Source organism: Centruroides sculpturatus, unplaced genomic scaffold, assembly GCF_000671375.1.
Source record: "Centruroides sculpturatus isolate CEXI.00-Female unplaced genomic scaffold, Cexi_2.0 scaffold413, whole genome shotgun sequence".
Classification (NCBI taxonomy): Eukaryota; Metazoa; Arthropoda; class Arachnida; order Scorpiones; family Buthidae; genus Centruroides; species Centruroides sculpturatus.
Window position 1 is genome coordinate 151,567 of NW_019384661.1, and position 135,729 is coordinate 287,295.

At 31.3% G+C, this 135,729-nt stretch overlaps 5 protein-coding genes and 1 long non-coding RNA gene across 6 annotated transcripts; 3 read left to right on the plus strand and 3 right to left on the minus strand.

Annotated features, from left to right (window-relative positions):
• Positions 1-4,220: 4,220 nt before the first annotated feature.
• On the minus strand, positions 4,221-6,664 carry LOC111626564. The gene is made up of 2 exons (XM_023369978.1): positions 4,597-6,664; positions 4,221-4,367 (listed from the first exon to the last, which is right to left on the minus strand). Exons 1-2 carry the CDS (start codon positions 6,145-6,147, stop codon positions 4,221-4,223), a joined length of 1,698 nt encoding a protein of 565 aa, XP_023225746.1. The 5' UTR covers positions 6,148-6,664.
• Positions 6,665-8,263: 1,599 nt separating this feature from the next.
• LOC111626565 (translation initiation factor eIF-2B subunit gamma-like) lies at positions 8,264-25,297 on the plus strand. Its single transcript, XM_023369979.1, has 21 exons — positions 8,264-8,379; positions 10,414-10,512; positions 11,427-11,586; positions 12,803-12,957; positions 19,220-19,382; positions 19,444-19,549; positions 19,742-19,831; positions 19,914-20,041; positions 20,105-20,274; positions 20,341-20,424; positions 20,487-20,635; positions 20,725-20,828; positions 21,506-21,555; positions 22,376-22,476; positions 23,427-23,516; positions 23,599-23,726; positions 23,790-23,959; positions 24,026-24,109; positions 24,172-24,320; positions 24,410-24,513; positions 25,191-25,297. The coding sequence occupies exons 3-21, from the start codon at positions 11,439-11,441 to the stop codon at positions 25,241-25,243; spliced, it is 2,226 nt and encodes a 741-aa protein (XP_023225747.1). The 5' UTR covers positions 8,264-8,379; positions 10,414-10,512; positions 11,427-11,438; the 3' UTR covers positions 25,244-25,297.
• Positions 25,298-36,674: 11,377 nt separating this feature from the next.
• On the minus strand, positions 36,675-55,362 carry LOC111626556 (phosphoglucomutase-1-like). The gene is made up of 10 exons (XM_023369967.1): positions 55,012-55,362; positions 39,648-39,810; positions 39,244-39,519; positions 38,983-39,173; positions 38,732-38,886; positions 38,532-38,663; positions 38,337-38,456; positions 37,685-37,868; positions 37,471-37,605; positions 36,675-37,393 (listed from the first exon to the last, which is right to left on the minus strand). The coding sequence occupies exons 1-10, from the start codon at positions 55,246-55,248 to the stop codon at positions 37,304-37,306; spliced, it is 1,683 nt and encodes a 560-aa protein (XP_023225735.1). The 5' UTR covers positions 55,249-55,362; the 3' UTR covers positions 36,675-37,303.
• A 2,697-nt stretch (positions 55,363-58,059) lies between these two features.
• LOC111626566 (microspherule protein 1-like) lies at positions 58,060-87,285 on the plus strand. Its single transcript, XM_023369980.1, has 11 exons — positions 58,060-58,132; positions 61,250-61,344; positions 61,422-61,531; positions 61,603-61,711; positions 61,795-61,933; positions 62,001-62,076; positions 76,956-76,984; positions 77,957-78,049; positions 78,124-78,206; positions 78,273-78,485; positions 86,973-87,285. The coding sequence occupies exons 1-11, from the start codon at positions 58,060-58,062 to the stop codon at positions 87,054-87,056; spliced, it is 1,104 nt and encodes a 367-aa protein (XP_023225748.1). The 3' UTR covers positions 87,057-87,285.
• A 2,301-nt stretch (positions 87,286-89,586) lies between these two features.
• LOC111626568 lies at positions 89,587-94,420 on the minus strand. Its single transcript, XR_002756897.1, has 4 exons — positions 94,248-94,420; positions 94,057-94,174; positions 89,726-89,906; positions 89,587-89,653 (listed from the first exon to the last, which is right to left on the minus strand). It is a non-coding gene; the product is annotated as an uncharacterized LOC111626568 (long non-coding RNA).
• Positions 94,421-105,901: 11,481 nt separating this feature from the next.
• LOC111626567 lies at positions 105,902-106,741 on the plus strand. The gene has a single exon (XM_023369981.1). The coding sequence runs from the start codon at positions 105,920-105,922 to the stop codon at positions 106,739-106,741; it is 822 nt and encodes a 273-aa protein (XP_023225749.1). The 5' UTR covers positions 105,902-105,919.
• The last annotated feature ends 28,988 nt before the right edge of the window (positions 106,742-135,729 follow it).

The following is a 135,729-nucleotide window of genomic DNA, read 5'->3' on the forward strand; positions in this document are numbered from 1 at the left end:
GCGAAGAATCTTTTCTTGATTTTACTCACCAATTCGGTGCTTGCTTGCATTCTAGGATTTAAATTTATCTACGTAAAAAGAAGGAGTGGGGAAAGGAAGTGAAAGAAACAAACTTTTGAACTTTAACGATACGGAAGCCGTTAATGTGCAGATTACCTAGATACTCTGCAAATTATCTAGGTAATTTGAGAAATTGAACAATTTTCGCAGCTTTAACGGATCACCCTAGTTAATCTGCAGATTAGCTAGGTAATGTACACATTAACAATTTCCAAGCTTTAGCGGTAACATATCGATTGATAATGGCAGGCAACACGATCTGCAATCAAGGGAATGTGCCTTCCAGTGGTGTTTAAAGGAAAGTGGCCCCTATTCGGACGTTATCGATGCGAAGAAAACCCGGAAAACGCACTAACCAGCCCGTTGGCCCAGGCACCGACCCGAGACGACTACCACTGTTTAGGGATCGAATCCGCTTAGCCACTAGTGCAGTATGGGTGTTTGATGGAGAAGATAAACAGGGTGGTTCTACGTGGACAATTTTTTGCCGCTATCTCGACCAGGTATTTGATCCCGCATCATTCGTGGCGACAGTCTATATACTGCTCGGTCGTCCGGCCGGCTTTCAATGTATGAGAAAAACAATGAATATAATATAATAGCTCGTATAAACATCGTAATAACTCAGAATATGCATGTAAAGACGGAACTTGTACTTCACTAATAAAAGATAATAGGATCTCTATGTCATTTTAAGGAAAAAATGAGAAATTCTAGTCTTATATAAAATAAAATAAACTGTTAGAGGGGGAAAATAAAATGAAAATAATGTTTCTAAAATTAAAAATTCCTTCTTATAAAATTAAAACATCCAAAGATCTAATATAAGTTTAGAAATTGTCTCAAATAAAGCCATTAAAACGGAGAACATAAAAAAATGAATAATGTATATTTAATGTATAGTTTTCAGTGAATTTTTAAAATAACTTCTAACCCGAAAAGCATCTGCTTTAAGCAGAAGAGGAACATAAGTAACCGAAATGCATATTTAATAAAATAGAAAAGCCAAAAAAAAGATCTCTTGGTGTCCAAGTTAAAACATTTGAAAAGGTATGATAAGTTCTCAAATTAGAAGCTGATATAAAAGCTTAATCATTATTAAATTAAAAAAAAAAGACAAGCTATTATTTATTGTGACGTGGTCACAATGCCAGGCTGCAATTTTTAATCATATTTTTAATTTATTTGATTTAAAATATATGCTCTCCACCTCAAATTAGTAGTGGATTGTCCCTGTACATCATACTTTTCCTTTAACAATAGAGCTGTGCCGGTCATCTATCGCTAACCTTTCGGGGAAAATTTTAGAATTGAAATAACGTGACTCCAAATTTACATTGGAAGTTCTTATATAGTTAAATGGGGCCTCCTACCCCTAGCTTTCCATATCTGGTCTTGAATTTCATTTATCTAACACCATTCTCGAGTTTAAGGAAAGACGGACAGAAGAACGACAGTGGGAATTTATAGGTTAAATTGCAATCCAAATATATTTGAAATTTGTTCTTAAAAGCTCCACCATGTCAAAAATGCGAAGACAATAATAAAAAGTTTATGGTATGGCTTCGAAGTGCCAAGCTTATCTTATTTTGTAAACCAATTTATTACGTTATTCATTAATCAAATCGTTGTTTTTTTCATTTGTATTTAAATATTTTCTTCAAAATGATTAAATTTAAATCATTTTTTTATAATTAACTAATAAAAGTGGAAATTGTTTGGCTGATTAAGATGCATGTTTCTTCATTTACTCGAAAGTTTTTCCGAGATAAATTCATTATATCCATTTTTTTTATTCTCACTATCAATTTTACTACAACTTTTTATAAAGAAATTTTACATAAAAATATTCGGATACCTAATCGTATACAGTGAAAACTGCTTAGGCGACCACCTGCATTCGACGGGCACCTGTCAAAACGGGCAAAAATTTCTGGCACGGAATAGTTTATCCATAGAGTCTTCGTATAAGTTACCTGTATTAAACGACCACCTGTGTAACGCGACCGCGGGCATCGAATTTTGGTCCGAAACAACATACAACACCTGTAATAAGCGACCACTTTCGCGAATGTATCTGGTCTAAACTATTGTAAGAACCCATCTCAACAACGTTTCCACCTCCTAATATAATGAATTAGTCTAAACTCTCGTTCGAACCCATCCCGGGCACTTCTCCCACCCTTGAAATTAGGTGCAGGTGTTAATAAATTAGTCTAGCAACAAAGGAAATTCATTTCAGTTTGTTGGAAAATGTCCGAAATGCAAAGTGCTGTCGTTAGAAGATCGTATTAAAGTTATCACAACAGCAATTAGCGGCGAAGTTTAACTGTGGGAAAACAAAATTTATTTTACCCTAGACCTACAGTATTTTCCTTGGGGGTGTAAAATATTGTACACGATACAATTAATCGGCTGATCTCATCGTTTGATAAAATCTATTTTTATTTATTTATTTTGAAGCTCATATACAGTATACGTGCGATAAATAGTTTCTGTATCAACCTACCTTATTTCCACGATATTTTTAGAAAAATAATATCCAAGTAATTTTCGCAGGCAAAATATTCAAAAAACAATAAACGCATTAATGCAAAAATCAGTTTTACTTCCTTTTTCGATTCCGCGATTGTAATGAAATCGTATAATGAGAAAAAATAATAAAATCGTTTTATTATTAATTAATAATTTTTCTTATTGTACTTAATTAATTAAGAAAATATTAAATATTTAAAAAATACAGTATTTTTAAAGTTAAAATAAGATTAAACTAACGAAAACCAAAAGCAAAGTGATGGAGAGATAGGACGCGCTTGTATATTGATGACGTAATACACGTAACTGAGGAGCGAACGAAAAGAACCGAGTCGAATTAATTAAGTCGGAAAAAAGAAAGTGTGCATTATAATCGAGAAAATGCGAGTATTGTATTAATCTTTAAAATAAAATACAATACCAATAAAGCCCTATCGTTGAAAAAATTCGCTTATTTTTGCTCACCTCGAATTTTGCTTAGTAGAAATGGCTAAAAAGTGCGCAAAATACGTACGGAAATACGGTATTACAGGACCACCTGTATTGGACGACCACCTGTCTAAAAGACCACTTTTTGAAGGAACCGTGGGTGGTCGCCATAGACAGGTTTTACTGTATATGACACACTAAGATTCTATATAAAAGGTGGGAGTCGGAGTTGCACATTTCAAATTTGTCACAGTGGGAGTCGGACTATTTGTTTGACGACTCCTCCATACTGGTTAAATCTACAGAGACTTCGTTTTCGCTAAATAGGAAATGACGTCACGTTTTTAAAATCTCTTTTATAAGTTTCAAAGTGATGAATAACAATACAGTCCCTATAAGACGGTAGATACGTTCCGTTTTTTATGAAATTGATGTTTTAGGAGACCTTGCCAATCACAGCCCGACACGTGTGAAGTTTACGGACTACGGCTGTTTGAAAGGTTTCCTTCCATAAAATTAATCNTATAATACTGTACAGACGATAGTAAACTCAAATTACCCGCCTAAACTCTCCGTAGCGTGGCGCTGGACAGCGGAAAGTAGTTCGGCTGCCCAATGACGTTTTACCGAATTATAGGAGTTTTTTTTACCATGTTTGTACGGATACCGTCGCAATTTTCTCGCCGTCATATAGGAATCCGAACTATAGGAACACGTGTTATAGGGGGGTCGACTGTAGTAATAATAACGTTAATGATGCGGTAAAATAATAAGATAAATTTGTTACACATTAAAAAAACAACTAAAAGTGCGAACCTACATAGCATAGTTTTTATGCCTTACCTATTATCCCCTCGGCTCTATCAATTATGAGCCGAGTGGATAATAGGTTAGGCATAAAAACTATGCAAAGATTTATAAGCTAAATATTCAATTTTCAGAAATCCATTTTTTCAGAAAACTCTTAAGAAGTGGGTCCTATTATTTGAACAAAAAGCTATTTGTGTTTAGGGTAACGTGCTCCCCAAGTAGTAGTTTCGTTCGAATCGGAGAGAACAATGTCTGGCCGTCCGTCTTCTTGTAAGGTCGCAGAGGATAATGTTTGATATCATGCCATATAGACCAAGGATGGAGTATAAAAACGTTGCTGATACTTTGAGTCCGGACTGCAATTTCAGTCTGACGATTAACAAAGTCTAAAACAGATGAGCAACGACAAAGTCGAAAGAGCTTTCTTTGTTAAAGAAAGTTGGAGGTAATGGATGGCCGCCATCGGTTAGACGAAATCTGGCCGTCTTTTTCCATCCATTTACATCTCCACAAAGACTGTCTTTATCAGAAGGCTGTAAACGTGAATTAGTTAAGTCCACGACCACGTTTTAAACTAAAACAACATTTATTTACAACAATCCTCGAGTACACTTGAAAGAGAGCTACACGTGCTCATGGCAGCGATCACCCGACAAGAAGAAGAAGCAACAATACCCAGAATTCTCTCTCTGGGAAAAACCCAGTTCCCGTTTTTCTATCCGGGATTCCCGGGAAACTCGTAGAGGAGTGGCGCCATCTCACCAGTCCGTGATTTGTCGCCGCANCCGGCACCGTTATTCTATTAAGGGCCCGGTAATCCCCGGTGGGACGATAGTCCCCGTTCGGTTTGGGTACTAAGTGCAGTGGGTTGGACCAATTGGAATTACTCGGCCGACAAATGCCTAGTTCTAACATTAACTGGAATTCCTTTTTTGCGATTTCCAGCTGTTTGGGATTGAGACGGCGGGGGCGAGAAAAAACATTATGTCCTTTGGTAATAATACGGTGGACCGTGTTATGTTTGGGTTTGGTGCTAGATGGATATGGCCGAAGGATATCTTTATATTTGTTTAAAATGTCGCTGAATTCCGAATTAGAAGCAATTAAAGTAATGTTAGTTTGCGCGCCGTGGTGAGCAGACCCTGTCGTTGTCAAGGACGTTAATGGGTCTGTAATGCGGGCGTTTTTTAAGTCGATCAGGAGACCGAAGTGTCTTATGAAATCGGCGCCTATTATTGGTTTGCTGACGTTTGCGATTACAAAAGGCCACGTAAATTGGCGTCTTAAGTTTAAGGACACGGTTATGGTTTTTGTGCCGTAAGTCTTTATCGGGGAATTGTTTGCCGAATAAAGTGTCAATGAGGCGGGTGCTCTTAATGCCATGGCGGCGTTATATGGTAGAACGCAAATGTCGCTACCACTGTCGATTAGGTAGTGACGACGTGAGGTTGGATCGTAAACGAATAGGCGGCTGGTGTTGTTAATTTGGAAATCACATTGCGCCACGTGTGATTTCCGAGCTAGTTTCCCTGCTCGGAATTTGCAAGGGGCCTTACATTTATTTGCTTGATCACCGAACTTCGCGTGATACCAACATAGGCCTTTTGCCTGGGGTTGAACAGGTGTCTGCGAACGCCGACGATTCCGAGATCGATTCCGGGGGTGTCTATAATCGCGTGATTGTCTGTCGCTGGGCCTTGCTAGGCGACTAACTTGCTCTGTTAACTCAACGACCTGCGTTTGGAGCTTCATTATAGCCGCGTGTGTATTATTTTCGTTCCTTGCTAAATTAGTTTCGGCTATTTGCAAAGGTGTGAGCTCGAGAATTTTATCAGCCATTTGGGCTAATTCGTCTAAATCCCCATCGGAAACAGAAAGAATTGCCTGAGTTTCTTTGGGTAAACGCTGAATCCATAGCGTTCTTAAAAATTCCTCCCCGACTTTATTACTAGCTAGTTGTCGCATTTTGCGTAAAAGATGAGATGGTTTATCATCTCCTAACACGGCATTAGACAGCAAATCTTTCACTCGTTTTTGTTCGGAATCGGAAAATTCTGCTATGAGTCGATCTTTTAGTGTTTGATATAAATTTTCCCTAGGAGGGTTTTTAACGATATCGCTCACGTACGCTAACACTTCCGAGTTGAGAGCTGAAACCACTGCGTAATACTTAGTAGTATCTTGCGATATATCGGCGAGTTTAAACTGGGCCTCAATATTAATAAACCATAAATCGGCTTCTTTATCCCAAAATTGGGGAAGTTTAAGAGCTACCCGACTGATTTCTGGCTTAAGATCGATTTCGTTTGGCATTTTAAGGCAACCAGGGGATACCTACTCAGCAGAACAGCAAAAAATATGGAACAGAAAACTCCACTTACCCGTGTTAGATGACTTATTCTGGCAAGAGGTTGCAGACACACAAATGTGGGGACAATTTCGCCGGTTAGGAGTGGCGAGCGGTTCACCTATCCAAAGAGCGTCGTCTATCGTAGTCGCGGAATTTATTCCATATTATCCACTGAGGGAACACAATGCAGTATTAGTAAAGGTCTTGTTCTGTCTCTGGTGTTCGAATTCACGTCGAATCACGTTCGGCTCACCACTGGAGGTAATGGATGGCCGCCATCGGTTAGACGAAATCTGGCCGTCTTTTTCCATCCATTTACATCTCCACAAAGACTATCTTTATCAGAAGGCTGTAAACGTGAATTAGTTAAGTCCACGACCACGTTTTAAACTAAAACAACACTTATTTACAACAATCCTCGCGTACACTTGAAAGAGAGCTACACGTGCTCATGGCAGCGATCACCCGACAAGAAGAAGAAGCAACAATACCCAGAATTCTCTCTCTGTTAAAAACCCAGTTCCCGTTTTTCTATCCGGGATTCCCGGGAAACTCGTAGAGGAGTGGCGCCATCTCACCAGTCCGTGATTTGTCGCCGCAAAGTAATACGGAATGGCTAGCCTGGAAACATTCGTGATGTCCCAGAGTGTTAACTTCCTGAAATGTCAGAACATTACACTGCACCCATATTGAGTTTCAGCTTGGTTTTATGTTTGTTAGTGAATTCAGCTAATTTGTACCAGTTTGCGGAATTATCTGTATTTACAACACTACTGATCAGTACTACGCTGTTCTATTTATTCTGTGGAGGCTAGTGTTAACAATCAATCTGCTGCTGCAATAATTTTAGACGATTTACAAAGCTTCGCACAATATCCCAATTTATAGCATACGTGGCATTCCTTATTACAAGCAATAAACGAACCCCGACCGTGTATAGTTCAACATCTCAAACATATGGATTTATGATCATACGCATTCTTTCTACTTAGCATTTGCACATTTTTAGGCTTTTTTGCCTTCATGTTCCTGCTTACGTTTTACAGCTTCGACTTTCAGTGATTCACTCTTTCATAGTGATCAACTGACTGCGAGCTTGTTCCCTTTGTACATTTTAACAACTTTCTCCGACGTTAAGGAACGACATCTTTATTTTCAAGCGCGCCTAAACTCAGCGCCGCTTGACCATACACGAGAGTTACAATCTTTTACTTCAGATGTAGTATGTAATATGCGTATAATTTATGATAGCAGCCATCTTAAATTCTATCTTCAGCCCTTGTGACGCTAGCTCACTAGCGCTTTAGTGACTAACAACAGGAAATAGCTTAACAGGAAATAGCTTTTAACATAGCGAATTTACTAGGAAACTTATTTGTTTGTTTAGGTACGCAATGCAACACTTGGGCGATCTTCCTAGGGGGATATCTTGCAGGAAGTCTTTTAAGGATAACTGGCCTTAATTTAGGCGTTGAAGAGGTGGAGAAAACCCGAAAAACTCCACGTGGCCAGCCCGTCTTGAAAAGGTGCGAACCCATGACCGAACTACCAGTGTTCAGGGAATGGAACCGATTGGCCACTGTTGGACCACTTACTAGAAAAGGCACCCTATATTTTGCATAAATAGAGTGGTAGTACAAATGATGGTTTTCAATAGCAGTGCCGGACGTTGGATAGCCTAGCCATTAAGATAGCAGACCACCGTTCTGGTGATTCTGGATTAAATCAGGACGGGTCAAAAACTCTAGGAATTTTCCGAGAGGAACTTTGTCCAGCTATGTCGGGTCCCGTCCCCATCACCAAGCCTACCCACTATGGGTTTGTTGTTAACAAGCCCATTATGAGTCGAGCCCATAATGGGCTTGCTAACAATAGGTCCTCTTAGTGCCCACATGGCGGAAAGAGTTAGAAAACAGCATCTCAAAATACGAAATATTTGCGATAAAAGCAAAATAAAAGTTATATTAACATTATTAATAATTATTTACATTTTAAATAATTTTTAATAAAGCATCCATGTGAACAGGAAAGAAAAAAATAATAATAATTTTTTAATGAAGGAAAGAACTGGCAACGTCAGACAACTTTTATGCTTGAGGTTTGGTATCATTCAACTAGAATTTGGTGAAATCGTATTTTGCAATATGTTTAGAGTATAAACGTATTAGAGTTGTAATATCGAATTCTACTTTAAAGTAAGATTAGATTTATATTTATTCGTTTTAAAAATATTTATAACCTATATTTTTTGTCATTGCTACGTAATTATACTGTAGAACAGGAGTTATTAGAGAGGTTGAGGCGCACGTTTTAAACGTGTACGTGTGACGTTCGGCGCCGCTTTCCCGTAAGCCTAAAAGTTTGACAATGGTGTTTGGATAGTCGGTGGAATCACGCTCGACAGTCCATACACCATCGTCAAACTTTTAGGCTTACGGAAAAGCGGCGCCGAACGTCACACGTACACGTTTACACGTTTAAAACGTGCGCCTCAACCTCTCTATTAACTTTTGTGTTCGCAATTACTGCAGTCCAAAGAGTATATTTTGATTTATTCCCACCATTTAAATTTTTACTCGTGAACTAAGAGCTTTTCAACTCTACTCGTTAAATTTATTTCAGTTTCCACTATTAAAAAAGTAGCTGTTAGACTACAGTTTCATATTCGTACTCACTCGTGTACTTCCCTCTGAACGTATTCTATTTATTTATTTATTTATTTATATAACAGAGCTGTAGAGCATGCCCACAGGAGTAAAAAAGTTAAAGGAATGTACAAATACCTCTACATGTGATCATTTGTGAGATATATCCCCTACTTCAGACACTACAGGGTGTCATGCTGTATGCTGCAGCTCTGTTAATGTCCCAACCAGTGGCATGCGATGACATTTGATGTTAGGGAAGCTGTGCTGGCCCTGGATGGAATCATTGGAAGTGGAAGTTATCCTGTATTTGACAATATCGCTATATTGTCGAATACAGGATAACTTCCACTTTCAATGATTCCACTTCCAATGCTTCCATTGGGAATATGCATATACGAGTTTATATTTGAATATACAATAGCAATCTTGTAATAAATAGTAATCTTGTAACAAATTTGTAATAAGATATATAGTGCGTTTATAATAAAATATTAATTTTAATTAATTCAAAGTACATTAAAATATGAAAATAATCGTATGATGTGTATTTATATTTTAGAAAATATAAGGGAAGCAGCTTCCATGGACAGCACACCACTGGTCCCAACAGTGTCATCCACATCTGCAATTGTGCCAAAATTTCTGTGGATTTGTAACAATTTTACACTGCTTTCTTAAGAAGTATGGAAAAAAATAAAAAATGCCTTGGTACATTTAAGCTAAACTGCTTATCTTAGGAGAGAGAGCATAAAAAATTAGATTTGAAACATTCACAAAATTCCAATGGTTTGAAAACCATCAATGATTAAGAACACTAAGTCTTTTTTAAGAGAAAGTCTTTAAGTGTTCTTAACTGTTCTTAACTGTTGATTTTCAAACTATTGGAATTTTGTGAATATGTTCAAATGCTATCTGTGAAGAGGAGCTGTTTAGCTTGAATGTATCAAGGCATTTTTTCTGTACTCTGTAAAGAAAGAAGTATGGAATTGTTTATTTACTTATTTTTAACTTTTTTATTCAATGCTTAAATTTGTAATTTTGGAAAATTATATATCACAAATCCTTATATTTGATTTATGGTAATTTTGTACAGTAAAATATTATAAATTTACAATAATTTTTCTGTTCGGAGTCAAAGATCTCAGTGAGAAAGTGAAATATAAACTATCAATTTTAATAACATTGACTAATATTTAAAAAGTGGCCATTAGTTCACAATTTTCTTAATCTTCTGTTGGTGGAACAGGAGTCTTCTGTGTTTTAATAAAATGCAATGATTTCATTAAACATCAAATTTTTTACACTATATTAAATATTTATTGCTGGATAGATAAAGGTGGGATTTATTTGAGTTATTCACATTCCAGTAGATTTTTATTTTAGTATATTTAACTATTTGAATTTTTTATTCTTATTTTTAAGATTCAAATAGTTAATAAAGTCTAAACTAAATATAACTTTAAAGACATTTGTGTTTTGAATTTTTATTTTTACTTTTTTGAACTTCTGTTCTAGAGAAAAGGTTCACAGATCATCCATTTTTTGTAGAAAATATTTATAAAAAGTTATTTTGTTTAACAGATTGCATGATTGTGGAATCTGAATGTTTGAATAAGCCATTGATTCTAAAGTAAACAAATGGTTATGATATTGGAACTATACATAAAATACTAATTATCAGTAAGTTTCATTTTGAAATATTTAATAACTTTTGATATATTTCAATTAATTTATTTCATGATGCAAATATTTCATATAATTATTTATAAACAACTAGATGTTCTTGTTGACATTATCCATACAGTTAAGTAACTAAGAATTAGAGATGCCACGAATATTCGGCTACTATTCGGTATTCGGCCTATCCGGCTACTTTTTTAATATTCGGTATTCGGCCGAATAGCATGCAACATTCGGCAGAATACCGAATACCAAATCATGAAAAAAACCGCACATATTACTCAAAAACGTATTTATTTTAATCATAAATTATTACATTTAATACTTAAAATCTATCAGTGGTAAGTTGTAATGAATGAAAACAATTTTTTTCAGCATTTGTTGATAGCAAACGATTGCTGCTTTTCCTCATAAACTATACCTGCTTCTGAAAATAGCCTCTCACTATATACACTACTGCCGGGAGACGATAGATAAATCTTAGCGAATTCTGTCAGGCTTGGATACTGTTTTGCGTTTGCTGATCACCACTTGTAAAGGTCTGCCGTCCGATCTAGGCGAACAGTTTTCATATAAAGTGATACAGTGATATTTTTTAGTAATAATTAGTAACGCAATTTGATGTAACAATGAACAAATAATGCATGTTGTGACATGATCTACTCGCAAATAAAACAAATGTGCCCGCAGTGTTGCTACCGCACCCACCACAATGTATCAGGTTGTAACATATCACCCGCGAAATGTACACATATTTTGTCGAACATTCAGCCGCCGAATATTCGGCGCTTCGGCCAAGAGCGTAGCCGAATGTTCGGTATTCGGCAAACTCACTATTCGTGGCATCACTACTAAGAATATTATTTACGTATTTATAAATGTCTATACTTAAATAATTTCATATTTAATTTCAGTAAATTTAGAAAATGGAGTTTCAAGCAGTTGTAATGGCAGCTGGTAGAGGATCAAGGATGACAGAAATTACTTCAGGTTGTCCAAAATATCTTCTTCCAGTTGGAAATTTACCTTTAGTATTTTATCCTCTTTATACTTTGAAACAAGCTGGATTTCAGGGTAAGAACATAGATCAAATGACTTTTTTGTATAATTAAATATTGATCAGTAGTTAAATAATTACAAATTCATTAAAAATAGTTATTTGTATAAATGTAATGAATATTTTATTTCTATGTCAGTGTAATATGATAATACTTGTTCATTTTATTTTTCATGATATGCTTATATCTTGCATTAATGTTATTTATCATTCAGGTTTTTCTGTTGCAGTTCAAAAATAAATATCTAACCAAATATATTGTTTTATTCTTTCATTTTTAAGGTCTATTTATAGTGGAGTCTCATTATTCAAATTAATGTAGAGTGCGAATATCATTAATATCAGATAATCAGAATCTCAGATAACATGAAAGATTTCATACAAAGTGATAAACAAAATACAAGAAAATTATCATAAAATTTCTCTGTCTAAAATTCACATTGTCATGAGAGTCACCAGAATAAATTATTTTTAAAACTTTAGAGTTCCTTTCATGTATTATGTATCGCCCACCCAAGATTTGTGAAACAAACTGTATTATGATTCCTATCTTTTGTTGACAAAGTACTCTTCCACAATTTACCTTGGATAATGTAGAATTTTCATTAAATGAATCTCGGATAATCAGGACTCTAGTTTGTTTGATTTTTTAGATATTGGTTACTATAAATTTCCTGCCTATAATCTGCACATAGGTTAACAAAATTGTCTAAGGTATGAATTATACAGTGCTGCATATGTGTGTGACAATTTTTTCACAACAAAAAACATGATATTAAAAATCATTTTATTTTTGTTACACTAAGAAGTCTTGTTAACATGATAAACACATCTGCAGACTCAAAAGACAAATGTGCAGATGAAAAGTAAAATTGCCAATAATAAAATCATTGCCCAATAATAATTGAACAAGATGCCTACCTTTGTTTGTTCTAGATTTTACAATCATTTATTTCTACACAAACTTAATTCCTTCATATTTATGCAATTTTAACTATGTAAAAATTAATGTAATTTAAATATTTACAAATATTATCAGGAAATGAATTACTGTGAATATCATTCAATAATGATAATTCAACTGCAGTAATTATAAATATCATAATTTTGTTTTGGGGAAATGCTTTATAGTTTTCCTATTGTTGTTATCATTGCTGCCAACATATCAATGCAATTATAATTTTATTAAATTTTATTGCATATGATTTCAATTTTTTTTTTATTTATTTACAGAAGCCATTGTTGTTGTACCTGAAATAGTGAAAACAAAAAGTTGGGTTGACATGCTGTCTGGTCGATTAGACATGAAATTGGATATTGTTTCCATTCCTAGTCAAGAAGAGTGGGGGACTGCTGATAGCTTACGTTTTATTAAATCAAAAATTAAAGTAAGAACCTATATTAATTAAATTGTATAATATTTCATTATAAAATTAGCTAACATAAAATAGGTAATAGTTATAAACTTTAGAAAATTTTATAATACATTTGAAAATATTTCATGTCTTTTTCATTATAAAAATTAAATATTTAAAAAAATGCTATTTACTCAGCTCTATTATTTTTATGAAGTATAAGTCAGCAACTTTTTACTTCCTTATCAGAAAATCATATAAGTTGGTGCTTCAGAAAGTTCTTGGAATTGCATATAGGTGGAATTGTTATCTAATGAAACAGATGGCATCAGGTACCAGAGTAATTATTTGTTATGCATGCAACATTTTGGCACCAAAGAGGAAATAGAAACTGCTGTGATAGCCAATGGATGCAGTGAATGTGTATTACAACAAAGAAAACAGAGAAATTTGTGCTATGATAAAATATCTGGTAAAGAAGAGGTTAATTGCCACTTACATCAAAGCCAATCTGGATCAAGTTTTGAAGTTCACCTTGTTATATTCAGCAGTAAGCAAGAGAATGATGCATTTTAAATTTGAAAGTGAGAAAGCTGAGAAAAGTGTGGAAGACAACACTTGCAGTGGAAGACCGACAACCATTATTACCTCAGAAAATGTAGACGAAAATCCATGATATGGTGTTGGCTGACTGCCACTTGAAAATGTGGGAGATTGCTGAGATTGTGAGCAATGTTCCCTCTAATTTTTTTTGTAGATGAGCGGAACATATACTTCTCTGAGCAAAAAATTTTCTGAGCATATATATAAAATCTTATTTTTTCCTATAAAAATTAAAATAATTAATTATAAAGTAGAGATTAAAATTCATTTTAAAACATACTTTTATATAAAATATTATCTTTTGTCAATGATTTAATGTATTTAATCGAAATATACGCAGCAATAATCATGTTGCAGACAGAATGAGAAATAAGTAAACAACAATTCAAATCAGTGTGTGCATGCTCTCCTGCGCAGCACATAAATTCTTGTGCACGGCAACAATTTGAGCAGTGCGAAGCCATGCACCTTAGAAGGAACATTGATTGTGGGCATCTCTGTTGACTGGATGTACAAAATCATAACCCAAGAACTAGGCATGACTAAGGTCTATGCAAGATGGGTGCTGTGTTTGTTCATGGCTGGACAAAAACATATATGAGCAACAACTTCTAAGAAGTGTTTGGACATCTATCAGAAGAATCTACAGGAATTTTTGCATTTGTATGTGACCACAGATGAGACATGGATCCACTGCTACATTTCTGAAACTAAACAATGCAAACAGTGCAAACCTTCTTCACTAACTCTGAAGAAGGCATAAGTAATTCCTTCAGCAGAGTAAATCATGGCTTCCATTTGTTGGGATGCTAAGGGAATTGTTCTTATTGACTACTTGGAAAAGAATAAGTCTATCACTGCAGCTTACTATTGTGACTTGTTAGAGAAATTGAAGACTTCTATTGCAGAGAAAAGACCTCATGTGAAGAAGAAAATCCTTTTTCATCATAATAATGCACCAGCATATTGTGCCCACCTCACTCAGGAAAAACTTCCTGGCCTTCACTTCTAAATCCTTCCCCATCCCTCAAACTCTCCTAATTTTGCTCCTAATGACTTTCACTTCTTTCCAAACCCAAAGAAAATTCTGACAGCAAGAAATTTCAAACAAAGAGGTTATCATTGATGTGAACAGCTATTTTGCAGAATTATACAAATTCTGTTAGAGTGAAGACATTGGAATACTACTGGAATAAGTGTGTTATTTGCAAAGGAGATTATATTGAAAAATAAATAACAATTCAACCAGATTTTGTCTGTTATATACGATTTTGAGAACTTTCTAAGCCACCCATATAATAAATGATTTTATGTATTTATTAGTCTGGTTTTCTTTGAGTTATTAATGATTTTATTATTAGTACTAGCTGTTACCCATGGCTTTGCCTGCACGGATTTTGCAAGCAAACCCTATTTATATTCGGTATTTCAACAACCATAGTAATTGTTATATAACACCTACCACTGAGAATCAAATGAACTATTTTCAATTTGATCAATTTTCTGGAACGTTTACAATCATTCTATAATCAATCCAATATGCAATAACAAATTCAAATTTAAAACAGTTTGAACATTTGGTTAACAAATCGAAATATATAAAAATATTTATAACAATGTCTGAAATGTTATCTATTTGATACAACTAAGTACTCAATGAAGACTAAATGTAATTGAAAACAAAAAATTGCATCACTTCTTACTGTGCATTCTCATGGCATACCCTACTAAAACGTAGTTAAAAACAAAAAATTGCATCTAAAATAGTACAGTAGAAGCTGTTCTTCAGGTTAAGCCTTAATCCTCTCCCCCGCAGGAGAATTTCCAAAAATCCCTTCTTAGTGTGCATTCTCATGGTGTACCCTAACTGTGTACCAAATTTCACCTCTTTAGGTTCAGTGGTTTGCTCTGGGCGATGATGAATCAATCAGTTAATCACTCAGTCAATCACTTAGTTAATCAGTCAAGTAATTTTATATATTTAGATTTGTTGTTTTTTATGCTGAATTGGATGTTACTAGATTTTTTATTTATAAATAGATCAATAAATTTAAATATTATTGCTTAAGTAAATTTCCATTATAATTTAATCCATAGTTATTGACAGAAATGATCCTATATGGATAAAAGATGATCCCTAGGGCCTTGCAAATTTGGTGGTATATTTTATTTAAATCATTAAATTATTATAATTATGCACCAGCACATTCTGCCCACCTCATCTAGGAAAAACTTACTGGCCTTTATTTCCAAATCCTTCTAGAATGTGCTGGTAATTATTGGAAATATAATTGTACCAGTTGCATCTGTAAAATGATCATTTTTAAAATTAAAATTGATTGGATACTACATTCTATCAATAATGTGTCAAGAGAGAGTTTCTTCACTTTGATTTTGTCCATTGAAAGCAATATTGCAACAGAACTAGATTCTGTAATTTTCTGTATTTCTGTAATTTATGAATTCTGTATTTTCTGTAATTTATGAATTCAGCACTGCTAAAAGAAGGAGAGTAATTTTTTAGGTGAATTTATATACTGTACACCTATTGAATTTTCTGATTCATTGTAAAACTATTGTACAGATTTTTATTTATTGTGTTCTACTGTCTGTTTCTATATTAATAATGTTTATATTATTGCAAATTAAATAAATTTAATTTCTGTCTCTATTGCTCTTTTAATGGGCCTCAGAAATAAATTTTGCCTAGGGCCTCACAAATTGTAGGGCTGCCTCTGGTTATTGATAATGAACTAGTACTTGATAAAAACTATACTTAATCAGTAACTTCACATGTATGAGTGTCTTTCTCTTCATAAGTTCATTCATGATGGCCTTTGAAAGATTGAAAATGTTATGGTGACAGCTCCATTTTCTGCTGAAGTTTTAAGGTTAGTGCTGTTTTATTTAAATGCACAGTTTTGAAGATTACATTTGAAATTCACACCAATGTTATCTATGTCCTTTCTCTACTTAGCTACTTAATCATCTTTAATATTGACACATTTGTCTCAACATTTTGGAAATGTTGTATGTAGAAAGTTGTGCTCTCTCTACAGAAGAATTGTCATACAGCATCTATCTTAGATGTGAACATCTTGCTTTGTTTTAAAACATTGACCTTTCAAGTCCTTTTTGTGAAAATCACCCTGTGTAAGATCTGAACTGTACAATGGATGCTGAAGACATTTCCATCTAAGTTTTACAGTTTCTTCTTGTGTGTCTTGGCAGCATGAAGATAGGTGTTGTCATTGAGCAGGAACACACTAGCAGTAAGAAATCCTGAACATCTATCTATATAACCCATTCAATGTGTGTCTGTCCGCATAACGGTATGCCGAAAACGGGCACTAGAGGTGCCCTAGCAATGATTTTAAATTAACAATAAATTATTTTTATTTGTAATAGGAATTTATTATTGATATGAATTTATTATTTATACCATGGAAGGTATAAATAATTATTATATGCCTCAATTAACCTTGCGCTACACGTTTACAACATCCCGTGACTTTTAGTGAATGTCGCACATTGACTCACGGGAAATTTGTTGAAAAAATGGCAGATACATTTAAAATCAAGCAAAGGTAAGTAAACAAATTAAACTATTTTAAAGTATTTATAGAATGTTTAATAGGTAGGAATCTAGATTTGTATGATGCGATTGGGACTTTAACAGAGCTGTAGAGCATATTGATAGGAATAAAAAAGTCAAAGGAACTGTGCCTCATGGGAATTTGTAAAGAATGCCCACTAGGGGGCGTTCTAGGCTACTAGTTTGTAATAAATTGCTGCTTGAAGTTGTTGCAATGTTTCACAATAATAGGTAGCATTAAGTGTTTATCCTAGTTTCATGAACTCACTAAAAAGAATGCTCTTACATCCCAGAAGACAGAGACCATTACTTTTCCAGCAGACTTCTCAAGCTTAAACTTCTTTCTTACCAGAGAAGATAGGTGTGTACATTCCATTGATATGCATTTGAATTTTGGAATGAAATGATGGATCCACCTCTCTTACCCTATGATTGTGTGCAAAAGGAAAGCATCATTGGCCTTCTGATAACAGAGCATGTGATTCAAGCTATATTCTGTTTGATGTGAGCAGTGACATCAGAAGTGAGTTGATATAGAACCCAACATGATAAAACTGTACATTAGTGCAAGATATTTCTCATGCATGCCTGCATGGGCAGAATCAGTTGAGATATCCATGATACAGACAACACTTCTCACAGTTGATCCTCACAAATTAGTGTGTTGATTTTTCCATTATTTCAGGTGTGGGGTGCCTCTGACTTTCTTTCATTCATCATGCCATCTTGTCTTTCTGCAAGTAAACAACACCATTTATGTACCATTTGCACTGGCATAACATTGTCTGTATACACTTATATAAGCTTCAAGTGGATTTTAGTTGGAATAAAAAAAAAACAGATCATATTTTGAGGTTCAAGACTGAATCCAAACCTGTTAGTAATTGTACAAAAATGTTAAAAGAGAAAAAAAAGGAAATTGTAATGAAAATAAACACGATGCGAAAGTAAACAAGTGAGTTCCAAGTGTGACTCCAACATATGTCAAGCCAGAGTTTGAACTTTGATACTGATGCTCATATATAAAAGGTTAAAGTTAAACTGAATCAGGAAATGAGCAGGTTTGACAAATCTCAGGGTCAGAGTCGAGGGATGGTATCAAGTTGACCATCTAAGATAGACCTTTCTTGTGACCCAAACCAATCTTATTTTCATCTGGAAACGGGAATAGACCAATTGGGAAATGACAAGAGGGAGCCAGAACTGATCGGAGAAGGAAAATTGATGACAACATCTTATAAAAACTTTGGATTTTGAGGTCAAAACACAGATTCTTTACAATTTGTGCTGTTAGAAAGGACCCATGTTTTTCTCTTTGATGGTACCATCGCTATCACCCAAGTCCAACCATTGCCTCATCCACTCCATCCAGTATCTCTGTGTCTTCATTTCCAACCTGCTGAATTCACCTCACCACTGCCTTGGGGCTACCATCGAATATACATTCAGGACACACTGTCACTAACAAGCTCATCAAACTTTCTTTCCAACAATTTTCAATCACAGAAATAATATTGTTTATAACCTATGTAAGCCAAATATTTTACTTTATTTTAAATAAATGAGATTTTTGTAAAGGTGCCTATCATCAGTGTCTCCTACATCACCACCCACATACAACTTACATCCTTGTTTATCCTGACGTGAGTTTAAAGAACTCTCCCCCTCTGTCAGCAAGCTCACAATATCAGATGACTGTTCACATTTTTTGCTTCAGAAATGTTTCCAGCAATACACAATTGCCATTTCTTCGGAACAGAATTTGAGCGGACACACTACACCATTAGGCACTCTGTTTTTGCTACCTTTGAACATTTGGATACATTACAGCAAAAGAAATGATCCATATTATGTACAGGGGAAATTAATTTACTATATATTATGAAATTATATATCAAAAATATTGTCTGTAGAATTTACAAACATGAGAAACTTGAAATTTGAACCACTCCCCACATAGTTACAAATTTAATAATAATGATTACTTTTAATCAGTTTTTTTATCAATAGATAAATCTTACAAATGTAAATTTATTACTATTATTATTATTATGCTGTTATAAAATATTTATCATTTTAAAACTTTAATTTTTTTAGACTGACATTATAGTGATTACATGTGATTTAGTGACTGATTTTCCTCTGTGTGAACTGGCAGATATTTTCAGAGCACATGATGCTAGTCTAGCAATTTTGCTTTCAGATGTTCCATCTTTAAAAGATGCATCCATACCTGGATATAAAGGGAAACATCGTGAAGGTAAAGTAAAAGTAAATGTAAAATATATGATAATAATTTAATTTATATATTTTGCTTGTAGAGAAAGATATTATTGGTATAAACAATTGCAATGGAAAACTTGTATTATTAAACTCTGAAGCTGATTTTGAAGAAGAAATACCAATGAAAGTATCATTATTGAAAAGGTAATATTGAAGTTACTTTAAATTTATTTTATATTATTATTTAATTATCTTTGTTTTCATTATATATGTCCAGAATTTTAAAGATTTTTATTTCTTATTTAAATCAGATTTCTAAATTATTAAAACATAGAAATTTCTGTTTTAATGATTTAATTGATTATTATTACAATATTTTAACAATAAATCATTCAGGAATCCTATAATACACATGTACAGCAATTTAATGGATGGCCATGTATATATAATGAAAAAGTGGATTGTTGATTACTTGAGCAATAATGAGTAAGTATATAAAACTAATAATAATGATAATGTTCAAATTATTACTCTTATTACTAATTTTAGATGTAATTTCTATTTGTAGAAGCATATCTACCTTAAAAGGTGAACTGCTTCCATTACTTGTGAAGAAACAAAAGAAAATAAAATCAAATAAAGAATCTAATATACAGAATATGACATCTTCAGTTACTTCTTTTAATGTTGAGAAAGGTTTGTTTTGAGAAATTGAGTTTTTTAATTTTTTCATTATCTCATTAAATCTTTACTTTATAGATATTTACAGTTATGTAAAGGAAGATAGAATAAAAGATCTTATTTCTAAATTATCTGATAAGTGTGATATGGAAGACAAAACCCAAATTTCCTGTTACGCTCATATTGCAAAAAGCAGTTTATTTATGAGAGTTAATACATTAGCTGCTTATGCCGAAATAAATCGACAGGTGAGATTTTTAAAGATTAATATTTGAGAAAACTGTAAAATCAAATCATTGTATTTTCATCCTCAGATTTCTAGACATTTATCATCTATATCAAACAAGTTAAATTTATCAAAATCACTGATGACAACAGCTCATCAATATAAATCAAATGTGAGTGTATAATTTTGTGATTATAATTTTTTTTTTAAATACTTAAATAATTGTGATTATAGATTAGTAATGATTGTATCATTGGTGACCATACAATTGTTGCTGAGAAAGCTTCAATAAAGAAATCAGTTGTGGGACCAAACTGTCAGTTAAAAGAAAAAGTCAAAATTATCAATTCTGTTATAATGGATCATGTAACTATCGAAGAGGGGTATGCTTAAACTTTTTCCTTTTTTGCTTTATGTTTTTTAAATGTTTTCCATTGTACATAATTTATATTTAACATATTTTAATTTTTAGATCACATATTCAAGGAAGTATTATATGTAGTAATACTCATTTAGGAAAACAATGTGAAATAAAAGATTCGATTATTGGTCGAGGACAAAATGTGGCTGATTCTTGTAAGTATTACTGTTCGAGGGTGTTTAACTTGATAAAGATATTTCCTTGGCTTCTCAATATTTTATACTTGCTTGAAATAACATAGTTATGCTGGTTTATAAATGTGACAGAATTAAAACAGTAATAAATATTGATGTTTGGCCCAATAAATTATTTTATGTAGTGACTACTTAAAGATAAATAATTTAATGTATCATCAATACTCAATATTATCTTAATTTTGTTATAATATGATCTGTCTTATGTGCTCTATGCTTCTGATTTTAGCAATATTTGCTAAAATCAGAAGCATTTAATATATAATAATAACAATAATAACAAATATTTGCATTTTAATTCTAAAAATGCATATGTATGTAATTACTCATAGATATTTTTGAATATTTGTTTCTATAACTGCATGAATGCAGTTATAAAAACAAATCATTGTTTGGACAATAAATATTTTATTTAGTAGTGGAAGTAAACAAAACGTTTTTAATTGCAGAATAATTTTATTTTTCATTCTTCTACTTAAAAGCAGATTTTGAAAATACAATAGTCATAATTGCTAAATTTCATTGTTGTGAATTTTCTCAAAAAATTTGTTATTTAAATTGTTTATATGTTATTCAAATTGTTTATTATTATTTTATAATATCAAGGAACCTTAGCCCGTATTTATTTTTATTTGTAGGTAAACTTTCACATCAAGTTTTGCAAGACGTTGACCGTTTATTAGAGATATAACATACTCATAATATTAAATTAATGTATTATAATAACTAATAAATTGTTTGATACAAAAAATATGCAAATGTGTTTCAATTCTTTTTATTATTTAATTTAGTATTTAATTCTCAGATTAGTGTACTTTTTTGTTGACTAGCCAGATGACAGTGGCATAACTACTATTAAGCTTGGTTGAAAGCCAGACCAGATCCTGGGTTTTATTTCTTTGCAATAGTAAAAATATGAGAAGTTTTTAATTATATAAGAAAAAATTAATATTTTCTTTCTTGTTTAAAATTAATTGTTCTTACTAGGAACAATTAATTTTAAATAAACATGCTATTTATTTCAGACAGTGTTTTAAGTTCTTTTTTCCAATTACACTTATTTTGCAACAGTGCAAAAATGACAACACTGTACATCATGTTATGTAAATAATAACAACAAATTTATGAACAACTATTTCTTTTTGTGAGACAATTTTTTTGTTTTTTATCATATATGCTGCACTTTGCAGTTTTGAAAAAATCAAGATCTAATTGTAGTTGGCCAATACAGATAGTGTCCAATGATATCACTTGAGCAAATATTTTTAAAACAAAAATAATAAATTTGAAATTTTAATTTGGTGGACATAGAGTAACAAACAAATAATTTATATCCTAATTATTTAACCAATTTACTGGCTGTATGCAATTCTGTGATTATTTTTGTAATTCCTTTGATTTTGTAATTTTTTACTTGTTTTTTACTTTTTTTGTTTCAATTAGTAATTTTTATTTTTGACAAGACTATGAATTGCTTATAAAATCATACTGCCATTTTATGTTACCAGCATAGAGATATGAAGGAGTGCATGTCGAGAGTTGATATTTGGCACAGAGTATTAGATGCCATTTTTATGCCAAATCATTTGTGCATAAAAAATCCAAACTTGTAGATAGTCAGGGGACTGAGAACAGAGTCAAAATAAAATACAAAATGGTGACCCTCTCTACAAACAGTCAAAACAGGCACCTCACCCCACCAAAGTCAGGTGGGAGAGTACCATCCACAGTCATTGTAAGAAGTGAACCCTGACCTTAGGACTGAACACACAGAAGAAACTATGTTAAATAAAATTTGTAATCTAATTTTGCAAATTTGGGAGTACTTCAAATATGACATTAAAACAGGGTGTCGTTACAAGTAGGTTTTTTAACATTATCTAGTATAGTAAAATTGTGTGACTGATAAAAATTTGACGTTATATTAGGGTTGTCGTTGACATTATAATTGGGTTAAACTGTATATTGTTAGTGCAAAATAAAAAAATAATTTCAGACGATACAATAGCACGATTATTTTTTCAAAAACTGGAAATTTTCGTTACACATCGACAAAAATTCAACCTAGGCCAACACACAATGGAGAGAAATTTCAAAATTGGATAGGTTAATTTCATTGAAAATGCATCGTGGACGACCTTGTGATTGTGGCCAGTGAAGTTTGAACGATTGTGCCCAAAAGCAGCAATACCAAAGAAGATTGTAGAATGAGACCCACATTCAGCGTCAAAGTGATTCTGCTTAGTAGTGAGTCTCCGAGACATAGTCTTGTCCCAAATACAGTTTTGCCATTTACTTGTTATAAATATTTTTGTAGATTACTTTTGGAATTTTTTATCCTTTTTCATTTAATATTTTAATTTGCAACAGAATAACAAATTTAACATTTGTTGCTGTTCTATTAATTCACACTTTGTTAGAAAAAAACTATAGATAAACAGAACCAAGACCAATTATAAAGTTGGAAGAGAGGTATCAGCAATGATTTATGCAAACAGTATTTTTCAGCAACATAAAGATTTATTNATTATTACAATATTTTAACAATAAATCATTCAGGAATCCTATAATACACATGTACAGCAATTTAATGGATGGCCATGTATATATAATGAAAAAGTGGATTGTTGATTACTTGAGCAATAATGAGTAAGTATATAAAACTAATAATAATGATAATGTTCAAATTATTACTCTTATTACTAATTTTAGATGTAATTTCTATTTGTAGAAGCATATCTACCTTAAAAGGTGAACTGCTTCCATTACTTGTGAAGAAACAAAAGAAAATAAAATCAAATAAAGAATCTAATATACAGAATATGACATCTTCAGTTACTTCTTTTAATGTTGAGAAAGGTTTGTTTTGAGAAATTGAGTTTTTTAATTTTTTCATTATCTCATTAAATCTTTACTTTATAGATATTTACAGTTATGTAAAGGAAGATAGAATAAAAGATCTTATTTCTAAATTATCTGATAAGTGTGATATGGAAGACAAAACCCAAATTTCCTGTTACGCTCATATTGCAAAAAGCAGTTTATTTATGAGAGTTAATACATTAGCTGCTTATGCCGAAATAAATCGACAGGTGAGATTTTTAAAGATTAATATTTGAGAAAACTGTAAAATCAAATCATTGTATTTTCATCCTCAGATTTCTAGACATTTATCATCTATATCAAACAAGTTAAATTTATCAAAATCACTGATGACAACAGCTCATCAATATAAATCAAATGTGAGTGTATAATTTTGTGATTATAATTTTTTTTTTAAATACTTAAATAATTGTGATTATAGATTAGTAATGATTGTATCATTGGTGACCATACAATTGTTGCTGAGAAAGCTTCAATAAAGAAATCAGTTGTGGGACCAAACTGTCAGTTAAAAGAAAAAGTCAAAATTATCAATTCTGTTATAATGGATCATGTAACTATCGAAGAGGGGTATGCTTAAACTTTTTCCTTTTTTGCTTTTTGTTTTTTAAATGTTTTCCATTGTACATAATTTATATTTAACATATTTTAATTTTTAGATCACATATTCAAGGAAGTATTATATGTAGTAATACTCATTTAGGAAAACAATGTGAAATAAAAGATTCGATTATTGGTCGAGGACAAAATGTGGCTGATTCTTGTAAGTATTACTGTTCGAGGGTGTTTAACTTGATAAAGATATTTCCTTGGCTTCTCAATATTTTATACTTGCTTGAAATAACATAGTTATGCTGGTTTATAAATGTGACAGAATTAAAACAGTAATAAATATTGATGTTTGGCCCAATAAATTATTTCATGTAGTGACTACTTAAAGATAAATAATTTAATGTATCATCAATACTCAATATTATCTTAATTTTGTTATAATATGATCTGTCTTATGTGCTCTATGCTTCTGATTTTAGCAATATTTGCTAAAATCAGAAGCATTTAATATATAATAATAACAATAATAACAAATATTTGCATTTTAATTCTAAAAATGCATATGTATGTAATTACTCATAGATATTTTTGAATATTTGTTTCTATAACTGCATGAATGCAGTTATAAAAACAAATCATTGTTTGGACAATAAATATTTTATTTAGTAGTGGAAGTAAACAAAACGTTTTTAATTGCAGAATAATTTTATTTTTCATTCTTCTACTTAAAAGCAGATTTTGAAAATACAATAGTCATAATTGCTAAATTTCATTGTTGTGAATTTTCTCAAAAAATTTGTTATTTAAATTGTTTATATGTTATTCAAATTGTTTATTATTATTTTATAATATCAAGGAACCTTAGCCCGTATTTATTTTTATTTGTAGGTAAACTTTCACATCAAGTTTTGCAAGACGTTGACCGTTTATTAGAGATATAACATACTCATAATATTAAATTAATGTATTATAATAACTAATAAATTGTTTGATACAAAAAATATGCAAATGTGTTTCAATTCTTTTTATTATTTAATTTAGTATTTAATTCTCAGATTAGTGTACTTTTTTGTTGACTAGCCAGATGACAGTGGCATAACTACTATTAAGCTTGGTTGAAAGCCAGACCAGATCCTGGGTTTTATTTCTTTGCAATAGTAAAAATATGAGAAGTTTTTAATTATATAAGAAAAAATTAATATTTTCTTTCTTGTTTAAAATTAATTGTTCTTACTAGGAACAATTAATTTTAAATAAACATGCTATTTATTTCAGACAGTGTTTTAAGTTCTTTTTTCCAATTACACTTATTTTGCAACAGTGCAAAAATGACAACACTGTACATCATGTTATGTAAATAATAACAACAAATTTATGAACAACTATTTCTTTTTGTGAGACAATTTTTTTGTTTTTTATCATATATGCTGCACTTTGCAGTTTTGAAAAAATCAAGATCTAATTGTAGTTGGCCAATACAGATAGTGTCCAATGATATCACTTGAGCAAATATTTTTAAAACAAAAATAATAAATTTGAAATTTTAATTTGGTGGACATAGAGTAACAAACAAATAATTTATATCCTAATTATTTAACCAATTTACTGGCTGTATGCAATTCTGTGATTATTTTTGTAATTCCTTTGATTTTGTAATTTTTTACTTGTTTTTTACTTTTTTTGTTTCAATTAGTAATTTTTATTTTTGACAAGACTATGAATTGCTTATAAAATCATACTGCCATTTTATGTTACCAGCATAGAGATATGAAGGAGTGCATGTCGAGAGTTGATATTTGGCACAGAGTATTAGATGCCATTTTTATGCCAAATCATTTGTGCATAAAAAATCCAAACTTGTAGATAGTCAGGGGACTGAGAACAGAGTCAAAATAAAATACAAAATGGTGACCCTCTCTACAAACAGTCAAAACAGGCACCTCACCCCACCAAAGTCAGGTGGGAGAGTACCATCCACAGTCATTGTAAGAAGTGAACCCTGACCTTAGGACTGAACACACAGAAGAAACTATGTTAAATAAAATTTGTAATCTAATTTTGCAAATTTGGGAGTACTTCAAATATGACATTAAAACAGGGTGTCGTTACAAGTAGGTTTTTTAACATTATCTAGTATAGTAAAATTGTGTGACTGATAAAAATTTGACGTTATATTAGGGTTGTCGTTGACATTATAATTGGGTTAAACTGTATATTGTTAGTGCAAAATAAAAAAATAATTTCAGACGATACAATAGCACGATTATTTTTTCAAAAACTGGAAATTTTCGTTACACATCGACAAAAATTCAACCTAGGCCAACACACAATGGAGAGAAATTTCAAAATTGGATAGGTTAATTTCATTGAAAATGCATCGTGGACGACCTTGTGATTGTGGCCAGTGAAGTTTGAACGATTGTGCCCAAAAGCAGCAATACCAAAGAAGATTGTAGAATGAGACCCACATTCAGCGTCAAAGTGATTCTGCTTAGTAGTGAGTCTCCGAGACATAGTCTTGTCCCAAATACAGTTTTGCCATTTACTTGTTATAAATATTTTTGTAGATTACTTTTGGAATTTTTTATATATTTTTTTTTTTGTTTGTTATGAAATTTCTTTACAAAAAAAATTTTTTAATATACACTACATATATTTTCTAATAATTTAAAATATTGTTTAAATTTGTACACCATCATGAATATAGAAGGACTTAATCCAATGTTTTTCAACCTTTTTCTAATAGTGGCACCCACTCTTTACTTTTTTTTTTTTTTAACTCTTTCCACCCTGTGGGCACTAACCTCTTTTTTTGCAAGCCCATTATGGGTTCAGCCAGGCCCACAATGGGACTGCCAGGTAGTGAGGGATGGGGCCCCGACATATCCGAATGGACCACCCCCCTGAAAAATTCCTGGGTATTTTTCAACCCGTTCAGATTTGAACCCGGATCCCCCAGAGCGATAGGCTGCCACCTTGACTGCTCGGCCACCCAGCCGCTACCCACCCTTTACCAATACAGAATTATTGTAATTTTCATATGTTTAAGAAATTTTATGGCATTGCCCAGTACTATATTTTGCAGCACTAGTGTGCTGCAGCAACCCATTGCCGTAAGCATTGTATGGCTTTTTACCATATTTTGCTTAACGGACTTACATGTCTAGTTTTGCTGCTGTTAGACAACCAACCAACAACATACACTACTTTGAGATTTTAAATTCAAGTCTTTCATAGTCAAAAGAATAAATGTAACCATTAAGGCTGGTGAATACTGGGCTCTGTAATATATAATACTATAAATGCTCTGCAAACAATTTAGTATGCTATAAACTATATGCAGTTTGCAGAGCTTCATTTGTTTAATGCTGCACCCTGTTCACTATACAGTTAGCATTATAACGTTGCATGTTACATGTTACAGTGGCTAGTTGTGCCAGCCTTTGATTGTCTTGGTGATTGATGCTACCTGAAGCAAATCCAGTTTATATATTTATTATCAAAGTTAGCATATGGATAATTAATTTTACTAAAAGTTCTTAAAGCTTTATTGAGAATTTGTTATCTTTTCCCTTCTAAATGAGTGACTAAATATTACATTCCAACATTTGTCTTTTTCTTTTAATGATGTTTGATGGAATAAGGCAACATGACATAAGATCGAGCTGCTCCCAGGAAGAGTTTTATGGGAAATTGGCTGCTATTTAGATGTTAGACACAAGAAGAAAACCCAGAAAACACTACATAATCAGTTTCTTGATCAGGTGCAAAATGGGGACAAATATCTCATAAAATATGCATCCATTTAAAACATTGATCAAAATAAAAATTATTTATTTTTATGGACCTTTTAAAATTAAGCCACCCAGTCCTGTTATAGGGGTTGAAGGGTAACTTCAGATTTTAAATGAAACCCCTTTTTTCTAACTTTGGAAAAAAACAATTTTTCCAAAAATGTTCATTTCTAAAGATATGAGTGTTTTTAGTCATAGCAATTAAAAGTAACAATTAAAGAAATACTTTTATTGTAGACTAAATAAAAACAGTTTCTCTACTAAAAAAAAATATTTTTTGAAAATACAGGGTGGGGCAGAAAGGACAATGTTTTTTAAAAAATCACATCATCTGTAATTGTTACTACAAAAGTTGTTTGTTGGAAGATGTGAGTTTGTATTGAAATAGCATTTTATAGAATCAAGTATGGAAAACATCTCCCATGTGGTGTCTGTTATCATAATGCATTTCTGGAGGCAATTTTGGCCATTTCCATGTGAATAGCTTCCCTCAGTTCTTGCAAAGAACGGGCTTATGCTCATGTACACATGCCTTGAGGTGTCCCCACAAGAAATAATTGCACATAGATAGGTTGGGTGAATGAGGAGGCCAATAAATGTCACCAAACCAGGGAAGAGACCAGAGCCGGCCCTATCATAGGGCAAATGGAGCAGCCACTCCAGGCGCTAAGTCCTAGGGATGCCTCAGTGGTAAAGAAATTTAAAGGAAAAAATATTTTTTTCATTTTTCAATATTTTAATTGCAAGCGTGTGGTCAGTATGTGAATGGCCTTATCTGTTGAGACGCGCATGGGTCGAGTGCGTGGGCGGGGTTCCACCCCGGGTGCTATAATATGATCTTGCTCCATTCTAAAACTTGCCTTGGGCTGGCACTGGGTGTGACTATGAAGATGCGAATTTAGTAGTGAGAGGGAGGTTGCAAGTAATATGGTCCTCGTAAAGGAAAGCCATGCACAAGCAAGAAGTGAGAAATATCACTAACAAGTTTCTGAGAGTGAGTTTCTGGTTCTTGCACATATCTGACAAGGTTTGATGTTTATCGCGTCTCACCTCGTGTGTGTCTGCATAGTTGCACCCTAACATCAATTGATGCTCTAGCTGCATGGGCTGTCGCTCCATACTGTGTTGAAACAACACGTCTGATGGAAATACATTCCTATCATACGCAAGTATGTGGAAATGTATTCCTATCAGACATGTACAACTGAGTAATCCCATTTGCATACAACTGTTTCCTCAGCCATATGCAAACACAGTGTTCTATTGTCCATGGCTCTATGCCTTCAACTGAAAAGACAATGCTAAGACTTCACTACTTTCACACTACCTGCCACACATTTGTCACTCCACTTGGTGGTGAGTTGTAGTCATTTCAAAAACATCCATCCTTTCTGCCCCATCCTGTATAATTTGAAATTCTAAAATTGTTCCTGCCTCCTTATAGAAGGCTTATGAAATTAAAAAAGCCCCTCAAAAATTAACTTTTATTCTGATCAATTGATGCATATTTTATGAGATATACAGGGTGGTCCATTTAATGTTCCTGACATATCTTGTCATAAACTATTCTATTTTTTTTATCATTTCTATTTATCAATATCTGTTAATTTTCATATTACTAGAGAGTGTCAATTGTCTGTGTGTAAAGTTGCACAACAAGTAGTAGCAATACATGCCTATTGCTCATTACAGTACTATTTTTGCATAAAACTTGCAACATTGTTTATGTGAAGGCTGGGAATGTATTGAAACAAATACTGTTAATTATTTTAAAAATTAAACTTGAATCTCTATGATAGTTGTGTATCTATGTTAGGAATACACAATAGAAAACTCAATGTGTACAGCTTTGAAGTTATGCATAAACATCAATTGTTTTGGTATCCATCTGGCACAGAACTTGTGATAATCCAATCTCCAATATAAAACAGGGCATTCCTTGAAATTTGGGGAAATTTATCATAAAACAGGTGTGAGAGGCGAATTGCCCCTGTGATTAATTAACAATTTAATTAAAAAGTAAAATTTTAAACGAAAAATATTCTTTGATTTTGGTGGGAAAATTATATTTTCTAAAACAAAGGAAACTGGAAAAACTCACTTCCTTCAACAGAAGTTGAAACATCCTTTTGTTTTCCCTTATCTACTAAAAATTTTAGTCACCCTGGGAAATGTCAACCCCTCGATAAATCCCCTTTTCCTCTGTTCACGTGGAAAAATACCAAATGCTGATTGGAGAAAATTCATGAGAAAAAGAAAGAATTTTGCATGATTTGGGGAGTACGCCACAAAATTCAAGAGAAGGAAGACGTATTCCATATCATCTCCTAAAGGCCAACACCAAAAGTCGAATCTAGAAGTTTCTATAAAATGAGTTTAAGTTAGTAAATAGGGAAGAAATTATTTAAATATGTGCCATTGATGAACCAAGAAAAAAGAATAGTCATATTCATCTAAAGAACAGAAGATAAAGATAATTTAGAGGTAGTATGATTTATGATAGAAATTGTGAGCTCTCTCTCTTGAAACAGCTTTATTTGAAGTTCTTGAAATTGCTTTATTTGCATATTTAATTTTATATTATTTTGTTTATTAAATTTTTGTTTTTGTGTGTTAAAGAAATGTCTCTTCGATATCTGAATGAAACACATTTCATCATCTCCTTCTCGAATCAATACGCGTGTTAATCCGCGTAATATAAAAGTGATTAACTGGTGTCGGGAATCCTGACGGAAGGAAGAGGGTGATTACACGATCATCTAATTCCAATAAAAATAACGCTCTCTTAGAAAAAAGTTTATAGATCGAATCTTTTGATTTTGTGCCAATTAAGTGGTACACCTACTACAGATTGTACCCCCAGCTTATCTCACACAGGATTTCTCATGCATGACTTGAACTCTGATAAAGTTGACCATCAGTCACAATTGAATGTTTTCTTTGTCCCCACTCACACATCTGTGCACCCATCAGTTACACTTTCAAACTCTGATGACAACAAAATAAAGTTAAATAGTATCTTTCAAAACAAGACAACTTATGTAGAAGACAGTGTTATAACACTGCCACTCCTGTTAACTGAGGTTTAACAACAGTCAAAATGTACTCACTGGCTACTCATGCTCAAAAGAAAACTGATCAGCAAGTTAACATTCAACAATATAAACTTTTACTACAGTAGAGCATCGATTATCCGACCCCCGATTAACCGTCACATCGGTTAACCGACCATTCTAGTCTGCAAATTTCAAATGTCCGCTAGTGATGTGGCACTAAAATATTTGGCTATGTCTTGGCTACTTTAATATTATTTTTGTTAAATTTTTGCATGTTTTAGCTGGCATCAATGGCTCGACCATTGAAGGGAGACCAGTATTTAAACGAGACTTAATTTTCTAATTATGAGTGGTTGTTTGTTTCGTGAGCAATAAAATAATTTAAAAATAATTTTTAACGCTACAATAAGTGACGATTATTATTTAAAACAAAAATTTGTTAGGCTAAACATCGATGAAAATTCATCGCGAAGTTGGTTAATAGCGATATACTAATAAACTAATTACATGGGATATACTAATATCCTAATATACTATACTAATAATGTATTTTTTTCCTTCTTTTTGGTTATCCGATTTTTTTCAGTTGTCTGACCAACCTGAGTCCCCAATTGAGTTGGATAATTGATGCTTTACTGTAATTCTACACATAATGTGGCATATGTAAGGTTCCTATGGGGTAAGTTTGGGGGTCTTGAAGGGTTCACATATGGGTACGATTGGTACCGAGACAAACTCTATAGTTACAAGAAATCATTTATTTGACACAAAAGCTTATAAGATTTCCACAATCCTGGAAGTTCTAAGTTAGCAGCAACCTCTGGATCTACCTCTCCTATCCAAGATAGTCCCATAAGGAGGAGTGTCCCTGGTTCTTGAATGACGGTTCCCTAAACAACTTCAGGACGATGCGGTCGACTTCTGGTGATGGGAAGATGATATAGGATGGGAGATGAAGATGGGCACGAGACACACAATTGGTCCGACAGGTGGAACTTTCAGGAGAAGCCATTGCGTACTTGAATTCCTGGGTTTTTATTCATTTCTATCCTTGATTGCCCATTCTGATTGGTAGCTTTTCCTCATTCTCACTTTCCAAGAGGTTGATCACTAATTACTAACTATATCAAGTTCTCAATTCTGATTTTGACCTTTTTCACAATCTAAGTTTAATTTGATACCCAACCGGAGATGGTTGATCTTAGGACTTACATTCTTCTATTGTTTAAATGTTTGCATCACATTTTCATACAAAACAAATGATTTCTAGAATTTAAGTTTCTCTTTGGATTACTTAGAATGCACTGTATTTAAAACTACTTATTGCAAGTTGTTCAGATTAGTGGGATTATATATAAAGAAAAGTCAGAATGGGACATTTGTCTGTAATCTTAATGTATTATACATTTTAACATATTGGTATTTGGTTTTTAAAATAAATTTGTGAGATTAATAATAATGTCAAATACAGAGACTAACAAGTCTGGATCAGAGAGTACTGTTACTAAAACAAAAATAATTTTATCTTTAAATCAGCTTAACCTGTTAGAGATTAGCCAATGGAAAAGTTATTTGACTGGTTTTTGGGCTGCAGTTTGAAAAAAATTGTAGACCTATAATTTCCTACTGTCGTCTGTCCATCCATCCATCTGTCTTTCTTTCCTTCCTTCCTTAATCTTGAGAATGGAGTTAGATGAAATACCAGACCATATATGGAAACCTTAGGTACAGGAAGCCACAATTAACTATAAATGAACTTCCAATACAAACCAGAATGTTATTTCAATTCAAAAATTTTCCTGAAAGGTATTAATCAAGTCATACCAGTCATCTATCTGTTAAAGTAAAAGTATAACATACAGAGGCACGCCACTACTAATCTGAGGTGGAGGGCATATATTTTCTATACAAGTTTCCATTGTAGCCTGAGGGGTAAAAACAATTTAAGTTTCCAGGTACTGTACATGAAACAAAGGAATTTTCAGAGCTTGAAGTGATTCTCATTGTTTATTTGTTTTTTTTATTAATCTAAAATCATTGATTTATTAACTGATATTAAAAAATATATATTGAAATAATTAAAAATTGAATTCATCCAGTATGATTAAAGTAAGAAATGCCAGCAAATTAAATTGCTCACTGTGATAAAATACAAATTAACTAGTGCTTTGAGCCTGGAACACACAAGAGTTGTCACTGGTCTGCAATCATCAGCCACATGTTGAGTGAGAATGATAATATGAAAATTTAAGAAATCATTATCTTCGGATAAAAAGGCAAACTATAACAAAATGGGTTTTATAAGAATATTTTGACCTACATGTTTCAAAACATTATAATTCTGATATCTGATAATTTTGATATAATAGAATCTGCTTATTGTAATCATATGTAGGGGAAAACTACCAATTTTTGTTAAGTGAACTTAAAAGATTACAGTTAACAATTATTGCTAGCATTATCAACAGTTTCTAACTTGTTAAATAATTAAAATTCTAATATTTTTATTCTTCTTTAGGTAAGAATAATTGTAAGTCCGCCAATGTAAAAGGGAGAATAGTTTATCTCGCGTCAGAATGAGCCTAAGGGAAACCGCGTATGTGGGTGGTGGCGAAGAAGGCAAATGAAGAACAAGTGTTTAACAAAAGAAAACCCGTTTATTTGTTCGAATTCATGCTTACATCGATATTGGACAATTCCAAATCTCAGTGCTCTTGTGAACGGCGAAAGTTCGGGTGATCGGTTGCAGCCCGGGCGGACAAGAAGGATCACTGGATAATACAGATGTTCATTGTTAAGCTGTGGCATCCTGGGTGATCGGCAGTTGCACAACACAATCTAAATCAAACGGTAGGCTTAATCCAGAGGAGACTCTCTTTCGACCTTGAAGTTCCGATTTTTATAGTTTTTCCCCCACTATTTGCATTTCAGATTGGTCCTTCATCCCGTTCCTCTCTCCTTTGTCTCCAGGTGCAAGACGAAGCTTTTTCGATTTGCGGGAAAGGTCCGATTTGAGGTGTCCATCTGATACCTCTTTGTCGACTCTGCTCGGTGACTGTTTATAAAACAATAACACCTGCACTCATAACTCAGGCCGTTGTTTACCATTTCTTGATGTCTAAGAATTTAACGATCATTTTCACCTTTCATCTATCAAAAATTCCCCTATTTTTTTGTTCAAAAAGGTTTATCTCGGTCAACATTTTATAGACACGTGAGTCAAAGATCTACCTGTTTGAGCGCTCGTGTTAGAGTTTGTCTTCCACTAAGACCTTGACAGATAGTTTGACGCATACTCGAAACAACGAGTCTCGTTGTTTACATTTTGTGTCGCGCAAGAATTTCACGGTTTACTCGAGTTTGAACCTCGTCTGGGACCCCACATAATGCAGAATGTTTTAATGTTCAGAAAGAGTATCTATGATAACATTAAAATCTTAGTCTGTTAGTGCATATGATGTATAACAATGATTCTTAAATTTTTGTCAGATATATAATACATTATCTAAAACATACATAATCTTGTAATTAAAAAACATTGAAATATATGAATATTAATAGCAAAACTTAATCTGTATTTTGTTTAATGGGCATTTATATTCCAAATATATTAGTTTTTTGATTTCATGTATCCCATATAAATTTTAATTTTCAAATATACATGATTATTAGTAAATAAAGATCTTCCAAAATGAATGTTACCATTTTAAATTATTATAATTACATGAATTATTAGAGAAGTATGCAATATATACCAATCAATGGGTAACTGCCTGAGTTTTATCTCCCATCTGCATTCAAACATCTTGCCATCTACCAGCTCTAGAAAGCACCATAAATGAAAATGACAACTCCACAATAGTGTGTTTTGTGTTCTGCAGCACTAGCATAGCAAGGGGGACAAGGGGGTCTATCATGCACCGGGCACCACTTGCAGAGGGACGCCAAATTTCTCCAAGACAAACAAGATTTCTTTCTGGAGGGGAGGGGGTGCCAATAAAGTGTCGTGCCCTGGGCACCAGTTATGTTTGCTACACCACTGTTCTGCAGTTTGCAAAACTGGAATCACTTATTGTGCAACATGTTATCTGCAGGAGTTGTATAATTGTGGCTGCTGTGGGAGGAGTGACAGATCTTGCTACAGCATAAGAATTTGAGTATCAGTTTGGATGTGTGCCATGTGATGTGGCACACATTCAACTGATACTCAAATTTCTCAATTATGCATCTCAGATGCACACATTGAGAAATTTTAATGGGCAAATGTGAAACTGATAATAATTAACATAATTTTCCAATGATTTAAAGTACATTATCTGAATGTTGTAATTACAACCATTTAAAATGGCAGAATTCTATTTGGAAGACCCTGTGTATATGTATACTGTATAAATTTAAATTTCTGAATACAGAAATCTTTAAAGATACAGTAGAGCCTCGATTATCCGACTCAATTGGGGACTGGGGTTGGTCGGATAACCGAAAAGTATGAAAAAATCCATTATTAGTGTAGTATATTATTATATCCCATGTAATTAGTATATCGCTATTAACCTACTTTGCATTGAATTTTCATCGATGTTAAGCCTAACAAAAATTTTTTAAAATAATAATTGTCGCTATTGTATCGTTAAAAATTAGAAAATAAGCCTCGTTTAAATACTGGCTCCCTTTCATGGTCAAATGAGTGTTGCCAGCTAAAACACGTAAAAATAATATTAAAGTAGCCAAGACATAGCCAAATATTGTAGCGCCACATCACTAGCGGACATTTGAAATTTGCCGACTAGGACGGTCGGATAATCAAGGCTCTACTGTACCTTTCTGTAACAAAAATTTAGGTATTTAGCAAATTTCATTTACAAACTAAAAATGAAGAACTTTAATGTACTGTATTATAATACCAAATTTTGTTATAAAAATGTTTATCAACTTTTTGAAAATCATTAATTTATATTGATATTTTCAACCTCAAGTTTATCATATTTTAAAAGAAGCCAAAATGTGATTGATTTGAACTGTTGTAACAAAAGAAAAATTGAATACCTTGTACATTTTTTGAAATATTTAATAGATGATGAACCAAGCTTATAATGATAAATGCATGTTGACGAAAGCATGTAAAGCATTGATTCCCAAACTCAAGTCACTGCCATCTTGATTCCATAAACTTATACCCAAAGCCCATAACCCATTTTCCCTTTTGTGAGAAAATCTTGGAAATGTTCTTAGAAAAACTTTTCTATGAACCTCACACTTTGTGTCCTTACCATACACTGTTCTGCACATCTGGAAACCATTAAATGCAATGTTTCTTCTTACCCATTTTAATAGACAAAGGTTTTTCAGTGACTCAACTCTCACCTATGGTCAGTATCCAGCTTCAGCACTCCCTGCCACCCACTCGCTTTTTTTTTGTTCCCTAGATTTACTCACAGCCCACAGGAGAACAGTAGCACTCACTTTGGAAACCACTGATGTAGAGAGATTCAGGATGTTTTATAACAAAATTTAAAATTACAGACTAATTCAAAATGGTTTTAATAACAAGCATTTGTGTTACAGCAATAAGAATTTCAAAATTCACACTTGCCCATTGTTTACAGTACATCTTACTATAATTAAACAAAAGAGGGGGGAAAAAATCATGAATTTACAATTTTTAAATTAAAGTCTATTAGGTTAAAGGATTTATATTTTTTTGATTTTGCAATAAAACATTCACTGGGCAGTAGCTGCTGGTTGTATATCTTTTAGATAGGTGTAATTGTAATGGCAGTTTTAAATTTAGACCATTAAATTTTAATGGTCATTATTTACAAGGTTTTAATACTACTATGCTTAACACTTGCAAAGTAAAATATATATACATATTGAAAAAATTTTTATCTTACATAATTATTTAAATCTTGACTATAACAATTTATAGATTTTATGGTTTCATTTTAACAATCAGTATATTACAATTTTTTTAACATACTTCTATTTTTTTTTATTTTTTTATTATTATATTATATAAAATTTTTTTATATAAATTATTATAAATTTAACATTTAAACATGCCTTCTAAAATCAACTTTTTAGGGGGGATTTTATGGCACAAACCAATAAAATTTTTTATCGCATTTTTAATTGTCTACAGAAGTATTTATTATGTAATAACTGTAGGGCCTGTTCTTCCTGTTAATTCTTGTAATTTTGATATGCTAAGAGCTATTTTTATAAGTGGTTTCAGTAATTCCTAAAAATTAAGAGAAAGAACAAATTATAATTTGCAAACAATTTTTTAAGTAAAAATTAAAAACAATAATTTATTACCTGAGCACTTAACTTGTGTTTAGTTAAATCAGATTCATGTGAATCTACGTACATACGAATAGTAGCACCACTGCTACCTGTACCACTGAGACGAAATACAATTCTAGATCCATCTGTGAATATAATTCTTATACCCTGTCAAAAAATTTTTATTTATAAATATGTTCGAATTGTTATACATTTGAGAATCTACAAATACATATTTGTAATTTACCTGGTTTTTAGTCACTGACCCATCTATTGGATCTTTATACTCAAAATCGTCTACTTTTTGAACAGTGTAAGATTTTCCCTCTTCAGTAAAAGTTTTCCCATTCAAGCTTCCATCTTTCACATATTCTTGAAGCATACTGATCATTTTGTTGCTTGGTTCTGTTTCACAATCTTCATAGTCATATCTAATATAAATAAAATAAAAATTACTACGGTGTTAATAAGCGCGATAATCAGGATAATTCGAATCATTAAATATGTCCCTTCTCTCACGTACAATGAACCTCATAAAAGTGAATCACACATAAATCTGCAAGCACCCCCCCTGTTAAGGAACTCGATTCTTGGAACTTTGCATAATTTATTAATTAAGGAAGAGGGAAATGTATAAAGGCAGAGTAATAAGGCTTTTTTTAAGGACAGAAAGGTTCCGTCTCTATTAAGGCACTTTATTTTTAAATTTTAAGGCTCCTGTTCTAGTACAGGCTCGTTTTTGGGAGGACAGAAAAGTCCTGTCTCTATTAAGGCACTTTATTTTTAAATTTTAAGGCTCCTGTTCTAGTACAGGCTCGTTTTTGGGAGGACAGAAAAGNAAGTATATTAACCAAATATCAACTTATTTTTTGAATGGTAAAATTTTTTGCAAAACTTGCCTTGTAAAAAACGTTCTTCCATATTTTGACCAATGATCACTACACATTTGTTCCACACTTTGTTTTCGATCTGCTAGAACTGATAACCAAGCAAGAGCAGCCCAACAACCATCTTTTTCTCTAAAGCATCAAAATTAAATATATTTAGGCAAAATAAATTTAAAATTAAATATTAAAAAGAGATTAATTCGTTACCTGATGTGATCAGAACCAGTCCCAAAACTTTCTTCTCCACAAATTGAAATTTTTCCTGCATCAAGTAAATTACCAAAAAATTTCCATCCTGTGGGTGTTTCAAAGCATTCTTTTCCTGTTTTTGCAGCAACTCTATAAGAATGCATTTATATTTTAATATTACATACATCAAAATACAATTTAAGTAACATGCAGCCTACTTGTCAACTGCTCCAGCTGTTGGCATACTACGAGCATATCCTTTCACACCTGACTTTTGAAAATATGGAATGCAATCCAAATTAGCAGAAAGTACTGCTAGAGAATCTGATGGAGTTACAAAAAATGCCTTGTGACCTAAAATCATGTTGCGATCCTAAAAAAAGGAAAGAAAAAAATAGAAATAGTTTAATGATCAAAAAGCTACTTATTAACTGAAAATAAAGTAAAATAAATTTAAATTTAAACTTACTCCATCACCATCAAATGCTGCACCAAAACAATAATCACCAGTTGCCATGGCATCTACCAAATCTTTTGCATAAGTTAAATTAGGATCAGGATGTCGCCCTCCAAAATCTTCTAATGGAATACAATTAACAACACTGCTCTCGGGAGCACCCAATTCATCACAAAACACTCTTTTTGCATAAGGTCCCATTACTATATAATTAAGTTATTAAAATAACTTATAACTTAATAAATAGTCAAAAATTATTATAGCTGAATTTACCTCCATTTAATGAATTTATGAGTATAGGAAATGGTTTCCCACCACAGCCTGAAGCTAAATATTCTTTAATTTTTGGAAAATCAAAAATTTCTTTCATTAAATTAAGATAATCCTGAACAGAGTCTACAACCTCAACTGTAAAAGTAGAGCCATCCACTTCAAAGTTTTCTTCACTTAGTTTAGTTATATCAACTTTTAATTCTGGGCAAATTTTATATTCCTTGATTTCTTTGCTTATTTCAAATATTTTAGAAGTTACACCAGTAGGTGCAGGTCCTAATCATAGTTAAATAATAATTATTGCAGCTTACATAAAACTTTTATATCATTCAAATTTAGTCTAATCCATAAATAAATAAAAAACTAATACTTTATAAAATTAAAGAAATAAAACAAGCACTAGCCTCCATTGTCAATGTTAAATTTAATTCCAAAGTCAGCATCAGGACCTCCCGGATTATGGCTTGCAGTAAGGATTATTCCACCATCAGCATTTCTCTTTCTAATTATACAAGATGTTGCTGGAGTAGAAAGAATGCCATTTTGACCTATTATAAGCCTTTTAACCTAAAAATTAAGAATATATACTTGATGTAGAAAATAATATACAAAGTTAAGTTATTATATTCAAAACCTACAACAGCAACTTTTGTATATTAATTAAATATTATCATCATTTTAATTTTATAATGACAAAAATTATATTCAAAAGTGTTATATTTCTGATATTCATACAATTAGCAATTCATAATAAATATATTTAAGTCCAAAAAGTTTGGTTCCAATATATCAAAATGTATAATAAAGCCTTACATGTGATTGGAACTCATTACAAATAACTGATCAATTTTAAAATTTCTCAAATATCATTACCATCTTACTCTATTTTGATACAATTAGCAGCATATTACACAGAATGTATAGCATCAATGTTTAAATTAATCTCACTATCTCTATCTTCATTTATCAATATCATATACAGTAGAGCGTCGTTTATCCGAAAGTCGGTTATCCAAAAGAATTCCAGTTGGCAAATTTAAATTTTCGCTAGTGCTGTGGCACTGCAATCTTTGGCTATGTCTTGGGCTACTCAAATATTTTACGTTTTTGATACTAAATTAACTTCTGAAGTATAATTTTTTTACTGTTTTTATATTTTTCAATATACTGTATTTATTTTGTTTGTACAAAATAAAGAAGTAATTTTTAACGATACAATAGCCACGATTATTATTTTAAAAAGTTTATGTTAGGCTTAACATCGACGAAAATTCAACGCAAAGCGACACGCAACAGAGAAAAATTTCAACATGGGATAGGTTAATATATTTTTTTTGTACATAATCGGTTATCCGAACAACCCCAGTCCCCAATTGATTTGGATAAACGACGCTCTACTGTATATAAAAAAATTGAGGAGAAATTGGATCACCTGATCCAATTTTAATGTATGAATGAATGAAACACCCATAAGAGCAATGTTATTTTTTCCAGCTACAACAAACTCATATATAATGAACAATATTTTAATTTAAAAAAATGAAAATTATCGCTTATAAAGGATTATGCAAACAAACAATATTCCTGAGTTATTACTAGGGTTTTTAAATTAAAACTTTTTCCGTAACATAATGGGAGTGACATGAATGGATTAAACAAAAGGTAAGAGGTCTTGAACTAAAATGACCTAATATGGGAAATGTTGCTTAATTTGGGCATTTTTGCTTTTAATTAACTAATTTCAATGCACACATTTATTTACCTAATTTTTCATCACAAACTTAAATTTTTATATTCTCTCTGTACCAATTTTCTTACTTCACTAAGGTATTTTCTGAGGTTTGTCTACCAGCCCAATGAACTTAGAAATTTATAATGTTGAGGATTTTTATTTGTTAATGCTGTAATTTTAATTTTAAATGTTATTTCTCATCTGTTATTAATAGTTAAATGATTTTCAAAAGGTATTTTGTTCTATTTCCCACCCATTTAACATTTGGAAATTGAAAGTATGCTTTTCATTGATTGAAAATTTCAACTGTAAATACAGTATTTCAAATTTGAATTTCAAAACTAAACCATCACAAAATTTAAAATTTATGCTGTTATTGGTTAGAAAAAATTCCATTTCACTGACATTGATTATAAAGAATAACAAACTGCACATAATCTTGAGGCATGTTGACCCTTGCCATTTGCTAAATCAAAATTATAAAGTATTGTCCTTTGAAATATGATGACTCTACTAATCAGTGTAAACAGAAACATAAGCCACTTATATTACAGACTAAATATGAAATTATTTAAAGGCTGCAAAACAGTGTAAAGCAAAGCAAATTATGTAAAGAAACAAATATGATTAAATTGACAATTTCTACCATTTGGAAGGAAAGAGACAAAATACTTGCAAGTTTCAACATGATAATTGAATGCTAAAAAGCTTAGAAAATCAGCACATGATGAATTAGATCAAGTATTGTTAAAACAATTTTCTCAACAGAGACTTAAAAACACAACTATTAGTGGTGCTTTACAGTATTTGCTATATTGTAGTCAAAAGCAGAAGAGTTTGGAAGCAAATTGGAAAAGAGTACAGAATTTAAATACAGTAGAAGTTGCATCAAGAGGTTTAAAAAAGGACATTATTGGAAGCTGAAAAATTGTTGGAAAAGCAGCTGCAGTAAACATGGACATGGTAGAAGACTGGTTGCAAAATAAGTAGCCAAAAATTATAGAAAATTTCCAAGATTCTGATAGCTTTAATACAGATGAAACAGTTTTTTTTTTAATAAGCTTACACCAGATAGGATGCTAAGATTCAAAAAAGAAAGCTGTGCAGGAGAAAAATTATCTAAATGAAGAATTACTTTTCTACTAACAGCAAATCTTATAGAAAAAGAAAAAAGAAAACTATTAGTAATCAGTAAATCAAAAATTCAAAGATGTTTCGAAAATCAATGGCTATCGGTAAACTACAAATCTAACTGAAGAGCTTGGATGACACCTGACATTTTATGTGGTAAACTGCAAGAATGAGATGAAGAACTGAGAAGTAATGAAAAATTTTATTATTGACTGACAACTACCTGGCGCATCCCAACATCAAGAATTTATGTTGCATTAAATTGGTGTTTATGTCCCCCAACACAAGTTCAAAACTACAACCTTGGTCTAAACTTGGTTTAGACCAAGTTTAAAGAGTGGCTATCAGCAAATTCTCCTTTTGAAGATGGTAACTTCTATAAATAATAGCAAAGAATCGCTTTCTATAAATCTTGATGCAATAAACTTTGTCCACTTGGCATGGCAAAGTATATCAATGCTTTAACAATAGCAAATTGTTTTTGAGATGCTGACTTTCTACAAACTAACAGAGAAAAGTTCAATTTAGATAATGACATTCCAATCAACAAACTTTTTAAAAGTAAACTTACAACTGACAAAATGTGTTCAAAATGTGCTCTTCTACAGTTACCAGATGCATTTTCTCACTACAGTTTTGAAGAATATGCTGGGTTGAAAACAGTATTATTTGTTGGGAACTTTTGACAAATGATGATGATATAGCTTCAGTGTCTTCCAAAAATAATGAAGTTAGTGAGGATGAAGATGACACACATATACAGATGATGTCAAAATTTTGATAACACCAATTTCTGAAGTTTTGCAAAACACTATTGTTATTCAAGAGTTTTATACACAATACACCACAAAATATTTAAAATAGTTTTGCTGATATGACACTATATATTACAGAATGCTATGCAACTAGCAAAAATCGACAAACAAAAATAACAGTTTTTTTAAGTAACCATGCACATTTATATTGATGTTGTAATGGCAACTTCCTATGTAATAATTTGTTACATTTTATCTTTGAGACATTAAACTTTAGTTTTCCAAAATTAGACTATGTTTTATTTCTTATCCAATATAATGAACATTGGGTATAATGAACCAGTTCTGATGTCTGTACAGGTTCTTTGTAAGCAGACACTACTGGATAATTTTTAGTTATTTTAATATAACCAATTCTGACGTTCTTAAATGAGAAAAATTTGTTATTTTACATAGTTTTTAAAATTCTTAATTATACAACAAAAACTATCATGTTTTATTTCTGATGTAAAATAAAATGTTTAAATTCATTAATATAATTTGCTCTAATCTATTTTAATTTAAAGTTAGGAAAATAAATACAATCATAATCTGTAATAATTATATAAAACAATTAGTCATTGTTTTAATTATTACTTTGGTATTTTGTGAATTTTCCAAATTACCCTTTTCATTACAGTCTTAGTTCAAATTTGATTTATAGCTAAAACTCTGAGCGAACACATTTATAAATATTAATTTACAAGTAAATAATAAAATTTAATTAATTTGTTAATGTTTTAAATATAAAAATATGTTTAAAGAAACAAATATGATTAAATTGACAATTTCTACCATTTGGAAGGAAAGAGACAAAATACTTGCAAGTTTCAACATGATAATTGAATGCTAAAAAGCTTAGAAAATCAGCACATGATGAATTAGATCAAGTATTGTTAAAACAATTTTCTCAACAGAGACTTAAAAACACAACTATTAGTGGTGCTTTACAGTATTTGCTATATTGTAGTCAAAAGCAGAAGAGTTTGGAAGCAAATTGGAAAAGAGTACAGAATTTAAATACAGTAGAAGTTGCATCAAGAGGTTTAAAAAAGGACATTATTGGAAGCTGAAAAATTGTTGGAAAAGCAGCTGCAGTAAACATGGACATGGTAGAAGACTGGTTGCAAAATAAGTAGCCAAAAATTATAGAAAATTTCCAAGATTCTGATAGCTTTAATACAGATGAAACAGTTTTTTTTTTAATAAGCTTACACCAGATAGGATGCTAAGATTCAAAAAAGAAAGCTGTGCAGGAGAAAAATTATCTAAATGAAGAATTACTTTTCTACTAACAGCAAATCTTATAGAAAAAGAAAAAAGAAAACTATTAGTAATCAGTAAATCAAAAATTCAAAGATGTTTCGAAAATCAATGGCTATCGGTAAACTACAAATCTAACTGAAGAGCTTGGATGACACCTGACATTTTATGTGGTAAACTGCAAGAATGAGATGAAGAACTGAGAAGTAATGAAAAATTTTATTATTGACTGACAACTACCTGGCGCATCCCAACATCAAGAATTTATGTTGCATTAAATTGGTGTTTATGTCCCCCAACACAAGTTCAAAACTACAACCTTGGTCTAAATTTGGTTTAGACCAAGTTTAAAGAGTGGCTATCAGCAAATTCTCCTTTTGAAGATGGTAACTTCTATAAATAATAGCAAAGAATCGCTTTCTATAAATCTTGATGCAATAAACTTTGTCCACTTGGCATGGCAAAGTATATCAATGCTTTAACAATAGCAAATTGTTTTTGAGATGCTGACTTTCTACAAACTAACAGAGAAAAGTTCAATTTAGATAATGACATTCCAATCAACAAACTTTTTAAAAGTAAACTTACAACTGACAAAATGTGTTCAAAATGTGCTCTTCTACAGTTACCAGATGCATTTTCTCACTACAGTTTTGAAGAATATGCTGGGTTGAAAACAGTATTATTTGTTGGGAACTTTTGACAAATGATGATGATATAGCTTCAGTGTCTTCCAAAAATAATGAAGTTAGTGAGGATGAAGATGACACACATATACAGATGATGTCAAAATTTTGATAACACCAATTTCTGAAGTTTTGCAAAACACTATTGTTATTCAAGAGTTTTATACACAATACACCACAAAATATTTAAAATAGTTTTGCTGATATGACACTATATATTACAGAATGCTATGCAACTAGCAAAAATCGACAAACAAAAATAACAGTTTTTTAAGTAANACAGCATATAAATGATATTTTTATGTTTTTTATAAAATTTAAAATTAAATATTTAATCTTTCTCTAACTTTTAATGTTCTTTATACTGTATACCTACACACACACAATTATCTTATTACTAGAAAAGACAATTTTTTGCTTATAAATTCTATAACTTTGTAATGATCCCAATAATTTCATATAACTTCTGATTTGATTTCATATTATCTTAACTATGAGAGATTAAAAAAATATCAGGCTATTAAATTAATAATTGAAAACTGTTTCAGAAATTAAAATTATTTTAAAACAAAGTAAGTTTTATAATCATTTTTAATAACTATGAACAACCAACATAAAGGATATCCCAAAAATCTGGTTACACATAATGTAATGTTTGTACAGTTGACGGCATGCAAAAATAAACAATGCAAATTATGATATGTGTCAAATCCAATGAACATAAAGCCGATCTCAAAGGACATTTTCAAGGTCATTCAAAAAAAATTTTTTGAAAATGGTGCATCCCAGACCAAAAATGTTAATTATAAAGTTGTAGGACATATAAAAATTAGTAAGAATCCACTTTTGTTCAGTACATAAACAAAGATAAGAAAAACCAAGCAAAATACTGTTTATCATGCAGTGAAGCACCTATATGTTTACCTTAATGTTTCAATTCAAATAAAACAACCAATGAATAGAAAAAGAAATTCACAAACAAAATCTAAATAACAAATAACTAATACAAAAATGTTTTTAATCATTTTTTTAATGTGTAAAAAGTAAGTGTTATAACTTTTATGATACGATGTGATGATAACATAATTTGAAATACACAAATTACTTACATAAAGGTTGTAGGAACTGTGAATCAATTTGTGATGTAAAAATGGTTTATTTGACTGTTTTTCACAATATTTGACATTATACATTTACATATGATATGCTTTGAAGCAATTTCTATTTGCCACAAGGCACAGATGGATTTTGCATTCCATACAGTACACTCTAGCTCACACATTTTTACATCCTTTAATTTGGCATCGGTGATTTTGCCATCCGCACTGATTTCTGGCACGTGTTTTGCTCCACTCTTGTGTTGTATTTCGCTGGGATGTGGAGTTGGAATATTTTTCATTTTTTCATTTTTTTTTTCCTTCATCTTTATTGTTCCTGTTTTTTCTTATTCCTGTACTATCTGAATGTAATAGCCATTATGACACTTTTTCTTTGAATCCCAAATATTGAAGTGTGTTTTTCTCCCTCTTTTTTATTGCTCTGCTATCTCTTCTATAGGCTATCCATCCAGCAGCACATGCAAAATCAAAAAAATGGAAAATCATTCTCATCATCCATTTTCTAGTTTTAGACCTTTGGCAATAGATGGAAATAATTCTATCAAACAGGTTTATGCCTCTCATATTTTCATTGTAGGATTGGATATGGCCTAGTTACAATAATGTGCTTCTTTTTTCTTTTTTGGACTATCTTTTACACTCCCCTACAGGTTCTTCCCTTCAACAGATGAAGCAAGCATCACTGGTTTGTTATCTATCCATTTCAAAACTGATATTTGTCCATTATCTCTAACTGACTGGTCAATTTCACCATGGGCCCTTTAGTTTTCATTGATGAATCAATTTGCAACTTACAATTGGAAGGAACTCAACCTGCTTTGATTGTTCCTGTTCCCTGACATTCCCAATCTGCATACAAGTAATCCAATAACTGGAATGATGTAAAATATTCATCCATGTACAAAGTACAACCTGGGGAAGGGATCTTGATAGATCCATTATTGTCTTACCACCAATATTAATTAAGGAATTGATAGCCTTCAATGATAGTGTCACCTTCTCCTTCCTAAACAAAAAAGTCAAATAGTAGGCCATCTGCTAAAGTGCACAGAAAGTTCTTCACACTGCATTGATTTGGTTTCCCCTGAATATACTGTCTCATGGGGGTATGGACTCAAAAAGGAATCATTTATTCATCCATCAACACCTTACTTGATCTTGGATTTTGTAGACAGAAATTTCTACCATCCTTCAACAAAGGGTGTATTCAACGTTACACTATCCAGAACCTGTGACTGGTGCTCGCTGCGTATATGCTGTATATCGCTGTTGACAACGTTTTCAAGCGATCCCTTCGCTCTTCTTCAGGTCAAACAGCAATATACAGCATATACGCGTCGAGCACCGGTCACAGGTTCCAGATAGTGTAATGTTAATTTCACCCCGGTGCTGAGAGTAGAACAGTTCCTATTTTTAAAGGGTGTATTTTCCAAAACTTGTCCACTTTTCGAGTTTCATCAGGTACATCATCAACAACCAATTACCAATTTTAGATTGTGGTGTAAAGAAAAGAAGTGTTTCTTTGACATGCTGGATGTGATTTTTGTTATCCTAGTACCCATTGTCCAATACATTTTTAATTTTGGGTATCCCAAATATGACATAGTGAGAGATATATCAAAAAATTTCTTCATTTCATCAGCGGTAAAGTTCAAAGATTTTCCCAGGTGAATCAGTGATATTTGATTCGTGCATAAAACAATGACAAAGACTCTCAGGAATATAATTCAAGAAATATTTCTCAGGTTCACACTCTTAGGGTGCGACTATGCAGACACGAGCAAGCGAATTTTCCAAGCGAGCAAGAATATGTGGCGAGAAGAGGCGAGACGCAATAAATATCAAAACCTGTCAGATATGTGCAAGAACCAGAAATTCGCTCTCGCCAGCATTATTTCTCGCTTCTCATTTGTGCATGGTTTAGCTTTGCGAAAACTAAATTGCTCGCAACCTCTCGCTCGCTCTAAATTCGCGTCTGCATAGTCCCACCCTTATCCTTCCAGAGTTCTTCCTGAAATGCAGATAAACCATCTTTAACAGTTCACAAAATTGTTGAAAATATTATGCACTTAATCTTGAACAAAAGACTCATATTCAACAACTTTTGCCCTATGATATGAATGCCAGAGAGATGTTTACATTGTACTGCGATTGGCCATAGAACATTCTTTAGATAGATAAGGCACATCTCCTTCTGCATGGTGCTATCAACACCCACAACTGCAAAATATAGGCTAGAAAAAAATCATGAAACTGACTAAAAGTCACTACATTCCCCAGTTGTTTGGTGTGGTTTCATGTCTTCCTTGGACCATTTTTTAAAGAACTTGGACACTGGTTATGTGTTTGGTTACTGGCAATCAATAAGCATTGCTACTGAATAATCATGTAATTCCAGTGCTTCAATAGTGATAAAATCTTAAAATCAATTGCTTTTATGCAGGACTTAACCAACTTTGCAATATGTAGGGTATCTTCACACATTGCAAAGCTAGTTAAAGAACTGCTAAGAAAAATGTTTTCTGAAGACCAAATTGTAAGCCAATAACTACCAGATGAACGAGATTGCCAACTTGTAAACTGACCAGGCAATCTCAAACTAAGCAGAACAGTCCTGCTTTTTAATATGCTGTCCTGATTGTTCTACTTTTGAACAGTTTCATATTTATACTCAAAAATTGCAAATTAAAAATGAATTGTATGCAAGTTAGAGCATAAAAATTTTAATATATGATTTATAGAAACAGCAGCCCAACTAGCAACTCTGTCAGAGAACAGTGAATGTAATGTGCAGTACCACAGTGTTGTGGATCAGTTATAAAAGGGAGTTGATGGTTTTTGCTAATTATCAGAGTTGGTTAAAGCAAACAAAGCTACACTCAGAGTAATACAGGAAAACCTGTCCAAAATAGAACCTGAATAACATGAAAACCTGTCCAAAATGGAACTAGAATAACATGGAAACCTGCCTAAATGAATATAATTCATTGGAATGGATAAATTTTCTGTTAAAAAAAAAAGTACCTGTTTAAAACAGAAACTTGCCAAATTCGAAAAAAATAATCAGTACCTTGTAATTCCAGTTTACACAGGTTTTACTGTAATTAACTATTCATTGTCACTATCACTATAGTGACAAAGAATAGTTAAAATGAATAGAAATGAACAGAAGCAAATAATAATATACTATCATTATAGGTTATTACTTCATAATGAGTATATGGATAAGTAAAATGTTCACTGGTTGTTTCTAACCTCTGTCATTGATGATATCAGAGAGCTAGAAAGCCAATCATTGTTGAATGGAAATGGTCATATAACTCATCTGACATCACATTGTAGTGTCCCCCTTTTTACATTTCAGGATGTTGTCAGTTTAGTTTAAATCCATGTGATTTTGATTATGGGACATTTCAAGAATTGTTTATCAGAAAGACATGAAAACATTGATGGATCTAAAACAATACATATCATATCATTTCCTTAATTAACATGTCATAAGAGATTTTGTGATCAATGATCAAACACAATCATACAGTTTCAAATGGTGTCAGAAAACGGAGGTGAACATGTCAAACATATTATTTTGTAATTTATTGAATAACTGGTGTTGCTTGGGCAAAAAATAACAACAGCAAATATTAAGATTATTAGATTATTTCGTACTTCTAACCCTTCTATATCATAGTATTTGTTAAGTTCAATATACAACTAAACAGAATTGTCACACGTCAAGTGTGTTTATGTAATTTTATGCTTAAGAATGTGGGGTGAGATTTTCCCAACTAGAGGGAGAAATTATGCACTTCTCTTTGGTGTGTCAGGTCAGTGCTGACCAGGGTGTGTAGCTTTCTGGCTGGTAAGGAACAAGGAACCAGTGTTTGCTTATTAATTAATTGTCAGGTGGCAGAATGTTGCTTGCTTGTGGAGAAAATAAATTTCAAATACATTTTTGTTGTGCTATAAAGAATTTGTGTACTGTGTTTAGAACATGTAAACAGGAACATTTAAAACATTTTACAGTATTTAATTTATATTTACAAAGGTTATCTTACATAAGGGTTTATCACACCAAATGACTAATCTAACACATTTTTTTCTTAATTCTAATAAGTGCCCTCCAATAGCAAAATGGATAAAACCACCAAACACTGGTAGTTAGATGTGGGTTCAGGCATCGTCAATGGACTGGCCACATGGAGTTTTCTGGGTTTTCTTCACATTAGTAACATGTAAATAGGGTCCAGCTTCCCATAAAAGCCTTTCTTGGATGCTCCCCCCTCAGCAGATCCAACAGATTGCTCATGTTTCGCTTTGCCACAACCAAATAAACCAAACTAATTCTAATGAATGATTTAAACAATTCTAATTCTAACAAACAAATGTACTCAATTCTTTTAGTGGTGTCTTACCCCTGTATATCATACTTTTCCTGTTAGCAAAAAAATTCTTTAAATTGTGTACAGTAGAGGTATAAAAAATTTTTTAAATGTGTTAGATTGGTCACTTGGTGTGATAAACCCTTACATAATATAATCTTTATAATTATATAAATCAAATACTATAATATAACAAACATTAAAACAAAAACAATACAGAGTTTGGTTATTTCAGCCTACCATCGTCATGTTTATCATGATACTTGGATGGTACAAAATGGCACAATTTCATTGATCAAGTAGATACCAATTGAAAATGTGATATCTTAAATTTTTTCAGATATCACATTTTTTTCTAAATGATAAGTTTTTTTCTTAATGATAAGTTTAAGAAACTGTACTATTCACAGCTGAATATCAAATGGTCATCCGCCAACCAATCAAATTTTGCGAAAATTGGACCGAATATTTAAATTTGGTACCTTTTTGAGGGTACCTCAAAAACCACTTAAAACATGGTTTTGTGCAGGTTGGTAACCTTGTATTATGTAATTTTGCTATTCAAATGCCACCATACCTCTGGTCTGATAGAAAGAAGAAGGGATTGTTGCAAAAGGGAGTTGAAGTAATTTGACCAAATTTGTCCAAGTCATTGACCTCCTCCCAGAAGAGAGGATGGTCAATGACTAATTAATACTGGTCTACTAATCATATTTGAAAAGTGATCCATATTAGACAGGTTGTGATGGCCTCACATGTGATTGAAGCTAACCTTAACATCCAAAAGACTTCATATGACTTGTTTAAAAAAAAAAAATCTTATAAAAATGCAAGAATAATCACTTTTATGTGATAACAAAGTGTTTAAATTTTGGTAACATATTGTATAAACTATGTGGGAAGTATGCTCTTGTAAATATAGTGCTTATGGAAAAATTATTGAGCTGCAATTTGAAAAAATTGTAAACCTATAAATTCTTGCTGTCGTCAGCCTGTGTGTCTGTCCTTCCTTAATCTCGAGAAAGTTAGATAGATGAAAGTAAACATAGAAAGCTTAGGAGCAGGAGACCCAGATTAACTATATACTAACCTAGAAGGTTGGATTCGAAGTCACATTACTTCAAAATTGATTCAAAATTTCCCTGAACAGAGTTAGATAGATGACCAGCATGACCCTATTGCTAACAGTAAAATTATTACATATAGGGGTAAACACTGCTAAAAGAACATTATGTCAAAAAATTGCAGCCCAGTATTGTGGAAAATGAAATACTTATAGACTTCTCACAGGGTAATACTTTCAATTCCATGCAGGCAAGTGCCATATGCCACCTGCTCAGTCATATAGTGCAAAATAGCTATATCATTGTTGCCAAAATTATTTGCCAATAGATGGTGCTAATTATGTGTAAATCAGCAAATCAAATGTAGATAGAAATTAATTGATTTACAGAAATCCAATAGATATTTTGGGGTGGGATGTACAACATTATCTATGCTAGAAGTATATAAAGCTAACTGCGGAGTTTCGTAGCAATTGGTCAAATGTCCTAAAAGTGTATAACAAACAAACAAACCTCCTCATATATATATATATATACAGTAGAACCCCTCTAGTCCACCCTCGGCTAGTCCGTCGCTCCGGTTAATCCGAGGTTGGAGTCGAGCAACATATACACAATGTAAAACATATACTGTAACAAACACAGAAAATTGCCACAGACGGTGAGTCCGTGGCATTTTTCTGTGTTCGTTACAGTATATGTTTTACATTGTGTGTATGGTACAGTTTTGTGTGTGTTTTCAACATGTCGGGAGTGAAACGTAAACACGTTACTCTTTCATTAAATGAAAAATTAGCGGTGCTACAAAGACTGGACAAAGGGGAAGATTGTTTATTTTACTTTTTTCTGATAATCTGACCTTTTTTGCGTTCCAACCATACCCCCAGTCCCAAAGATGACGGATTAGAGAGGTTCTACTGTATATATAAAATTACTTGTCCTGACAGTGATTCACTGATTCATCATTGCCCAGAGCAAACCGCTAAACCTAAAGATGTGAAATTTTGTACACAGGGTATATCATGAAAACACACTAAGAAGGAATTTTTTGAAATTCCCCCCGTGGGGGGACAGGGAGAGGATTAAGGCTTAACCTGAAGAATGGCTTCTACTGTACTATTTTAGATGCGATTTTTTGTTTTCAACTACGTTTAGTCTTCATTGAGTTCTTAGGTGTATTAAATTGATAACGTTTAGACATTATCTATACTAATATTATAAAGAGGTAATGTTTGTATGTAAGTTTGTATGCAGCAGGTAATCTCCGAAACTACTCATCCGATTTCAAAAATTCTTCCACCAATATTTAGAATGGAACTTCAGGGTGGACATAGGCTGTATATTATTCCATTAAACATTCATATAAATTAAATTATATCATCTAGGGTTAAGGCTTTTATGTCCAACAGATGGTGCTACGAATACGACGCCCTAAGTTTGCTTTTCTGTGAGGCATTATGCTTTTCTGTGAAAATGAACTAAAGTGGATCATCTTCTATCTATTTATATAAATAAAAATGTAATGTTCGTTTGTTCCTACCGATTCCTTTGAAATTTTGACACAACACTGCATTCGAATACGCACGTGTTTTTATATAATATACATGTCGAAATCCCTCCCCGGGAGATAGACGGGATTAAGGCTTACCATAAAGAACTCTGCTTCTATTTATACTATTTTAGATGCGGGTTTTTGTGTTTTTGATTGCATTTTAATAGGGTACATCAAGAGAATGTACACTAAAAAGAAATTTTTCGATATTCCCCCTGCGGAGGAGAGAAACAGGATTAAGGCTTACTGTGAAGAACTTGGCTTCTATTATACTATTTTAGATGCGGGTTTTTGCATTTTTGATTGCGTTTTAATAGGGTACATCAAGAGAATGTACACTAAGAAGAAATTTTTCGATATTCCCCCCGCAGGGGCGAGAAACAGGATTAAGGCTTACCGTGAAGAACTTGGCTTCTATTATACTATTTTAGATGCGGGTTTTTGCGTTTTTGATTGCGTTTTAATAGGGTACGTCAAGAGAATGTACACTAAGAAGAAATTTTTTGAAAAATCCCCCCACGGGGGAAGTGTTATAAATTTATAATAGATACATTTTGAGCCACAGCAACGCGTGGCGGGGTCTGCTAGTTATAAATATTTTTATATATTTCGATTTTTTAACCAAATGTTCGAAACATTTTAAATTTGAATTTGTTATTGCATATTGGTTCGATTATAGAATGATTGTAAATGTTCCAGAAAATTGATCAAATTGAAAACAATTTGTTTGATTCGCAGCAATTCTCATCATTCTCAGCAGTAGGTGTTATATAACAATTACTATGGTTGTTGAAATACTGAATATAAATGGGGTTTGCTTGCAAAACCCCTGTGGGCAAAGTCGTGGATAACAGCTAGTATATATAGATAAAAGATAGTATATAGATAAAAGATGTTTAACCATTTTTATGCATCTTATTCCAGCTTAAACTTAAAGCACTGATTTTCTTCTGGTAGCAACTAAATTTTTGTTGTGAATTATTTCTGGATTATTAAATTACAAAAATTATGTACTACATGAATCTGTCTTTTCAGAATCTTCAGGTTGAGTCAACCCAAAGATTCTGAAAAGGCAGATCAATGCACATAATTTTTTATGTCCTTTAATTTAATAATCCAGATGGGAAAATAAACAAATTTTTAAGAAAGTTATCACTGTTTTTAGAAAACTTACTTCAGAGATGTCTTGTCAATTTAAGAAATGCTCTGTACTGAAGAGGAAAAGAAAATTCCCATAAAGTATCTATGGCATTAATGAAATAAAGATGATCTCACAAGGCAAGCATTAGTGCATATTAATGTTCCTTCCCTAAAGAAATAATTCACAACATAGAAATTACAATCCAGTTTCAAAGTGCAAACATTCTAAACTGTTTTTCAATAAACTCAGCCACCCACGGCTTCATAAAACACCAAAAATTTCTCGTCAATCAAATAAGTAGTTTTGGCCAGTTACAGACCGTGCCAAATAGGCAAACTTATTTTATACATAACCTGTATTTGTGAATTTGGTTAGCTACTACAGTCGACCCCCCTATACTTACGATTCCTATAAAACTACGAAAAAATATACGTATTTTGGAAATGCTGAGTCGGATTAGTGTAGAATTGATTAATTTTATGGAAGAAAACCTTTCAATCAACCGTAGTCCGTAAACTTGACACGTGTCAGGCTTGTAAGAAATCGGATTCCTAATAAATTGGAACGTATCTATATCTTATAGGGGGTCGACTGTACTTTGAACTGTTAACATAAATATTTCATACTTATTATATTTTATAAGCACTTAAATTTAAGCTACATTGAAAAATCATTCCAAACAAGGTTTAAAATTATAATATAGTCTGAAAATAATACATAAATTAATCAAAAATATTTTTAAATTAATATAAAACTATTCTCACATAGATTTTAGTTGATATTTTTAGCCAAGTTTTTAATATGTATGTAGATTTCCATACAGGAATGAAAATCTTATAATTGTGATTTTAAGTAATTATAGATGATGGAATATAATTTCAATATAACAAGACCGTCAATATAATTACCCTATTGGCGGCAGAAATCTTGACAATCAAATCTACAGCTTCTTTTACATAGTATCTACCGTCTCCTCCAACAACTAGAGTACATCCAGTTAATTTATCTCCCATAGCAGAAAGTGTAGCCTGCACGAAATTCTCCGTGTAGTTCTGTTTTTTAAATACATTGACTTTTTTCCTTAAACCGCTCGTTCCCGGCTTCTGATCGTCGTAGGGAGTAGTAGCTACCGTAACCGACTTCATCTTTCACCTTTCTGTACTTAAAAAAGCTAGCAAAGAGCGATTGCCCTTGTTGTGAAGGTCAGCTATCTCTGCATCTCCTTTACATCTGCCCCTCGAATCGTAAGACGCCCTCTTCTGAATAAATCGATAAACAGCATCAGTTTTTTTCAATTCGGACTCTTCTAAAATTAAATATTTCTAATGTATCTAATTAATACACAAAAATTGTTTATATTCATAAATTTAACGCATAATAAAGAGCAATTGTCTCCGACTGTCTCATATATAAAATTAATATATAATATATAAATACATTCTCCGTTCTTAAAATTCTAAAAACAAACTTAATAGCGTATGGATTCTATGTAAGCCGAAATTTTAATGGCAATTTCCTTTGAATAGATTCTATCAACGTTTGATAAATAGTTTTATTTGATTTGGATTTTTTTTCTTGATGAAAGTCACTCTCGGCGCCATTATAGATTCATCAGGAATAAAATGTCGACGAAAATTTATTTTCTAAAATATTTATATTCGATAATAAAATGAATATGAAATCAGATGCGGATTATGCTATGAGCATATTTAACACTTTTTATTACTTTCCCGGCTGTTATACAGAGATAAAGTATGGCGATCCAGCCAATGACCTCCCCGCATTTTTACATTTTTGAACTTAGGACACCTTGAAACGTCGAGAAATGCAAAAAAATTTCGGAGGTAATCAGTGGCGTAGCGAACATAACTGGCGCTGGGGCATGACACTTTATTGGCGCCCTCCCCTCCAGAAACACATATAGTAATATAATACAGTGGTACCTCAAGATACGAACGCCCCAGCATACGAAATTTTCAGGATACGACATGAAAATCGAACATATTTTTGCTCCACGATACGAACAAAAACTCACCATACGAAGTTACATTAGTTCTCAGCGCCATTTTTTATTCACTTCTGTTCATTGGTCTCAGTCCGCGTGTTTGCTTTGTCGTGGAAGGATCTCGCTAGATAAAGGAAATCTCGAGGTATTATCAAAAAGTGACTGATTTTATTGAAAAGAAACATCCCGAAAAGGTTCACACTGGCCGTATTGCTGCTCGGAGTAATGACATTTGCCTAAGTCATTTTAAAAACATTTTAAAAAGTAGGCAAAGCTAAACCTCTTTGGATAGATACGTGTGTTTTACCAAGCAACCTCTATCCAGTGAAAGTGCTGATGGAAGTGAAGGAAAGAAAGCAAAAAGCAGTGAATAAAAAAATTTAAAAAAATATGAAACAGAAAATATTAAAAAATTAGTGTTAAATTATTTTTAAGTTATTGTTACATTATGTTATGTAAGTTAAGTTTTAGTATCATTTCCCTTCTCCCTCTCTTCCGCCACCAGTTTACACCTCCACCGTCGTCTATCCTCAGAGGTAAAGTTCAAATAAAACTACATTTTTTTAATCAATTATTATTCTATTATGGTTATTTATACATTTACAACTACAAAACGCATTTTCGGTGTTTTCCTTACTATAGTTAATTTTTTAATGTACTACTTAGCTTTAATTTGAGTGTATTTTTCGTGTTGGAACGAATTATTTGGTTTTACATGTAATCGTATGGGGAAAAATGATTCACCTTACGATATTTTCATGATACGATCTCAGTTTCGGAACGGATCAATTTCGTATCCTGAGGTACCACTTTATATAGAATTTACTCGTAATAAGAATATAATACAAATAATAATAGAATGTAGTACCTACCTTAAAATATCTATAAATCTTGTCTGTCATGGAGACCATTTGGCACTGGCGTAGCGAACATAACTGGCGCCCCTCCCCTCTCCCTTTCCGTTTTATATGAATTCCATGTTGTACGAGTCACTTAGATTTTACAAATACGTGTGCCGGGCTGTGAACGGCTCACGTATTTGTAAAATCTAAGTAACTCGTACAACACGGAATTCAAATAAAACGGAATTATCAACCGTGTTATAGGGGGGTCGACTTGTATTGTACAAACTAATTTACAAAACATGATAGAATTAAAATCTGTTAATGAAATATTTGCGCGGTGTGCGGTTTTTCTATAAAATTTCGGTAATAAAAGATAATAGAGAGGTTGCGGCCGAAGTTTTCATCTCTCAAACGTGAACGCCGAACGTCGAACGCCGCAATCTTATAAGCGGTGCTCGACGTTTGCTGTTCACGTTTGAGAGATGAAAACTTCGGCCGCAACCTCTCTAATGCACTAATCATCATGTCGTGTAACTGTAGCTATTTAAAGACCCGGCGCGGCGGGCCGCTCATCACATGATGTTCGACATGTTTCGGTTTTGCAGTAAGTCACGGCGGAAGTTTTTTACTGCGTGACTACAAGACAAAAAGAGAAAAAAATAATTTAAAAAAACCCGTAATGAATTACGTCAAAAATATTCATAATGGTTTATGCATTCATATTTATAATTCGGATATCTGATAAAATTTAGTCACCTGTGGTTTTCTTTTAATACAGAACAAGTAAAAAATAATTATTACTTTTAAATTACTATAAATAAACATTTCATGTAAACATTTTTATATTTTAATATAAATTACGGAAAAATTTTTGGAAATTTGGAGAGCGAAGCGCACCTTAGCGGTCACAATGTAAACTACAGTGTTTGTATTTGATTTGTGTAGGAGAAGTGCGTTTTAAATTTATTACTGAAAAGTCTATTTATCTATAGTCATTAAATTAACGTTTTGTAACATCTTAGATAGATAATCGTGTTAATAGCATGTGAAGACGCATTAAATGTATTTGAGAATTGAAAGTATCGAAGAATAAGATCGTATTAATCATGTCTTCCACGGGTGCTCTCAGTAGTGACAGTTCTCAAGATGCTGCTGCTGCTGTTTCTGCTTCCATTTCTGGTAATTCATATTTAATTCAAAATCCAAACTCAAAAATTTAATATTGTCTACTTGCTTTTATTCAATTTCTTTCATTCTTGTTTATTACGTTAATATATATCAAAATTGGATAGGAGTTACTTTTAATTAATTCGTACCTATATAAATATATAGGTGTTGACTTAAAAGTAACTTCCGTTCAAAATTGATCTGCTTTTTGTTGTTTAGGTTTCCAATGTTTATATCAACAAAGAATATTGAATAAATTACATTTGAACTATTAAGTTATTTCAAAATTTCTGAATATCTGATGCTTCCATTATACTGTACAGCCATAATATTTTTTACTAGATATTATTAGATTTATGTAAAATTGGAAATATATATTAAAGGAGTTAATTTTAATTCATGGTAACGTGACTTTGCTAACAGAGAAATCATCGTTCAAATTTTCCATGTGCTTTATATAGCAGTTCTATAAATCAAGTCGAGTAGGCACGAATAAGTGAGTGAGACGCCAGAATGAAAAGCTTGACATTGTAGGTTTGTCCTGTTTTTTTTATCCACAATTTTTCTGAAGTGTGCAAACCAATGAATTATTAGAAAACTAGCAGATAAGCCCCACGTTGCTCGGGCAAAAAGTAACGATAGCGAAGATTAAGATAATTACATTATAGCCAATCTTATCTGTTTTCACAGAATGCAAGAATTAGGTCCTCCGTTTCCAGACTAATTAGAGAATTTTTACATGGGTCTAAAAATATGTTCGATTTCCCGCAAAAATGCAAAAAAACCGCATGTGCAACTGTAAATCTTGCACATTGCTTTCTCTTAACACTTCCATTGTTGACACTTCCATTGTTACTTAACACTTTCATTGTTAATACTTCCATTGTTACTTACACTTCCATTCTTGAAGCCTTAATCCTGTCCCTCTCCCCCGTGGGAAGAATTTCGAAAAATTCCTTCTTAGTGTGCATTCTCATGACATACTCTGTGTACCAAATTTCAGCTTTCAACTCCTAACTGTTTGGGCTCTGCACTTATTATTATTATCAACCCGTCTCAATTATATATATATAGATACATTTGGCCCAAAAATACTATTTTATGCAGTAATTACTAAATCATATATATATTTTTTAAACAACAACAGTAGGAAAAGTATTGATTTATTATTAAAAGTTATTAATAGCAACTTTAGAAAGTCTTTTTTCTTTTCTTTTTTTTTCTTTTTTTTGAAAAAGTTTTCAAAAGTTTATTATTTAATACAGAATTCAAAAATATAAAATAATCAGGTGGTTCTGCTTGATATTTTGAAGTTGGCCCTGCCTTACCAAGGCTTTATTTTTGTGGCATTTTTATTTTATCAATTTTTTATTATAAACATATTTTCTGATTTAAAGATGTGTAACACCTTACACAGAACACTCTATGAAATAAAACCATCAAATCAGCCTACATTTAGAAATATTCACTGAGAATAACTGGATACATTGAAATAAACTTTCTAGCAGACTTGAAGAGGCATACAAGGAGTATATGCTGTGAGTGAATATAAGTAAAACTAAAGTAACTGAACACAAAGATAAACAAATGGATTACATGATGAATGAGTTTTTATATTTGGGAAGCATGGTAGATACAAATGGAAGTATCGATAGACAGTGAAATCATCAGAAGAGTGAATGCTGGAGCACATATGGTGGGTGCAATGAGTAGATTTGCAAGGTATACATACATACATACATACATACATACATACATACATACATACATAAGGTGTTTAGCCAGTGGAAAAGAGGGAAAGGGTGAGAGGAGATACACAGTAGAGAAAGGTAGGATCCCTCTGAATGGCGTACACTCTACATTTGTTGTTGGCATGCAGTTTTTAGGCTGCAAGGTCGTAGTCCCCCGAAGAGTCTAAAAGAAAACCTGAGTATAACGAACACCAATAATTGAATGCCACCACGAATAGCTAAGTGTAGAAGTTAGTGCCAAGTGACTGTTAGTGGGAAGACTTATATCTACTTAATACTCATAAAACTGAATCTGAGCACGAATCTCAATACTATTAACAGCTAGACAGACAGTGTGAAAACAAACGTATATAGTTTGTTGTGTGAGAACACAACAACAAATTATATAAAATGAACAGACCGACAGAAGACAAGCTAGCAAGACCCCAAATTTTTTTTTTAACAATAACTTACTCACTAACTGAACTAACCTAACATAACCTAGGAAGAACATAACCAGATGACTAATGTTAACAACCCTAGTCTAATTTAATCTAACCAGAAACCAAGGTAAGAGTTCCTAATCTAACTTACAACTAATACTAACTTAAACTAACTGAATTTAAATGAAAAGAAGACGAAAAATAAGAATTAAAATACAAAGTTGAAAGGCAGCTATATACTGACAGTTGAAACAAAGCAAGGGAAAGCTAATTGCCATCCATGCCCCAGTATGTGCTTTAAAGCAGTGGTCCCCAACCTTTTTATCGCCGCGGACCAGTCAACGTTTGATATTTTACCATGGCCCACTGAGGGGGGACATTGATTGTTTATATTTTAGATTGATTTAATTTAAAATTTTAATTTAATTGTATTTAAACATGCCTTCAAAATAAAATACAGTTACACCAAAAAATGAATATAATGTGATTTAACATTTTAACTCACTAGAACGCTAAATCAATGAGAATCCTGAGCTTGTTTCNTTTGTTTTTACATTTATTAATATATCTGTTTTGTTTGTGCAAAACAAAAAATAATTTCAGACAATACAATAGCCACGATTATTTTTTTAAAACATAAAATTTTCATTAGGCTTAACATCAACAAAAATTCAACATGGCAGCCAGACACAATGGAGAAAAATTTCAACATGGGATAGGTTTAATAAGTAGTTTTGAGAAGTGTAAAATACTTAGGCTTTAGAATATATTAGCTAAGAATACAAAATTAGTTTGAATATCTTTATTTTAGATTTTTAAATTTCAAATTTTCTAAATATCATTAGGAATATAAAATAAGCAAGAAGGAAAATAATTTATAATTGAATTTTCTATTAAAAACTTAAAATTTTTTACATATTCTGATATATAATTAATTTTGTTATAAACTAAAATTATTATTCAACTTCAGAATTCACAGTCAGTAGTCACGAAAGATTTAGGCCGATGGAAACCTGCAGATGATCTTGCCCTGATTTTTGCAGTACAACAGGTAAAATGTTATCAAAATTTAATATTGGAAAGAAAAACTATTTAGTTCTAATTATTGTAAAAATTTTATGATTATAGATAAATGATCTAGAATCTGTATATCGGGGTGTTAAATTCTCATGTAAATTTACCCTTCAAGAAGTTCAAGAACGATGGTATGCCTTGCTTTATGATCCTGTGATATCAAAGTGAGTATCTTTATCTTTATTGAAATAAATAAATTTATATCAGTTTTATAATAAAAATATTTTCCTTTTAGAGTTGCAGTTAATGCAATGAAACAATTGCATCCTGATATAATTGCTCAAGTTCAGGCAAAAACACTTTTTGGTCAAGAAGAAGAAAATTTACTTAGTACAATTCCATCAGTGAGTTTTAATAAGAAAATTTTGTAAATTATATAAGGTATATGTTTATATATTTTGAAATACAAAATAAATTTTTATATTAGACAAGTCAACCAACAATAGAAACATTTCAAGAATTAATGAATCAACAACCAGATGTATTTCTTCCTTCCCGAACAGCTAAATCTTTATTCACTCATTGGAATCTTATGAAGCAGTATCATTTATTACCAGATCAGACAGGTAAAGAAATATTTTTTTTGAAAAATTTCTCATTTTTAATAGTAAATAATTTTTTTTATTCTTTCAGTTCAGCCTCTTCCAAAAGGCGATCATGTTCTTAATTTTTCTGATGCAGAAGATATGATAGATGATAATGAATTAATGTAAGTTTATTTTTTCTCAATAAATTTTGTTGTTAATAAACTAACTGTATTTTTAGATTTTTTATAAATTCCAAACTTGGAAAATAAGAGTATTTCATTTAAAAAGTTTTTGGAATTTAAATTTAATTACTAATAGATTAATAAGTAAAAGAATTTGATACTAAAGAATTTTGCAATGTAAATTCATTGTTATCTAAAATAATTTCAATATAAAAATACATTTTAAGAATGAATGAATCAGTGACCAGAATATATTAAATTCTTTTGCTTTACATCAGTTATATTTATTCTTAACTCTTGTGTTTATATCTTGGTATGTTGATCCAGTATAATCAGAGGAATCACTTTAGTCTTAATTCTAATTCTTTACATTTATGGTTCTTTAATTAGGTTGCAATTTTTTCAAATTGCAATCCAATTAGCTATAAATTTTTTGTCCATTCATCTGTCTTTCCTTAACGTTGAGAACAAAGTTAGATAGACGAAAGACAAGATCAGATATGGAAACCTTAGGGGCAAGAGGGCTCAATTAACTATATATAAACATTTGATACAACCAGAAGTTATGTTGTTTCAATTCAAAAATTTTTTTCCAAACAGTGTTAGCTAGATGACTAGTACAACTATGTTGTTAAAAGAAAAGTATGATGTACAGGGGTAAGACACTACAGTACTAATTTGAGATGGAGATTATAGTGATATCGGACCCACTTGCTTCCCCCAAGTCTGATTTGTGTTATATATACATATGTTACTCTACAGTATATATTTTGTCATATTTATATTTATATGTTAATTTATTTATTGTTCTAAGAATGCTGAAGTTTAAATTTTAAACAAAAAAAGAATGTTATGAAAGAAAGAGATTTGGAATGCCGGAACGCATGAGGAGAATTCGAATGCTGGAAAGTTTAAGGGAAGGTTCGTTATTTTTTTTTTTTTGGNCTGACATTTCAGAAAGATATTTAGCTGTTATTAATTGAAGTTTGTTCATTTTATACATTTGAAAGAATATAGAATTTTAATCAAAAGACTCAGAGAATTGGGGTGTTAATTTATAGCAAAACACATCACATTTGTCTCACATAGTACAGAAATATTTCATGAGACTGACGAAGAGGAGACATTCTTGGACAACATTATCTTCAGTGATGAGTCGACATTTCATCACATTGGTAAAGTAAACACTTGTAACTGCAGGATTTGGGGCTTAAAAAATCCATAAGTAACTGTCGAACATGTTTATGACAGTGCAAAAGTAAACATGTTTTGTGCTCTTAGCAAAGATAACATACAGAACCTTTGTTTTATCAGCAGTAACATTTATCTGAATTTGTTGGAAAATTTTTTCATTTTACAATTAAATAACAATGACACACAGATGCATGCATTTTCAACAAGATTGCACATCATTCCACTACTGTTCAGATGTCCAGAATTTTGCTCAATAAATGTTTATCAGATGGTGGATTGGTCAAGTAAGGTTGATAACATGGCTATCTTAAAATTTTGTATGCTTTCAAAGTTGTAAAGTTTTTTGAATTTTCCTGTACTGTACAGATATCTAAAATTACTATACAATAAATGTATATTTGAAATCAATTGTAAATCTATACAAGTAAAGATGTTTTATTCATTAAGATAAAAGATTTCTGTTAAAAAATATTAATTTAAATAATTTTATTATTATGATTAATTATAAGAAATCTTTTATCTATGGTTCAAACATTTTTTTGTATGCTTAAGGAAACAATGATGTTGTTGTTATTGTTATTTTTTAAATCTAGATGATACATCAAATTCTGTTGTTTTAAAACAAGTTCATTCTTCACTCTCAAAAGGCTGTCCCATACCAAGTAGTTCTCTGACATGTGGAATGGAAGATATGATGGCTGATATTCCATCAAAAATTGACTCTTTTCAAAAGAGGAGGAGTTCTTCCAGATCAATTAAACGTAAAAAATTTGATGATGAAGTTGTTGAGAGTAGTCTTGTCAAATCTTCCAGAAATCGTCCACCTTCAGGTTCATTAATTGGTATTGGTGGTTCTAGTTTTAATACAACAACATTATCAACGATAATGAACACAGGTTGCTCTGAACAGATATTTTCAGAAATGCCTCAAGTCACAATTCCTGAAAAAAAGAAAGTAAGTCCTTTATTTATTTTGTTTACTTAGTGAAATAAATAAAAACTTTAAATTTTTTATTTTTAACAGCCATCTAAATCAACTCCAAAAAGAATAAAGAAATCAAAGGTAACATTTTTTATAAATATTTATTGTGTATAACTTACTATTTCAAAAGTAATATTTTTTTAATCATTTTATTAACAATCCATATGTTGTACTTATTGTATAACATTTAAATTTCAACAAAAAGTTTTATTTTGATGATTATGAGCGATACAAGTAAGTGATAATTACTGTATACTCTATGCAAAATAAAAATCTGCCTATACAGATGAATCGTTTAGGCATATTCAAACTTAAAAAAATTAGTAGAAGATAAAATTAAATAAAGATTTGATGAATATAGATAATATACAGAGAAAATATGTTGAAAAAGTTAAGAATAAAAACAAAAGTGCTTTAAGTGCAAAATAAAATTGTAATAACTACAATGCAAAACAATAGAATATGCTGACTAGCTTAAACTTTCCTACGTAACAATATTACTTTGAAAAACAATAATATTTTATATCATTGCATTTGAATGTTATTCTGATAGGCAAAATAGTGTTCTTGTCTGAAAATGTGTTATAAATACTATTTAAACAATGTAAAAGGCCTAAAGATGAAAAGCAACAGTGGTAACCTTTTTAACAATCAAACAACAAAAAAACCAGATAATCTATCAATCCAAAGAATATTGTTAATGTAAGGAATGACAAACAGACAGAAAGTTTATTATATATATATATGTGTGTATGTTACTGTGAAAGACCGAAATTAGAGATTGTCAATATTCTCCAGTGAATGTTGACACCTACCAAATAAGTCATTGAAAGACCGAATATTTGGTTATATTATTATACATTCGAACCATCACCGGTATATGTCGACAACTACAGATAAGCTCTGGCAGAGGTTGAAACGACAAGGTGAGAAGACACAGCTAGAGAGAAGTGACAAAAACGCCAAATCGTTTGATATCTCTCGCCAAATCCTCTGTTACGATTGAGGTAATGTGGCATCTATTTGTTATACTTTCAAACATTCTGCTGTTTGTCAGTCATATGCAAGGTTTGCTGGTGCGTGCAACGTATGCTTAATTTTTATTTTTTTATCCGATATCCTAATTTATATTGAATGGGACTGCAATGAACCGTGGTTTTTTTTTTTTTTTTTGGAAAATTTTATGCATTAATTGCGAGTAAACAAAAAGATAACTGTTTTTATTTTTCTCAACAAAAGGACTGTAAAATATTTTCTGCTAAAATTAAGTGCAGTACACTTTTGGATTACAGATGATTAATTAAAAAGTTTTGACATTTTAAAAATTAATGATGAAGAGAAGTTAATTGTGCCATTAAAACCAGGAGAAACAGTGTTATGTTACCAATAATGAATTGTTCAGTATACTATCCGAAACTCACATCAGAATAGGCCAGGGAGGAAGAACACATATGTTTAAAGAACTGCAAGTTAAATACAAAAATGTTACATATGAAGTTGTAATGTTGTATTTAAATTTATGTAAACAATGTCAAATGAAACATAATGCACCTAAAAAATGTATTGTTGTTAAACCAATGGTCAGTTTGGAGTTAAACTCAAGACGTCAAGTTGATCTGATAGACCTGTAGTCACACAAGGATGGTGAATATAAGTTCATAATGGTATATCAGGACCATTTAACAAAGTTTGTCCAGTTACAATTTTTAAAAACTAAGATAGCTGAAAAAGTAGCATATCACCTTCTTCAAATGTTTTTAACATTTGGTGCCTCAACTACATTGCATTCAGATAATGGTAGGGAATTCAGTAATCGAGTCATATCCAAACTATGCGCAATGTGGAAAGGTGTTAAGATAGTTCATGGAAAGCTTCATCATAGTCAAACAGAAGGCTCAGTTGAAAGGGCCAATCAGGATATACAGCATATGTTAACTGCATGGATGAATGATAATGACACAAATAAATGGTCAGATGGTTTGCCCTTTGTTCAATTTGCCAAGAACACAAGATCCCATGAAGAAATACACCAAAGTCCTTATGAAACCCTGTTTGGCGTTAAACGAAAAGAGACAGCATCGTCATCTTTGCCTGGTGAGCAAATTGCAAATGTGAACCACCAGGAAGGGTAGGTCTCCCGATCAGGCAAAAGGTTGTTAAACCCTTTCACTGTCAGGATGACAGTGAAAGGGTTTAACAACCCTTTCACTGTCATCCTGACACTTTTCGAATGTAAACGAAAAGTGTTTTTTTTTTCGTTAGGTTTCACTTTAAGTTAAAGGAAAATTTAATTAGATTTTAAGCAAATACAGGACAATTAATCGACAAATAGTCGGCAAAAATTCCGGATTTCACACAAATATTGTAACCAAAGAACAGCTCTAAGTTAATAATAATTTCGAAGAAATATTTGAGCAATGACCATACCAAAAACCATATTCCAAAGGAAAATATTGAAGAGGAGCTGCAACCTACCACGTCTTCATATCAAGCCCTGGCTGAATAACACTAGTTTATTTCTATAAAAAGAGCGACTGCGAGAGAGAATCATCTACTGCAAGCAATGAAAATGCTACGAACTTCAAAAAGAAAATTTCCTCCTGCTCAAATTTGTGATACCAAGTCTCTGATGTTGACCGTGGTCGTACAGATGCCCAATCTATGTTGGCAGTTGTTGTTAGAATAGAAGAATCTGACTTTTATAATTAGTAATCGAAAATGGTACCCTCAAGCAGCTTTATACCCATAATCAGTTTGTAATTTGTAAAGAAAAGTTACCTTCCATAGATGAGATTTCTTCTCGAGAAATATTGCTGAGAGAAGCAACTGCAGCTAATTCAAAAAGTAGATGACAAGGCTGTCATTGCAAAAAAGAAGTGTTCCATAAATAAATGCAGTTGTAAAAGCAAGGGACTCTTGTGCAATTCAAAGTGCCATAACAGTTTAAGTTGTTGCAATAAATAAGATTGTATAATGTTAATCAGATAATACAATAATAAACTTACACATAAATTATTTTCTTTAATGATTTAGAATGTACTGTTCGTTTTAGGTTCAACAGTTTATTTGCATGTGCTGTTACTTAAGCTTTCTCCTATTTTGACATATTAAAAAGTTGCATTTTTGTCTTAACATAATAAAAATATTTTTATTCAACACATTATTTCTCACCTGCACTGGCAAATGTCAACAATTAGCATGCACTGATGGTTAAATCAGTGTATGCTGATTGTCGACACTTGCCAGTGTAGGTGAGAAATAATGATACTTAGCAAATATTTTGTACATACACCAAGTGACTACGTGAATGCTGACATTCACTGGAGAATGTTGACATTTGCCAGATATCGGTCATTCACAGTAACATATATATATATGTTACTGTGAATGACCGAAATCCAGTGAATGTCAACATTCACACAGTTGTTTCGTGTTTGTCCGAAATATTTGCTAAATATCGTTATTTCTCACTTACACCAGCAAATGTCGACATTCAGAATGCACTGATGGTGAATGTTGAATAAAAATATTTTTATTACATTAAGACAAAAATGCAACTTTTTAATATGTCAAAATAGGAGAAAGCTTAAGTAATAGTACATGTAAATAAACTGTTGAACCTAAAACGAACAGTACATTCTATATCATTAAAGAAAATAATACAATAATAAACTTACACATAAATTATGNGTTATAGGGGGGTCGACTTGTATTGTACAAACTAATTTACAAAACATGATAGAATTAAAATCTGTTAATGAAATATTTGCGCGGTGTGCGGTTTTTCTATAAAATTTCGGTAATAAAAGATAATAGAGAGGTTGCGGCCGAAGTTTTCATCTCTCAAACGTGAACGCCGAACGTCGAACGCCGCAATCTTATAAGCGGTGCTCGACGTTTGCTGTTCACGTTTGAGAGATGAAAACTTCGGCCGCAACCTCTCTAATGCACTAATCATCATGTCGTGTAACTGTAGCTATTTAAAGACCCGGCGCGGCGGGCCGCTCATCACATGATGTTCGACATGTTTCGGTTTTGCAGTAAGTCACGGCGGAAGTTTTTTACTGCGTGACTACAAGACAAAAAGAGAAAAAAATAATTTAAAAAAACCCGTAATGAATTACGTCAAAAATATTCATAATGGTTTATGCATTCATATTTATAATTCGGATATCTGATAAAATTTAGTCACCTGTGGTTTTCTTTTAATACAGAACAAGTAAAAAATAATTATTACTTTTAAATTACTATAAATAAACATTTCATGTAAACATTTTTATATTTTAATATAAATTACGGAAAAATTTTTGGAAATTTGGAGAGCGAAGCGCACCTTAGCGGTCACAATGTAAACTACAGTGTTTGTATTTGATTTGTGTAGGAGAAGTGCGTTTTAAATTTATTACTGAAAAGTCTATTTATCTATAGTCATTAAATTAACGTTTTGTAACATCTTAGATAGATAATCGTGTTAATAGCATGTGAAGACGCATTAAATGTATTTGAGAATTGAAAGTATCGAAGAATAAGATCGTATTAATCATGTCTTCCACGGGTGCTCTCAGTAGTGACAGTTCTCAAGATGCTGCTGCTGCTGTTTCTGCTTCCATTTCTGGTAATTCATATTTAATTCAAAATCCAAACTCAAAAATTTAATATTGTCTACTTGCTTTTATTCAATTTCTTTCATTCTTGTTTATTACGTTAATATATATCAAAATTGGATAGGAGTTACTTTTAATTAATTCGTACCTATATAAATATATAGGTGTTGACTTAAAAGTAACTTCCGTTCAAAATTGATCTGCTTTTTGTTGTTTAGGTTTCCAATGTTTATATCAACAAAGAATATTGAATAAATTACATTTGAACTATTAAGTTATTTCAAAATTTCTGAATATCTGATGCTTCCATTATACTGTACAGCCATAATATTTTTTACTAGATATTATTAGATTTATGTAAAATTGGAAATATATATTAAAGGAGTTAATTTTAATTCATGGTAACGTGACTTTGCTAACAGAGAAATCATCGTTCAAATTTTCCATGTGCTTTATATAGCAGTTCTATAAATCAAGTCGAGTAGGCACGAATAAGTGAGTGAGACGCCAGAATGAAAAGCTTGACATTGTAGGTTTGTCCTGTTTTTTTTATCCACAATTTTTCTGAAGTGTGCAAACCAATGAATTATTAGAAAACTAGCAGATAAGCCCCACGTTGCTCGGGCAAAAAGTAACGATAGCGAAGATTAAGATAATTACATTATAGCCAATCTTATCTGTTTTCACAGAATGCAAGAATTAGGTCCTCCGTTTCCAGACTAATTAGAGAATTTTTACATGGGTCTAAAAATATGTTCGATTTCCCGCAAAAATGCAAAAAAACCGCATGTGCAACTGTAAATCTTGCACATTGCTTTCTCTTAACACTTCCATTGTTGACACTTCCATTGTTACTTAACACTTTCATTGTTAATACTTCCATTGTTACTTACACTTCCATTCTTGAAGCCTTAATCCTGTCCCTCTCCCCCGTGGGAAGAATTTCGAAAAATTCCTTCTTAGTGTGCATTCTCATGACATACTCTGTGTACCAAATTTCAGCTTTCAACTCCTAACTGTTTGGGCTCTGCACTTATTATTATTATCAACCCGTCTCAATTATATATATATAGATACATTTGGCCCAAAAATACTATTTTATGCAGTAATTACTAAATCATATATATATTTTTTAAACAACAACAGTAGGAAAAGTATTGATTTATTATTAAAAGTTATTAATAGCAACTTTAGAAAGTCTTTTTTCTTTTCTTTTTTTTTCTTTTTTTTGAAAAAGTTTTCAAAAGTTTATTATTTAATACAGAATTCAAAAATATAAAATATTCAGGTGGTTCTGCTTGATATTTTGAAGTTGGCCCTGCCTTACCAAGGCTTTATTTTTGTGGCATTTTTATTTTATCAATTTTTTATTATAAACATATTTTCTGATTTAAAGATGTGTAACACCTTACACAGAACACTCTATGAAATAAAACCATCAAATCAGCCTACATTTAGAAATATTCACTGAGAATAACTGGATACATTGAAATAAACTTTCTAGCAGACTTGAAGAGGCATACAAGGAGTATATGCTGTGAGTGAATATAAGTAAAACTAAAGTAACTGAACACAAAGATAAACAAATGGATTACATGATGAATGAGTTTTTATATTTGGGAAGCATGGTAGATACAAATGGAAGTATCGATAGACAGTGAAATCATCAGAAGAGTGAATGCTGGAGCACATATGGTGGGTGCAATGAGTAGATTTGCAAGGTATACATACATACATACATACATACATACATACATACATACATACATAAGGTGTTTAGCCAGTGGAAAAGAGGGAAAGGGTGAGAGGAGATACACAGTAGAGAAAGGTAGGATCCCTCTGAATGGCGTACACTCTACATTTGTTGTTGGCATGCAGTTTTTAGGCTGCAAGGTCGTAGTCCCCCGAAGAGTCTAAAAGAAAACCTGAGTATAACGAACACCAATAATTGAATGCCACCACGAATAGCTAAGTGTAGAAGTTAGTGCCAAGTGACTGTTAGTGGGAAGACTTATATCTACTTAATACTCATAAAACTGAATCTGAGCACGAATCTCAATACTATTAACAGCTAGACAGACAGTGTGAAAACAAACGTATATAGTTTGTTGTGTGAGAACACAACAACAAATTATATAAAATGAACAGACCGACAGAAGACAAGCTAGCAAGACCCCAAATTTTTTTTTTAACAATAACTTACTCACTAACTGAACTAACCTAACATAACCTAGGAAGAACATAACCAGATGACTAATGTTAACAACCCTAGTCTAATTTAATCTAACCAGAAACCAAGGTAAGAGTTCCTAATCTAACTTACAACTAATACTAACTTAAACTAACTGAATTTAAATGAAAAGAAGACGAAAAATAAGAATTAAAATACAAAGTTGAAAGGCAGCTATATACTGACAGTTGAAACAAAGCAAGGGAAAGCTAATTGCCATCCATGCCCCAGTATGTGCTTTAAAGCAGTGGTCCCCAACCTTTTTATCGCCGCGGACCAGTCAACGTTTGATATTTTACCATGGCCCACTGAGGGGGGACATTGATTGTTTATATTTTAGATTGATTTAATTTAAAATTTTAATTTAATTGTATTTAAACATGCCTTCAAAATAAAATACAGTTACACCAAAAAATGAATATAATGTGATTTAACATTTTAACTCACTAGAACGCTAAATCAATGAGAATCCTGAGCTTGTTTCTTTGCAACAAGACGTTCCATCTGGGTGTAATAGGAGACAATGACACCCGAAGTGTGTTTCTTATGTCCAGTTTATTCCGTTGTTCCGTCGTCCATTTAAAGTCGCACAAACCCGAGAGAAATACACCATAGTAAATAAAATGGAAATACCAGTAATTTAATGTTCCTTGGGCAGCCCAGTACCATTTGATCCATAGACCGGTACCAGTCCACAGCCCGGGGGTTGGGGACAACTGCTCTGAAGAACACCACTAATAGATACGAATGTGAGATGATGATGGAACATTGTATGGTTGTGAAAGTATTTGATTTGGATTTGCAAGGTATAAAATGATGTTCAAAGAGAGACAAATGGCTGTATATGGTAATGTTATGGTGGCTGTGTGTATGGTGGTGAAACTTTGGTATGGCAGAATCATAGGAGTCATATTACTGCATATGAAATGAAGTTTATGAGAGGGGTATGTGGCATAATGGGGAGAGATTATGTGAAAAATGAACAAGTGCTCAAGTAATGTGGAGTGAAAGAGAATGTTGAAAAAGATTGGGAAATCTGCTCTACGATGATTAAGCCACATTGAGAGAATGAAAGGAGAAAAACTGTTGAACAGAAATGTTCTCCGTAAATATATCTTAGATTCAGAAACATACCAATATGTTTAATATACAGTGTGATTTAAAAAGGATTTTTATAAGTTATAGGTTGATTGAAAGGACTTTAAATATTGTATTTAGTTTATTTCATGCACATATTTAAAACTGTTCTTGTTATTCAATTCCATATGAACAACTGCACAAACTTGGTTTTTGATTAAAGCCAGACAATCTGTCAAATTATCAGGCTGCAATGAAGCTAAGTTAATAATTAGATGCAAAATATTTTATCTAGAGGTGCCTACCTCTAGGTAAAAGCTGATTAAGCTGTTATCTTATAGCCTTATACCCTGATGATAATATGGCTTTAATCAAAAGTATATATAATTATATACACATTATATTATGCCTGGGTAAAAATGACAGCTGGCTGAGTGCCATGGATGCTTAAGTCATTCCCAGTCAGTGTCAAGAGTAAAACCTGTATGGATTAGATATAACCTGTATGGTTATATCTAAATGAACAATTCTGAAAGTGAAGATTGATACAGGTTTAGGTAACATAACTGGCAACACATCTACATAGTAAATGAAGTTCAGGTTTGAGTCCTGCTCTAGACTGATTCTTTTCTTCCAGACAGTGTAAATTAAAATTAATTTATTATAATTATCACAAAATGGTGGCTTAGACAAGTTATTTCATATCTAATTATTAACTTGGCCTTATTATAGTTCAATAATTCAGCAGACCATATGGCTTTAATTCCATTAAATAAGCTGTTCTTGGAATATAACAATCTCTAAGCTTTGAAATGTTAAATTGATGATGGCTCGAGAAGTCAAAAACATTTTTTAAAACAAAGAAATTTTAGTAGCCTAAAAAAAAACAGTAGAAGATACTTTATTTATCATAATGGTACCAAGTTATGTTAATTTTAAGGACTGGTGGTAAAGTTGTAGATATAAAAGAAACTGACATTTCAGAAAGATATTTAGCTGTTATTAATTGAAGTTTGTTCATTTTATACATTTGAAAGAATATAGAATTTTAATCAAAAGACTCAGAGAATTGGGGTGTTAATTTATAGCAAAACACATCACATTTGTCTCACATAGTACAGAAATATTTCATGAGACTGACGAAGAGGAGACATTCTTGGACAACAGTGATGAGTTATCTTCAGTGATGAGTCGACATTTCATCACATTGGTAAAGTAAACACTTGTAACTGCAGGATTTGGGGCTTAAAAAATCCATAAGTAACTGTCGAACATGTTTATGACAGTGCAAAAGTAAACATGTTTTGTGCTCTTAGCAAAGATAACATACAGAACCTTTGTTTTATCAGCAGTAACATTTATCTGAATTTGTTGGAAAATTTTTTCATTTTACAATTAAATAACAATGACACACAGATGCATGCATTTTCAACAAGATTGCACATCATTCCACTACTGTTCAGATGTCCAGAATTTTGCTCAATAAATGTTTATCAGATGGTGGATTGGTCAAGTAAGGTTGATAACATGGCTATCTTAAAATTTTGTATGCTTTCAAAGTTGTAAAGTTTTTTGAATTTTCCTGTACTGTACAGATATCTAAAATTACTATACAATAAATGTATATNACTTCATAATTATATATAATATATAAATATTTAAAAAAACTTACTTCTACAACAGCATTATTTTCTAATTTGTATTTATTTCCAGTTAATACTGGTTTTCCATCTACAAAAAAAGGGCGCTTTCCTTCATTTGCTATATAAAAATCACCATTATGTAACTTTATGACACCTTGCCTTCTAGATATCTTCCATGCAGGACCTTCTAGTGACAAATCTACATCGATATTAATATCTTTGGTTGCTCTACCTAAGGTAATCTGAAAAATTAATTTTATAAATAACTTATGGTAGATTTTAAAGATTAACATTTTAAAGCAATTTACTTCTCTGGATCTCATAAGATATCGTACAAGTCTTCCTCTCAAAACGGCAAGAGTTTGGTTATCAAAATCTGCAGGACTTACTCCTAAATGTTCCAGAAATACATACAATTAATTTTTTAAAATTTTATATGAAATTACTGAGTTTTACTTTTCTTACCTGTAATACTGTCAACTAATACCTGCCATTTTGGAAGTTCATTCTCTAACTGGCGGATGTCTCTCTTTGCACATCGATCAGCAATAGTTAATTCTATAAAATAAGATAATTACTATTAATTCTGCAGTTCAAAATTCCTGACAGTATTAGCAGGTTTTAAAAGAACTTTTATGGAAAGTACAATATTTTACTGATGAAAAATATCTAAAATAAAAATCCATCTTTGCTATTCACATACATCATAATACCATCAATTCTAAAAGCTTAATTTTAAGCCAACCTGATATATTCCTAAAAATCAAGTTTTTTAACTCAAAATTTTTATTTAGGCTTATACTCCCCTAATAAGTTGATCCCCAACATACACTTGGCTAGAACCAAAATGTGAGACATAGTATATAATATTTATATAGTTCTTATATTAGAGATTTTTCAGATTTAAAAAGACAACTTATAGTGATGTGAGACCCAAGAAGCAGCAACTTCCACTAGGTGATGTGAGATCCAAGAAATAAATAGAGGACTGTATTGGTATCTTCTAATCACTTTAATATTTTTATTAGCTTGATTTTTCTCACAGCAAACAGTCGTTTGTTTTCAAATTTAACTTGATTTTTACTGGGAACATTGGGGACAACTTATACAATGCAATTTATGGTAATCAACACATTCCATATTAATTTTAAAATAAGTTTCATAATTTGCTTTTTTCAGACACAATAACGTGACTTCTTTTAAAGACTTGGCAGATTATCCATCACTTTATTTAGGTGGAATCAAAAGTTTCATAATATTTTGAAAAGAACCTTATTTTCATAATATTTGAATACTGAAAATATTTGAAAGTAGTGTAAGAAAGAAAATAACTGATTTCTGTAAAAATGAAAACAGAATTCAGTTTGATGTAAAACAGAAACTAAAATATATCAATTAAAGATATAGTTCCTCAAAAACTTTTCTCCATAAAATAATGAAACTTGAAAAAAGTTTCATTGTTTGTATGGCTTACACTACAATGTTAATGTTTTAAATCAGAGTCAATTTATTTTTAAATTATTTATTTACCATGTTCTAATGCTTCATCTGCTGGTTCCCTAGAAAATAAATTAAAATATCTCATTAATAAGATACATTTATTAATTAAAATAATTTTATTCTAATTTATATTCTTACTGTGCTTTTATTTATAGAATCCAGAATGATTAAAATTACATATCTTTAACCATGGAAATAATTAAAATTGCTAAATATAAATGAATGAAAATTAAAACAATCAAACTTCATTAGTTTTTGATGAGATCTAAATCAAAAAGGAGCAATTATTTATTTTGACATTGTCACAATGCCAAACTGCAATTTTTAATCATATTTTTAATTTATTTCATTTAAAGTATATGATCTCTGTAGTGATATCAAACCCACTCACTCCCCCCTGAGTGAGATCCATGTTTTATATATAAATATAAATCTGACAAAGTATATATGTTAATTTATTTATTGTTCTAAGAATGCTGAAGTTTAAATTTTAAACAAAAAAAGAATGTTATGAAAGAAAGAGATTTGGAATGCCGGAACGCATGAGGAGAATTCGAATACTCTACAGTATATATTTTGTCATATTTATATTTATATGTTAATTTATTTATTGTTCTAAGAATGCTGAAGTTTAAATTTTAAACAAAAAAATAATGTTATGAAAAAAAGAGATTTGGAACACCAGAACAGATGAGGAGAATTCAAATGCTGGAAAGTTTAAGGAAAGGTTTGTTATTTTTTTTATAATAAGCTCTCTTAACTCCAATATCTTTAGACCTTCGTCTGTTGTGCCACAAAGCTTTTCCACCACAATCTGTAGATTCCCTTTTAACTCCCTTTACTCCTAGCATTTCATCATGAAATTTTGTTTCCAACAATGTAAAGAAACAAAGGTTTACTTATCCCTTCTCTGACAGATAATTAGTGCCATGCCTCAACTATCCACTCGGCTCAGTTATCGATCAACTCTTCTTGTTTTGGAACATAATCACTTTTTATAAATCCAATCCTGTTAGCTGCACCAATGTAGGTGATCATCTATCACCACAGGTCCTTTTCTAAAAGAAAAACCTTCAAAGGATTTGAAACATTTCTTTAATTCTCCAAAAAAAAAAAAAAAATAACGAACCTTCCCTTAAACTTTCCAGCATTCGAATTCTCCTCATGCGTTCCGGCATTCCAAATCTCTTTCTTTCATAACATTCTTTTTTTGTTTAAAATTTAAACTTCAGCATTCTTAGAACAATAAATAAATTAACATATATACTTTGTCAGATTTATATTTATATATAAAACATGGATCTCACTCAGGGGGGAGTGAGTGGGTTTGATATCACTACAGAGATCATATACTTTAAATGAAATAAATTAAAAATATGATTAAAAATTGCAGTTTGGCATTGTGACAATGTCAAAATAAATAATTGCTCCTTTTTGATTTAGATCTCATCAAAAACTAATGAAGTTTGATTGTTTTAATTTTCATTCATTTATATTTAGCAATTTTAATTATTTCCATGGTTAAAGATATGTAATTTTAATCATTCTGGATTCTATAAATAAAAGCACAGTAAGAATATAAATTAGAATAAAATTATTTTAATTAATAAATGTATCTTATTAATGAGATATTTTAATTTATTTTCTAGGGAACCAGCAGATGAAGCATTAGAACATGGTAAATAAATAATTTAAAAATAAATTGACTCTGATTTAAAACATTAACATTGTAGTGTAAGCCATACAAACAATGAAACTTTTTTCAAGTTTCATTATTTTATGGAGAAAAGTTTTTGAGGAACTATATCTTTAATTGATATATTTTAGTTTCTGTTTTACATCAAACTGAATTCTGTTTTCATTTTTACAGAAATCAGTTATTTTCTTTCTTACACTACTTTCAAATATTTTCAGTATTCAAATATTATGAAAATAAGGTTCTTTTCAAAATATTATGAAACTTTTGATTCCACCTAAATAAAGTGATGGATAATCTGCCAAGTCTTTAAAAGAAGTCACGTTATTGTGTCTGAAAAAAGCAAATTATGAAACTTATTTTAAAATTAATATGGAATGTGTTGATTACCATAAATTGCATTGTATAAGTTGTCCCCAATGTTCCCAGTAAAAATCAAGTTAAATTTGAAAACAAACGACTGTTTGCTGTGAGAAAAATCAAGCTAATAAAAATATTAAAGTGATTAGAAGATACCAATACAGTCCTCTATTTATTTCTTGGATCTCACATCACCTAGTGGAAGTTGCTGCTTCTTGGGTCTCACATCACTATAAGTTGTCTTTTTAAATCTGAAAAATCTCTAATACAAGAACTATATAAATATTATATACTATGTCTCACATTTTGGTTCTAGCCAAGTGTATGTTGGGGATCAACTTATTAGGGGAGTATAAGCCTAAATAAAAATTTTGAGTTAAAAAACTTGATTTTTAGGAATATATCAGGTTGGCTTAAAATTAAGCTTTTAGAATTGATGGTATTATGATGTATGTGAATAGCAAAGATGGATTTTTATTTTAGATATTTTTCATCAGTAAAATATTGTACTTTCCATAAAAGTTCTTTTAAAACCTGCTAATACTGTCAGGAATTTTGAACTGCAGAATTAATAGTAATTATCTTATTTTATAGAATTAACTATTGCTGATCGATGTGCAAAGAGAGACATCCGCCAGTTAGAGAATGAACTTCCAAAATGGCAGGTATTAGTTGACAGTATTACAGGTAAGAAAAGTAAAACTCAGTAATTTCATATAAAATTTTAAAAAATTAATTGTATGTATTTCTGGAACATTTAGGAGTAAGTCCTGCAGATTTTGATAACCAAACTCTTGCCGTTTTGAGAGGAAGACTTGTACGATATCTTATGAGATCCAGAGAAGTAAATTGCTTTAAAATGTTAATCTTTAAAATCTACCATAAGTTATTTATAAAATTAATTTTTCAGATTACCTTAGGTAGAGCAACCAAAGATATTAATATCGATGTAGATTTGTCACTAGAAGGTCCTGCATGGAAGATATCTAGAAGGCAAGGTGTCATAAAGTTACATAATGGTGATTTTTATATAGCAAATGAAGGAAAGCGCCCTTTTTTTGTAGATGGAAAACCAGTATTAACTGGAAATAAATACAAATTAGAAAATAATGCTGTTGTAGAAGTAAGTTTTTTTAAATATTTATATATTATATATAATTATGAAGTAAGATTGAAATTAATTTTTTTTTGAGATATCTATATGAAAAACATTTTCTCAGTAATTTAAATTGGTTTATTTCTATAGATATATTTTGTTTTTAATTTAAAGTTTAACTGCCTGTCTGATGATATGAATCAGATTGTTTGTTGGAAGTAAGCTCAAAATTGCTTTAAAGAACTTGCATAGGAACATCGAGTGATTGATTATACAGACTACTATTTAAAAAGGAAATGCATTTTGGGTTATTTGCCCGTCATCATTCCTGTACAATAAATTATACTATGGATTACAATCATTAAATGAATGGTCGTAATCCATAGTGTAATTTATTGTTTGAATTTACCAGATATGTTGTAGAACTGTAGGAATAAATTTGTGTGATAAGTTCTCTACAGCAATTTTATACTTACTACCAATGAACTTAAATAGAGAACAAGGAAGCAATCAAGTACCAAACCAAATTGATATGATAGCAGAGAAGAGAGAGATCAATACATAGTTTGTTATATTAGATATATACAGGATGGGCCAACGAAAATGAAACGGCAGAGTTATCATGTTTGTCTAAGCAAATCGCTCAGACAGGTCGATTTTATTCTCAAGGGGGACATCTTCTGCAATAAAGATTTTGCTATTCTGAATACAACAGACAACAAAAAATTTTAAACATTCATTCATTTTTTTATTAACTAAACAAACATTTAGTTTGGAAAAAAAGTAACAAACTATTAACAAACAAAAAAACCTTTTAAGCTAGACCACATATACAAGGAAAAAAAATCGATCATAAAATTAAGACGGATAATGTGTTATCTGTTTTCAGATGTTCTTTTTTGTAGTGTTCACATTAAGCTTGACCATCTAGTGATTCAATCAGAATTTAAGATTATTATTTATTTATTGTGAATTTTGTACAACATAATTGTTATGGTTTACACAATTGCTGAAAAGGTGGAAATAGTAACTTTTCATTTCAGAAATGACAAGAATGCTCATCTTACTGCAAATTTATTTAATCAAAGCTATCCAAACAAACATTGTAACGCAAAATACGTTCTGAAGTTGGTTCAAAAGTTTCAGTTAATGGGTTCTGTGGCTAACAAAAAACGCACCCCCCCTGGACTTGAACATCCAGTAAGAAATGAAGCGACAGAGATTGGGATTTTAGGGCAAGTTGCTGCGGACCCAACTTTAAGTACAAGGAAGCTGGAGGCTATGACTAGCATTAGCAGAACATCTATTCGCCAGATCCTCAAAGCTCACAAGTTTCATCCATACAAAATTAATTTAGTTCACCAATTAAATGATGATGATTTTGATCGACGACAGCAATTTTGTGAAATTATGACAGAAAGGTTAAGACTTGTCATGGATTATCTTTTTAACATTTGTTTTTCCGACGAGTGCACGTTTTTTTTAAAACTCAATGGTTAGTTGTCACAATTGTTGATATTGATCAGATAATAACCCAAGTATATTTCATGAAGTTCGTAGCTAAACTCCACAAAAGCTAAATGTGTGGGTTGGAATCTTTGGATATCGAGTACTTGGCCCCATTTTCTTAGATGGTAATCTAATGGGAGAAAGTTATTTAAATTTACTTGAAAATGCTGTACATCCATTACTTGTTGATATTGTCGAACATGACGACTGATACTTAGAAGACTGCCTTATTTTCCAACAAGATGGAGCCCCCCTGCATTATGCAAGACCAGTTACAGAGTTTTTGAACACGGCTTTTCCTGGGCATTGGATCGGACATAGAGGTCTTTTAGTATGGCCGGCTAGATCCCCAGATCTTAGTCCTCTTGATTTTTTTTTTCTTTGGGGACATTTAAAAAGTAAGATCTATGCAACCGAACCAGGATCTCTTAAAGAATTAAGACAAAGAATTGTAGATGAGTATTCTCAAATAACACCCAAAACTTTCCGAAATATAAGAAACCGTTGTGAGCAAAATTTATACTATTGTGTGGAAACTAGTGGTGCTCAATTCAAACATTTATAGAATACTTGATAACTTTTTCTTATGTTTGTTACTTTATTTGAAATAAATGTTTGTTTAGTTAATAAAAAATGAATGAGTTTTTAAAATTTTTTGTTGTCTGTTGTATTCAGAATTGCAAAAACTTTATTGCAAAAGTTGTCCCCTTGAGAATAAAATCAACCTGTCCGAGCGATTTGCTTGGACGAACACAGTAACTCTGCTGTTTCATTTTTGTTGGCCCACCCTGTATGTAACTGTGAATGACAGATATCTGGCAAATGTCAACATTCTCCAGTGAATGTCAGCATTCATGTAGTCGCTTGGTGTATGTACAAAATATTTGCTAAGTATCATTATTTCTGACCTACACTGACAAATGTCGACAATCAGCATTACCTGATTTAACCATCAGTGCATGCTAATTGTCGACATTTGCTAGTGTAGTGAGAAATATTATGTTGAATAAAAATATTTTTATTGTGTTAAGACAAAAATGCAACTTTTTAATATGTCAAAATAGGAGAAAGCTTAAGTAACAGCACATGTAAATAAACTGTTGAAACTAAAATGAACAGTACATTCTAAATCATCAAAAAAGATAATGCAATAATAAACTTACACATAAATTATCTGATTAACATTATACAATCTTATTTATTGCTACAACTTAAACTGTTATGGCACTTTGAATTGCACAAGAGTCCCTTGCTTTTACAATTGCATTTATTTATCACCAATTTGAGCAGAAAGAAATGGCAAAGAATTTGGCGACAGACTGTTGCCTCTCTGTTGACATCAGCTTCTCGGGTGTTGTTTCAACCTCCTCCAAAGCTTATCTGTGCTTGTCAACATACACTAGCAATTGTTCGAATGTATAATAATACAGTAGAGCATCGATTATCCGACTCAATTGGGGACTGGGGTTGTCGGATAACCGAAAAATATGAAAAAATACATTAGTATAGTATATTAGTATATCTCATGTAATTAGAATATTGCTATTAATGTACTTTGTGTTGAATTTTCATCAATGTTAAGCCTAACAAAAATTTTTTTAAAATAATAATTGTTGCTATCGTATTGTTAAAAATTAGAAAATTAAGCCTCGTTTAAATACTGGCTCCCTTTCATGGTCGAGCCAGTGTTGCCAGCTAAAACACGTGATAATAATATTAAAGTAGCCAAGACATAGCCAAATATTGTAGCACCACATCACTAGCGGACATTTGAATTTGCCGACTAGAACGGTCGGTTAACCGATGTGACGGTTAATTAGGGGTTGGATAATCGATGCTCTACTGTATAACCAAATATTCGGTCTTTCACTGACATATTTTGTATGTGTTGACATTCACCAGAGAATATTGACATTCTCTAATTTTGGTCATTCACAGTAACATATATATATGATAGTTTTTTGTCATTTTAATAATGAAGTGTCATTCCTTAACAGGTTAAAATATAATAAATAAATATATTGAAGATATAAAACATTTTCTATCATTTACAAACCATTAGCAACAGTCCAAAACAATTTTCACTTAAAGTGATGACCTTTTATTTGAGGTTGTGCCTCTGCAAAAAAATAAATAATGGATTATAAAAATCATCATCTGAATAGAAGTTTTGAATGATTTGAATTTTATACTTTGTAAATTAAAATCAAAATTATTTGCATTACAAAATTAAATGCATAGAAGTATCATAAAAGTAGCCTATAAATGAAAAGTGTGAAAAGGACAAGATTTAAAAGAAGACACTTTTGTGATACTTCTATGCGTTTAATTTTGTAATGTATTAATATTTTCCAGGCATTTTTTAATTAATGTTTAATTGCAAGATTATTTGTTTTTTGGGATTTCTTTTTATTGAGATGTGTGTGATCATAACAAATTTTTAAAAATTTACATTTAACATAATAATAATTTATGATGAACCAATTCTTGTTAATTTCTTTAGAGTAAAAAGTAATTGAATAATATAACATTTAATTCTTTTGAAAATAATACTTCTCATGTTTATTATGTTCATAACAAATGAAATAATGAGCTAATTCCTGTATGAAAAGCAATGAATATTCATAATTGAATTCTGTTAATACACACATTTCACACTTGTACAGCTCATCTTGTACAAGTGTGAAATAGAGAGTATTAAAGCCACAGACAATAAATTGTACAACAAAGCTATAAATGATATAATTTTATATAAAACTTGAGATAAAAGATATAAAGAGTATAAAAAATAAAAATTTTGAAGTTTATATATATATTCCTGGAAACAAATTGCTTATAATTTTCTTATATATATATATATATATATATTTATATATATATATACAGTAGAGCGTCAATTATCCGAAAGTCAATCATCCGAAAGAATTCCTGTCGGAAAATTTAAATTTTCTCCAATGCTGTGGCGCTGCAATCTTTGGCTATGTGTTGGGCTACTCAAATATTTTACGTTTTTGATACTAAATTAACTTCTGAAGTATTATTTTTTATTGTTTTTATATTTATCAATATATTTATTTTGTTCGTATAAAACAAAAAAATAATTTTTAACGATACAATAGTCTTCGTTAGGCTTAACATCGACGAAAATTCAACGCGAAGCGACACGCAANTCTAATTTTTAACGATACAATAGCAACGATTATTATTTTAAAAAATTTTTGTTAGGCTTAACATCGATGAAAATTCAACGCAAAGTGGGTTAATAGCGATATACTAATTACATGGGATATAATAATATACTACACTAATAATGGATTTTTTCATACTTTTCGGTTATCCGACTTTTCAATTATCCGACCAACCCCAGTCCCCAATTGGGTCGGATAATCAAGGCTCTACTGTATATAAGAAAATTACAAGCAATTTTTTCTATATATATATATATATAGAAAAAATTGAAGCAGTTTGTTTCCAGGAGTAATAGGTAAGAATTAAGTGTTAAATAACAGCTAACTTTGAATATATCTACCATAAATTGTGGAATAAGAAATAATGTTTGTCACCTGTAAATGAGTATCAAAATAGAGTATAGCAGATTCTTAACTGTCAAATAAACTATGAAGTACTTAACTATAACAGAACATCTTTCAATGATCGGCAGCACATTCTCAGTGGAACAGCAACATCTAACAGAAGTGGACTATAAACCAGCTTTAAGTCAATTTACTTTTATGAAAATTAAACAAAAAATGTGATAAAATTTTATTTTTGAAATTACACCAAAAGCAGATTATTCTGTCTACAGTTCATTCTGTCATTGACTGCAGCTTTACAAACAAACTTATCAAATTTTAATGTCTGATTCAGTTTTTGTGCAATAAATCTAAAAATTTGTTTAACCTGTCATTGGTTCACTAGGATCTTTAAAATCTTGGATGTTTTAATTTTGATATTTGCTGACATACTGCTCTCATCACTTACATTCTCTTTCTTTCTTAAAAAATTCTAGATAAAATTATGACTATTAATTTTTCTAACATAATTATTTGAAATACACAAACTGTATTTAGGTGTTTACCAGACTAATTATGTTGCAGTTTACTTGAATTTTCAGAAAATTGATAAAAGTTGATTATTGCAGAAAGTGAAATATCAAATTATCAAATTAAAATATAATAAATAAATATATTGAAGATATAAAACATTTTCCATCATTTACAAATCATTAGCAACAGTTCAAAACAATTTTCACTTATAATGACGACCTTTTATTTGAGGTTTGCCTCTGCAAAAAAATATAAAATGGATTTTAAAAAATCCTCTGACAATGATGCCAATGCCATAATTCACAATATAATTGATTAAAATTAAAACTGAAAGTGAAGACAGTTTTGTATCTTCAATATATTTATTTATTATATTTTAATGTATCATAAATACCATTGGTTAATTTTTATTCTTTTATAATATTACTGGCGATGTCGTTCAGACAATAGTTGCCATCCCCCATACAACAATGAAGCAAAAGACACAGTAAAATTAATTTAAAAAAAAAAATACACAATAAATAAAACAATTAAATATAATAAAGCATTTTTTTTGTAAACAGCCTTAACTGTAGTGAAATTAATGTAAAGTTTATCTTTGATTTTTATGGCACCTTTCTGGTAGCAGTAACAAAAGATTTAATCATATAAATAAACATCTCCAAACCCGATATCCAATATAGTAAGACACCAACCGAATGCCGTAAATTAATCGGGCTATTTTTATGCTATTTTTATACTATTTTTATGCTATTTTAGCATAAAAATAGCCCGATTAATTTACGGCATTCGGTTGGTGTCTTAAAAGATTTAATCGTAACATTAAGACAACAATATGGAGTGTAAATTAGTATTTCTAGTATTGACAGAATGAATATGAAAGTATATATATATTGGGATGGGAGCAGACCATTAAAATATTAAAAAGTATACATTCAATCAAAATATTCAATGCATTTTTAGAAATTTTGCAAACCTAGGTGAACATGTTCAACTTCTTGCAGTCTGTAATTGGAAGGTAAGAAAATTTGATAAGTAAAAGGTAAATTTTAGCCAATTCTGTATATAGTTTATTTAAGGTAGATGAAGCCCAAGGGTAGGGCATAGTCTATTATAGACTGTATGTTGGTGAAAATAATACTCTAAATGTTTTTATTAAAAATTACTTTAAAGTTTCACCAATAATTGCAATAAATTGAAATATCTAAGTTTTTGCTGAAAATACTCCATTCATTTTTCAATTTAGTATCCAAATACAAATGTGAGTTCATTGCAATATTTTTTTTATCATAGACTGTCTTTATCATGTAATAGTTGCAGTAAAATACATAAAGACTAAAATTTCTTGTGTACTTTACATATTTTGTATTAAGCCTATTGAAGGAGTGAAAAGCCATGTGAAGACAGTCACAAGAACTAAGAGAGAAGTATCTCAAAAATTATAGACAATACTGAATAAATTAAGTCATTTCAAATTGTAGACATAAATACTGTGGTAACTCTCCATGCAAAAATGTAATGTAATTTCATGTGAGGAAAATGTCAGTTCTACATTAGAGCCACAGGATAATTCTAAATAGGTTAGCTGTGACAAAAATTCTTTATATACTTCATCTAGTCAGACTAGATGAAGTATGCAAAGAATTTTTATGCTTATGCATTTTCTGATCAAAATAAATAATAATAAAACCTAATTCCTAAGTTTAGTGAGATCATTAATCAGGCAGTTTAATATTAATTTCAGCTTATGATTTGAGTTTTGATAACATTTTTTATATATATTTATATACTTAAATAATAAATGAATGCTTTCCCATATATAAGCATTCAACAAGCATTGTATATCCACTACATACTAGGGATTGTAAATGTACCGACTTTTGCATTTACCGGTAATTCGGTAAATGAAAATTAAAATACCGGTTTACCGGTAAATTACTGGTAAATTTTTTTCTTGAAAAATAAAATTAAGGTGATAAAAAATATGTCATTATGATTTCCATTTCACATTTTTATTTCAAAGATATCAAATATAAAAAATATAAAAATTAAAGTGTTATTCTAAACAAACTATAATAATAACTTTTAGAAACAGAAATAAAATAATACAGAAATAATATATTGTACCTAATACCATTTTATTGATTACCATTTTTTAAAATTAACTTCTCAAGAAACTTAAATTATTTATAGTCTTATCTCCTAATTTTGATCTAATTTTTGTACAAAATAAACCAGATCCCGAGAATACCCTTTCTGATTCAACACTTGTTGGACGAATGGTTATTAAATTAAAATTAAACTAAAACTATCTCACATAAAATTAATAATGATATATATTGTTGCTTACACTTACCTGTTTTTTTGTTTTTTTTCAATGTCCCTTTAGTCCATTTGAATATCTATAAACACAATATTTTCTACATAGAAATTTCTAGTATGGATTTTTCATTTACCGAATTACCGGTAAATTTACTGAATGTTTTTTTTTTGCCAATTTATCGGTAAACCGGTATACAATCCCTACTACATACCATTATATAACCATAAAATTTTATTCAATTTCAGTATCTAGAATCTTCATTCTTCATAGACAATATCAGGTGCTCACACACACACAGTGAGAGAATGGTCTTGCTCTATATGGATTCATATTTTTCATAGATGGCAAATGGTTAGACTAACACTTGGATGCACATGGGTAATTATGAATAATAATAAAAAAGTCAGCATGTACTGTACGTTAACAAATTCACTTATGCAACCATTTACAGTTAACACAAAAACATAAGTGTGTGGCATCTGGGATTACTTGGGTAGAGTGCAAGTTCACATAGAATTTTGTTTTATTTGGTAGCTGCCAACACAGCCCTTGCATAAATTATGACCATATTGTATGTATAATGTAGATATTTGCTAGTAGTATGTGCTTTATTTAAAATAATTCTTTGAATTTCAGATTGTTGGCCTTAGATTCATCTTTCTCATCAATCAAGATCTCATAGCTGCCATCAGGGCAGATGCAACCAAGAATATTGGCTGATTCTGACAAATGTCAGACGTCCGATCCGATCCCATTTAAATTTGTAAAGTGTCCATAATGGTGCTATTGTTTAGACTATGTGACCACAATATCTTGTTCAAATGTGTCATAAAACCATGTGTATAAAATGTATATTTTGCTTCATCATATCATATTAAAATTTTTTCATAACTTTTAAGTTTTGTGTGTGCACCATTTTCAATTGTTGCAAATATTCAGGATGATTCATAATATGAATAAATTTTATCAGAGAAATATGGGATTAATTTTATACATATAATTAAAAGATTTCTTCCTAGCTTCAGAATATCATAATGATAAAATATATTTTAAGTAAATGAATAATTCCAAAATTATAATAAATACACCATAATTTTTAAGTGGTAAGAATTCTGACCCAGACAAATTCAGCTTTTTCTAACATATTAATCATCAAATATTTTTCAAGTAGTTTGAAATAACAAAAAAGGTTGATTTTAAATTTTGAAGTATTGAACGACAAGTATGAAGTAAACTACTATAAAGCACACAAACAGATGCAAGTATTAAATTTTCAGGTAATTGATACTATCAACTCCAAAGTAGTTATATGCATATTTTAAATGTAGCAGCATGATCTCGCCAGGTTCTCAGGTAAGAACTTGAAAATATGGCTATTATCCAAGAATTAACACCTATGTCTAGATCAGATGGGATTTCATGCTTGCTTTAGTGGCAGCATGATTTTGTTACATTGTGATGATGTCATAAAACATTCTAGCATTTTATAGGAACAGCGGTGCACTCACCATCTACTGCATCCCGATAGCAATGACCATCACCCAAAAATAATAGCTTTTAATTAATTAAAACATTAAGAAAGTGAAATTCTAATCTTATGTTCTGATTTTCATTTTACTTTCTTAAATTATTAGTTTGTAAATATTTTGTATAAACTTGATGTAATTTAGTGTAAATACACTAAATAACATCAAGTTTATACTTAACTTTTAACATAAAAACTTAACTTTAAATATTTTAAAACTTAACTTTTTCATAAAAATTTAGTTTTATACACAAATGTATATTTAAGTACTGTACATATAAAAATATGTACTGTACTTAAGAATTTCAATAGGTAAATATTTAAGGAAATAGTGCAATCATTTAGTAAGCATAACACTAAACTCAATCATCAATTTGAGCCATTTTTCTGGACGAGCAATATAGTCTGATTAAAAATCATAGAGACTGAGTAAACATCCAAATAATGCTGAATATTGATTTTAAGCTCAAGTAATTCTGCATTGTTGCTTTTTATAGGTCTTTTTTACAAATATTGCAATATTTGGAAGTTAAGCCAATTTTTTAGGAAAAACATTTTTCTAAATTCTTGAATTTTAAATTAAGGCTTTTGAAATTATTAAACTTTTAATACTTGTTTTAGATTTATATGAGTTTTAAAAAAATCAAAAGATGCAAATATAGTTCTGATATTTTGCTCAAAACTAATTTTGAGAGTTGCTCCAGAAATAAAGTAACATTTAAGTGGAATATCACATTTTTGCAAAAAGTAATTGTCATTTTGATAATCTAACTACTAATTTCATATTATAGAAAATATTGACTATATAAATGAGAAAAAAACAATTAGCAACAATATTTTATTATGAGAATTGAAATTCAATACAATTGTTTACAAAATTATACTGAAAATGTTCTAGTTATATATTTAAAAAAATGTGCTTTGAATTTTATTCATATAACTTTTCAAATATTAGACAAAAATTATTCTTAAAAAAATATCTTGAATGTTGACTTAAACCATCAGTTTTTGAAAACTGCCAGTCAAAAATATAATAATAATATTCTATGATAATTTTTAATAAGTAACTTAAAGAACAACTACTGAGATCAGAAAATTATCAAAATTACTCTTTATTCTGTAATATTTTTGGTCATTTTATGACCATCTTTGGCTGGATTTTATGCATTTTCATTTTTAATAACTATATACATTGTATTTTGTAATATTTCCATAAATCTGTATATTAGGTTTAAGAAAATCTTTTTACATTGATGATTCATTATTTTTAAAAAAATATATATATAAACATATAAACAAATGTGCCATTTCATGACACCAGATTTATCACAAAATAGGACTGAGAGGCTAACTATCAAAAGTAACATAAAATATAGCACAAATTAACTGGTTTTTAATTTGTGCCCTCATATTTTCAGCATTTTACTACATTTATCTAAAGTTAGTCTTGTGTGGATTCACCATATTTATCCTGCATTGTTCTTCTTCAAAGAAGCTAGTCCCAATGAAAAAAATTATTTTCTTTTTTTAATATTTTAATATAAATTTCCTTTATATTAAAAATATTTGGTCCAATATAATTTTATAAAAATATTAAATCTGCATAAAATTATATCTGTTTGGTAAAGACTATCTACCATTGTACTTTTGCATTTGATATATAATGTTGATAATATATCTTGATTATAAAAAAATGTTGCTTTTGTTTGCAATGAAATTTTTTTCATCCGGTTGTCTGGCGAATGTTTTGAGTTGCCGAGGCATCTTCGTACTTAGGAGGAGCATCTAACAACTAAAGTTTTTAAAAGGTTATTGATTAAATAGAGGTTAATAAAATTTAAAAAATTCCATTTTAAATATTTACTTGAATTGTTTCATATGGTGGAGGCTTATCATCTAGTGTATTATCTGAATGATTATAATTTCTTTGCTGTGTTGGTAAGGTGGTTTCTCTAGGAGCAGATGGGTGTGAAGAATAAAATGAACCTTCTCTTGATGGCTCCTGCCATTCTGATCTGTGGTTTGGGCAGTTCATATCCTGCATCCTGAAATAAATAAATTTCTAATTTTGTAAAAAGAGGATTTACTTACAGACATATTTATCAATCTTAACAGTATAACAATGTTTCAATAATGTATGCAACAAGCTGATTCAATTAATATTGCCAAACAATCCACCAGATTATTTATTGGGCTACATTAAGGCTAATTTAATAATAAGATATAAAGCAATTTGGCTGGAGGTAAGCAGTTAGGCCATCTACCTGTAGCCAAATCACTTTATATCTAATTAAATTAGCCTTAATGTAGTGTGATAAATAAAATGGTGGACTGTTTGGAAATACTAATAAACTGTTAATTCTTAAAACCCTAAAATGATTAATCATTCATTATAAAAAGATAAAATTTACACTGATAACTCAATGAAATTATCATCATGAAGTAATTTTGTGACAGCATTCCTTTTGATTATCAACTAATAAATATAGTAAATAATTATATTTGCCTAAGTATGCTTTCAGTTTAAAAACTTAAGCAGCTTTCACAGTTATCTAAATATATAAAATTACTTGTCCTGACTGACTGAGTGATTGATTCATCATCATCCAGAGTAAACCACTGAACCTAGAGGTGAAATTCTGTACATGGTACATCATGAAAATGCACAATAAGAAGGAATTTTTCAAAATTCCCCTTTGCAGGAAAGGGAAAGGATTAATGCTTAACCTGAAGAACGGATTCTACTGTTCTATTTTAGATGCAAGTTTTTGTTTTTAATTACGTTTAGTCTTCATTGAGTTCTTAGGTGTATTAAATTGATAACATTTCAGACATTATTATAAATATTTTCACATATTTCGATTTTTTAACCAAATGTTCAAAACATTTTAAATTCGAATTTGTTATTGCATATTGGTTCGATTATAGAATGATTGTAAACATTCCAGAAAATTGATCAAATTGAAAACAGTTTGTTTGATTTGCAGCAATTCTCATCATTCTCAGCAGTAGGTGTTATATAACAATTACTATGGTTGTTGAAATACTGAATATAAATGGGGTTTGCTTGCAAAACCCCCACAGGCGAAGTCGCAGGTAACAGCTAGTATTCTATATACTGAGTGATCATACACCTGTTCAATTCTGTTAGAGATATTTAGCAGTCCAAATGCAACCAAATATTATATTGTGGCATTTTTATGGAAATGTGGAATACATTTCCATAAAAATAAAAAATTTGTACCAAAATTCACCCCATGGAATTTTGGTTCTATAGACAATGAAAAAGCAGTTTCTTTTCCATAAGTATATGTGCTGCAGCTAAGTTCCGGCTATAAAAGTGAATAAAGCTATTGAATCTCACTCTGTAATGACTATCATCTGACTAGAATATTTTGTGAAGCTGTGTTATGAAAACATGGAAGTGCTTTGTTGGCAATTCAGGAATTTTGCTGTCAAAAGAATTTATGCCGAGGACCATTAAATCCACAAGCTCTTGGGAGAATTATCATTCATTTTGAGGAAATTGAATGTTTGAGAGTTCAACCCAGTCAAGGATGCAAACCTAGCACTTCACAAATCATTAAAGATGTTACCATAGTTGTTGTTGAACACTAATGGATAATTCTGCAGTCTCTAGCAGTGCCAGTTGAGTGTATCCTATAGCATATTGTGCAAGATAGTGAGAAAGTTGGTGCATTGTTATTTATATTAGATTTCCTGTTGGCAGCAACTGATCATTGCCAGAACTCTATACATTAATCTTATAACAAATGCTGGCAGCAAAATCAATTTTTGGTAAATGCAGTTTTAGCAAAAACAGTTTTGAACAAGCAATGAAATTGGTATCATTATCATCAGATACATTATTATATTTATAAATGTGTTTACTTGCCTTTCCTGACTTTTAAGTAAAGTATACTTGGATTTAAGATGATTTGACATAACTGATGTACTACCAGAAAATTTCAATGTAACATTACAATTTGTACATAGTACCAATTTACTATCTTTTTTTTAAATGATGCCACAAATCACTCATGTTTAAATTTTAAAATTAAAAGTAACATAAAATATAGCACAAATTAACTGGTTTTTAATTTGTGCCCTCATATTTTCAGCATTTTACTACATTTATCTAAAGTTAGTCTTGTGTGGATTCACCATATTTATCCTGCATTGTTCTTCTTCAAAGAAGCTAGTCCCAATGAACCTGTGAAAGCTCAGAAATATTGAGAAATGCTCAACACTTTTGTTGTACTCCAACTTCAACAATGCCTTAAGTCAATGGTTCCCAAACTTTTTTGATTCTTGGTGCCCTTGCTAAATCCACATTTTCCCAAGGCACCCTATGTCAAATTCTAACAAGTACAATTTGTGAAATAATGAAATAGCCTATACTTTTTTAATTAAGTAAAATTATAAAAATTTTATAACATTTCGTGGCACCCTAGGGGGCACACTTTGGGAACCACTGCCTTAAGTTAATCAGTTTTTAGCACAATCAGATGCTGCATATAGCAATTTCTGCAATGTTTCATCAATAACAGTAATAAATTAAGTGTTTTCTACCACCTGCCATCTTGTTCTTCAGATCCCTGCACCTGGATCTTAATCTAGATTCGTGTGATTTTTGGTTGTGGAGATACTTAAAAAGTTTGGGTTATTGAGAACTTGTTGCAAATTTGACAGCCTTGAAAGATAATATCACATTGCTTTTGACAAGCATCACAGAGAAAGTACATTTGGTAATTGAACACTGTTTATTGTCTTTAGATTTTATAGCTTTAGAATGGGGACCACATTGAGCTAAGATTGTGATGATTTATTAAGGCATGGTATTAATATCTATAGTGCATCACAAAACTATCTGTATAATTAATATATGAATTATTACATTAATTATTCTTTGCATCATTTAAAATCAAACATTTTGTCATCTTCACCATATTTATTTTTAACCAGCTGTTACCCGCGACTTCACCTGCGCAGATTTTGCAAGAAAACTCCATTTATATTCAGTATTTCAACAACCATAGTAATTGTTATATAACACCTACTGCTGAGAATGATGAGAATTGCTGCGAATCAAATGAACTGTTTTCAATTTGATCAATTTTCTGGAACGTTTACAATCATTCTATAATCAAACCAATATGCAATAACAAATTCAAATTTAAAATGTTTCGAACATTTGGTTAAAAAATCAAAATATGTGAAAATATTTATAATAATGTCTGAAATGTTATCAATTTAATACACCTAAGTACTTAGTGAAGACTAAACGTAGTTGAAAACAAAAAATTGCATCTAAAATAGAACAGTAGAATCTGTTCTTCAGGTTAAGCCTTAGTCCTCTCCCTCTCCTCCCCCGCAGGAGAAATTTCAAAAAATCCCTTCTTAGTGTGCGTTTTCATGACGTACCCTAACTGTGTACCAAATTTCACCTCTTTAGGTTCAGCAGTTTGCTCTGGGAGATGGTGAATCAGTCAGTCAGTCAGGACAAGTAATCTATACTAATATTATAAAGAGGTAAAGTTTGTAAGTTTGGATGTAGGAGGTAATCTCTGAAACTACTCATCTGATTTCAAAAATTCTTTCACCAATATTTAGAATAGAACTTCAGGGTGGACATAGGCTGTATATTATTCCATAAACATTCATATAAATTAAAACATATCATCTAGGATTAAGGCTTTTATGTCCAACAGATGGAGCTAACTCTGCAAGTACAACGACCTAAGTTTGCTTTTCTGTGAGGCATTATGCTTTTCTGTGAGGATGAACTAAAGCAGATCATCTTATATCTATCTATATAAATAAAAATGTAATGTTCATTTGTTCCTACCGATTCCTTTGAAATTTTGACACAATGTTGCATTCAAATACATGTGTGTTATATAATATACATGTCGAAATTCCACCCACTGGAGGAGATGGACAGGATTAAGGCTTACCATGAAGAACTCTGCTTCTATTTATACTATTTTAGATGCGGTTTTTTGCATTTTAATAGGGTACGTCAACAGAATATACACTAAACAGGAATTTTTCGAAAAATTACTCCCCACGGGGAAAGTGTTATACACTTATAATAGATACATTTTGAGTCACAACAATGCATGGCGGGGTCTGCTAGTTTTATATATTTAGATAAGACTGTCATTGTATCCAATAAAATGATTAAATACTTACATAGGATAAATCCACCTTAAACCTACAAAAAGAAGGGCTACAACTCCAAGAGCTCCACATACTGCAAGAACAGTTTTCCATGGAAATACTGATCGTGTCTCTAAACTAGTAGACTGGACTGAAATAAAAAAAGCATGATAAATCAACAAATCAAAATTGATTAAAATTAGTTTATATTATGAGATACTAACTAACACATATATTAAGTGTATCTATCACTGGCTTTGCATGGGATTTGCTCTTTTCATGAAAATTTTCACAGAAGCAGTTTGTTTGTTTGCAGTAAGATCCAGAATAGTGTTCATAACAGTCATTATTGTCCCGACAGATGAATGGAGTTTGTCTATCTAAAATTTAAAAATATAAATATCCCACTTATAGATGTTTGTTACAAATTACTTGAGAAATGTTTTTGAAGCTTCTTTGCTTCATCTTCAGCTATCTTTTCAAAATTGTTCTTCTATTTAATGCATGGCTATTTAATTGGAATGCAGTTTAGAAGAACTGAAACATGATCTTTTAAAAATATTACCTTTTAAAATTTTATGCATAATTTATGAGTGTAGTTTAATAGTTTGAAATACAAATGAGAAGGTGTATGATAAATCAAATGAGTACTGAAAAGTGTGTGATGGTCTTCTTAGTAGATTCAGTGGCTACTATACAGTTTCAGGTTTTAACAACATTACATAATACCAAACGTTGTTAAAACCCGGAACTGTATAGTAGCCACTGACTCTACTGAGGAGATGAATGCGAAATGCATTTAGAGGTATCATTAGTTTATTAAAAGTATTTCTGCAATTGGATTCGCTGCTCTTTTAATTTTTAACTTTTACTACATTACTTTTACTTTACATTACAGTACAGTAGAACCTCGATTATCCGACCCCCGATTAACCGACCGTCCTAGTTGGCAAATTTCAAATGTCCGCTAGTGATGTGGCGCTACAATATTTGGCTATGTCTTGGCTACTTTAATATTATTTTTACGTGTTTTAGCTGGCAACACTCATTCNAAAATTAAAACTTCAAAACTCTTTGAAAAATTCCTGATGTCAGTAATAATATTTTATATTGTATGTTTTCCAAACTATTATATTCCAGCATCAGGAGAGACATAAAATAATAATATACCATTTTAAAATAATTTTCAAAATGGAATCCCAAATTTGTTTGATCAAATATTTTATATTTTCAATGAATGTTATAGTTAATTGATTATTTATTTATTCCAATTTTGTAACTTTTATCCAGATTTTGTTTTGGGCTGAAATTCTATTATATGACTAAATTACTTTTATTATTTAGATATAAAATACTAGAATTATAATCCAAAAGAAAATCTGACAATGTGTGTAATTTACATTAAGTTTATTATTTATATGTATCTTCTATTTTTTTCTGATAGGCTACATATCTGATATTTTAAATGGCTTTGTAATAAGATAATGCTAGAAATATTTAAGATATTAAATTTATTAACCTTTAAACCTGAGCTATATTTTAATTACAATTTTTTTATGTCTTCAAGAAGTTATTTAATGCTGTAAGCTTTTAAAATTATAATTCTATGATAAGTTTCACAAAACCTTTTTACACATTTTCTATAGTTTCTTGAGAGAACAAATATGTAAAAAGTTGTGTAAAATGTGTACAAAGGTTTTGTGAAACTTATTTAAAGAAGTTCTAGCTTTCCATGCATGGAAACTCTATGATAAACTGACTTATCAATATCTCAATATTCTTATATATGTATTATTTATAGACTTGATATTATCTTAAATTATTTGATATATTGATGAGACAACAGAAAAGTGAGAACTTTTAACAAAACAGTGAGAAAATATTTTGAGGAAAGACTAAAAATAACATGGTTTGAACTTGAGAAAACAAGTGGCCATAGTATTTGTAACAAACAATTACCAGTGATCATTATCAGTAAAATTTTATGTACAATAGGCATATTATATTGTATAGTATAGTATGCAATAATATTCCTTCTTCTTCAAATGTTACTGATTCTATACAATTTTATTGTTAATTTCAAAAATTATGCAGGTAACAAGCTTGTATTGATATCTATCAATTGTGGTAGAGAATATCAAATAATCAATAAATGATTTCAAAATCAGCATCAAAGAAGAAAGGTTTAACATAAAATGATGTAATGAAACTGTATCATATGTTGATTTACAGAAAATGAAATAAATATGTATCAAGTGTTGTCATGTCATATCATGTCCTTTTCAAATGATATTTTTACAAGGGTAACTTTAGATTTTCTGCATAAACAGGAATGAATCAAGTTTTTAGTGTATTTTTCTCCTGTTTCTATTGGTGTCTGAAAGTAAAATTATTAAATTAAAAAGGTAACATTTACTTAATTTAAAAACTGACATAAACATCAACTCTATATTATAAATTTAAAAATATAAATATACAATAGATCATCATAATTTTCTTTATTTTTCAATATATTCTTATTATTATAACATACTAATTGTTTAAATATTTTCTAAATATATCAGGCCTGGCCAACTTATATTTATTGATCTACTTTCATGAATCAAAAGTACCGCATTTTTATCCTTTTGGAAAATTTATTAATTATGCTGCAAAATATCATTAAGATGTATACATTTATTGTATGATCATTGACATTCCAGGTTACATTTATTTGGTAAAGGTGAATGTAGGATGTAGGAGCAGAATTTAACAGCAGAATTTATTTTCCATCATAATAAAACAGAAATTTTACTTTTTTTTGTACACATCAAATCATATTTTGCTCCTCTCTGGCATGTTCATTTTACACATAACAAACTGTGTAGGACATGACAAAACAATTTCTAAAATAATAACCTAACCTAGATATGACCAGCAGTAAAAAAAAACCACATTCAACTTTGTATTTCTTTCAGTACCTGCATGTGTTCTTTTCAATGTGTAACAATCAGAAACAGACAACCACAAATTATCTCAGAGTACAGTGTTACTAATCCATAAAGATAGTTAAAAGATTTCTCCATAGAAAACATGAAATTAATATTCCTATTAAAATTACAAATGTTTTTGTTTTAATAGGCTATATGACATACAATCAATCAAAAACTGATCAGCAATCACAACCGACTTGTTGGCCATGCCTGTAATATATAGTATAAACTTCATAAAATATATACAGTAGAACCCTGTTAAGAAGTTTTTGAAAGGACCACTGTAAAAAACTTCTTATGAGAGAATTGTAAAAAAATAAATTTTTATTTGCATATTCAATTTTATTTCAATATCGAGGTAATATAACATAACATAACATTGTGTAGCATAGTAGAATAGTAAGATGCACTGACTATAATAGGTGCTTAAGTGTCTGATGTTGATATGACATGTTAACAGTTAATGGACAGCACCAGATAGGAAGTATGGTCAAAACAATAAAATCGGCAAAATTAGCAACCACCTCACATACACAGGTGCTTGATATACAATGTGACGAATATCTGGAGTTACTTTATCAAAACATTATTTTGATAATTCAAAACAGTGTCGTAATTTTCATTTGTTGCTTAGACACTATGTAGTGTAATAAATTTGAACACTTGGCATTCCCTTCATCTTTTATTTTAGTTCAGTTGACATTATTGTTTTCATAAGCAATAAAGTTATGGTGAGGAGATTCTTAAGTGGGTAAAACTTTGTTGATGGGACTGATATTTTTGAATTTCTTACATAGGAAAACTTTTTATGCAGGAACTTGTTATATGGAAAATTTTAACACACATCTTATCATCTCATGGTTTAAATGCTGAGACCAGAAAATTGGACTTCTCGTGAAGAAAAATCTTTCATGTATGAACTTCTTAAACAGGTTCTAATATATATAGTGGGGTGTATAATCACTAAAATTAAATTTTTGTATATTAATTAAAAAAGTTCTTATTTTATTTAAAACTGTAAACTTAGACTTTTTATATAAGATCAAAAAACATCTGGTAAAATTTAAGTGCAAAAACAGCAAAAAATAATGCATTAAAATCTAGCATCAGTATTTTATACACAAACATTTTCAGGGCACTGTAATCTCAATAACCAGAGTATTGTTCTGAAATCCTTAGTCTAGTTTATATTGTACTCAAATAAATTTGGTTGATATATGCAAAAAAACAAGCTTATTTTATTGTGATTGATGATTTCTCCATCTAAATCAGGTAGACCTACATTATATTGTCATAAAGCCTATCTTTGAGAAGATACACTCTCCAATACACTCTGTAGGAGAATTCATCTTTTCTTTGATGAAAGACTAATTTTCCTACATTATCAGGTGAGCAAGAAATTCTAAGAAACTGGAAGAGAACAAAGGCAATAGCAGATTTATTATTTACAGCAGTCTAAGTTGGCTAGTTCAGTTAATGATGAACTGAGTTCAATTCAATAGACAAATATTTTCAGTTACTTTAGTAGCCATCATCAGGTTAGAGTATAGATGTTTGAGAACATTAAATTTATTCCATGTAATGTTATATTCAAAACAACAAAATAAGATACAATTAATGAAAATAAAAATTAAAAGTAACAAAATAAATTTAATGAATAAAAATTAGCAATAACTTTGATAAATAACGTCTAAAATTATGATAATTATGATCAAAGATTCATATGTAAATTAAGTGGTATCTAAAATATGCTATGCGCTAGTTGTTTGTACAGTAATGTAATACTCTAAGTATAAAGCAAGTTATTTCAGAAGTAGTTTCTCTAGTAAGAAGGTAAGCAAGCCATAATGAATAAAACATTAAAATTTTATAAAGCAATGAATGCATTTCTGTATCCAATGTATCATCCAATCAGTACTTGCTGTGTGTACTTGCACACCCATCTTAATAATGAGAATGTGATCTTAATATTGAGTATTAAAATTTCTCATCTTAAAACTCTCATTAGTAAGACTCATTACTGAGTTTTACTAATGAGATTTTATGTCATTTGTTTTGCATGGAAAACTGTTTTGGGAAAAAAAAATTATTCTTAATAATTCCTTCAAATTTAATTATTTGCATTAATGCATTATTATAATTTTAAAAATGCCATTNGATATACTAATATACTAATTACATGGGATATAATAATATACTACACTAGTAATGGATTTTTTCATACTTTTCGGTTATCCGACTTTTCAATTATCCGACCAACCCCAGTCCCCAATTGAGTCGGATAATCGAGGCTCTACTGTACTACATTATTTTAAAGTTTAAAGAATTTTATTCTCAACAAGTCGTATTAGATTGAAAATTATTTTTTGTGTATTTTTTATAATACAATTAAGTGAACTCATCCAGGTGGTGACACATCCAGAAATTTGGATTGTGTGTTCTCACTGTTGATGTCATATAATCTAACACTTACTAGTTCATTTTCAATGTCTTTTGATCATTACTATTATCAATAGCTAATGCGAATGGTTGTGTTTTCATAGCTTCCACTTGATTAATGGACAATCAAAAGTTGTTTTACGTTAAATTTACGTTTTTAAACTGGACTTTTGGTTTTGTTGGATGTTTTATATAATCTTATCCAATTGGTAATGTATTCTAATTAATGTAGATTGTTATAATTTAAGTTATTCTATCATTTAAATATATAAAATATCCTAAGTCTTTGACATATAAATAATTATTTATATATATATATCGACTTGAATCTCACGTCAGATAAAATAAATGATAATGCATTAATCTAGTTTGTAAAGGTCACAAATTTAAATCATGCTCTATATCAATCTTTTACCTATATATCTTTAAAATGATCACTGTAACTTCTTGCATAGGTTATCTGTATTTTAAAATCATTTGAAAGCAAGTGCAAACTATGTATTCTAGTAGTTTTTGCAGGTTATACATAAATAATTTTGAAACCAAAAACTAATAAAGTTGGCACAAGATGGCAGCTTCACTCACCTCTAGACCAAATTTTATGAATTAATTATGGTAAATAAAAGTTAGTAAAAAAGAAATTAATCTTCAAAACAGTTCTAATAGATTTGGCTGAATAAAATATTGTCTTTTTAAGTAATATACAGCAGATAGCTCCTTGCTTTAATATTTCCATTTTCTAAACATGGTTTTTTATAATTCAGTATTCATTAAATGTTTCAGAAATTTAAAATAGTACTGTATATAGTAAATCATACAATTCCTAAAATGAATCTTTCCTAAATTTTGATAATTCTAAAACTATAAATTGTTAGAAGATATGTTGTAAATTGCATTTTTTCATCAAATTACTTACCATATTTTACAGCATATAAGCTGCAGCTTTTGTTCAAAAAAAAAAACAGCTAAAAAATTTCACTGCTTCTTATATGTAATGTTGTGATCTCCCATAGGAAAATGATATCCCAAATGACTATAGGTATCCTCTACCTAGTCAAGTCTCAAATAAAAATGCTACTGTTTAATTAAACAAGTTGTTATTGGAATGTTTTTTCATGCTGCATATATACTTGTACTTAATGTTATGCCAGACTAAAGTCAAGACAAATTACAGAAAACAAATATTTTGTTTATGTGTGCTGTTTGTGTATGTATCTATGTTTAAAAATTTCCTGACAATGTGACATGTGTTCAGTATGGTAACCTTTTGTAGCGATGGATGTGCCGTTGTGAAGTCCTAATGCTTCAAGAATTTTGTGTGATATTTGTGGTACAACACCTGTACAAGAAAAGACTGTTGGCATAATACTCAAAGTTAATAAAACTCAAGCCAAACTCATAGCCAATCAGATAAAAGCAGCATTAATTGAAACTACAATATATAGTTTATTGCAAAAGATGTTTCTCAACTACAATTTACAAAATGTAGCTGAGCTTTGAATTTGTAATTGACACTTCAGTTCATAATTTGAGATATAGAGATTTTAGGAGAAAATTATTGAGATAAACATGGAAAATATATTGAATTTAAGTTGAAAATGCAGGGAAAGAAATAAATTTTGAGATAAAGAGGTTTTCAAGGGAAGCATATTTGAGAAAGATAGGTTGAACTGTATTATATTTGCAATTTAGTTACATTAATGTAAGTTGTCTGTTTGTCTTAAAAGCTTGCAACCCAGTGTTATGTGTGGCATAGTTTTGTGCATGATGTGACATTTCCTACAGGTGTCTTCTATGAGTGTTAACGTCTTTTAAGATGTGCTTTCTTAATTTCTTTTATTTATGACTTCTCTTGTATGGCAATTATGAATCCTTCTGTCTCTTGTAAGAGGCATCCATGAGTTTAGCCAGCAGTTTTTTCTTACTGAGAAATTATAAAGATGTAAAAAATCTTCACTATCTGGCATTTACACAATTCGTATTTTTGATAAGAGATTAAGTGGCACCATGAGTACATTGAAGCTACCCTCTGACCATTGAATATTAGACTCAAGGCAGGCATTACATGAAAACTGCCTTTAGTTCTCAACATCACTTCCTGTTTTCCTGGGGCCATATTCTGGTCACTGTTTCTGGTCTCTTGTCTCTCACAAGCCAGTCGATGATTGACTAATCATTTGGATTAGCCAATCAGCGACCAGCTTGTGAGAGACTAGAGACCAGAGACGGTGACCAGAATACTGCCCTGTTTAAACTGTTTGAACATGACATCATGACATTGCTGAGTCTGTGTGGTGCACAGAACTCCCATCACACAGGAACTTGACATTCTGCTGTTTTTTGACCTCATCCTTTTTTGTTCTCTCTCCTTCCTTTTTATATTGTAGAATAAGCTGCAATATATATGTGTTAAATTGTTGTTTAATCTAATTCTCAGCTCAGCCCAATCCATTCTTGTCCTGACATGGTAGAAAAGTGTGGTTGATTGTGTAAGGTTGGCTGACTGGGTATGTTAATCAGGACTGTCAAAAGGTCACGACTATCATGTGTGAGCATAAAAGACCCTCTGAGACATGCTTTCCATCATTAATCCATTTAATAAATTATAAAAATTTCTCTTACAACAATTCTTATAATAAGGCATAACACAGCTCAAGGAGTGGGAAACAAGTCTGCACAAAAGGTCCAAATGTTCGATCTGTTGTTTTTCTCCTTCCTGCAAATGAGTGTGAAGATCAACAGCCCTGGAGTGCCTGGTACGGCTTTGAGTGATTTCCTCCAGCGAATGGGTGGACCTGGGTGAATCAGGATGACATGGGAGAGCAAAGGTAAATCCCAGGATGTCAAAAAATCCTTCATTGATGATCTGCAGAATCACTAAATTTCTGGAGTGGAGCACTACGAACCAAGAACTTCATGTCCCTGAATTGCGCATTTTTATGTTTTACCTCTGATTCTGCCCTTTGATTGACCTCCCCTCGTCACCTTGTGACAATTTGAAACCTTTTGGAGGATGCGGGCGAGATCAATTTCATGACTAAACACAGTTCCTCTCTAACTACATTTCCCTCAACTTTGGTTTTTTCCACACAATTCATCTTTTGTTTTTAATTTTTTATAAAAAAATTTTATTTGTTCAGTCAAGACCTTTAAATCTTACTTTATACCTTTCTATAAGCCGAGATCTTTAATATCTCAATTGATTGCCAACATTCAGACCCACAAAATTGATTTCCATCCAGGCTCTCGCAATTGGAACATATCAAATGAAGAACTAATTGAAGAACCAAGTAAGTAATATATTTATTTAAATTAAAGAAATGTGGATTATATGAAGCCATGAATAGCATTGGCATGCAGCACATGTACAGACTTGAAGATGGTAACTAGGAATCATAGAAGCTACAGATGCACAGCACACTTATCTGTGATGATCTTTGGCCATATGTATCTATACCAAAACCAAATGATGATCCTGCTCAATGGATTGGATGTCAAGAGATGAAAAAGTGCTAGCACTAGATTTACTTGGCCTCATAAAGTAAGTTCAAATGTCTAAAGAAGTATAGGACAAACTAGAGAAACTATATAAATTGAAAGGATCAATAAAAGAGACAGTTTTACCAAATGAAAAAGGGATCCAAAGACATGATGGTAGGGCATATGAATGGATTTATGGAAAAGGCAAAATAATTGGAAGAAGCAGGTATCTCAATACCAAATGAGTTATATTCAATAATGTTACTAAATTCATGCCTGATGAATATGAGACATTTCAAGTTGCTGTTGAGTCCAGAGACAACATACCCAGTTCAGTTCAGTTCAGTTATTTTATTAAAGCACATATGCGTACATAACCAGCACCGCTAGGCATAGCTGGGGATAGGGTACATGAATACAAGTTACAGGAGAGCAATATATGTATATAATTATACACTTACAAAATAAAATAGGAGATAACATGGTAGCAGAGTGTAACATTAAATCATAAGACCTACAGTAGACAACATACCCAAGCCAAAATTGTTAAAAATAAAATTAATTGATGAAGAAGCAAGATAGAAAGAGAAACACTAATATACAGACAAATAAAATGCATTGCTGATAGGATTAGAACAAAGGAGAAATATCTGTTAATATTAGTATTTGAAAGAAAAAGGCCATCTCCCATTGCAGTTTACTGGGACTTGATATAATTGTGGTAAATCTGGTCACCATGCAGTCAAATACAGAAGGAAAGAAATTTAAAGGGGAGCAATGTTTAAATTTCAATATGTAATGGTGGTCACAGTGCTGGCAGCACAATCTCTTAACTCAACAGAATGTTGTCTTGATAACAGAACCACTGTACATGTGTAGTAATGGTGCAAATTTTATGAAGATAAATTAAGACCTGTACAAAGAAATACAAACTGCAGAAAAACATGCATTAAAATATATTGGAACTGGATCAGTCTGCATATGTTTGCATGTCAAAAACTGTAAAAACACAATTAAGCTACAAGATATTATAGTCATCCAGATTTAAGAAACAACTTATAATCTCAGTACTAAAAATAACAACATGGATACTGCATAACATTCAAGCAAGAATTTGAAACAGTTGCTTGCCAACATAGTTCTGTCATCTTGATAGCAAAGAAAAGGATTTTCTATACATAATAGAGATGCTCCCTGAGAAATTATTGAATATAGAGGAGGGAGAAAGTGACATTTTTACAAGGTAGCACTGTTGTATATATCCACTGAAAGAATTTACAAATTAAAAGCAGTTAGTACGAAATACACTTTATTCCATCATGACTCCTTTGCTCTGCCTAGTGGTTGGAATACAATTATATTTTAATATAACACAAAATTATCATCTTTTATACCAGTGAGATGCATAACAAGCATCAATGGCTTGGGTATCTAAATATCAGTGATATAAAGATTGGCTTGTATAGTCTGAGTCTCCTGTACAATCCATTTTGTTTGATAATATGGACATTAAAATTATTTATTTCATTTTTTATGAGTTTATTTTAACATTTATTATCATCTATTTAATAAAACAGGAATGAAGTGAAAAAAATTTTATTATTTGATAGGCATTTGTATCTTGAACATACAAAGGTTAGAAGGTTCCCTCTGTTTTCTTTTTTTGGTAGATTTCACTTATTTTATAATTACATCTACAAATGAAACGAAATAGAACAACAATGTTTTAACATTTGTGACGGTACCCTCTAAACTGTATAATGTAATAAGTGTCATGCTTTCAATGGCTGCTCTGGAGTAGTAGTATATAAGCAGGGCCAGGTTTCACCCTTTTATCCTGTAGAGACAGGCTAGAATGTTACTTTTTCTGATATAAATGCTTTGACACTAACTTGGGCTTTACAAAGTGTAATCATCCTTTGCTTTGTGATGCTAATCAGTTTCTCTAAACAAAGCCTCCTAAGTTTTGGTTCTAATGACTTTACAATCTTCAGGAAGCTTAACATTCATAATACACTTAGGGGGAAATACTTTGTTCCTCTTATACTTGAATAAGAATCTTCTTCTCATTGCAGTTCTAATCATCGTCATCATCAATCAAATCAATTTATTTTATCTAACCAGTATCATTAGGTCATAATGTTGATTTCAACTTTGTATTATTATTTGCTTTTAATTACTTTATCGGAATATTTCTTAATATCAAAAACTAATGACTTCTCCGAAGTACTTTCAGGTTACTATACCCATCTTCACTTCATACTTTTAGTCCATATAATATTTGATACTTAGAGATATATAAGAAATTTCATTATTCACATCAGGATATTTTTATTTTTTGGACATTAAGTTGCAACTTTATAGAGCACATTGTAGGTTTGTATTGATGTGGCGACAGCTTTGGTGATAAATCCCAAAGTTGCCACAAGGAGGAACCCCTGAACTGAACAGACCTGACAACCTGACCTAAGACATCACATTCCTTTTGGATTTGGACCTCGCTCCAGACGCATGTATTATCGCTCCCGTGTTTAACTTGTACAGTCGCACCATAATTCATGTATGTAATAAATTTTAATCTTTTATTATATGTGACCTTGTTTGTAGTGATTAATTATGCACAAACAAGTATCCACAAACTGGTGAGCCGAATGTGATATATGTTTTATGGTTCCTCTACCTGACGAAAGACTCTACCGTGTGACATGAAAATTCCATCCATTCATATCGGATACAAACGTTGGACTTTCATTTTTTCTGGAACTGCCAACTCATACAGCTAGACCTTCGAAACGTGTAACCACGAATAATTTTTCATCAATGGTCGACTTTTTCAATGAAAAGGTATAGTACACCACGTGCTACCCTTCTTTGTTCTCGCGCCACGTGCCTTTACATGCCATTGTTCTTTGTCCTTTCCCCATGTGCTGAACTGCGCACACAACGCATCTTTTAATGATATCTACCTCCGCACTGCCACAACTACGTAAAAAAAAAAAATCATCATGGCTGAGGCAGAAATTAATGACGATCACCGTCACATAGCACACGTTGCGATCAGACCCCCACCCTTCTGGAAGGGCAACCCTAACTTATGGTTTGCTCAGTTGGAAGCACAGTTTTCGATAAATAACATAACCGTCGATGACACCAAATTTAAACACGTCGTTGCTGCAATAGAGCCGGAAATTTTAAATTTGGTGCAGGACCTAATCCTCAACCCGCCCAACCAGAATAAATTTTCCATGCTAAAGGCTCGTCTCATTGACATCTATTCAGAGAGCGAGACCTCCAAAATCAGAACGCTTCTTCAAGGGTTGGAACTGGGAGACCAACGTCCATCCTTCCTATTATCACGGATGCACGATTTGACCGGAAACTATTTCAGCGAAGATCTGCTACAATCTCTCTGGCTGTCGAGATTACCTCACAACGTACAGGCCATTTTAGCCGTATCTAAGGAAAAACTCCAACAACAGGCCACCATGGCCGACAAGATAATGGAATTCATCTCCTCCGCTTGCATTCAAACGGTCGAACATGACCTTGCCACTATCTCCACCTTGAAGAACCAGGTTGCAGAATTAGCCCAGCAGGTGAAGAACCTCACCATATCTATCAACAACCAATGCCGCTGCTTCACACATTCTGAATACCCTCCCAACAACAGGAGGCGCTGCAGCAAATCACGGAAGAATCAACAGCACAGCACCCCCCACAACGGCAGGGGTTACTATCATGAATGTGTTACTATCATGCTACCTTTGGGGAGCAGGCGAGAAAATGCAAAGCCCCTTGCTCCTTCCGACTGGCGGAAAACTGACTAGGCGGACGCTTACGGCCAGTAGCCTACCCGCCACATCAATCGAATCACCATGCCTGACCTTACTACGAAATACAAATTCCTAATTGACACAGGCGCCGACATCTCCGTTATCCCAAAAAGTTCTAACACGTATTTATGCAAATCCGACAAGCTAGTCCTCTTTGCTGCAAACGGAATGCCTATTTCAACTTACGGAACAAAATTACTAACACTCAACTTTAACTTAAAGCGGAATTTTTCGTGGTTATTTGTAATCGCCGACGTAACCCAACCCGTCATAGGAATCGACTTCTTAACTAAATTCAACCTACTGGTGGACGTTAAAAACAATCGACTAATTGATGGAGTCACGCAACTAAAGTCTCCTGGTTGTTGGCAGAACCGACCTACAACTGTCACTAACATCACCGCTGTGACTAATGACTCTCCCTACCACCGTATCATGGCCGAGTTCACTACCATCACAAATCCGTCGATAATCCCCGAAACCAAGAAAACGCCAACCACCTTTCATCACATCGAGACTAAAGGACCACCTGTCTTCTCAAAACCCAGACGGTTACCACCACATACGCTCCGAGCAGCACAGGAAGAATTTCGGTTCTTAATGTCCCAAGGCATCATCAGACCATCCAAAAGCCCCTGGGCCAGCCCACTACACATGGTCAAGAAGGCAAATGGCCAGTGGCGACCGTGCGGCGACTACCGTAGTCTCAACGCTGTAACCGTCCCTGACCGCTACCCTGTTCCTCATATACAGGACTGTACTCAACTCCTAGAAGGCAAAACCATTTTTTCCACCCTGGATCTAACCCGCGCCTATCACCAAATACCGGTCTTCCCTGAGGACATTCCAAAAACAGCCATTACAACTCCATTTGGCTTGTTCGAATACGTCTATAGGCCTTTCGGCCTACAAAATGCTGGTCAAACCCTCCAGCGATACATCCACCAAGTCCTACTTGGCCTCGACTTCTGCATCCTGTATTTTGACGATATATTGGTCGCGTCCAAAGATGTGGACGAACACACAGACCATCTCCACCAAACGTTCCTCCGCTTGCAAGACCATAGCCTAAAACTAAATCCATCCAAATGCATCCTCAGAAAATCTGCAGTTTCATTCCTTGGCTGCATGATTACATCGTCCAGAGTAAAACCTTTGCCATCAAAAACCAAGGCCATCAACGATTTTTCTCAACCAAAAACTGTAGCTGAGCTCCGTCACTTCTTAGCCATGCTCAATTTTTATAGATGTTTTTTGCCAAATGCAGCCCAAACTCAGGCCCCACTACTCAAATTTCTTAAGGACTCCAAAAAAAATGATAAACGCATCATCTCCTGAAACGAATCTGCTCTAAAGTCCTTCAACCAAGATCTCTCAAATGCAACGATCCTAGCATACTATTCGTCACACGACAATCTCTCCCTAATGGTAGACACATCTAATGTCGCCATCTGTGCTGTACTCCAAACCCACACTGCCGAAGGAACTCATCCACTAGCCTTCTTTTAACGGAAGCTAACGCCTAGCGAAATAAAGTACAGCACCTACAACAGGGAGCTGCTGGCTATATACTCCGCGATAAAACACTTCCGCCATACCATTGAAGGTCGATACCTTGTCATCTTTACGGATCTTGTCATCTCACCTTCACTTTTTGCCAAAAACCAGAATCTTGCTCCCCACATCAGCTGCGACATCTCGATTACATTGCACACTTCAGCACCAACATCAGGCATGTCACTGGCTCGAACAACATCATAGCAGACACACTCTCTCAGATCAACGAGATTTGACTTCCTGTGGCAGACTTTACTGCCATCGCAGAAGCTGAAGCAAACGACAACGAGCTAACCACACTCCTCACGGACAATAAAACAGCACTCATGCTACAGCCACTTTGAATCAGCCCGTCACTACAGCTATATTGCAACACCAAAGACAGCAAAGTTCACCCATATATACCATTCCAATTTTGCCGTCAAATCTTCTCTTCCATGCACAATCTGGCCCATCCAGGAATTCATGCAATGAGGCATCTTGTCCAAGAACATTTCGTGTGGCCTTCGATGCAGAAAGACATCGCCAACTGGACCCATTCCTGCATTAACTGCCAACGGTCCAAAGTGAATCAGCACACTAACAGCCCTCTTCAGAGATTCGACCTTCCATCCAATTGGTTTTCACATGTGCATCTCGACCTCGTCGGACCACTCCCACCTTCAAATAGATCTACCTGTCTACTCACCTGCATAGATAGATTCATGAGGTGGCTGGAAGCTGTTCTTCTCCACGACATCTCTGCTGAAACAGTCGCTCGCACTTTTGTCTCCCATTGGATCTTCAGATTTGGTGTTCCCTCCATCATCACAACCAATCAAGGCCGACAATTCCAGTCTCATCTGTTCACCTCACTGACAACAATGTTGGGCATCCAACACATACGTACAACACCATACCATCCATCAGCCAATGGTTTAGTTGAACAATTCCATCATTCACTAAAACAGGCTCTCAGATGCCACGAACAACACTGGATGGACTCTCTCCCAATCATCCTTCTCGGCCTTCGATCAGTGTTAAAAGAAGACATCAATGGTACTTGTGCCGAGATGGTGTATGGCACAACCCTTCGTCTCCCGGCAGAGTTCTTCCATCCATCCTTCGCAGGAACCGCCAGCAGACCCATCATCCTTCCTCCATCACCTACGGTCCATGATGCAGTCGCTTACGCCGACTCCAACATCTGCACATGTAAAACCTTCACACTTTGTCCATCCAGCACTCGACACCTGCTCCCACGTGTTTGTGCGAAAAGAAGGCCATAAAACTTCTCTGACCTCCCCTTACGATGGACCCTTCCCAGTTACCGTGTGGACACCCAAGCACTTCAAGATCTTAGTCAATGGAAAAACGACAAATCGATCGACATTTCTGGACAGCGAGAACGCCAGCACATTGTCAAACTCGTCCACGACAACACATCCAGACCCCCCAGAGCGACCAAGGATAAACACTCCTAATAACTCTGTGCCTACCAACACGACGACGATGACACGTTCTGGAAGAAGAGTCAGGTTCAACCCCCGGTACCTTTAACTTCGTACCTATGGCACTGGGGGGGAGTACTGTGGCGACAGCTTTGGTGATAAATCCCAAAATTGCCACAAGGAGGAACCCCTGAACTGGACAGACCTGGCAACCTGACCTATGACATCATATTCCTTTTGGATTCAGACCTAGCTCCAGACCCATGTATTATCGCTCCCGTGTTTAACTTGTACAGTCACACCATAATTCATGTATGTAATAAATTTTAATCTTTTATTATATGTGACTTTGTTTGTAGTGATTAATTATGCACGAACAAGTATCCACAATTGGTAATAAAAATATACAAAAACATTCATTTTTACAGAAAATATAGTAAAAGATTATCCTTAATAATAGAGGAAAAGGTGGTGTTATGGAACACTGCGGGTATTATGGAACCACTCCATTTCCAACTGATAATAAAGGCGAACTGTAACGGATTATGGCTGAACTGAACTAGGCAGACATCCATAGCAAGGGAAAAACCTGTTTCACTTCAGTTAAACAGTTGTCTGTAATGAATCAGCAAATTTGTGTTTTTCAAAATTCAAAAGTTTTGAATGATAAGTGAATTTAATTATTTTTAAAATATAAATCGTATAGTTGTAGGTTCACTGGTGCATGTATTCCGTTCCAGAGATTTAGGGGTACATATTAATCTGTGTGATGTTCACGTTTTTTAAAATTTGGTCTTGGCAGACCTAAGTTAATTCAAGATGGCGATTCCATTGGTGCTTTTAATATGGACCCCATTGGTGCTTTTAATATGGAACCCAACTCCTCCAAACTCTCTATTTGCAAGCAGACATTTGTTCAGAGCAATTTGTGAAAAAGACACTAGGTAGAAAGCCAATTCTTCCTGAGAATATCGAAAAAGAGCTGCTGGAATATATATTGTTGATGGAGGTCATATTTTTCTATTATAAAAGCATTTTTGCGATAAAATACATTGGAGTAAATAATTTTGTAATTATTTAACATTATTTGTACTTTTCTATTTGTTTTTGGATACATTAAAGCAACTTTCTGACTTTTTGTACAAAAGCCTTCAAAAACCATACTTACAGTTACACTAGCGAAAAATCCAATTAGGAACATTTAGTTTAATAGTTACCAGTACTTTCTGCACAAAAAATGTGGGTGTAGTTATGATACCTTGTTTACAATTCACTAAAATGAAAATGGGGTTCCATAATACCACATTCTCCTCTACTGTAAATGGAAAATTGTGTTTTTATAATTTGTTCTTATACAGTTTTTTTTTCCTGTACATGTTGCAGTCATGCTTTACTTGTGTACTTGTAAACACTGCCTTTACTGCTATCAACAATAGCATCTAAAAAAATTATAGTGAACGCATGTGTTAAATGTTCAACAGTAGCTGCATTAAATGTAATAATTCAAATGAAAAATTTTGATTTATAATGCTATTTATTGGACTTACCAACAATTTCATCTGATATTTTCAAACTAGAGAATTGTTTTTTTCTTTCTAACTCCAAACCAGTTGTACTATTTGCAATTTTATTACTCATCAGCAATCTTAAAATTCTACATATATGATCAGAAATGGAATTGCCTTCTAAACTCTTTGTGCATTATATTTACTTACAAACAAAAATTAGTTTAACATCTTAAAATTTATTTTATTTAATTATTGTTACATACAGGAACAAAAATCATGTAAATGATGATGATGAAGATACTAATACTATTAATAATAATAATCAGAGCAATTATAACAGATAGACTGGACATTATCCTCATTGACAAAGTGCATAAAACTACCTATATCATTAACATTGTTATACCAAATACACATAATCTACAAAACAACTACAGAGAAAAATTAAGTAAATATACTGAACTCGCTCAAGAAATAAAATGCTTATGGCAAATGAATAAAGTCCATACCATACCTATAGTTAGTTCTCTCTGTCACAGGAGTTATCACACATTTTTTACATAAAAGCCTAAAGACAACATTCACTCAAGCATTGAATTCTGTTGTAAATTTTAAATGTTGAGAATTTTATACTGCACATAATGATATTCTGTTCCAAATTTGAGATGTTCATTAGTCTGATGATGATGATTTTGTATCATTGAAAGTACCTGTGTTATAAAAAAGGATTTTAATGCCATCTGACGATGTGTTTATTTTATTATTATATTCTTTCTGTATACTTAAATATATACTGTTTCTATCCTCGTATGTATACTAAATAATTTTTGTTTATGAATGAAATTTTTCAAGACAAAGCTATAAAATTGGGAACTATACAACTTTCAATTTATAAATTGTGAACTATTTAAGATATTGGTACTCAGCAAGCATAGTTTTGAAGGATTTTGTAGAAATTCTAGAAGTTTCTCACAGTAAATAACATTTACCATCTCACTAGTACTAAAAACTTATGTAAAATCATGAAATTTATGTATATTTGGAGATTAACCATTTTCTTTAGAATTACTGGTCCAGAATGTAACAAAAACTGTCTGTATTCAGTAGACTTCCAATGATCTAGTTCTTCTAAATTTTGAGATTTTTGCCAAAATTCTTTTGAAATGTGTACTTCAAGTGCAGAAAATATCACATTAACTTTTTTAGAAGATAATCAATAAACTAAATTCCCTTTTGATAATAAATATATTTTCTTTACAACTCCAAAAATTCTAAATGTCTGTAACCATTTGATATTTTCATTCAAATTCTTCAAATTTTTATAAATAAGACACACAATGTTTCTCCTCTACTTTTGTCAGAAACTGTTGTTTGTCATTAAATTTGAATCTATCTCTGAAAACAAATTCTACCATTAATGTAATCTCCTTCAGCAGTGCATTTTGGACACTCAAAATATCCTGTATGACCTTTTATATTTGTGACAAGTGATTTTGTGATTTACAAATTTAAAAAAAATTTAACTTTACTAAAATAGGTCATAGCAAGGTTGCGGCTGAAGTTTTCATCTCTAAAATGTGAAAATTGAACATCGAGCACTGCTATCTTGTAAGCAATGTTCGACATTCATGTTTTAGAGATGAAAACTTCAGCTGCAACCTTGCTCATAATTGATTATTTAAACTTTTTGAGATGTACAAAATGTATTTAAAAAAACCCTACTAAGTTGGTAGATAAGTGTAAATTACTTAAACTTTGTAATGTATAAAGTAATATAAGTAATAAGTAATCTCCACTATTTATTGGAATGGTTGTGTTGCAAGAAATGTTCAAAAGAGTCCTTATAGTTATAGAAACATAACCAAACAATCATCTTAAATAATTGTGCTATAGTCCTTGTAGTTTTTGATAAATTTCTAATACTATAATATTGAAAAAGGGTCAATAGTTCTGATAAAGCATTTTATTTTATACCATGCTTTATGGTTCATTTTTTAATACTTTTATTAAAATTTTCTGTATTCTCTGATGGCAGACTTGAACCTGTATTAGTGTTTAGCATGATCTCCACGAATTTAAAAGCTCATCATTTGACAGTCTATTAAATAGACTTAATAGATAATAGCGAGGTTGCAGTTGAAGTTTTCAATGCAAAAATGTGTATGTCGGACATTCAGCGCTGTCTTCCTGTGAGTCTAGAAATTTTGACAATGATGTTTGGAACGTCGAGCATGATTCCACTGACTTCCAAACACCATTGTCAAACTTCTAGACTTACAGGAAGGCAGTGCTGAACATCCGATGTACACTTTTTCACATTGAAAACGTCTGCCGCAATCTTGCTAATGTTTCTAAAACAAGAAGAATTGGAATTGAATGATTTGTGATATCTGTTACACTTGATTCATTACTGCCTGTAGTTTGAACTGAGTCAATTATTACTGCTTTTCTTTCTGTCATGTTCTTTTCAGTTATTGATTTAATTTAATTTATAAATTTATATTAAATAATACAGTTAATTTAATTGTTTCATATTCTTATAGGCTTCTAGTTTGACATTTTATGAAGATAAAATATGAATTGAATTTTTGAATTTTATTTTATTTTAAATATAAATTTTTGTTAGTAATTTTTGACATCTGCCAATACAATTTTTTATCTGACTGCCTTAATACATTAACACTTATATAAATTTAAGGTATTACTTCAATTTTTTTTTGTTTTCAGAAAATTACAACTGTTCTATATTACTTATAATGGGACATCTGATTGAAATAATCCTTATAATCAATGTTATTGTGTTATTTTCATTAATTAATAAAATATTTGGATTATTTGGAAAGTTTATAGAGTTTTTGACAAATAGTGCTATTAACAAGATTATCTGATTTTCATATGTTTCATTGTTTTTGCATCCCGTGTAAAAACGTGTGTCGTTTTTAATTGTTATTTGAAAGAAAAAGTGTAGAAGTTAATCAGGTTGTATTTGTTCAGTAACAGTTGAAAGATGGAGGACAAGAAAATGCATTTCTGACAATTAATGCTTTTCTACTATTGCAAGGATAAAAATGCTGCACACACACCCCCAAAAAAAAAAAGATATGTGCTGTTAATGGAGATGATGCTGTTAGTGTAAGCATGGTATGTAAATGGTTTTCTCATTTCAAAGCTGTTAATATTTCTCTGGAAGATGTGGAGCACTCTGGAAGACTGTCTGCTATTGATAACAATTAGATAAAGACAGTTGCTAATAGTCCATGTTACAGTACTCAAGAGATTGCTGAAATCGTAAAAATATTAAACAGTACTGTCTGTGAACATTTAAAACATCTTCAGTTGCTCCAATGTTTGGATATTGCACAAGTTAACAGAAAAACATTTGCTGGACAGTGTCTCAGTAGGTGATTTGCTTTTAAAATGCAGCAAAAATAAGTGATTGTTGAAGTAGATAATTACAGGAGAGAAAAGATAGATTCTATACAAAACTGTCAAACGAAAAAGAATTTAGGGAAGTGAGATGAGCTGCTGATATCCACTTCAAAACCCCAGATTACATCTAAGAAAGTTATGCTGTGTATTTGGTGGGATTGGAAGGCAAGTTCTTATTTTGAACTTCTGGCACACAATGAAACACTTAATTCAGATAAATATTAGTTTCCAGTTAGATTGATTAAATGAAGCAATTAAACAAAAATGCCCAGATTAATCAACAGGACAATGCTAGATGTCAATGAAGAGCTGGCAAAAGTTACTTGTCCTTGGATGGGAGGTTTTACCCTACCCACCTTATTTAGTAGACATAGCACCCTCCAATCACCATTTGTTTCAATCTTTACAAAATTTCTTTAATAGAAAAAATTAAGTACACTAGAGGCAGTCAAAAACCACTTTCAGGAATTTGTTGCCAAAAAAACATAAAACGTTTTTCAAAAAAGGGATCATGAAGCTACCTAGTTGTTGATGAAAAGTCATTCAAACAAACAATATACAGGTATACCTCGCCTTACATCGGTAATTGGTTCCAGGAGAACGACATAAGTCGGATTTACTTGTCTCCGAATCTACTTGTTACTAGGCTAAACCATAAATTACCATTCCTGGTTTTGTATTTTATTTACAGTACATACTTGTAAATGTATATATTTTAATATGATTTTATGTGCTTTAACACTTTTCTAGTGATATTACGACTTCAATATTTGTGGCGGACGGACGTAAAGTTGAATAAAATGACTTAAACTTGATATTTATTTTTCCATATACTTTTTTGACAAACGACGTATAATTGGGAACAATGTAACTCAAAAGGACGTAAGTCGAGGTATGCCTGTTATATATTATTACTTTTCCAGCTCTGTTATATATAACAGAGAAAGTATGGCATTAGAACAAAAAATGACCACCCAAGAATTTTACATTTTTGGGCTCAGGACCTTGAAATGTGAAGAAATGCAAAAAAATTTGTTTTTTTTTTGTATGTATCGGTGTGTGTTTATGTGGAGGGACACGATTGTATTCGCCCATTTTGATGCTTAATAACTCCTATGCTTTTTGTCATAAATTTCTGAAATTTTGCAGGAAGGTTTATGTATTAGGAAATTGATGCTATTAAATTTTAGTGATTAAAGGTTGAGGAAGAGGGGAGATAGGAGGAGTCACAATATCTTGTCATATCTTGAGTGGGATCAGATTTAATGACAATTTTACTTGTTATCAGCATTTACAATTTTTTATAAAATTCATCTCTACCCTTAAAATTAAACTTTTTGACATTTTATAATAATTAATAATATAAAAAATTTTTAAAATAAAATACGATAACAGATGGTACCATCACAATTTTAAATTTTTTTGTCAGGAAAGTTAAGCAATGTGTTGCTGGATTTTTTTAATAAAACACTAATTCCATATAAACATATTGCTTTGAATTTTTGTCAAATTTTACTATGAACTTTCTGAACAATTCAATAATAACAGTTGTTACATTAACTTAATAAATTAATTAATATGGTAACTGTTTTCAAATGCAATCAGAAAATTCTTATTTTATCTTTTAATAATTTGTGAGATTTGATTCAATAAAACTTCTAACTCAATAACAAAAAAAACCAGAAAAACAAACACTTGAAAAGCAAACTCATTTGAAAAGCAAATATTTTCATCCTTTTAAAGGACATCTTCAGGCTGGTTTTTAATATGGAAATACATAATTTTTGAACAGTTTGTAACTTTTCTTTGAAAATTCTATATCAGAACACCAGCTTGAAGTTGACCTTTTAAAAAGGAACAAAAACATTTGTTTTTCAAGTGAGTGCTTGTTTTCTTTTTCTCTTCATCAAGATATTGCAATTTTCTATCTTGGTTTTTCTGGTTATTGAGTTAGAAGTTTTATTGCTATTAATCAGTAAACTGTTGTCTTTTGAGAATTGATTCACATATGCATTATAGTACGTATATAGTGAAGTCTGCATAAGTTGACATCCCAAGGAAAAGTGAAAAAGTGTTGAGTTATCCAACATGATGACTAGAGCAAAATTGAAGAAGACCCTCAAAACTACATTAATAATTATGAAAATACTACAACTAATATTAATACTAATACTATACAATTGTTTATGAAAATACAATAGTGATTTATACAACACTGTAGGCTTACAATACATTGTGTACTCCATTTTTACAATAATGCTGTAGATGATGAACTGAAAAATTTGATTAGTGTTGTTGTTTTGAGCACTTAACTATCTTGACTTTCTTTTCAACAATCATGAATGATTTAAAAACATCATCTTCACAATTATCAATTATTGACAAGTAATGTCTAAGGATTCTTAATGTCTAAGCTTTTGTAGTATTTATTTCATTCTGTTCATCTTCAGATTCATATTTCTGTCCTGAATTTCTGCAACAATATCAATAACCATTGACTGAGAAATACACCGATACACAATTGTCCACTATGCTGTAGTCAGTTTCATCAACAAAGATAGTTGCTTGCAGGTTACAGCAATATTGCAACAGTTCAACCAACGGAATGTTGTTCTTCATCTTAATATTCATTGTGAATTGCCACTGTAGAATGAAATCCTGCATGTTTAAAGCAGTTTGCAATGGTTAAGCATGTTACATTTTTCTTGTATCTGTCATTTAATAAATCACATCTAACAGGGAAATGTCAGTCAATTTTCCATTTTCTATCATACGAATCAAGTCCAAAACAAGCTTTTTCTGATACTGACATTTGAATAAATGAATGATACCTTCCTCTAGCAGTTGCACTACAGTAGTGGCATTTGGTAGTAGAGTAAACACTAATTGCTTGTAGTCCTTCAACTCTTCCATGAGCAGGACAGTTGTCAACAACAAATGCGACATTTATTTTTTGCTTAACAAACTGGGAGTCATATCTGTGAAGAATTTCCTCCCAAATTTTGGAAACCTTTTGAATCTGCCTTGTATATGATGGGCTGTCAAGATTTTTCTCTTCATTCCCTTAAAATTTCGGGCTGTCAGAGCCATTATAATTTGTTCCAAGAAGGACTGTAACTCACAGTTTTGATTTGCTTTTGCCATGGCAACCTCATTTTTAAACATAACAGTTTTAGCCAGGATAAATTTGTAGAAAACTCTCAATCTCTCATAAAACTGTTTCCTTTCAAGTTCCAACTGAGGTCATATCAATGGATCCTTTTTTCTGCACAACTTTTTAAAAGTCACACCATAGCAACCTTTAAATCTCTCCACTCACCCATCACTCACACTAAACTTTGTTTATACTAGGGCTGTGGAGTCGGAGTCAGAGTTGTGGAGTTTTGGTGTTTTAGCCGGAGTTGGAGTCAGTCATCAAAAAATCCGCTGACTACAACTCCTTTTTACTTACCAACTTGTTATGTATTTAAAACAGAAAAGTATTGGAATGATGTCAAATTTGACCCTCCAAGTGTTTTTTTGCAAATCTACATGTTTGGAGACCTCCTGAACCCCTCAAAAAAGTCAATAAAGGGAAAAAATTCGCGTGAGTGTGTGTGTTGTCATCTAATTTGTTTAATTTCTTTATTTTCTGTTCTAAGATATTAAACAATATCTCAGAATGGGTAAAGTTTTTGAAACGAAATGTGGCATTGTAGCTTGCATATAAAGGGGCATTCATACTATTAAATTTTGGTTCTTAATTAAAGGTCGACAGGGTGAAGACATAAAAGTGGTCATATGTCATATCTCTTAATGAATATTTTACTTGTTATTAGCGTTCAAAGTTTAAAAAAAATAAAATAAAACTCATCTCTACCCTCAAAGAAAGCTTTTTTACCATTTTATAATAGTACAGTAAAACCTGTTAAGATGTTCTTGCCTAAGATGTTAGAATGTATATGGGGATATGATTTAGTTCAACCACTTTGATGCTTAATAACCTACGCCTGTGTTAAACCATCTGACTCTGATTCTGACCACTCTGACCATAGAAATTATTAGGCTTCAAACAGTGCGAACAAAATCATGCCCCCCCCACAGTCTAACATCCACACATATAGAATAAACCTTGAATCTTTTGCATATCTCGAAATTTCAAGGTGTCCCGAGTCCAAAAATGTAAAAATTTGGGAGGGGTCATTTTTTGACCAAGCGCTCCACGTTTCCTCTGTTATATGTAACAGCTGGAAAAGTAAAAATTATCGAATACATATTTACATATTACTTAGAAAGTCTTTTAGCTTTGGAATAAAAAGTTCCTATGCTGTATCTTTATTAGAACTCTATTTATTGAATCTTTTATTCTGAGGTCATGTGATGACATCAGAATTTCCGGGTCTCTTTCAGTAACAAGTCCACCCCGAGTTGGAGTCGGATGGTAAGGAAGAGTTGGAGTTGGAGTTGGAGTTGGAAGATTTTTACGCGACTCCATAGCCCTGGTTTATACTCCAAGCATCTTAGTAATTTCCATTGCTTTTTTTCCAATATCAGACTTGAAACAGGAAGATTTTACATGCTTTAGTCAACATACCAGAGCATCTTTGACATCTTTTTATAGTAACTTGCTCTGTTATTTTTGAGATAGCTGTGAAGAAGGATCAAAAAGCAGGTTCTCTTAATTTCCTTTATTTTCTTCAGGATTCTCCCAATGGATGGTTCTTTTGTCTTGCAAATTTGGCTTGAAAAGTTTAACTACATTCAGAATCAGATACAAGCTTGTGTTTTTTCTTCAGCATTGTTAGCTTTCAGCTAATCATTTCTAACAGAAATGTGAAACATGCACTGCAAATCAGTACATACCTGAATAAAAGGTGTCAAAATGCAAAATAAAAAAACAGATTCTGCTGTGATGTTAAGCTGTGTGGTTTGGACTCATTTTTCTTCAGGAGAGGAGTTGACTTATCAGACATCTAAACAAGTATGGAATAGAAAAAAATATGTCAAGTTATCCTACTTAACTGATGGTGTTGAATTATACCTATGATGACATACAGACTTGACTGTATACAGTAAACAAAGCTATATCTATATTATTTATGTATTAAAATTTAATTGAATTTCAGCATAAATAATGAAAACTGTAATATTTGTTCTATCAGCAGTTCTGTTCAGTATTTTAGAAATTCCCTTCAATCTCTAAATACAAGTAAATACAACATAACTAAGTTAACAAATCCAACTGTCAGGCTTGCTATCTTGGCTGCTCAATTATCTTTCCACCAAAACATCCTAGCCTCTAACCCCTTCATCTCGGCAATAGATGGTGTTACATGAAGAGCATGGCTAACCTCACATCTCCCTAAATATTGAGACATTGCAGAGGATGGCTTTCTGTCTGGCTTCTTTACAATGGAACAGTCACAAGGAAGGAACCCCAGTCTGATTCTCTTTTTTCCAGCTCCTCTGTACTCTCCTCCCCCTTTGCTGAAACCTCAGAATTGGTGTATTTGCATTTGGGTTATCTGATGTTGATTCCTCCAATCTTGGCAAGGGATGCAGGAACTTCCTATTTCTTTGATATGATTCATTAAGGCTTTTTACTATATATAATTGTGGAGAACTATGTTTTCCTTCTATTATGTCCTCTTGTCTTAAATCAGAGATCCAAACATGTTGATTCATTGGATTTTTGGGAAAAAACTTGATCTGCAGACAGAATCAAAGTACCATGTCTGTGCTTCTCTATGTTGCTTTTCTTTTCTTAAGACAGTATCTTGTTTAATTGTGCTAGGATTCAATTTACCTGGGGAAAGAGGTACAATTCCTCTTAATTTTCTTCTCATTAGCAGTTCTGCAGGATGGTAACCTGACTGAAGCATGGTTAGATGTAGGACTAATAACATCTTGTGGTGGATCTTTACTTTTCCTAAAGTGGTTTTTGAAGTTCTTAATTTGTTTTTGAATAAACCCGTTGTTCTGAGCATAAGGAAGACCTGAAGTTACTATTCTAATGCCAAAAAGAAGAGTTATTAATAAATAACAACAGTACAGTCCCGAAAACTCTGCCTAATGTGGACCGAATTGTGGCCGAGTTTGTGAAAATGCCAGGTTATCGGAAATGGTGTTAAAAAAGAATAAGTATGAGTGTTTCCTCAGAAAATACTGTACTATACTTGTATGTATTGTTTGCTTGAGAATACAACAGAGAATAAACTGCCCAAATACCCTTAAACAAAGGAAAAGTACGTACTTTATGAAGGCATGGAGCCTTTACTACATGAAAATGAAAATTAATGAATACACAGTGCACAGTAATTTACCTGATAAGACAGACCTCAGAAAAATACTTTAAGAGGCATAAAGCTGTCTATAATGAAAGTTAACTAGGGGTTTTTGCGCCCTGCCAGGGTGTGGCTGAGTTATCTGGACTGCTGAGTTTTCAGGACTCTACTGTACCATTGTTTACAGATGAAACTCCACTGTATTTAAACTCTTGAGAAATGACTGGGACAAGAAAGACTATTCCAGATTGCCAGGGGTGTATACTATTTTGGTCAAAGATAAACATTACATGGTACAAAGATCAGGGCTACCCAGAGAATAATGGGGACCTGGGGTATATATATTGAGAGTCTGAATGCAAATTAAATTATTATATTAAAGTGAAGGAAGTAAAGCAAAAACATTGTACAGGGATCTATACTTACATGAGTATAGAGCAATTTGCATCTTTTGCCTTTCCTCTTGGCATTGCTGCATAGTTGCCAACCATCAGCATTTGGTGCTAACAGCATTTTATATGATCTGTCAGTGGACAGGCCACTTTTCCCTTTTTCAGCATTTTAAAAAAATTTGATATTATCACATAAACTCTTCATTTAACAAGTCTAACACAAATATATATGCCAAAGACATTGTATGTAATTTATTATGAATGACTGAAGTGAACCAGAACAACATTCTGAGATTCCTTCAGTTGGGAAAGAACCAAGATTGATTTTTACATATGTATGTTGGTATATGTATGAAAATTTTAGCTCAAATGTGATAATTTTAAATGGCAGATAAGTTGTATTTTCAAGTTTTGCAACTTTAGTCCATTATGTTGACGGTTAAATCAATGACTGTCATGACTGACTTATGGCTGACTTATCAACAGAAGGAAATGAGTTACTTTTACAGTTATATCAAATAATTGAGCAGCTCTACAGTTTATTTGCCCAAAAAGAAGAAACATGTGATTCATCACTTAAGAATATACAAACCATGTGATATGAACTTTCTCAAGAAAAAAACTACATGGTATTTTGAGATTTAACTCCCCTGCATTGCTGCATAGAAAAAGGAAAAAAAATATTCAGTATGGTAAGAAAAAGACAGAGAGAGATAGGAAATAAATCACAAGCAGAAAAATTATTGTCTTTAATAATTGCAGTGAAAGTCAATAAACTGACTGATAGCAACTGTCATGAGTATATTGCATCATAAGAAGAGTTATTAATAAAGCAAAACATTGCAAAAAGGCATATAACAGGAGGCTCTCATCATGCAATATTCATGATACATCAAGATAGAACGCATCATAAATTTAGGTGTACATTTGTGTAAAGCTATTGCCATATCATTGACAGTGTTTATTGCAATAGCTGTATAAAATATTATACACAGAGTTAACATTAAATTTTGTTTATTAAAGATATTTAATATAAGCACTGTGCAATATCAATGTTAATAAAGAATCTTTTGCTTTTTATGCTGTAATTTTTTTTTTCAAAAATCAGAGTTTTTCTACCAATGTCCTAGCTATTTTCCATTCTAAAGGTTGGAAAGTATGTCCTTGACAAAGATAGATTTCCTAAAAATGCTTTATTAATAAGTTTTGACATTTAAGGGCCAGTTGCACAAGTTATCATTTTGTTAGGAGTATTAAGTACTGGGCTTGGATGTCACGCCAACAGTTATCTCAATCAAAACTTCAGACTATGAGGCGTTAAATATAATTTAAAATATTTTAATCTTGCGAGCGCTTTCGACATAAATATGAATGTCGTCATACATAGGTAGATAGTTATTCTGTAGTTTAAATGATAACTCAATCAAAACTTCTTACAAAACTTCAGACTATGAGGCGTTAAATATAATTTAAAATATTTTAATCTTGCGAGCGCTTTCGACATAAATATGAATGTCGTCATACATAGGTAGATAGTTATTCTGTAGTTTAAATGATAACTCAATCAAAACTTCTTCCAAAACTTCAGACTATGAGGCGTTAAATATAATTAAAAATATTTTAATCTTGCGAGTGCTTTTGATGTAAATATGCACGTCGTCTTCAGGCAATTCAAAATCTATCTCATAGTCTGAAGTTTTGTAAGAAGTTTTGATTGAGTTATCATTTAAACTACAGAATAACTATCTATGTATCTATGAAATAAATTTAACCTTGTCACTGTCTAAAAAATAAGTTGCATTTGCTGCATGAATTACTTTGACTTAGCAGATAGCTATTGGCCAATTAGCTGAAAAATTCTTACCTCTTAGTCATGTTACCAATAACAACAGCAAACAAGTCAGAAGAGCAAAAAATGAATAAACAAAAGCATAGGATGGATTGGGATGTAGACAAAAATACAGTATATACAGTATTAGTAAATTTGGTAGATACTATATACAATATTTTAATGTGCATACTTTATTTTTATAATATTGAAGACTAATTATAAATAAAAATTTGATGTCTTTACACATCTTTCACAACCACAGGAACACATGGTTAACATGAGCAGAATTGACCTTTCTTTTGAGGCTCTTCCCTGCTTATGAATATGTAAATTGAGCAGGGATGAAGTGTAACTTTATAAATCAAAATTAATTCTTAAAATTTAAAATCACTAAACAACATTATAGGATCACGTCTTTCTAAAAATATTCTGTCAGGATTAGGATAAAGATCATCCACATAAGAATGAACTTTTGAAAGAAACATCTTGGTCAGCCAACTTGTTTCTTTCCTTATTTACAGAATAAATTTTAACCACCCAAAATTGGCCAGTTAACTTATCTGGAAGTTTATCCTTTGGGATAAACTTAAGTTAACTGGCCAATTTTGACATTTGTGCAGTATGTCAAGGTTTAAATTTCTGTGGTTTAAAGTGCATTTAACCTTGAGATTAAAAGTATGCAACTGGCTGTAAGCCAGATTTGATATTTTATAAGATTCTTAGATTTACACATTTTTAAATTTCTTGATGTGTACAAACACAGAGCACAAAACCAAATTTTTTCTTTTCATAGTGCTGGTGTTGGATTTGTGCTCTGTGTTTATATAATCCCAGTTTTGGAGAGATCTTAATGTGTACTTTTAATGTAATAAAATAAAACTAAAATTTTTGCTAAATGTAGTTTATTTACTTATTCGTTTAATGTTATCAATGTAGCTGGGTTACAAAGCAATTGCAATAAGCAGATTCCACTATACCTCAAAAAATAACAACATTGGCTTTCTGTTTTAGGCTATTGAAACATGCTAAAAACATCTCCTTTAAAAATATGCCAAAAAGATCTTTTAATAAAGACTGTAGAAAAATCTTGTTTTATTACCCTGTCTTTATACTATAGAAACAAAAAAATTTAATCTTCACTTTGTAAGAAATTTTTATTGAATAGCAAAGATTTTTGTGCGCTTCATTTCCTGGGAACATTTTAACACGTTGCATAACAAAAATATTCTACTCAACTGGATAAAACCTTATCAGAAGGAGAAAATAAAACTGTTTTGTAGTGAAGATAAAACAAGAAGATAGTGTTCAACTCTACAATTTAAAAAAAAATCTTTTTAAAGATTACTTTTACATTTTAAAATATTTTTAGGGAAATTCTGTAGTCTCAAAAGAAAGGTTAGTGTAGTTATTGCATGTGTAAAATGTGAAAGTGAATCGAGAAAAGTTGTGTGTTGAATTAGTATTTGTCTTTTTCTACAATTAAATTCTGTTGAAAAAGTAAACTAGGCTCAATTAAATATAAGTAAGTAACATTTGATTGAGTTTGGAAATATACCTAAAGATGAGTTGTTGGGTAGACTCAAAAAAATTTTATAACTAAATAAACTGAATTCTCTATTGGAATAGCATTTTCTTCATGTATTTTACAATAAAAATACATCCAATTTACAACAGATTTTTATTTTTGTCTGTTGTTTTTCAGTTTTTCCTTTTATTATGTATTTAGTGGGGCATTTGTTGTATGAGGGAAGTCATCTCTAGCCTTGTGGCATTACTCAAAACTGTAAAAATAAAATATACAAATCACTCTTGATAAGAAGTTAGTCATGTGAGATGCATATGACATGGGTGCACAAAATGCATTAGTGCATATTGTTTGTGTACTTTCTGTTCATTATTTGTTATTTATTATTATCACTGTGCTTGTCATTGCTAGTTCTATCATTTTTATGTCATTTTTAATGCACTTAATTTAAGTAGTGGTACAAATCCTATGTCAAGATAGATTTCTCTGTGACAGAAATGTCAATAGTAATTAGGAACATTATAATGATAGTATATGTTGATTCCACAACTGTCAAAAATTTATAAGGTTGATGTATTATTAATGACACACGGCCTGTTAAATATCAATGTTGTTTATTGACACACTGATGCTTCCTGTCTACATTCACAAGTAACCTCAATATGGCTTTAGCACGGTATGCCAGCAATCCGGGAGTTTTCCCCTGTTGGGACCAGGCCAAGCTAATATACAAGGTCTTAGACAAACAAAGTATTAAAATTTTAGAAGCAGTGGAGATCTACAAGGCGAGCAAGAGTGGAAACTGCATCAACATGGATATCATTCATGTATCATCGGCGTGGAAACACTATCTAGACTCATAATATACATCATACACGATACATCACAGCCGTTTTCGTTCTTTTAAAATTTACAAGGCAGCTACGTTTCATTCATAGAACGGTTTTTTTCAGTTTGTATTTCCTGAGGAAGGTTGATAAATTTAGTGGCTGAAAATGTTCAATCTTTATATTTTTTTACTTTTATTTGCTGGAAAGTTTGAATTTAGGTGTGATTTGCGAATATACAGTTCCAGTTTATGGTGAGGTTGTATTTATAACAGTAATAAGAATACTTGGCTGACCAGTTTCATATGGTGCAATTTGGGTGGTATATTGTCTAGGTTTTTGACAAGCATTGAACATTTTTGATGCATTTGGTTGAAATGAACTATCATCTTGTTTTGGTTTAATAACTGCTCCTACTCTGTATGATGATGCATCTGCCATGATCACCATTTTGTCTTGAGGAATTGTATCACACCAACACAGATGCATGCAAAAGTATTTCCCACAGCTTATTGTTATGCTTGGTCTTGTGCTGTTCCCCAGTAGAATGTTCTCTTAGGACTCATATCATTGAGTGGATGGATGATTGGCAACAGGTTAGAATGAATTTGGCTATGTAATTTACTAATTTAAAAAAATTTTTTAATAACATTATTCAAGCAATTTTGTAATACTATTTTTGGGTAATCATTCTTCAGGTAAACGTATATAACATCTTTTATTTCTTTCATTTGATCTGTTATTTCTGTTGTTCTACTTATTATTTTTTCTATGTATAGTATATATTAAACACATTTTGTTTTATATACATTGGTATTTCTGAAGTAAAAGGACTTTTTGCACATTACATGATTTTAAATTATTTTTGTTTTACTTTAAGTAAATTTTTGTTTCATAAAATCTTTTTGTTTCATTTTTTGTTTATTTTTGTTTCATAAAATCTTGTTTCATAAAATCTGTGTCTTTTTGCATTCACTGCGTGAATGCAAAAGGACACAGTTGTAACTTTTTTTGCCATTTGGTACAACTCATTGGCATCTAGCAGCAATCCATATGTTTTTGTTTGCAAATAAATGCTTGTTTTGTGTGTAAAGAATTTTTGCACTAGCAATTTTTTGAAATGTTGAGTGTAATTAAGCAAAGACTGTGCATTAAAATTTTGTTTTCACAATGGAATTACTACTACAAAAACATTAGAAATGTTTAATAAACCTTTAATGACAATAGTCTAAGAGTAAGGAAACAGTTAATGAATTTATTGTTTCTAATGTGGACTTTATTTTAAAAAATACACAATGCAAAGTAATCTGAATTATCATGAATGTTGAATGAATGAAGTCTGAATTAGCAAGGTTTTACTATATTTTAAAATATTTTCATAAATAGATTTAACAGAAAAGATTTAAAACACTCTTTATTTACATGCATTTTAATATTATTGAAGACTTGAAAATATTTCAAATATTAAAGACTCAATATAGATGAAAACTTGGCCAGCTATGATGTTTAGTACACAGTGACAGATGCAATTGGCCAATTATGGTATTGTAGAAGTTAAAAGTAAAATAAATAAAGAATTATTTGGCTAGATAATCAATTAAATTGTTGATTTTTTTTACAGTAACATTAAACATAAATTTGCACTTCTAAAGTATAAAAAGAGAAACTATTATATCATTACCTACAAGTATTTGACATAATTCATTGTACTTGTTATTACAAATTACAACTGGCTAGCACTGTACTAACAAATCAATGAAATTTTTATAAAAGTTAATAATAAATTATATAAAATATTCAACTATATAAGGAATTTATTAAAATTATATAAAGTATTTAATAAATTCAAAGATATTATATTTGATACTTTATATAAAATTCAACTTAAAACAGAATGCTTAATAATTTTATTTGCTCATATCATACTCAGTTACCAAATTTTACTGTGTATTAAATTTATAAAATGGCATACACCACATTAATGTTTATTGGTAAACAGAATTCAGTTTATCAGGAGTGAATTCTATTTACCAATACATAACAATACAGTATGAGATGAATATATAACAATACAGATTTCAAAGTAGAAACTTTATACTTCATTCAAACTATTTTGACATTACAAATTGTAAATGTAACTTTGAATGGAATCTGCTGAAAAACATGAAGGCTTTCAAGGGCCCAAATGTGACAGTTATGATTGTTCACTGTTCTATTAAAGTATAAAATGTACCTCACTGCTCCACAGGATGTTTTATGGCCTAGACTTATCTACTTCCATTCCTGTGCATTCAGGAATGAAAGGTTAATGTACAGGTCAGTCAGGTTTTATTTTAGTGCATTCCACACTGTGCTGTAGAATACCTAACTGCTGTGATATTGCACATATACTACTGGAGTTTGCAACATTATTCATTGACTGTTCAGCAATAATTGTGGTAACATCTTCAATGACTTGTGAAGTGGTAGGTTTGTGTTCCCCACTAGGTTGAACTATCAGACGTTTAGATTCCTTGAATCAAGTGATCATTCTCCTAAGAGTTTGTGGAGTGAATGGTTCTAGGTGTAAATTTTTACAATAAAGCAAAATTTCCAAAGTTCAGGTGTAGCATTGCTGTTGTTTTCATAAAACATCTTCACGAGAAATGTGCATTCCAGCAAGGTGATGGCCATTCTAGCTGATAAGAATGACATTTCAGCAGTTGTGGTTACTTTTATACCTAGAACTTGGCTGCAACATGTGCACTTATGAAAAGGAAACCGAGTTTCATTGCATGAAGCCTAAAAAGTGCCAGATTGGTAAGTTTCGGTACTGATTTTTTTTTAATGGAAATGTCTTCTGCATGTCCTGAAATGTCACCATATCAGATCTGGTTGCATTTGGACTACTAAATATCTATAGATAGCAATGAATAGGATTATTTTAATTAGTGTCAACTGGTATTAATATCAGTACTTCAATAAATTTGATTGGTATTTGTTATAGAGAAAATTTGGAAGATAATCATAACTATTTACTTTCCTAATACCATATATTGAATACAACAAAAATTATGTATTTAAAGAAGCATGCTTTCATCAGTATAAACTGCTGAAAGCATTGATTGCTTATTCCATGTCTAATTATTTCATTCATCTAAAACAGTCTAAGAAATGCAAAAGCATTTTCAAGTTTGCTTCTGTCAAATGATAATATATAATTGAACTTTTTTGAGATTTGCTTAAGTGGCTGTTGTCCTCAATACATAATGGATATGCAGTTACTTAGTAAATAGTATTCTAGCATTTTATCTAAGGTTTTTAGAAACTGGAGTATGAGTTTTATTATAGTTTATTTTCATATATGCCATAAATTTTATTTTTAATTCAGTAATGCTCCATTATTATAAAATATTTTATTCACATTTTCTATTTTTTTTTTTACTTGATTTAAGCGATTGATTAGTACTATTATCTCAGTAACAAAATGTAGTAGAGTTGCTTTCTTTCTTATTGTTATGAGGTTTTTTTTCTTTTTTAGTTTTATTTACAACTATATTGAGAAGTGTTACTGAGATGATATCTTATTATCTCACTTTAAGGTCAAATTGTTTTGGTTATTTCTGTTCTATCCAAATTTTGTGCTGGAATTATTGATTTATGATTTACATTTTAGTCATATTATTATTTTTTTTACATATTCAGACTTTACAGTCCAGATTACCTTATAATTCAGAACAATTATAAGTACAAGTGTTGAATATCTTTTAGTAGCTGAAAATATGAAAGTTTATAAATAGACAATGTTTTTTCATTAAATTCTCAGTTTTCATTTCAATATCTGATATAAGTCTATTGTAAATATCTGATTTATTGTTGACCTACTTCTGAAATGAGTTACTCCTTCTAGCTATTACTCTAGCCAATTTTGCTTGAGTTAAAAGAACAATTTTGTAATTAACAAACATATTTATACAGATTATTTACATAGTTATTTATTTGTTTATTTATTTTTACAAGTATATAGAAAAGTCTTAAAGAACATTTGATATCTACTCCAAAATTAACAAACATATGTAAAAACAAAGATAACAATTACTTAAACATAAAAATACATTACATTATACATTAAATACAATATAAATTAAAATGAAAAAGTCTAAAAGTTCTTCGAAAGAATTGGATGGTGAAAATGGCAACAAGCACTGGTCCCACCGATAGTGATGATATGATGATGATGATCAATATAGGAATTTCGTAATGCAAAATAAATTAAAAATGAAGCGATTGATTGTTATAATTAATTATTACTTGCTGAAAATTATTTGTATGGATTTGAAGATTTGAACGTCATTTTGATATACTTTATATGAAATGGAAGCAAATGGAAGAACAACCAAAAAAAATACAACTTGAATTGCAATTTATTATCCACATTTATGACATATTGCATTTGGAAGATAAATGATTGATTGTTTTATGGTTAATAAAACACTTGTCAATCATTTTCCATTTTTATTTATTTACCTACAAGTATATTTAGCATTTTATATAATCTTTTTGAACAGTTTTTTTTAAGTTAAAACGCTTCTAAAGCTGATTCTGCTTAAAATAAAATTGTAATGATATGAGCAAAATTATTGTGATATGGTCAAAATGCCTGGCTGAAATTTTTAATCATATTTTTAATTTATTTAATTTAAAATACATGCTCTTGCCCCTGTACATCATACTTTTCCTGATAGCAATGAGTCATGCCAGTCATCTAAGTAGCTCTGTCTGGAGAAAAATTTTGAATTTTTAAATCACGTGATTTCAGGTATACACCGGAAGTTCGTATATAGTTAATTGGGGCTTCCTGCCTCAGCTTTTTCCTTATCTGGTCTTGACTTTTGTCTATCTAACACCGCTCTCGAGATTAAAGAACAGACAGGTAGTGGGAATTGATAGGTCTACAATTTTTTTCAAATTGCAGCCCAATAATCTTAATGTGATTAATATAAACACTAAAATAGTGTTGTTGAGATTACAAATTTATGCTATAGCTACTTACAATGGATAGCTATTGCATTTAAAAACATGTTTTATTCAATAACATATCCACAAGATCTCAATTGTAAGTAGTTATAGTATAAATTTGAGATCATCCAGTAATCTCAACCATACTATTTTAGTGTTTATATTAATTATTTAAAAAACATTCATCTTTGTTTCACAATAATTGTTTTTGGTAACTATCACTCAATCTTAGTGTGATTTTAGAAATGACAAGATTGCAGTAAAATCCTATAATTTGATTAGCAGCGATTTCATTTGTGATTTTTTAAAATCACCTCAGTTATGATTAAAATAATTTTTTAATCTGCTAAATTAATCGATGCATCTTTAACAGTGGATGAAGTTCAATGAATGCTAACCTTTTCGACCCGGTTAGCATCTTCAGGAGCGGACAGACAACTCATTAGCTCCGGTCGAAAACGTTAACGTTCCTTCAAATTCATCCATTGTTAAAGATGCATCGATTAATTTAGCAGATTAACTATAGTTCATCCCAGTGATTTTTAATTCCATGTAAAATTTCAATAAAAATATGAACAAGCCGATTTATTTTAAAAATAATAACTTTTAATGTAATATTAACATTCATCAGTTGCTGAATAATTGCTTTTTTTTGAAGTCCAAAAAATGTGTTTTCAAAATAGATAGCAAGTATTTGATAACTGAATAACTTAATTACAATTACTTTTCTTTATTTTTATTTTTTAAATGCTTTAATTTAAGAAATTTCTCATTCTTTATCCATCGATTTACGCGATACTTTTTATACCCGATCTCAGTTTTATGACAGTTTATTTTATGCGATCAAAAACTATATTTTTATTGATTTATTGAAATTATTATTATATCAGTGGGCTAAAAATTTATACTCTGTACTTTTTATATCATTTCAGACCTTGTTTTGATTGATTTGTGGAGAACATATTAAGCATTTCCGCATATAGTAATAACAAATTTGCTTTTCTGCACTGTGCGCTTATGAAAAACTTGATATCAGAAGCTAGAGTTATTTAATTAATTTATAAAATTCCTTTAAAAATTTGTTAAGCTATAAAAACTTTAATTTCGCTATTAATTTATACAACTATGGATTACGGACGGTAATACTAGTCATGCAAATACAAAATCTCAGCATGGCAACATAAACATTAAAACTGTTACATACAATTAAGTAAAAAAGTAAGAAAACAAAACAAAAAAACAAAAAAAAAACACTGTCGCATACGTAAATAAGTAAAAGTAAATAATAATTTGGGTAGACATAATAATATTTTGTATGTTAGAACCCGTTTTCTTAAAATACGGAATTAGTTTAAATTTCCAGCTAGCCTGGACTGATCAATTTCGATTAAAAAGTGAAAGATTAGTAGTGATCAGTTTGTTAAAAAATAATTAAAGATAGATTTTTATACATGAAATTAATTTAAAATTAAATATTTTTACAACATACAACGGTATTTCTCTTGCATGTTTTGTTTATTGTAGTAGGAGATCGCGGTTTTTTTTACACTGTCGAAAATTGCGTGCCACGAATATTCCGCGTAAATCGAAGACCAGTGTATATTGTAAATTTCTGTAATACTAATAAAACAACCATTATAGTATTTGTTATTTACTCAATGTAAAATTTTCAAGATCTCGATTTCTGGCGGATGGATGGCCAGTTAATTAAGGCCTGTGTTCAGACAGACTTTTCTTACGTTTCGTTACGTCTGGCCAATAAAAAAAGGCGTTACAAATAACGCCTTTTTTTGATTGGCCAGTCGTAACGTAAGAAGTGTTCGTTCTTTACCACTTCGGACGTCTCAGCTTGTGGGCTGTGCAGAACCCATAATGGGCTTGCTAGAAAAGTTCTTTTAATGCCGACTGGGCAGAAAGTTTTAAAAATTCTTATTTTCTGTATCTCGCTTAAAATGTTTCTATTCTGAATATTAAAACGAGAAATTATTTATTGTCACAATGTCGGGCTGCAATTTTTTAATCATTTTTTAAATTTATTTCATTTAAAATATATGCTCTCCACCTCAAATTAATAGTGGCTTGCCGGTGTACATCATACTTTTCCTTTAACAGTACAGTCGTGCCGGTCATCTATGTAACACCTTTCGGAGAAAAATTTTTCAATTGAAATAACGTGACTTCCGATTTTTCTCGGAAGTTTATATATATAGTTAATCTGGATCTCCCGCTCCTAAGCTTTCCATATCTGGTCTCGGCTTTCATTTACCTAACACCGTTCTGGAGATTAAGGAAAGGCAGACAGACGGATGACAGTGGGAATTTATAAGTCTACAATTTTTTCAAATTGCAGCCCAATAAAATCGATTTTACTAAAAAAATTTTTATTGTAATTTCTCCATGTTTAATTTATTTACATTAAATTGAAATATTTATAAAGTTTATTTAAAGATAATTTTTTTTTAATAGTTAAACACAGTACAAGAAAAAATTTCTAAAATGTATTTATCATTTCATTCAACTGTATAAATATAAATATTTTTAATACTTAGCTTTGTATTATATTTTCTTTTGAAATAATGAAAAAAAAATTGTTAAATACATTTTCTCTTTTAAATAGATAAGTGTATAAACTGTACAGTACATTAATTACTTAAAATTCATATCTTCAACTTCTTCAATATCTTCAATTCATTTTAAGTTTAGAGTAAGTTCTGCTAATTATTACGTTAATGTAAGCATTAAGAAATAAATAATCTGCAAATTCATTTCTAAAGATAAAAGTTTACAAAAATAAAACCATTCTATTGATTGAAGTCAAAAAAGGGTGGATTTTTAAGTTCTGTAAATTAAAAGAAAAAGATATATAAAGAAAAATCAATTTATAAACATTTTTAAAAAAAATTCTTTTATTTAATTTGTATTATAAAATTATTTTTTATTTTAAATTAGATGACGGATAATCGTTTAATATATTTATTTTGTTTAGAACATAATGGAGTTGACATAACATTAAATATTTTTAACATATTGTCTAATGTGCTGAGGCTATTATTTCTCGTATTTAAACGAAATTGTAAAACTTGTAATTGTTATAATTTAAATTTTTGAAAATTAATTCAATTTATCGTTATTATTTGGAAGTTTATATATACAGAATATAACGATTTTAAATTATTTCTGTAAAGCTGTTAGAAAAGTTTTCTCTTCTATCCAATTCTAATATTTAAGAAATGCCATCAAAATTTGATGTAGAATCAAAATTTTTAGTTTAACATTCTATGTCATCAGTCAACGGAAGAGATCGAAAACAAAATAGACATTTCTCATATATAGAGATCAATTTCGTGAAAGAGTAGAAAATATTTTATGAAAGAGAGATTTCCAAACGTCTTATTGCGAGAAAAGAGGAAGTAGGGTTTATAAAAGTCACTAAGAATAGTCCACGTGGAATGTGGAATGTTTTCACGATTTCGAATGGTCGTTTTGATAACTCGTAGGTGAATTCCAAGATACTTGAAAAGCATTTCACTCATTAACGCGTTAGATAAACCAATAATGAAATCAGTCTAAAGTTTTCAATGAATCGGTTTAATATATTTGTTAGAATAATCTTTGAAAAAAAAAATCAGAAATGAATAAGAAAATAAACATGAATCGGTTAAAATCTTTCATATTTTATACCAATTAAGTCGTAATATCGAGAACTTTACGATGTATTTTATGTATATTGTTTAATGATTTCATACCTTGTTGCTTAGTTTTACTGTCAGTATGGCTTATGTTTTGTGACACTTAAAAGTTGGTTTAGCCTAATAAATAATGTGTTAAAAAATATATGATGTCGCGCCGTATTTACTTATCTCTCCAATTAATAATTGTGTAGTTTTATGCAAATAATAATAATTTATATAAATTGTTGCATGCACGAATATTTTTTAAATATTTCTCTTAAAAACTTTTAAATTCATATAAAAATAATCTGGAATAAAATTTCTGTAAGAAATAATTTGTAAATTGTATTTTCGTTTTCTTGCAACAAGAAGTTCTACTGTACCATTCTGAAGGTGTAAAACCAGAAAGCGATCGACCGTAATTGATCCTCTGTGATTCTATTCAATTCAGTGTGATACTGCCTTTTAAAACTTCCAAATAATTTGCAAATGTCCTCAATAAACCAGACTATTTAAGTGTGTACACAAATGAAACTCCTTTTCCGCTGCAAGCAACGAAAAAGCAGTGGAAAACACTTAATAGTTCTCTATAGACAGCGTTTAATTTTGGCCATTCGATATTTGTTGAACCTAAGTTTTACGGTTTTAATATAAGTTAATTAAATTTTATTTTCTAATATGCACTATGTTAGTTAGCACTACGAAGGTTATGTATGGATATTTATTTGTGTTTGTGTGTGTATGCGTGTGCAGGTATATACTGTATTTAACAATTGGTAAGAATCCATAAAATCCGATATTAAGATTGGAATTGCTATTGGTAAGGTTTTAAATTAATTTGAAATGAATTTTTCTAGAATTTATACTGACGTGAATGTATTTTTTTGAAAAAATAACGTAGAGAAATGACATTAAACAATATTAGAAATCCATTTTTTAAATATTATTTTGAATTAGAGCATAAACTTCATGTTGTCATCAGAGAATGTAAATAATAATATAAGAATTTTTATTAAAATATGTGAAAAATTTTTATATAATTCATTAAAGACGTCATTCAAATAATCGGAGATATCCAAATCCTTAAATTAAATTAGAAATATTTAATAACAGTTATCTTACAATGGATGTTTTTATTGAATATTTTATTACGCTTTAATAATATATAAGACGATAAAATTTAAAACAACATTTTATTAAGTAATAATTTATTAAAGATGTTAAATTTAATAATTATAAACAATCTTTTTTTTAAAAAAAATTTTCGCGTAATTTAATTATAAGAGCAAAAATTATAAATTTATGTACAGTACAAGGACTTAGACAAAGTTTCGCTTGAAAAACTTTTTAATTCTTTTTTTTTTTAGAATGAATTATGAATAACTCACATAAGCTTACATCTTTCTCTTTTGAATGGTCATTAATTTTTCTTAATCTTTGTAAGATTCTAGAACCTTATTAACAATTATAGTTACTTTCCATCGTTTCTTTCTTCTTTTTTTCTTCAAATTTTTGACAAAATCTATTAAGACACATCTTGACAGTAAAATA

What these genes read in the sequence shown, in the direction of transcription:
- LOC111626566 (XM_023369980.1), top strand. Translation starts at nt 58,060, where the DNA reads ATGTCTTCCACGGGTGCTCTCAGTAGTGACAGTTCTCAAGATGCTGCT. An exon ending in ATCTTATGAGATCCAGAGAA is followed by an intron (nt 78,207 to 78,272) that starts GTAAATTGCTTT and finishes TTAATTTTTCAG; the next exon opens with ATTACCTTAGGTAGAGCAAC. An exon ending in AAAATAATGCTGTTGTAGAA is followed by an intron (nt 78,486 to 86,972) that starts GTAAGTTTTTTT and finishes TTTGAATTTCAG; the next exon opens with ATTGTTGGCCTTAGATTCAT.
- LOC111626556 (XM_023369967.1), bottom strand. Translation starts at nt 55,248, where the DNA reads ATGAAGTCGGTTACGGTAGCTACTACTCCCTACGACGATCAGAAGCCG. An exon ending in CATAAATTCATTAAATGGAG is followed by an intron (nt 39,174 to 39,243) that starts GTAAATTCAGCT and finishes TTAATTATATAG; the next exon opens with TAATGGGACCTTATGCAAAA. An exon ending in AACACAAGTTAAGTGCTCAG is followed by an intron (nt 37,394 to 37,470) that starts GTAATAAATTAT and finishes CTTAATTTTTAG; the next exon opens with GAATTACTGAAACCACTTAT.
- LOC111626565 (XM_023369979.1), top strand. Translation starts at nt 11,439, where the DNA reads ATGGAGTTTCAAGCAGTTGTAATGGCAGCTGGTAGAGGATCAAGGATG. An exon ending in GAAACAAGCTGGATTTCAGG is followed by an intron (nt 11,587 to 12,802) that starts GTAAGAACATAG and finishes ATTTATTTACAG; the next exon opens with AAGCCATTGTTGTTGTACCT. An exon ending in AAAGTATCATTATTGAAAAG is followed by an intron (nt 19,550 to 19,741) that starts GTAATATTGAAG and finishes TAAATCATTCAG; the next exon opens with GAATCCTATAATACACATGT.
- LOC111626567 (XM_023369981.1), top strand. Translation starts at nt 105,920, where the DNA reads ATGGCTGAGGCAGAAATTAATGACGATCACCGTCACATAGCACACGTT.